At 43.9% G+C, this 107,328-nt stretch overlaps 1 protein-coding gene across 4 annotated transcripts; it reads left to right on the top strand.

The window, feature by feature from the left end:
* Positions 1–17,346: 17,346 nt before the first annotated feature.
* LOC115475764 (zinc finger protein 569-like) lies at positions 17,347–45,175 on the top strand. Of its 4 annotated transcripts, none has more exons than XR_003943094.1 (5): positions 17,347–17,564; positions 34,415–34,541; positions 34,997–35,095; positions 35,751–40,057; positions 44,299–45,175. XR_003943094.1 is itself a non-coding variant. In XM_030211740.1 (5 exons), exons 1-5 carry the CDS (start codon positions 17,556–17,558, stop codon positions 44,346–44,348), a joined length of 3,831 nt encoding a protein of 1,276 aa, XP_030067600.1. In that variant the 5' UTR covers positions 17,347–17,555; the 3' UTR covers positions 44,349–45,175. The 4 variants fall into 4 exon arrangements, 2 of the variants coding, with proteins under 2 accessions (XP_030067600.1, XP_030067598.1); XR_003943095.1 differs by having other exon boundaries at positions 35,751–40,396; positions 44,299–44,318; XM_030211740.1 differs by having other exon boundaries at positions 35,751–39,296.
* Positions 45,176–107,328: the final 62,153 nt, after the last annotated feature.

The raw sequence follows: 107,328 nt of genomic DNA, 5'->3' as shown, positions 1-107,328 counted from the left end.
TCAGGGACCTGGTGGAGGTGTCTGGAAAGGGGCCTTTTTTTGGTTAGGGAGGGGACCAGGACTAGGGCCAGGCCATATTTGGATTTGGCCGAAACTGAACGGCCAATTTCGGCTTCACATTTAGTTTCAGCTGAAACCGAAGATATTGGTTTCAGTCGGGCTCTGCTGACAAGACCTGCCTCTAGTAGTAAAACCATACTGCATCAAGTCCTGCAATCCATTGGATTACAGAAACCTCACTATTCTCTGATTTAAAAGCGTTTCCATTAATTTACTGATTGAGCAGCCTGGAGTTTCCAACTTCTTCCTTACTTCAGCTTTTGTGGAGAAGGACCACAGTCTCCCTTCTCAGGACCACTCCCAACTCTAGAGAAGCACTGAAAAGTTCAGCCAGCAGAGCTGTCTGAACTTCCCTTGCATGTATGCCATCCAGCCCCCGTCACTTTATCCACCTTTAGCTAGCTTCTCATGAACATCATTCAGGGTCTACCACACTTCCATTCCTATTTGTGTTTGTCTTCTGCTGATACCCATCTTGAGGAACAGAGGGAGCAATAGTGGTGGTGTCTGAATCTGTGTGTGTTCAGGAGTCTAGGAAAATTTTGGGGCCCAAATGAGCAGGAAGTGACCTTGTGGTTAGAACAACAGGCTGAGAGCGAGGGATGCGAGGGTTCAGCTTCTGCCACTAATATGCTGTGTGACACTGTATGCTTCAGGTACCCACTTACAATTGGAAGCTCGTGGGGGGGGGGGGGGGGCACAGCATTACCACTGTATAGCTGCATACCTCCAGAAGAGTTATCAAAATAAGCAGGAGAATGTTGAGCCGGTGATAATGAGCAATTTTTTAAATGCTGACCACCATCGAGTGGATGACTAGGTTGATAGATACCCTTGGGCTGGCCCTGCCCTATGTCCACCTAGGACAGGATTGTCAAATTGCCATCCTGGAGGGTTACAAACCAATCTGCTTTTCAGGATACCCCTAATGAATATGTTTGAAGTATTTAAATGCACTGCCTTCATTTTATGTCAAAACATCTTATCCCTGATATTCAAAGCTATTTAACCAGCCAGACATGTCTGCTGACCAGTTAAATATCATATTGATGCCTAACTGCTAATCTTCAAAGGGAGATAACCAGTTCTCTGTGCTGAATATTGTCAGTCAGCACCTAGGGCAATATGGTTACTATCAGCAGAATACAAATGATACCATAATAGACAGCATGGAAGAACATTCTTGTAATCAATATGATACTCATGATGTCCGCACAATGCAAATGAACCACCTGCATAGGCACGTATCAGAAAATTCAAATATCATAAACATAATGCTAACACTGTTTGTACGATACAAGGAAACATCTTAATGGGCAGGTGCAGTCAAGAGATACTGACAGGATAAGATGGGTGGTCTCTAGGGGCCTTGTTTATGAAGCTTTTATCCTCATAGACAAGCGAGAGGATAGTTTTATGAGATCATCTATGTTGGGACTATTTTAGAAAGCCAACATGGCTACCTGTGTGTTTTTATTAAATAACCTCACAAATGCAGCAGGATCATGGGTAAATGTGCCTGCGTACATTTAACCTGCTGAAGAGCTGGGGTAAATTTATGTGCACAGACCTGGTACTGGAGGCACCGCAGCCAGTCAGGTTTTCAGGATATTCATTAGAGAGATCTGCATGCACTGCCTCCACTGCATACAAACATCTCTCATGAATATTCATTGCGGATATCCTGAAAACCTGGCTGGGGTGCTTCCAGGACCAAGTTTTGGAACCACTGACATTTGGTATAAAATATGTTCATATGTTGCAGCTCCATCCAACTTCTACCCCCAGACACTCCTACACTCGGGTCATGTAAGAATAGGTGTGATAATCTCTGAGTCTATGTTTTATAAATGTAAAGCAGGGGCTATGTGAGAAAAATCATTTAGAAATTGTATAAAATGGAAGAAAAAGTAAGACACGGCCTATGATGTTGTTAGCTTACCAGGATGGCCACAAACATTGTGCCTGAATAATAATGGTTGTTCAACAGCTGCTTGGACTGAGGAGGCTTGGATTTTCAACGCTAGATAAAAGGATTTCAGCAGACATCAAGGCCTGCAGGATGTAATTGAGAACGGTGCACACATGACCAGGAAGTGTACTCGGCCAATCAGAAAACTACTATAGTCCTATCTCATTTTTTATAGTGTTGGGGCTGCATGTAGAGGTATGCTGGTAAATTTTTAATAATGGTCTCTCTCTCCAGATGTAGCCAGCCCTGCTATTTGGGGGGAGGGGCAGTAGTAGACTGGGGGGAGGCAACACTTTTCTCTCTCTCCCCTTCCACCCCCCTCCCCCCCTCGTTTAGGTGTGCTAGGCATACCTTTGCTGGCAGGGATACTGAGCCCCTTCCGCCAAATAAACTGCCACTGCTCCCCGCTGCTTGTTTCTGGGTCTGAGCAGCGTGCCAAGATTTCTCGTACAAGCTCAGTCTGTTTGGTGGGGCTCAGCATCCCTGCTAGCAAAATAAAAGGGAGTTGGAGGGGGCCCACACCCCAAATTTTGGGAACCAGTTAAAGTAGCCACAGAGGGCCTGCTTTAACAACCAACTCCCAAAATTCTTAAAAACTTAAGAGACGGCTCCAGCACACCACAGCCTGCATGACTAGCTATTTGGATAGCAGGGGTATGCAGTCTATCTGTATAGCCAGAGACGCTGAATGTCACCCCTGCTATTCAAATAGCTAATCATGCAGTCCTAACTCTGTCTCAGTGATATGGGTCTGATATTCAGACTGTGGGTGGGAGGCAGCCTGCATAAGTGCTGTGATCAGTGCTGACCCCAGATATTCAGTGCCAGGCCATTTGCAGTGACTGGCATTGAATATCCTTTTTTTGGCTGGCTCAAAATTAATCGGCTAAGTGAAGATTTAGAACTGGCCAGTTAAGTTTCTAGCAGCCAAAGATAGAACTGCTATTTAGGCAATCCAATTTGGATGCTAAATTTTGCTGACCAGTGCTTGAATATTCGTGGATAGCCGGCTATATTGTGCTCTACAGCCAGTTAGCCACTATGGGCTAGATTCTATATATGGCACCTGAAAAATCCACACAGAAAAAATACACCTAGGCATACTGTCTAAAGTACACCTAAATTTTATACAATAGGCTTAAATTTCTAAACGGTATATAGAATACACCGAGCACCTCTCCACGCGACCAACTTTAGTCACCATTTATGCCATGTTTTACTTGTCATAAATCACAATGCCTAAATTAGGTGCAGAGCAGGTGAATCTATAATAATGTGCATAGATTTTAGAAACACCCATGCCTCACCCATGGCCACACCCCCTTTTCAACTATGCAACTTAGAAGTTATGTGCACCATGTTACAGAATACGCTTAGCGAGCTCTGCGCGTAAATCTTAATGCCAATTAGTGCAAATAATTGCTTGTTAACATCAAATTGACAGTGCTGATTAGCTAGTTAACCAGTTAGGTTACGCACATTGTTATAGAATACACTTTGATTTCCGTGCAGAAATTAAGGTGTCATATATAGAATCCAGCAGTATGCGCTAACCATGAATATTCAGTGGAGATAACCGGCTATGTCCCGCTGAATATTTGTGGTTAGCCAGCTAAATGCTATTTAATCAGCCAGGAGCCGTTGTAGTGCTGAATATCAGCCGGTATATGGCAAAACAGCTGACCTAAAGTAAACCACCTAGCTACTACATGTATATATTGGTCAATTCAGTATAGGGCATCATAAGCTAGGTGCCAAAATGCTGTTTAATCCCAGATTTTATAAATTTTTCTCAAATTTGCATGTGCAAAATTACATACTGTGCTAAGATGTGCATGCAACTAAATTGAATAATGTGCCAATTAGCGCCAATAATTGGGAGTAACAATGGGTGAAAACAACTCACGATCACCTAAAATTCAGAAAATTATTAAAGACTCACCTATTCGGAAAGGCATATCCGAATGACCCAACTTAAATGCCTCAACCCTGCAGCACTTCACTATCAAAGATCGTATTGGACATTATCAAACCCTTCTACCCTAACCCAATTTGACTGTATTTTATCTTCTCTATCCCATTTTAACATCTTTTGTACTTGTCCCCTACCGGACTTGGCGAATGCCTTTACGGTATTAAGTAAGCCACATTGAGCCTGCAAATATGTGGGGAAAATGTGGGATACAAATGTAACAAATACATTATTGGTGTTAATTGGCAACAATTTGGATTAGTTCACACATGGAGAAGTGGCCTAATGGTTAGTGCAGCAGGTTGCAGACCTGGAGAACCGGGTTTGAGTCCCTCTGCAGCTGTGTGTGACCCTTAGCAAGCCACTTCCACAATTGTCCCAGGTACAATATATAACAGAGATTGTGAGCCCATTAGTCGCCTCAGGGATATCTTGTGGTATATCAAATAAATAAAATCTTGCTATACGCTAATCTATAAAGATCCATGTGCAAATTTTGTAGCACACAACTCAAAAGGGGGCATGGTCAGGGGTGTTCACTACAGATGCACACAATATTACTGAATTTCGGGGATCTGCACCTAACTTACGTACCAGGATTTACATCAGGTTTTAGTTGGTGTAAATCCTCACGCCCAAAGTTTGGTACGGAAATTGGCTCTAAGGGCTATTCTATAAATGACACACAACTCAGAGCACCCATTATAGAATAGCACTCCGCACTGATTTTTTTCGACACCATTTTTGAGCACCAATTACTGAATCTAGTCCTAAATGTGAATTCTATGATGGTATCTGCCACATACAACTTACAGAATGCAGTAAGTTACACGTGTGTTTACCGCATTTAAGTGTCCACAGTTCCAGTGTAAGTGTGGGTGTGTAAGCGTAAGGTGTACTGATGCAAGGTTAAGCTAGTATTCCATCAAGAGTCTGGGTGCCTAGATGTCATGCTAGAAAAGGCTCTCATTATTCAGCAGCAGGGTGACCACTTACAGAATTACCCCCCATAGGACTAAGTCTAAATATCACGCATAAAAAACCAGCGCAAAAGTTAAATATGGATAGGTGTATTCTATAAAGTACGCCTAAATGTAGGTGTACTTTATAGAATAAGCCCAAATTTCCACGTGGTTTATAGAATATGCCAAGTGCATTCCATATAACTAAATTTAGTCGTGGGCAGTTACGTCAAGTAAAACTTGGTATAAATGCCAGTGCCTAAATTAAGCATGGACCGGGTGTATTCTACAACCACGCGCATAGATTTTAGAAACACCCATGGCCACGCCCCTTTTTCAACTATGCGACTTAGAATTTACACGCATCATGTTTTAGAACATGCTTAGTTCTGCATGTAAATTCTAATTAATGCTAATTAGTGTCAATAATTGCTTGTTAAGTGGCAATTATCAGCCCTGATTGGCTTGTTAAGTAATTGAGTTGCATGTGCAAATCCAGAATACAGCTGGATTTGTGCGCGCAACTGAAGTTGTGCAATATAGAATCCGGGGGATAATGGCTGGCGGCAGTGACCACTATTAATGTATATTCAGTGCAGCCAATGTATACCAGTGCTAACTATACATATATATTTTTAACACTGCAGGCAGCATTTAGAAAAATATGACTACCATTACCTCTAAAAAATAAACCTACATGATTTTAAGAAAGATCATTAAAGAACGTCTAAGGTTTGTGCTATGATATTAGAGATGGCCACAGGAGAGTGGAGATGCACAAGCTTCTCCTATGAACTTTATGAAATCCCCAGCTTCTGTCATATCTATTTCAGTTTAAACTAGTTTTACCTCGCCTATCTAGCAGGCTCAGGGGATTACAAATTCAACATTAAAACAGATTCAGGTTTCTTTGTTTGTTGCTGAAATAAAGCAGTGATTTTAAAAGCTTATAAGTGCTAATAACTGGAAAATTCTAATTTTCCTTTATTCCTCAATCAGCACTGCTTTTTCACACCTGCACACTAAGGACAAAGGACATACTGCCTGGCTTTCTATAAGATATAAGCTGGTTCCCTTTACTATCCATGAAAAAGAAGCTACACTATATATCTCCACTTAAATATCCTCTCCCCTTACTGCCCCCAGTACACGAGTTCTGTATAAACTGTCTTTAATTTATTATAATATGTACAATCCAAAAGCATTTGGCAAACAAATCAACATACATAATGAAATCACAAAAACAAAAATACATCTTATCACTACATCTTAAGAACTTGAATACATAAATATATTCATCAAACCATACATATATAATACTTCCATCTCAAAAAGATTACTGCTCAAAATCATATAATGTTCAATTATCTTACCCATTCCATTTACTTCTCAAACTAATCTCCAAAGGCCTGTTGAAATAAGTTTTAAAATTTAATGTAAACCGTGCACAATTTTGTAATGCTCTTAATGCAGATGCATGGTTTTGGTCCCTTGGCTTTGAACATTGAGGATCAATATTCTTCAAGTTTAATCATTTTGAAAGATGGAATTTCTGACCTAAGAGTCCTATGAGCTGATATATCTGCAATAATGTAGCAATGATGGGGGAAAACAAATTATTTAGCACCTTAAACACTAAATAAAATTTTAACCCCCTGTTTACAAAGCCATGCTAGCAGCTGCTGCATGGCATTGCCAACAGCCCATTCAAAGTACATAAGCATCGCCATGCTGGGACAGACCAAGGGTCCATTGAGCCCAGCACCCTGTCATCGACAGCGGCCAAAAGAACAAGCAATTTGTCCCGCCCATCCTAGAAATACTGTGTTCCCTCGTCCATTCAATAACATTCTATGGCTTTTTCCTCCAGGAAGCCGTCCAACCCTTTTTTGAAGTTAACCGCCTTAACCACCTTTTCCAGTAGCGAATTCCAGAGTTTAACTACACGTTGAGTGAAGAAAGATTTCCTCCGATCAGGGGCGTAGCTACGGGTGGGCCTGGCTGGGCCCAGGCCCACCCAATTTCGGCCCAGGCCCGCCCAGCGCCCGCCCCAGCACCCATTGCCGGCCACTGCTGCTTTTCCTGTTGAGCAGCAGGGCCGGCGCTACAAAAAGAAGAAGCGCTAACGGCGCTAAGGAAGACGAAAAATGTTTAAAAAAAAAAAAAAGCACGGCACCGGCAGGCACTGTCTAGGCAGCCTTGAGGCATTGGCTGCTGGCTCGCAGGCTCCTCCCGTCTCCTACGTGGGGGAGAGAAAGGAGAGAGACTGGAAGGATGCAGAGAGAAAGGGGCGAGACTGGAAGGATGTGGAGAGAGAAGGGACACTGAACAGAAAAGGGTAGAGTGATACAGAGACACTGGTTAGAAAGAGGGAGAGAGAGACATTAGATGGAAGGATCAGGAGAGAAGGTAGATGGATGGAAGGATGGGGAGAGAAAGAGGGAAGACGCTGGATGGAAGGGTAGGGAGAAAGAGGTGACACTGGACGGAAGGATGCAGAAAGAAAGAGGGGAGACTACTGGAAGGATGGGGCGAGAGAGGGGAGACTGGAAGGATGGGGAGAGAAAGAAGAGAGCTGCTGGATGGAAAAGGAGAGTAGTGAAAGACTGGAGAATAAGAGGAAGGGGCATGGGGAGAACAAGGGTGAGAAAAAGATGAAAAGCCATAAGTAGATGAAGGAAATTAAAGAATGGATAGTAAGAATGAATTAAATCAGGACAGAGAGAGAGAGAGGCAGAAAAATATTGAAGAAAGCAAAGAAAAAGGAGAGAAAAATGAGAAATGGCCAGGAAACCGTGTCAGAAGAGTTAAGTGAAAACGAAGGAAAGCAGAATCTAGAGACTGGGAGCGACACAATGAGAAAAAGTAAATGGCCATACAAGAAAGGTAAAGAAAATAATTTTATTTTTAATTTAGGATAAAGTAATATGGTACCTGTGTTAATGAAGTTTCAGAGACCAATACTTCCTTCCTTAGGTCAGGCGAGGATACCGTAACAGCATTATACTGACCCGAGGCAGGAGGTTTTGGCCTCTGAAAGCTCACTGAAAAGGGTGTTAGGCTATTAAATACATTTTCTGAAATCTGATGCACTGAAAAGCAGCACTTTACCCTGTGTGACAAATGCATCTGATTAGCGTGACTAAATTTTGCTGGGGGAGGGGGGTAGAGAGAAAATTTTGTGCCCACCCACTTTGGGTTCAGGCCCATCCAAAATTGGCAGTCTGGCTACGCCACTGCCTCCGATTCGTTAAATTTACCACACTGCAGCTTCATCGCATGCCCCCTTGTCCTAGTATTTTTGGAAAGCGTAAACAGACGCTCCACATCGACCCATTCCATTCCACTCATTATCTTATAGACCTCTATCATATCTCCCCTCAGCTGCCTTTTCTCCAAGCTGAAGAGCCCCAGCCTCTTCAACCTATCCTGATAGGGAAGTCGTCCCATCCCCTGTATCATCTTTGTCGCCCTTCTCTGCACCTTTTCCAATTCCACTATGTCTTTTTTGAGGTGCGGCGACCAGAATTGAACACAATACTCGAGGTGCGGTCGCACCATGGAGCGATACAACGGCAGAATAATATCCTTATTTTTGTTTTCAATCCTTTTCCTAATGATACCCAACATTCTATTTGCTTTCCTAGCCGCAGTGAATGGGCAGTGTCGGCAGTACCGCACCGCCAGCTGCTAGCGCGGCTTTGTAAACAGGAGCCTAAATCTAATTCTTTGTTCTATTGGGAGCCAGTGCAGTTCTTTAACACAGGTGTAATATGACAAAACCATGAAAAGCCTAGGACAATTCTTGCAGATGCGTTTTGAGCTATTTGTAGAGCTTTCAATAGCTTCTTATTCAGTCCTACCAATAAGTCATTACAGTAATCAAAGCATGGCATCACCACACTTTGAACAATCAATCTGAAATCTTCTCACCATTTTCATTTTAAGTTTTAAAAATACTTGCCTAATCAATTTAGTAACTTGTGGCTTCATAGATAAAGAAGAATCAAAAAGCACCCCTAGATTCTGATTTACATTAATGATAGGGACTGTTAAATCTGCAATCATAAAATCTCTAGGTACATCCTCACATAAGTCAATAAAAGTATTTGTGTGGTTTTTTTTCCGTTTTGAGTTTTAAATGATTACCATGTAACCATTGATTCACTGCATTTAAACAAAGCCTTAGCATTAAAAATGCATCCTCCATGGATTTATCAATTTTAACCAGAAACTGAATATCATCAGCATACAATCTAAATTTCAAGCCTAAATAGTTCAACAATCTGCAGGGAGGTATTCTAAATATATTGAACAGCATTGCTATGAGGAGGACACTTACTACTACTACTATTCAGCATTTCTATAGCGCTACAAGGCGTACGCAGCGCTGCACAAACATAGAAGAAAGACAGTCCCTGCTCAAAGAGCTTACAATCTAATAGACAAAAAATAAAGTAAGCAAATTAAATCAATTAATGTGTACAGGAAGGAGGAGAGGAGGGTAGGTGGAGGCGAGTGGTTACGAGTCAAAAGCAATGTTAAAGAGGTGGGCTTTCAGTCTAGATTTAAAGGTGGCCAAGGATGGGGCAAGACGTAGGGGCTCAGGAAGTTTATTCCAGGCGTAGGGTGCAGCGAGACAGAAGGCGCGAAGTCTGGAGTTGGCAGTAGTGGAGAAGGGAACAGATAAGAAGGATTTATCCATGGAGCAGAGTGCACGGGAAGGGGTGTAGGGAAGGACGAGTGTGGAGAGATACTGGGGAGCAGCAGAGTGAGTACATTTATAGGTTAGTAGAAGAAGTTTGAACAGGATGCGAAAACGGATAGGGAGCCAGTGAAGGGACTTGAGGAGAGGGGTAGTATGAGTAAAGCGACCCTGGCGGAAGACGAGACGGGCAGCAGAGTTTTGAACCGACTGGAGAGGGGAGAGGTGACTAAGAGGCATATTTTCAAAGCACTTTGGGAGGCTAAGTTCCATATGTTTCTATGGAACTTTGGGAGGCTAAGTGCTTTGAAAATAAGCCTCATTGTGGGAGGCCAGCAAGAAGCAGATTGCAGTAGTCTAAGCGAGAGGTGACAAGGGTTTTGGTAGAGTGCTCGGAAAGAAAGGGGCGGATTTTACGGATGTTGTAAAGAAAGAAACGACAGGTCTTGGCGATCTGCTGGATATGAGCAGAGAAGGAGAGAGAAGAGTCAAAGATGACCCCAAGGTTTCGAGCTGAGGAGACAGGGAGAATGAGAGAGTCCTCAACAGAAATAGAAAACTGGGGGAGTGGGGAGGTGGGTTTGGGGGGGGGGGGAAAAATGAGAAGCTCGGTTTTGGTTTTGGTCATGTTTAATATCAAGTGGTGTTGAGACATCCAGACAGCAATGTCAGACAAGCACGCTGAAACTTTGGTTGGGATGCAAGGTGAGATATCAGGGGTAGAAAGATAGATTTGGGAGTCATCAGCATAGAGATGGTAGGAAAAGCCATGGGATGAGATTAATGAACCAAGGGAAGAAGTGTAGATAGAAAAGAGGAGGGGACCAAGAACAGAACCATGAGGTACACCGACAGGCAGAGGGATAGAAGTAGAAGAGGATCCACCAGAGTGAACACTGATGGTGCGGAGGGAGAGGTAGGAAGAGAACCAGGAAAGGACAGAGCCCTGGAATCCAAGTGAGGACAGGGTATCGAGGAGTATGCTGTGATCAACAGTGTCAAAAGCAACAGAAAGATCAAGAAGAATGAGGATGGAATAGAGACCTCTGGATTTAGCCAGTAATAGGTCATTGGAGACTTTAGTAAGCGCAGTTTCGGTTGAATGGAGAGGGCGAAAACCAGATTGTAGTGGGTCAAGAATAGCATGTGAGGAGAGAAAATCAAGGCAGCGGTGGTGAACAGCACGCTCAAGTAATTTGGAGAGAAAATGGAGGAGGGAGATGGGTCGGTAATTAGGAACAAGTAGGGTCGAGTGAAGGCTTCTTAAGGAGAGGTGTGACCACAGCATGTTTAAAGGCAGTAGGGACAGTTGCAGTGGAAAGCGAGAGGTTGAGAATGTGACAGATAAAAGGAATAAGAGCAGGTGAGATGGCATTAAGATGGTGGGTGGGAATGGGATCAGAGGAACAGGTGGTACATTTTGAGGAAGAAAGGAGAAGTGTAGTTTCCTCTATAGTAACTTCAGGAAAGGAGGAAAAGGAATGAGGGGAAGGAGAGAGAGGGGAATGGACTAGTGGAGGGAGAGGTGATGAGGTAGAGAATTCAAGGTTTATCTTTTGAACCTTGTTGTGAAAGAATTCAGCAAGGGTCTGAGGAGATAATGAAGGTGGAGTTGGGGGAGGGGGCACTTTGAGGAGAGAGTTCAATGTGGTGAAGAGAAGTCGAAGGTTAGAGCCAAGAGAGTTGGTCAGTTGGATATAATAATCCTGTTTGGCACGTAAAAGAGCAGATTGGAAGGAGGTCAGCATGAACTTAAAGTGTAAGAAATCAGCAAGCGCCCGAAATTTCCGCCAGAGGCATTCGGCGGAGTAGGTACAGGAACGTAGGTAGCAGATATTAGAAGTCAGCCAAGGTTGGGGTTTTGTACGCCTTATAGGGCGGGTCATCAAAGGTGCAAGAATGTCTAAGGCAGAGGATAGAGTATTGTTGTAAGAAGAAACAGCCTCGTTGACAGACGTGGACGGTGCCACAGTAGAGAGGAGGTTTGAAACATGGGAGGATAGAGATGAAGGGTCAATATAGTGAAGATTCCTAGATAAATTAGATAAGATAGGACGGGACTGGGAGGGAGGAGATTTAAGTGTGAAAGTTATAAGATGGTGATCAGAGAGGGGAAGACCAGAGGCAAGGAAACTAGAGGGTGAACAGTTGGAGGAGAAGATGAGATCAAGACAGTGACCATTTTGATGAGTGGGGGAGGTGGAGCATAGTTGGAGATTAAAGGAGGATGTTAAAGCGAGTAACTTGGAAATATAAGAGTTGGAAGGATCATTAGCAGGAATATTAAAGTCACCAAGGATGAGAGAGGGGGAGGAAGGATCATGGAAGAAGGCAAGCCAGGCATCAAAGTCACTGAGAAAGGATGAAAGGGACTTATCAGGGGGACGATAAATGACAGCTATTCGAAGAGGCAGAGGAGAGAAAAGGCGGATAGAGTGGACTTCAAAGGAGGAAAAACAGTGAGACTGAGGTGGAAGAAGGGGTTGAAATCTGGAGGAAGGAGAGAGAAGTAGTCCAACACCACCCCCGCGACCAGCAGGGCGAGGAGTATGTGAAAAAAGATAACCGCCATGGCAGAGGGCTGCGACTGAAGCAGAGTCATCAGGGCAGAGCCAGGTTTCTGTTATGGCGAGCAGATGGAGGTGATGCGAGATAAAGAGGTCCTGGATATAGGGGAGTTTGTTACAGATAGAGCGGGCATTCCATAGGGCGCAAGAGAAGGGCAGAGAAAAGGAGGGGAGTAGAGGAATAGAGATGAGGTTAGAGAGGTCACGGTGAGATCTGTAGAGTTGGGATAATAGTTGGTGAGGAGGGCCAGGATTGGGATTGATGTCACCAGCTGAGAGTAAGAGAAGAAGTAAAAGAGAGCAGAGGAGAGTAGGAGAGGTGTGGCCACGAAGGCGTCGAAGGCGAGAGGTATTTAGGTGGAATGGGGAAGGCAAAATGGAAGGAAGAAAGAGACGGAGATTAGAAGCCAAGAGGGAGGAAGAGGGTAGGAGAGAAGGTGAGGTGATGAAGTCGATGGATGGGCAGTGAGTTCCTGTAGCGGAGAGAGGTAGGGGATGAGGGAAAAGATTAGGAAGGGACAGGGCTAGGAAGAGAATGTGAATAGGGGCCGTGAACGACTGAGGTACTTTAGCAACTGGGAAGATTAGCTGTAAAGAAAAAAATGCCGCGAGCAGCACCTAGAGCGGAGGCCCTGAGTGGATTGGAGTGGACCTGGGTGTCACCCCAGAGAAGGCTGTAAGGATATGCAGATGAGCTGCAAGTCCTCCACAGCACCTGAAAGGCAGCCGGTGGTAGAGCTGGGCACCCCTCAGCTGAGGAAAGGTTTACCAGGGGTTAGGCCGAAGCCAGCATTCCTCCCCCTGAGGGTCGCCTGGGGAACTTCTGATGTACATTAAATTCTCCGAGGACAAGCAGGGCAAACATTCTCACATGTGGGTGAATTGTCCCGCATCGCTCCGTTCGGAGGTTGGAAAAGCTTTGTACAACTTTAGGAGCTCTTTTTCATATATGGTGAGGTAAGATGCAGTTTTTGTGATTCCTCACAGTTCAGTTGAGAGTTTTTTTCTAAGCAAATTTTTTTGCCTTCTCCTTGTTTTTTCTTTTTGTTTTCTTCATTATTTTTCCTTCGGGACTCCTTTTAAAAACCTTTCCCTTACAGTATGTCCCTTTTTAAGTTTTAATTCTTTTTTACCACGTTCGGTAGGCCACATTTAGGCCTGAGAGGTCGGGATTTTCCCTAAATTTTTCTGGTGCTTTGCCCCTTTTTTTTGGCACCATCAAGACTTTTGATTTAGCCACGGCGGTCTTTCCTTTCATGTCATTGAAGGTTCCTAGTGACTTCAAGGGCTGCAGCCGGTGCAATAGGACCATCTCTGGCAAAGACACCCATTCTTGGTGTCTTCAGTGTTTAGAGCCTGAACATACCCCTTCTAACTGTGTTGTCTTCATATGAAGAAAAGAACCCAGATAGCCAGGGAGACTCAATGAGAAAATTTTTTAGAAGCCAGGTCCGTGGCTTTGACATCAGTATCTTTAGTATTGGCATCGGCTTTGAGTTGCATCGGATGCATCAGTCCACATGGTTGCTAGGCCCACAGACACTGGGAGTGGCTGTGCATTGAGTGTCTCGACGCCGGTTGCTGTGCAGGCCCCCCAGGACCAGTCAGAATCGGACCTGACCCCGAGGTGACGTGAGGATTCAAAGTTGTCCTCGCTGGAACCGAGGAGTGTTGATGACTGGCATTGGGAGAAGCCCAAGAAGCATCAATCGCCCTCGACACACAGTGCTGAGAGCTCTGGGACACCGAGGGAACACCCAGTACCCAAGAAGCATCGGTGCCGGGAGGACTGCTCCCCCTCTATACAGGAGGTGCCTATGCCTGGGTCTCCATGCAGCCAGGACCAGGTACCCGTTTCCACCCCAACAGTTCAGCAGCCTGTCTCTGAACTGACACCCCAGCCTTTCCCGATGACAGCCCTTGATGACGGCCTCCAGGCCTTGCTTCCTGAGCTTTTGGTGGGGTAATACAACAGAGCGCATCGACATCTGGGGTGCTTGCGCCTGCCATGCCTCTTGCTGCTGCCCCATATGGTCATCACCCTGTGGGAGGTCTCCGCTGGTGCCGCTTGTGGCATCAGTGTTGGCACCCCCTCAAAAACAGTGGAGGAAGCTTCACTAGAGTTGAGGCTGGAGCTGACACTTTGACACCCCTCGCTGGAACAATAGTTCCTCTTTGTCGAGGCGGGCTCAGTCTCAGCCCTCCCATGAGGAGTTTCTCACTGACAACGATGAGCTCATGGGAGTCTGATGAGAATCTATGGTACTTCTCGGAGGAGTCCTATAGTATCCCATATGACCCCTCCCGTCCACAGGAAAGAAGAAAATCTCCACCGGAGAGACTCTCTTTCCCATCTTTTGTTAAGAAAATGGCAGCTGCTATTCCCATTCCTTTGGAAGTGGAGGATGAGTCAAGGGCTAAGATGTTCGAGGTCCTGGACTACTACTCTCCTCCTACTGAGGCTGTGATGGTCCCGTCACATGAGATCCTACGGGACATTCAATTGAAGAACTGGGAGTCCCCTCTGTCGATTCATGTCCTCCCCAAGAAGATTGACACCATGTTCCGTATTCAGTCTTCCCTGAGATTTGATAGGCTCCAGTTGCCTCATCATTCCCTGGTGGTAGAATCCACGCTCAAAAAAGCCAGGAGTTCTAGGGACTATAATTCGGTGCCCCCTGGTAGAGAAGCTAGAACCCTGGATTCTTCTGGGCAGAAGATGTATCAAGCCTCTATGCTCATCTCCCATATCCAATCATACTAGCTCTACACAAGCCTGTACTTGCGGTCCTTGGTGTGCAGTATGTCTGATTTGGCAGACTCTCTCCCACCAGAGCAGGCCAAGTTGCTTCATCAGTTGGTCAAGCAGCAGAAGGCGTGTTGTAAGTTCTTGGCCAGGGGTGTCTATGATACTTTTGATGTAGCATCCAGGATCTCTGCTCAAAGTATAGCGATGCACAGACTCTCGTGGCTGCATGTCTCTGAATTAGACCTGGCAGTCCAGCAGAGGTTGCCGGATGCCACTTGCCGGGGGGATAACCTTTTTGGACAGAAGGTGGAAGAGGTTGCTGCCATCATCAGAAAACATACTGATACCATTGATACTCTCTCCTGCTGGACACCTCCTATAACTACCTCCTCATCCAGGTTTTTGTGCACGTTGAAAAGGGGTCCCTACTACTCACAGAGGCATAGGTACACTCCTTCTTCTTGCCAGCCTTTGGGCACGTTGAAAAGGGGTCCATACTACTCACAGAGGCATAGGTACACTCCTTCTTCTTGACAGCCTCAGCAGGCTCAGCCCCAGCTTGTTCGTTCCCATCAACAGCATGCACCTAAGACCCAGACAGCTCCCCAGTCAAAGCCAGAGGCTGACTTTTGATTAGCTCCAACAGAACATAGACACAGTAAAAATAACTGTCCTGGATGACCTGATGGTCAGGGGAGACTGAATTTTTTTCAGGAAAGGTGGCCCCTTATAACATCCGATCGGTGGGTTCTTCAAATAGTCCATCTCAGTTATGCCCTTCATTGGCCCCAGAGACCACCAAATTGCTCACCGAGATCAAGTGACTACAGCTCTCAGCACAAGCAGGTACTTGCAGAGGAACTCTTCGCCTTTCTAATAGCCTATGCGGTTGAACCAGTTCCACCAGGGGAAGAAGGGAGGTGATTCTATTCCAAATACTCCCTTGTGCAAAAGAAGACAGGGGAGATGCGTCAAGTCCCATCCAAATCCTAAGGGCACTGAATAAACTCCTGGTCAAAGAAAAAGTGTAGGATGGTTTCTCTGAGCACCCTTCTCCCCATAATTCAGGCATATAATTGGCTATGCTCTCTGGACTTGAAGGATGCTTACACTTGTATCCTGCGCTCACCATATTTATTTATTTGTTACATTTGTATCCAGTGGTGTTCCTAGGGGGGGGGGGCTGACACCCGGGGCGGATCGCCGATGCGCACCGCCCCCCCGGGTGCAGCGTGACACCCCCCGGCGAAAGACCCCCCCCCCCCCGGGGTGCATGCCGCTGGGGGGGGGGGGGTGTCGCGCGCCTGTCCACTACATTCGTTCTGTGCTCCCTCTGCCCCGGCACAGGTTACTTCCTGTTCCGGGGCAGAGGGAGCATGGAACTGAACGAAGCGGACAGGCGCGCGGCACTCCCCCCCCCCCCCCAGCGGCATGCACCCGGGGGGGGTCTTTCGCCGGGGGGGTGTCCTCTCGCCGGGGGGGGGGGGTCACGCTGCACCCGGGGGGGCGGGGCGCATCGGCGATCCGCCCCGGGTGTCAGTCCCCCCCCTAGGAACGCCACTGGATACAAATGTAACAAATAAATAAATTTGGTGAGCGCAGCAGGACTATCTGATGATCCCCGAAAAGGAAAAAAAAACTGTAAAGTGGTTGTTACATTGACTGAGAATTGTTCACTACAGAGAGTTATGCTATTGAAGTGAATTAACAGAAATAAGGAACAACATACCTATGAGATAATTGGATGTTTGGGCCAAGGTATAGATGATTATGTTAGAGAAGTCCCCACACATAAAATAGTGGTCTGCTAAATTGAATATTTCTAGGCTAGGCAGCAAAATATGTTTTACAGTTTTGGGATCTTGCCCAGGTACTTGACCTGGCTTCGTTATTGCTGGAGAAAGGATACTGGGTTCACGAATACTGACAAAGTTTGTTATGGGGAAACCCAGTGAGGGGAGCTCTGTGCCTTCAGCTAACGCCCCGCACTGGCACCCTCTCTTCCTGGAGGGTTCCTTCATAGGAGTCAGCTCTGTGGATGCTGAGCACCCTCAATATTAAGACAACTCCATTGTATCAGGGAGGCGTAATTTGCATTGTGCTTGGCACGGCACCCCAAGTCATTTCGAAATGCTGTCACTTTGGGTCGAATAAAAGATGGCAGCCTACCCTGAACCCTGCAGAGAAAACAAAAGGCAGCAGCCCTGCGGCCCCCTCAGCTCTTTGCTGACCACGTCCGCACAAGGCCTGGTGCTTCGCTTTTTATCGGACGTAGGAAGCATGAGCCACCGAGGCCGCCGTACAGAGCAGCTCCCACTCCCCTCCTTTCTGAGCCCCTTTTCTTCCCCGGAGCCGGAGCTGAGCATCCCGGGCTTTGCACTGCAGACTTCGCGCACACTTTGCATGTTCTCTTCTTTACCTGCCCCCTCACGCAAGAACGTGGGCATAGGTAGGGCTGGAAGGCCCCTTGTCTGGACTCCCCCTTTGATGATCCCCCACCCTTGAGGCAGGGCGCTATTCAAGGGGGGAGGGGAGGTGGGGGGGTTTCCGCTGCCTGCAAAAACAGCCATGAGTGAGGTGAGCCGGGAGCACGAGCAAAATCCAGTTTTTCCCTCCCCCACCCCAGAAAAGAAATGCATGCGGTTTCCGCTGTCTTTCCTAGCTGTTGTTTTAGATCTGTTTGATGGGATTCTCTGGATTCAGTTGGGTGAGGTTCCATCTAAAATCTAGATTTACACATTTCAGATTCAAATCGAGATTGCTTGGGTTGCGATCTATGTTAGCTAAGCTTCCATCATTTATTTTTTTTTTCTGTTTTCTGATTTCCAGGTAGAAACAAACTTAAAATGATGTTTTTCTTTTTATTTGACTGAAATATGAACCTGAGTAGTTCTCATGCTTATTTTAGATATTATTGTTTTTGTTTTGAAAAGACCAGTGTACGTTAGTTTTGCGAATGTGTATATGTGACGTGTGGGAAGGAGCAATACGTCTTTGAAAACTATGTATTGTTTTTTTCCTACTGGGAAATTAAAGTATTATAATTTACTTCTATAATCTCCATGAATATTGTATTTAAATTGCATGTTTTTTGCCAATGTGGAATTTTTTGAACTTTAGGCATTTTATTTTAACAAATTTTCTTATACGATCCATTTTGGGTTTTCTAAGCTGTTCTCCAGTTTCTTTCCCTGTACATTTAATTTAAAGAAGCTTCCCCACTTTGGTGACAGTTGTGATATTACTTATGGGGTTTCCAGATATAGAAATAATCTTCATCTGGCATGAAATGACAGCCCTATATATTGCTCTTGCTGTGACTGAACCATCCACCCACCACAACCTTATGAATTATAACCCAGAGAGCGCAAATAATAGCTCTCAGTCCCTAGCCCCAGTACTAAAACTGTAGAAAACACGTTCTTAAGATGGAATTCCCAAAATAGCTGACTAGCTGTTGCTGCATTTAACTTGGTGACTGCTTTTATCTCAGATGAGCAGTCAGAACCAGGGATTTTTTTTGTTTCTTATGTATGGAAACATTTGACTCTGAACCATGGAAAGTTTCTCCTGGCCATAATTTCTTAGGCACCTTTCTAAATGGATGTCCCTGGTTTTATGTATTAATATTTTAAAACAATACTGGGGACCGACTGCAAGAAAAAACTAGTTAGAACTGTTAAGTAATTCAACTTTTAAGGTATTTTTAAAAAGTTGTCATCAAAAATGGGATGCAGTCGGGCCTATTTATTACTCTCTTTCTTTATCTATATACAGTATATTAATTTTAGCAGAAAATCAGTTCACAACTTTTTATTCTTGTCAGTATTGCAGTATATATTATTAGATAATATAAAAACATCTGTCCAGCAGTTCATCTGGAGTATATGTAAACATCTCCAGCACTTCAGCCATGTATAATATTGAGATATTTAATCCCACCCCAACACACAATACATAGACTAATTTTGTGAAAACAAGCAGTGGTTGCGCCTATCTCTACCATCTTGCTGAGAAAAATAAGAATATAATCTTTGTGATATTTAATATTAGATTTCTTTCTCTTTAATATTAGACTTCTTTCTCTTACAGGTATTGTTATTGTTGTTAAGTGTCGTTGAATTAGTGTCCACTCATGGTGACTGTCTAGATAGTTGCCCTCAACTGGGTTTGGTCTTCAGTCAGGTGACTAATTGTTGATAGAATGGTCTCTATCTGCAGTTATTTTATTCATCCATTGATTTCATGTTTTCCTATTTTATCCTGATCGTCAATGTTATCAAGCATGATGTCATTTTCTAATGATCTTTCACCTCTCATGATGTGTCTGAATTATGAAAGTTGGTCTTGTCATTTGAGCTTCCAAGGAAAGCTTAGGTTTTATCTCCTCAAGTACTGATTGATTTGTTCTTTGGATATTCCATGGTACATGCAGTGTGCTTCTCCATCACCATATTTCAAAGGCATCAATTTTCTTCCTGTCTTGCTTCTTCACTGTCCAACCTTCACATCCATATGATGTTATTGAAAATACCGTAACTTGGACAAGTTGAATCTTTGTATCCAGCAATACATCCCTGTACTTGTAGATCTTGTCTAGGTCCTTCATAGCAATTCTGAAAGAGTGATATATTATTGGATTTCTTAACTGCCAGGGCTTTGGTTCAAAAGCATAAAACATCAAATTAAAAGATTTTGTCTGGGTATTCGTAATATTTCCCTGAATGATTTAGGTATATGTCCTACATTGGAACAGAGATTGGATTGGCAGCAGTTTGGGTGTTACATTGGGATCAGATGGGGTTGGGAAAGATCAGATAGCTGCGGTTTTGCAAAAGGCATTTGTTAGATTAAGGATAATTGAACAATTGAAGCCTTTTCTGAATAGGAAGGTATTGATAACAATCACATACGGTTTTTTGTTAAGTCGTCTGAATTATTGCAATATGTAGGTTCAATAAACTTCAAATTATCCAGAATGCAGCAGCTAGATTGTTGCTAGGGGGACTTTATTGGGAAAGTGCTAGACCTCTTCTTTACAAATTACTTTGACTTCCTGTGAAGGAAAGGATACAGTTTAAATTGTTAACTTTGAAAATCAAAGTTTTATATTTTCAGAAATCGGATTATTTGAAGGAGAAATTGATTTCTTATATACCCACTAGATGGTTACGATCTAGTCAAGGAAATTAGCGTTCTATTCCTGGTATAGAGGTCATGAGAAGAGTAGGATGGCGTTCAAAAACTTTCTGGGTTTTGGGCCGGAGTTGTGGAACATTCATTAATTTATTTGTTTGTTTGTTTGGATTTTGCTCATACCTTTTTCAGTAGTAGCTCAAAGTGAGTTACATTCAGGTACACTGGGCATTTCTCTGTCCCTGGAGGGCTCACAATCTAATTTTGTACCCGAGACAATGGAGGGTTAAATGACTTGGAGCAGCAGTGAGATTTGAACTGGGCACCTCTTCTCTTAGATTTGCAATTAGAGAGGAATCTTATTTAGAAGGAAGCTGAAAACATGTTTGTTCCCCGTTGATTTGACTTTTAGATTATTAGATTGAAGTGAGTAGAGTATGGCTGGTTATTTTATTTTTATTATTTCTTGTATCTCTTTGTTCTGGACTGTTATTGTTTTATATGCCTGTGAACCATTTTGAATGATCTAGTTTGATCAGGAAAATGGTATATAAGTGCATTTAAGTAAATTAAAATGCCGAGCGTCGTTGGCTGAATATCAGGCCCTAATTGTTTTTTTCTGGATCTAAAGTACAGGTAAATATAACATATATTTACCAGTACTTCAGATCCAGGACAACTATATACATAAAATGATAAATTTACCATATACAGTGGGGGAAATAAGTATTTGATCCCTTGCTGATTTTGTAAGTTTGCCCACTGACAAAGACATGAGCAGCCCATAATTGAAGGGTAGGTTATTGGTAACAGTGAGAGATAGCACATCACAAATTAAATCCGGAAAATCACATTGTGGAAAGTATATGAATTTATTTGCATTCTGCAGAGGGAAATAAGTATTTAATCCCTCTGGCAAACAAGACCTAATACTTGGTGGCAAAACCCTTGTTGGCAAGCACAGCGGTCAGACGTCTTCTGTAGTTGATGATGAGGTTTGCACACATGTCAGGAGGAATTTTGGTCCACTCCTCTTTGCAGATCATCTCTAAATCATTAAGAGTTCTGGGCTGTCGCTTGGCAACTCGCAGCTTCAGCTCCCTCCATAAGTTTTCAATGGGATTAAGGTCTGGTGACTGGCTAGGCCACTCCATGACCCTAATGTGCTTCTTCCTGAGCCACTCCTTTGTTGCCTTGGCTGTATGTTTTGGGTCATTGTCGTGCTGGAAGACCCAGCCACGACCCATTTTTAAGGCCCTGGCGGAGGGAAGGAGGTTGTCACTCAGAATTGTACGGTACATGGCCCCATCCATTCTCCCATTGATGCGGTGAAGTAGTCCTGTGCCCTTAGCAGAGAAACACCCCCAAAACATAACATTTCCACCTCCATGCTTGACAGTGGGGACGGTGTTCTTTGGGTCATAGGCAGCATTTCTCTTCCTCCAAACACGGCGAGTTGAGTTCATGCCAAAGAGCTCAATTTTTGTCTCATCTGACCACAGCACCTTCTCCCAATCACTCTCGGCATCATCCAGGTGTTCACTGGCAAACTTCAGACGGGCCGTCACATGTGCCTTCCGGAGCAGGGGGACCTTGCGGGCACTGCAGGATTGCAATCCGTTATGTCGTAATGTGTTACCAATGGTTTTCGTGGTGACAGTGGTCCCAGCTGCCTTGAGATCATTGACAAGTTCCCCCCTTGTAGTTGTAGGCTGATTTCTAACCTTCCTCATGATCAAGGATACCCCACGAGGTGAGATTTTGCGTGGAGCCCCAGATCTTTGTCGATTGACAGTCATTTTGTACTTCTTCCATTTTCTTACTATGGCACCAACAGTTGTCTCCTTCTCGCCCAGCGTCTTACTGATGGTTTTGTAGCCCATTCCAGCCTTGTGCAGGTGTATGATCTTGTCCCTGACATCCTTAGACAGCTCCTTGCTCTTGGCCATTTTGTAGAGGTTAGAGTCTGACTGATTCACTGAGTCTGTGGACAGGTGTCTTTCATACAGGTGACCATTGCCGACAGCTGTCTGTCATGCAGGTAACGAGTTGATTTGGAGCATCTACCTGGTCTGTAGGGGCCAGATCTCTTACTGGTTGGTGGGGGATCAAATACTTATTTCCCTCTGCAGAATGCAAATAAATTCATATACTTTCCACAATGTGATTTTCCGGATTTAATTTGTGATGTGCTATCTCTCACTGTTACCAATAACCTACCCTTCAATTATGGGCTGCTCATGTCTTTGTCAGTGGGCAAACTTACAAAATCAGCAAGGGATCAAATACTTATTTCCCCCACTGTATTATAATGTAAGTTTTTATTTTGAAGCTTGGAGTCGAGTCGACACATTTTTAACGACTATGATTCCACTCAAAATTGCTTACGACTCCATGTACTCATCGATGTTGTGAAATTGCTAGCTATGCATGGAAGCTGCCAAGTTCATGCCACTCATCCATGTACATATTTGTAAAATGGCTGCTGTTCCCGCTGAGTGTGCAGACAAATAACGTGTGCACTCCACATTTTTACACATTTCTTACAAAAGGCTCCATGTTCAGCAGAGCCTTTTGTAAAAAACAAAAAACTACTGGAATTGAGCATGTCCCAACCTGGATGTCTCAGTTCTAATCTCAATGTTCTGTGTAAAATGGCCTTTTTAATTACAGGCCAACTGCATTTTGGTTTTGATTTTAGTGCTTAAAAGTAGCCCAAAATCGGTATTCGGCAATGTTTTGGTTTTGGCCAAAAGTGCCGATATATTTTTTATCTGAAATTGAAACTTAGCATTGTGTCCCCATAGCACTCCGCTGTGCCTTCCCCCCCCCCCCCCCCCCAAATCAGGAACAGGCTCCACTCCCTTCTACCCACCAAACAGAGAGCAGTCTCTAGTCGCTTCTACCCGTTTCGGTTCTAATCTCAAAATGATTGCCGCAACTTCTAGTGGTAGTCTTGCGAGACAGCTGCTGAATGTCATGGCAGAGGCAGCAGGCACAGGAGCTTCCTACCATGCTGCCCTGACTACGCCACTAGCCCACCATTCCATGATTTGCGCCCACTTTAAGTTTTTGCTGAAAACAAGTGGTGAATTTTAGCTGCAGAAACCATTTTTGGTTGGTCTCTACTTTTATTATTTATTTATTTATTTATTTATTTTAATCTTATTTATTATAAAATCTCCATTTCCCTTTCCCATAAACCTATGTGACAGAAAACCTTTTTTTGACTTATGGATTTCTGCATGTGGAGTTTGCATCCTCACCCTCAGTAATGTCAGAATCTGAGCACGTTCAGTGTGACTCCCGCCAATCCTGAAATATCCACCTCCATAATTTGGATCTGCCTGATGTTATCCAGAAGGGAGGCACATGTCTGAAAGGGACCAACAATAAATTTTAATTTTATTTACTAGTTTTCACTAAGAGCTCAAATTTTAACTGCAAAGGAAGGCCTCCATTTGCCATCTCCCTGAATTGGAAGTGTCGTTTATAGCACCGATTACACAGATGAACACAGCTGTTAATAAAATACACTAAGATTTCCATTAAGAATATTTTCACAGAATTTTAAATTGTGTAGAAAATTTGCTAAATATGGTAAGTTTTGGATCCTGACAACATCTGTAAAGTTGAGTGAGTTTTAGAGGGGGTTGCAGCAAGCTTGAGTGGTTTTGAAACTGGAAGGGTCTCACTTTCTGCTCATGGCCTTCTAAAGAGAGAATTTCCTATCTGCTTATTTATAACTGCTTGGACAGGCTTTTGCTGTTTAAAGGAGTTTGTGTGTACATTTCTTTGCCAGACAGTGTTTGACATGAAAAGAATTATTTGGCTTTTAGGACTTGGTTATTTTGTGTATTATATTAATACTGAGTGAATTTTAACATTACCTGTATTGTGTTCAGAGGGTGTGTGTATTGTAGTCCACTTTGAACTGTTGGAACAGATGTTCAAGAACTGTTAATTTACATCAAATTAAAAAAAAATTTCTCTCCTGGAGTCTCTGGTATTCCATGAGGAAATCTTGAAGCTTGAATTATTAAAAGTTTTTGTTTGCTTCCCCTCTACGGTGCTCTACGTTTCTTATAAACACTCTGTGGCACATTTAAAATATACATTTGTAATCAGGAGGTCACGTGATGCGTTGATGGAGTAAGACGTGTGCTGGCTCTGCTCCAGGGCCCCACATCTCCTTCCCCACGTTCTCACACTATAAAGAAAATCTGAACTCACGGATTAACTTCTCATTAGTACATTGAATGTATGGACAAACATCTAATCTCTCACTCTCAAACTATGCCCGCGAAAGCTGTTAAAAAAGACTCAGACAAGCTGCGGGGGAACGACGAAGAGATGTCGAAGGCCATGAAGCATGCAGAAATGGCCTTCACCGAACAACAACTTTCGCAGTTGACCACAGTGGTAGACAAAGCTTTACAATTTTGTTTGGCGTCAGTAATAATGTAGATCGCGAAGATGGAGTTTCTGCTTACCGATCTATCAAGCCATACAAACAACTTGGAACAGCGGATTTAAAATCTGGAGGATTTGACTTCACAACATGCTCCTTCACTCGAGGCCATGCAGTGTCAACTGCATCAGCAGGAGGAAATATTTGAAGATCTTGAAAATAGATAGCATAGAGCTAATCTCCGTATCATTGGCCTTCCTGAATGATTGCCTGAACACAGTTTGATACCTTTGTTGGAGACATGTCTGAAAATAGAATTTGCTTTATTCGACAGTGTTGGGCCATTCTGTATCGAGCAGGCCCATCGAGTGGGGCGAGTTCAAGATGTGAATTCCCGCCCAAGAGTAGTTCTTATAAAACTGTACAATTATGTGCAGAAAATTGAAATATTGAGAGGATTCAGGCAAAAAAGAGATACTTTGCAATATGATTCCATTCCTATTAAAATATTCCAAGACTAGTAAAAAAAGGCCCGTTTCTGACACAAATGAAACGGGCGCTAGCAAGGTTTTCCTTGGAGTGTGTATGTTTGAGAGAGTGTATGTGAGAGTGACTGTGTGTGAGAGAGAGAGAGTGAATGTGTGTGTGTGTGAGAGAGGGTGTGAGTGTGTCTGAGAATGAGAGTGTGTGCAAGTGTGTATGTGAGACAGTGTGAGAGAGAGTGTGTTTCACACAGATACAGTGTGTGCGAGAGAGAGAGTGTGTGTGAGACACAGACTCTCTGTGAGACTGAGTGTATGAGACCAAGAGAGTGTGTGAGTGACTGTGTGACACATAGAGAGTGAATGTGACACAGTGTGAGACATAGAGTGTGTGAGAGACAGTGAGTGAGAAAGAAAGACATTGACTGTGAGAGAGAGTGTGTGTGTGTGTGTGACAGAGATACCTCCCCCCCTCTGTGGTGTCAGCCCCCCCTCCCTCACTCCGTCTCTCTGGTGTCAGGCCCCCCCTCTCTCTCTGGTGTCTGAGCGTTACTGTGCAGGACGCTGAGCTGTGGCTGTGCTTCAAGAAACTGACCAATCCTATTTAAGCTGAGAAACCTCGTGTGGTTGGTCACTTCTGCTTGTGAGGAACCCGGAAGTACGTGATGTCAATTCAGGAGATAGATACAGAGAGCAGGAATGCCTCAGCCATGCAGTCAGCTTCAGAATGTTGGAGTTGCGTTTTATTATATAGGAGGATGATCTGAAAATACAGAGTTTAAAATTGCTGTTTCTACCAGGTAGAATAATTTTTAAAGCTGTTTTAGTGATATTTAATGTAGATTTCATGATATTCATATGTACAGATGGGAAGGTTTCAAATAAATTAAAATGGTGTGCATTAAGAAACCAAACACAAAAACCTTTTGTCCTTTAAAGGCCATTTTCTGACACAAATGAAACGGGCGCTAGCAAGGTTTTCCTTGGAGTGTGTATGTTTGGGTGAGTATGTGTGAGATTGACTGTGTGTGAGAGAGAGAGTGTGTGTGTGTGTGTGTTTTTCTTTTTTTTGTGTGTTTGTTGCATGTGTGGAAGGTTGGTTTTTCTTTTGTGTGTGTGTGTGTTTGGGGGGGGGGGGGGGGGGTGTAGCTCCTGTAAGCACTTGGGAACCTGCCTGCCAAGTCGTTAATATGCCTGTGTTCTGGTGAGCTGTGTTTGCAAATTTGAACTGCATGTGTATTTGTCAGCATTCCTTGTTCTGTGGAAGGCTGCGTTTTGATATGTTTTTTTTGGGGGGGGGAGTGGGGGGGGGGAGGAAGTCCCTTTAAGCATTTGGGTACTTGCCTGTGAAGTTGTTAATGTGTGTTGTGGATAGCTGTGTTTGCTTGTGGTTGGGGGGAGTGTGTCTTGACGCTCCTGTAAGCACTTGGGAACCTGCCTGCTTGCTGTTTTTATCTCCATTTGTATTTGTCTGGTTTTCTGGTTGTGTGGAAGTGTGCGTTTAGATTTTGGGTGGGTTGGGGGGGCGAGGGGGTGCAGACGTTGAGTCGGTGGTTAGTTTTGTGTGGGTGGTCCTTTCTTAGGGTGGCTGCACATACCGGGAGCAGGAGCATGGGCATCCAAATAATTTTGTCCTTCCAGCGACGTTCCTCGTTTCTCTGTGCTGCACAGAAAGTGACTCGTTGTGCTGCTTAGTCTCCTCGGAAGAAAAAAAAACGTGTGTGTGCTTGGTTTTGAGTGTATGGGAATGACGGCTGTGTTGGAGAGTGGAAACAGAGATTAACCAATGGGCTTCCTTGCTCGTGTGTAGTAATCATCGTGCACCATGGCCGGATCGGAGAGGAGAGGGAGGGCGGTGGAACAGTGAGCGAGCGGCTGCGGGAGGGTGGGTGAGGGGGACTGTGGGCGGGGAGACGGGGTCCAGCGCCGATTTTGGTTGGTTTTGAGTGTATGGGAATGACGGCTGCATTGGGGAGTGGAAACCGAGATTACCCAATGACAATCCGATTTGTTGTGTCATTGCTCCGCCCTCAATGTCATCACGTGATACGGGGGCGGGGCAGACACTCATGCGATCTTGCAACTACAAATTTAGAATGTTGGAGGTGCCTTTTATATATAGAGATTACTCATATGCATTACAGGAAAAAAGAAAGTGCTTTGGTCCCATATGTGCAGCCTTGCATTGAGAGACATATTCGGATTTATGTTTTTGTATCCTGCTCTTTTGAAAGTTCAAGTGCAAGGAAAATGGATAATGTATGACTCAGAGCCCTCAGCACAAGATTATTTAAATACTTTGTCTACTTGAGTATTGCAAATGTTTGCACAGCAAAATCGGGTTTTGGAGGGCACAGAATGTTTAATGTGTTGTGAGAATTGATATGAAGTTATGCTGTATTGTACATTCTTCATGGGAACACTGCTATAGTACTATGTGCTAGAATATAGTATGACTGGAAATTAATGGTAATATTTTGGTGTGGTGTATGGGGGGGGAGGGGGTGGTAGGGATCCCTAGCATTTCAGTTACTTCCTGCAATTGTTAGGCATTCTGTGTGTTGCAATGCGGAGGGATTTGTTTGGGGTTCTAAAGCTGGGGAAGGGGGGTTTTGGACAAGGGGAGGGGATTCAGACTTTGATAGTATATTGGTATCTTCTCTGGGAATTTATGCAGATGCCTTGTGATTCTTTATGTGTGCATGCAAGCATGAATACTAATGCAGTGAACTTTATTGTGGGCACTGATATATGGCTTCAGAACAATCTGTTTTTTAAATCTGGGGTGAGGCTGGGCACCCTAGATTATCACAGCTTTAAAGTTTGATATGCTTTAATTGGAATTGAGTGGCTCTAAAACAGGTGATTGCTGAATAGTGAGTTGGAATGTGGGGGATAACTTCTTCCATTAAAAGGGCAAAAATATTAACAGCCTTACAACTTCAGCATGTTGACATCATTTGTCTGCAAGAAACCAGACTCACCCGATTATAGAGCATATGAAACTCCGGAGACAGTGGGTGGGTGAGACATTTTATTCCTCCTCTGGGGGCATGCATGGGGGAGTAACTATTTTATTTAGAAAATCTTTAAATTACAAAGCTTCTTTGGTTTGTAAAGATTCCTCAGGTAGGTTCCTCCTGCTCAGGGTGTGGATACTTGGGAAGGTCTTTTATGTTCTTTCTATATATGCCCCCCATACCATTTGAGTCAAACTTCTATCCCTCTTTGATTGCCAAACTTCTCCCTTACAGAGATACAGGACTGGTAGTGGCTGGAGACATGAATTTGGTGTTTAATCCAACATTAGATCGTATTGAAGAACCCAAAGGAGCCTATAAAGGGGTAGTAGGCCACAAAACATTACAGAATTTTATGTTGGCACTTAATTTAGTAGACCTATGGCACCTGTTTCACCCAAAAGATAAAGATTATACCAGTTTGTTGAGAGCACATAATACTGCTGCTAGATTGGACTATAAATTTGTCTCTACATTATTCTTCTCTGTTCATTCAGCAGAAATTTATTTATTTATTACATTTGTACCCCGCGCTTTCCCACTCAAAGCAGGTTCAATGCGGCTTACATAGTAATTGGGATTACAAAGTATTGGTGGAGAGAAATAAGTTGAGTATTATCGGAGTAATAAAAGAAATAAGAATGTAGAAATGCAGGGATGAGGGGAGTAGGAGACGTAAGGGTAAGTGAGCAATTGGAGGGTGGATGAGGCGAAGGGGAATGGGCAAGAGTGAAGGGAGTAGGAGAGGTGTGAGTAAGGGTAGGTGAGCATTGGGGAAGGGGTCGATGATGCGAAAGGGGATAGAACGGGATACGCAGGGGAAAATGAGGCGGGAGATGTAGTCTAGGTTGTTGTCATTGTCTCCTGGATATGTGATGAATAGATGGGTTTGTGGGAATTAATCTGGATTGTTTGGGTAGGCTTGCCTGAACAGATGGGTTTTTAGTGATTTCCGAAAGGACAGATGGTCACTGAGTGATCGGATTGGTCTGGGGAGGGCATTCCAGAGTTGGCTGCCTAAGAAGGAGAAGTTGGATCTATAATAGGTTTTGTACTTGAGTCCTTTGCCTAGAAAGATGCCAGATCTGGGGGTGCTCTGGGAAATTGAAGATGCTTGGAATGACATCATCTCGTAACCTTTTGGTTTGTCCTGTGGTGTCAAAGCACTTCTCTTCGAAATGCAGACTACAAAGCCGCTGGTACCATGAGGGCATCCATAGCTCACCAGTGCTGGTTGCTCTTTCTACAGCAAATAGGGTCAGGAACCATATCTGACCACTATCTGGTATGGATAGACTTAAGAATCTCGACACAAAGGGGATTGGGTAGAGGATGGAGGTTTCCCGCTTATTTGGTTCATAATTTAGATTTTCTTAAGTATTTAAATACTAAAAGGCAAGATTACACCACATATAAAGTGCAATATGAAGATTAACCTGAGATATATTGGCCAGCGGCCAAAGCAGTACTTACAGGGGATAGGGGCTTGCTCTAATAGAAGATTTGGTAACAAAACAGGGAAGCTGCTGGCACAGGTGGTCAAGGCATGGAGGGGCTCGAGGGCGGTCCATTTATTAAAAGACTCGCAAGGCGTGTCAACGCAGGGGATCACATTGCACAGATATTTGTAAAGCATTTTCAAATGTATGCAGCGACCTCACCCTCTTTAGAAGATATCATTAAATCCTTTTTGGATAAGGCCTGTCTCCTGTCTTTGACCTCAGAAATATTGCAGGGTCTTAATGCATCTATCCAAGGAAAATAGCTGCAACAGGTTATAAAATCTCTCAAGGCCCATACAGCACCTGGAGATGACGGCTACTGGAGAATTTTATAAAATGTTACAACTGTCAGTAAAGCCGTTATTGAACTATTATAATGAGGTGGTGGCAGTGGGAGCATTCCCTTCCCATGAAAACACTGCATTAATTACCTTAATTCACAAGCCGGGTAAGCCAGTTGATTCAGCAGACTCATATCGCCCCATATCTTTAATCAACGTAGATATTAAAATATTGTCTAAGATTTTAGCAGGTCGCCTGGTGGATGCTTTACCATATTTAATTAGTGACGCACAGACAGGGTTTGTAAAAAACTGTCAGTCAGTAATCAATGTGCGGAAAATTATTTTAGTTATGGGATATACTCAGAAACAGGAGATTCGAACACTGGCCCTCAGCGTAGATGCTGAGAAGGCCTTTGATAAAGTTCATTGGAGCTACCTATTTTGGGTCCTAGAGATGATAGGGTTGCAGGGGTGGTTTTTGCAGGCCATCCATTCTTTATATTGTAACCCAACAGCTAGGCTATTAGTAAATGGGGAAAGAACTTCCTCATTTGCACCAGGCAGGGATGTACATTATCACCACTTCTTTTAGTTTTATTGCTTGAGCCTTTGATACATCTTATAGAAGGGGATGATGTTTTAATGGGCACACTATTAAAACACTTACTTTTGCAGATGATCAATGTTCCTATTAACCAAACCTGAAGAGTCAGTATTGAGATTTCTAGAACTTAGCACTAAATTTGAGTATCTCAGGTTTCATTTTGAAATATCATAAATCTATAGCTCTGCCTTTTCAGCAGTCAGTACAAACCACCTGGTGGGGTCCTTTTCCTTTTTAGTAGGCGACTGGCAGTATTAAGTATTTAGGGGTCTACCTTTCTAATAATTTAACACAATTATATGTGAATAATATCCAAGTTCTGTTGGAGGATTCATTGGGACGCTTGCAGACATGGGGGGCGCTTCCACTGTCCTTGTGGGGATGGATTCATTTAGTGAATATGTTACTGGCACCTAAGTGGTTGTACAGATTTCAAATGTTGCCTGTGTTTCTCTCCAGAAGAGATGAGGTAAAGTTAAATAGAACTTTGCAATCTTATCTATGGAAGGGAGGTAGATCTAGGTTACCATTGAAAGTGCTGCAGATCCCAAGGTGGTATGGGTTTATTGAATTTTCGATACCTTAATGTGGCCAGTGGCATGGGACACCTCAATGACTGGTATTGAAATACAACAACCTTCTCGGTCACAGAGTTGGAGACTCAGCTGGTACCACGATACTATTTTAGCTTATTGGCACATTCTTGTGGGCTGACACCTCCTGGAACTCTTCAGTATTATCCACATCTGAGAACGGGTCGCCAAGTCTGGCAATGTCTGTGTAGGCATCATCAGTTCTCGGTATCAGTGACCCCATATATCTCTTTTTTGTGACAATCCAGCCTTTCCGCCTGGAGTGGGACACAGTGTGTTTCATACTTGGAAGCAAAAGGGCATTGTTTACTTATTGCACATTCTTACCGAAGAGGGAGCAATGAAATCATTTACAGATCTGCAGAGGAGTTTGGTCTCACTGCATGTGATGTATATTTCTACATGCAGCTTAAACATTGGTACTCTCTTATGGACAGACCTGACTGAAGATGTTAAGGATATTATACGAGAAGCCATATCCTTTGGGGTACTTTCGAAGGTCCCATTGACATTTCTTCATAAATATTTACAAGAATCAGCTCAATGGGCAACAGAATTGGGTGTAGAACTTATAGGACAACAGCTGAAGACTTTTCTTAAGAGTTTACATACCTACTTGACTAATGTTGGTCAACAGGAAGCTTTCTACAGATTTGCGCTTCGCATATATATCCCACCTCATAGAGCTTGGAGATCGGGCATTACAGTACACGGACAGTGCCCTAAATGTCATGCTTGTGCCCCAATTTGTAGCATATGTTTTGGCCCTGCCCGCGGGTGTTTGTTTTTGGACTCGAATCTTACAGTTTGTGAGTTCTGTTTGGCAGCATCCAGCTTTTCGAGACCCCTTATTGCTTTTTGGAGAGTATCTCAGGATGCCGTCTGGGCCACGCAGCTTCCGACCATTTTTGCGAAGGTCGATGCTATTGGCTATAAAAACTATTGCTTATTTTTTGGTTGGATGGGGCAGGCCCTCATTATTATCATTGGAGATCTTTGATGCTTGTCCAGTTAAAGGTGGATCATCTGGAAGTGAAGGCCCTAGAACATGTCACTGGCAGAAAGTTCCAAGCCATATGGGAACCCTTTTGGGGGACATTGACACCAAGAGCCCGCAGCGCTATATTAAATTTTTAGAAGCTTGCATGATATTAGTTGACCTTTTGGAGAGATACAGATAGAGGTCATAGGGTAATAATACTATTCTTTAGTCAACTGTGAGTTTAATGGTTGTTTGATTATTTTAAATGCATACTGCTTATCATTTCACTGCTTCTCATTTCTACTGATGTTCATAATTGTACCTAATGCATGCTGATTGTACATGGGATGGAAGGATTGGGGGGAGGGGGATTGATATGTCTTGTGATTGTTGATGGCTTGATCTTGCTGTTTTGAAAATGACCTGCCAATAAATATGATTTAAACATAAATTTGTAATCAAGCTGTTGTCCTTGGACTCTCTGGTGATGCCACAATCCAGTGGTCATAACATCACAGTGCACCACCAACACTAGATATTAGTGGTTCTCAGACAGTGCATCAGGACCCTAAATGAGGTCACATCAGTGGATGGGGGTCACAGAATCTGGACCTCCACTGTGACCTATACCCAACAGTAGCCTAGGAGTCAATAAATGTTCACAGACCCTACCCCCTCTTCTGTGGACTTACTACTACTACTACTATTTAGCATTTCTATAGCGCTACAAGGCGTACGCAGCGCTGCACAAACATAGAAGAAAGACAGTCTCTGCTCAAAGAGCTTACAATCTAATAGACAAAAAATAAATAAAGTAAGCAAATCAAATCAATTAATGTGAACGGGAAGGAAGAGAGGAGGGTAGGTGGAGGCGAGTGGTTACAAGTGGTTACGAGTCAAAAGCAATGTTAAAGAGGTGGGCTTTCAGTCTAGATTTAAAGGTGGCCAAGGATGGGGCAGGACGTAGGGGCTCAGGAAGTTTATTCCAGGCGTAGGGTGCAGCGAGACAGAAGGCGCGAAGTCTGGAGTTGGCAGTAGTGGAGAAGGGAACAGATAAGAAGGATTTATCCATGGAGCGGAGTGCACGGGAAGGGACTTCCTGTTAGACTGGAAACCTATGCGAAGTACTGGGGTCTTTGAGCGCTCATTGACTCAAAGGGCTCTGCCCCCTTCTTCTGTGTAACCCTCCTGTTAGACTGAAAACCCATGCAGAGTACTGGGGTCTGTGAGTACTCATGGACACACAGAGCCATACCTCCTCCTCCTCTGTGACTGTCCTGTTAGACTGAAAACACATGCAGAGTACTGAGGTCTGTGCTGAATGCTTCTACTATTGCCACCATTACTACTGCTGCCTTTGTGCTTTGGATGAGTGGGGAGAGGAGGAAAGGGAAGGGAGGGTGAGTGTTGTAGATCACTTTGTCACATACTGCAAGTGAGGGTGCTGTGCAGCTCAGGGCGGAGGAGAAGACATCTTGACTGGTAAGTTGAATACTGTCAGCAATACTTGGAGTCTTGGTTATAACCACATATCATCCCCATCATGTTTGGCTGCCTATATGGTTGGTATGGTCATAGCCGCCGAGAGAGGGGAGGGCAGGGGGGACAAAATTCCCCGGGCCCGGGCCTCCAAGGGGGGCTCGGCACCGCAGTTCCACCTGCCCTCTGTCGTCGACTGTCTGCCACCGGGCCGGGCCCCCTGCATTGAAATCGCAGCGCCTCTCACCTCCGTGTGAAAGCGCTGCAGGCAGCAGAGCAGCAGATCACCTCCCTTCGGGCCTCCTTCCCTCCCTATGTCCCACCCTCGTCTGACGTAACTCCGCGAGGGCGGGACACAAGGAGGGAAGGAGGGCCAAAGGGAGGCGATCTGCTGCCTGCAGCGCTTTCACACGGAGGTGAGAGGCGCTGTGATTTCAATGCAGGGGGCCCCGCCCGGTGGCGGATGGTGGGGGTGGGTGGTGGGGGGAGCGGCGGCGACCTCGGGAGGGCGATGGGGCGGGGCCTCGGGGGCGGCCTTGCCATGGGCCCGGCCCTGTCTCTTGGTGGCCCTGGGCATGATGGATACTTGACAGCCAGCATTTAAGCATGGGTGACTGGAGCCCGCACAGAGTGGCAAGCGCAGCTCTGGCCACCTTGTTGCTTGAACTGAATGGACCATGCAGGTCTTTGCTGTCATTTACTTTGTTACTGGAAGTCTGCTGTTGTCGTCGTCGTCATCTGTAACTCAAGAGATGCAGTGTGTTACAAATTTATGTTATTAATTTCTCACTGGTAAACCAATAGAGCTGGTCCAGACTAGTTCTGTTTCCAGGTGAGGTATTGATCATCAGCATGCAGTGCTCTGCCTATAAGCTTATGCTGCTGTCTCACCTGATCCATTTTGTTCTGTGCTAACCATCCCGTTCTGTTGTAGGCCCCGGTGTCTTTCGAGGAAGTGGCAGTGTATTTCTCACAGGAAGAATGGCAAACTCTGCAGGGATGGCAGAAGGAGCTGTACAGGGGCGTGATGAGAGAGAATTATGAGATTATGCTCTCGCTTGGTGAGTCCTCTCAGTTTCTAGGTCTTCTCTATTATATATACCAGTTCAGCCATGGTGGTCAGCGTTTTGGTTTAAAAGCCAGCCACAGTGGTTAAGTAATACCCAGATTCAATGCTAGTGTCCATGTGTAATGGGCAGAGCCAGGAGTTACCTAGAGGCTGGTGATATTCCTGAGTTATCCCTAATAGTTATCCAGACACCAGCACTGAATGTTGTCAGCTTCTGGGGTATCTCCTGGGCTGGTGCAGTGGGATTATTTATATTATAAATGCTGCTAAATATCATCGTGTATATCTTTTTATTTATTTATCTTTAGATATATAATTATCAGCAGGATTGAGGTGCATTGGCAGAACTGTGGTACATAGGTGGGGGGGGGGGGGGGGGGGGGGGGAGAATCTTGCTTCAGTGTTACAAGAAATGATAATAGCAAAGTGCATGCTTCCTTCTTGCAGGGTACCAGTTCTCTAAACCTGAAATTCTTTTGATGATGGAACGAGGAGAGGAACCATTTGTTGAGGACTCTCAGAGACGTGTCCCAGAGCCCTTCAGAGGTAAATGAAGATACAGAGAGAGAGGTTTGCCCCTTCCATTCTCATGTAGGAGGTAATGAGCATGACACAGTGAAAACGCTGCAAAGCGTTGCATAAAAAAATAAAATAAAATTGGAGTGCTATTACGAGTGGCTACTACTACCACTACTAATCATTTCTGTAGCGCTACTAGATGTACGCAGCGCTGTACACATTATATGCAGGTACTTTCGCTGTCCCTAGAGGGCTCACAATCAAATTTTTTTTTGTACCTGGGGCAATGACTTGCCCAAGGTCATAAGGAGCTGCAGTGGGAATCGAACCCAGGTTGCCTAGATCAAAGCCTTCTGGAGGAGTGGCCTAATGGTTAGTGCAGAACTGACCAAGATACCCAACCTGTGTTACAATTACCACTGTGACATCACAGTTCTATTAATAAAAGCGGGGTTGCTGTGAAAGTGCCATTCGTAGCCCAAGAGGGGTGGGGGGGGAAGAGTCATGAATATTGTTTAATACCTGTTGATCAGTTCAGAACTCTTGATTGCAATGGCCAGATTAGATGTGTTGTGGGGAGGGGGAAGGGATACAACAGAGCAATTCTTAGCAACAGAGCTGCTTTTCTACTTCTGCATTTGAGAGAGGTTTTTAAGAACCTGATTTTGTTTTTCCATTTTAGAAAAGCATCTGGGACAAATGCCAGAAGATGTGATAGTCCTAGACAGCTCTGATGAAGAAGAGCCCACAAAGAACACAAAAACTTCTCCAACAGCTCGGCATATCAAGAACTCCTCCAGTATCATGAGGCGCCTTGGAGAGCAGTGGGAAGGGGTTGTGGATGACGATGAACAGAGAAGTTGGAGGCAGCAAGAGATGGAACAATCCGAGAAACAAACTTTTGGCAAATTGAGAAACCCTTTGTCAGTTCTGCGGCAAAGCACCCAAGTCTTCCGTGCTGCAGCACTGAACACGTCAGGTCAGGGGACAGCACAGCAGCTGCCAGGGGGAATTGGAGGGGAAATCAGCAAAGTTGGAATCACTACAAGATCAGCCTGGAAGGTGCAAAGCCAAAATAGGATGGACTTGAATAGTAGGAAAGACAAGATGCTGGACAGCAGGGACAGAAGAGATGCTGTTCATTCTGCATCTTATTGTAGTTCTTGGCCTAACTTGTCTGTCCATGGATCCTCTACCCCTGTGGTTCAGGTGAAAGCTGGCGGTTCACAGAATGGGCAAGGAATGAAGAATATGGCTGAGACTCGGTGCAAATCCATGCAAGGGACTTGGGGCGTTCTACAGTGCCCATTCTGCACCAACGTCTACCATAATTTAGATGAACTTTTGCACCACCAAAAGTCCCATGCCCAGGAAGAGTCCTTTGAATGCATTGACCATGAGGTGACTTTGGCTGAGTGCCAAGAAGAGGCAGAAGGGGAGAGGCTGTACCATTGCATTGTATGTGAGAAAAACTTTGGCAGTCAGTCCTCTCTTGTGGCCCATCTGCGGATCCACACTGGGGAGAAGCCTTTCTCTTGCCATGTGTGTGGGAAGATGTTTAATCAGCGTGCCAGCCTCACAATGCATGCAAGAACCCACACAGGAGAGATGCCCTACAAGTGCACAAAGTGTGATAAAAGCTTCCGTCAGAAATCCAACCTCACCCATCACTGGAAAAGCCACATTGAGCAGGACATCATGAGTTATATTGAATGGATAGAAGGATATGCAGTAGACTCAGCCCAGCAGAATTGTGAGACAACCAAAGCCACAATATTACCTCAAGACCATGTAAATGGACCTTCAGAACTGAATTTGGGAGTTGAGGTTCTTTCTATGGAGAATAGTATATGTAGGACTAGCTCCAGTCAGAAGTTTGATCACATACTACTTGACAAATTGAGAGACCAGTCACTACCAGTGAAATTGGAATCCATGTCAGAGAACCCTCCAGATATTGCTGGGTCCCAGCACCAGGAAGCACTTGCAACTAAAAGGCCGTACAAGTGCAATGAATGTTTTAAGAGGTTCACACATGAATCCAACCTCATTGTGCACCAGCGTATTCATAGAGGGGATAAGGCCTATCGGTGCCATGATTGTGGAAAGGAGTTCAGTCGGCGCACCAGCCTCATGGTGCACATCCGCACTCACACAGGTGAGATGCCCTACCAATGTACCAAATGTGGGAAACGTTTCCGGCAGCAATCCAATCTTATCTATCACATGAAAAGTCATTCATCACAAGCTGTGTTGAGTCCCAAGGATCGAATTAAAATCTCAAGCCAGCACATGAACGTTAAGGTTCCTCAGTCATCTTCTAGGGGTCATGTGAACTTCAGACCATATGAGAAGCAAGCCCGTGTTCCTACCAATTTACCTTTGGCAATAAAGAGCGAATTACACAATGAGTACGGAAGGAGCCCTGGACAGTCAACGGACCAGATGGAGCATCAACAGTCTTGCGCAAGAGGCAACAACATAAATGCCACTTTGCATCAGGAAACTACTCCCATGGGTAGGAGCTTATTTAAGTGCAATGTATGCTATAGAAGTTTCCCTTATGAGTCCAGCTTGATTGTGCACCAGCAGACACATATTAATGAGAACAAATACCAGTGTTATGAGAATGGGAAGCAGTTTAGCCAGCGCACCAGCCTGATGGGGCACATTCGGATGCACACAGGTGAGATGCCCTACCAATATGGCCGCTGTGGAAGGTACTTCCAGCAGCAGTCCAACCTTATTTATCACATGAGAAGCTACATGGAGCAGTACCCACCAGACTACAAAAGACACAGGGAAGGTAATGGTCATCATGGAACTCTGAGGAATGATCAGCGAAGTGTCAAAGTGGAGCCACTTGATGGCTCCTTAGGTGTAGGTCCCAAAATGACTTACTTGGCAGGGAGACCCCACAGGGGTGGCAAATATGACAGCATCTGCCAACAACTGGATTGGGTGGTGCCCCAATGGTCATGCAAGAGGAGCAGGCCCCAAAGAAGTACAAGGTCAAAAGTTACTGCACCATCTGACATCCTGATGCTTCACAGGTCTTTAACAGTGAAAAAGCCCTTCCGCTGCAGAAAGTGCCCCAAAAAGTTCAACCACAAGTCAAACCTGGTTGTGCACCAGCGCATTCATAGTGGGGAGATGCCCTACCAGTGCTTTCATTGCGACCAAAACTTCCGGCAGCAGTCCAGTCTCATCCACCACCTGAAGAGTCACAGGCCTCCGGGCACAGCAAGCAGCAAAAAGGACACCAAAGTCCTCGACCAGCCATTAAGCAATTATGTTTCTGAACAATTGTCTGGTAGCCTCCTAAGTGTAAGTAACCCTGAAGTCAAACCTCAGAACCCTGTGGACTTGAATGAGAAAATAAAGTTCCATGGAGAGAACAGCAAGCAAGAGAAGAAACTTGGCCCACAGTTGCACTTGATGGTGTATCAGAAAAACCATGCAAGAGGCAGACCCAGGAAGGACATCAAGTCTGAAGAGGACCTCAGCTTTAATTCACCATTGGCAGCACCAGGGACGAGATTGTTCAAATGCAACCAGTGCTTCAAGAGGTTCAGCCATGAGTCCAATCTACTGGTTCACCAGCGAGTCCACACTGGAGAGAAGACATACAGATGCCATGAGTGTGAAAAGCAGTTCAGCCAGCGCACTAGCTTAATGGTGCACCTGAGGACCCATACAGGAGAGATGCCCTACGTGTGTAGCCAATGTGGGCGGAGCTTCAGACAGCAGTCCAACCTCATCTACCACATGAAGAGCCATGCAACCCAGGGTGTGTGGAACTACATAGTGAACACAGAAAATGCCAGTCTTAAGACAGAGTCTGAAGATGTCACAAGTCTGGCAGATACAGAGACATCCAAAACAAAGCTTGAGAGATCTTCAGCTCAAAGGTGCAAGATAAAGAGGGAACCAAAGGAGAAGGAAGATTGTGATTCTGGTCAACAGCCTAAATCTAAACGCCACAAACGAGCAGACACAGGAGGTATACCCGCATTCAAACATGGAAGTGTAAAGGAGAACACAAAGTTGATTCCTTCAAGGAAGATGCCTTTCAAGTGTGATCAGTGCTTCAAGAGGTTCAGCCACCAGTCTAACCTACTGGTCCACCAGCGGGTCCACACTGGTGACCAAGCCTATGAGTGCCAACAGTGTGACAAACAGTTCAGCCAGCGTACCAGCCTAATGGTGCATCTGAGGACCCACACAGGTGAGATGCCCTACGAGTGCAGCCAGTGCTTGAAGACCTTTAGGCAGCAATCGAATCTTATTTACCACATGAAGAGCCACTCCACTCAAGGCAACACAAGCCGCATGAAAGCTGTCAAGGGCACTCGTCAGTATACAAATAAACGAAAAACCAGTATGGGGTTGCCTGATAAGAATCTTGATAGAAAGATTTCCAGTGGGGAAAATAGCAGGTGTGATAAGGGTTACAACCAGCTACAGCACTCTCAAGAAAGCAAATGGCCTTGGAAATATATGAAGGTAAAGACCAACCTTTCCAGGCATCCAGACCACCGGTCTCACCAGAGGTCTTCTCTTGGCAAAAGGACCTATGGATGCAGTGAGTGCTCAAAGAGGTTCATGCACAAGTCTCACCTCATTGTACATCAGAGAGTCCACTCAAAGGAGAGGCCCTATGAATGTCTAAATTGTGGGAAGGGTTACCCCCAACAAACCCTGCTAGATACTCATGTGCGAACTCAGCATAAAGAGGCAGGTCCTTACTTGTGCCATGAGTGTGGGGAAGTCTTTGAGCAGCTCCCTCAACTGCAGGAACATCAGAAGGGTCATTCCTCCAGTGGGACATTCCCAAATTCTGAGGAGGCTTCACAGCTATCATCCACGGGCATCAGTGCAGATACTGGTCTGCTTACAGGACACCAGAGTAATCAGTATCTGCAGCATGAGAAGTAGACTAGTTTGTTAACCCTTCCACCATCACAAGACACAGCGCTGAAATCTATGGTAAATACGCTGGCCAAGCACATATTTCATGTTGAGCCAAAGGGGTATTCACAATTAACACCTACACTCCAAATATCTCAAGCTGGTCATTTACACTGAAGTGGTAGCCCAGATCTTCGAAGCCTTGTGGGCAGGTAGAAGGGATAGGGCAAGAAGCCCCATAGATAGGGATGAATTTTCTGGCAAGATGTAGCAGAACAGTGTTTTTTTTATTAACAAAAAGCATGGGACTGGCCCTCAACGAAGGATGGTTGCAGAGTAGTGAAATACTACAATTCTTCCAGTCTCATTGGTGCAGTGCTGTTCGCGGAATGCTTTCTAAGACTGTTTAAAGCAGAGGTGTGTCTATGAACTAGTTTGATGCCACAAAAGTACTATGTAGTGCTCTTGAAGTGAAAAGATTCAGTGGCACAATACATGGGGGGAGGGGGGAGTGTGGGAAGGGAAGGTACAATGACTACAGAATAAGAGAGAGATCTGTGGGTTATCTGATAATCTTAAAAGTAACCTGTGTAGTAAGACAGTGTGGAGAAAACCCAAAAGAATGTTAGGATGTGCATAGGAAGAGGTTTAACAAAATTTAAAAAGGTAGATAATGCTTTATCAGGAGTGTAGCTTTCAGTTGTGGAGGCTACATTCAAAGGGGTTTGTATACAGAGCACAAGAAATCCAGAGGTTGGCAGAGTGTAAAAATATTCAAATGCTTCTAGAGTAAAATGAATGCAGAAGATGCAAGCATCTTTCAAAGGCAAGAAAAGTTCCAAATCAAGGAGTCATGAAATGAGGCTAGAGGGGGCTAACTCAAGAAAAATATAAGGAAATCCATGCATTCATCTCCATTTCTGTGAAGAAATGGAACAGCCTCTCACAGAGGTGATGAAGGCTAAAACAATATTGAAGAAAGCACAGGACAGGCATAGAGGACCTTCAGCGGTGGGAGATTGCAGATAAGCACCTCCTGGCCCATCCAGAGTCTGTGTTTCTGTGATCATACTAGTAGCTATGCCAGAGTAACAGACCAGGGAAGTTATGTATATATCTCAGTTTGTGCCTAATGAGAGTCTTTATTGATCAAGACAAATGAGATTAGATGCTTTGTGTTCTGTTTCTTTATGGGTAGAAAGCCCATGAAAAACTCCTTTTAAATGAGAGATCTATATGTTCTGCTATGAACATGTCTTAAACTTATTCAACACAACAGCCATTTATACAAGAGCTAAAGACAGCAGAGTTACTTTTTTTTCTTATTAACTGTAGCCTTGTCCTTATCATGAAGCATTCAACGGCCATGTTTGATTTGGGTGGCAGACAGCCTTAGTACAAGTACTGTGTGAAGCTGTGACTTAGGAATTTTAATTTTTTATTATGTATTTCTTATTTTTTACTAGAATAACTGAAGTGTAAGTAGAAAAACTGTATTTATTTTATATAGATTATTGAGAGATATTTTTAGGGTCTGAAATGTGTTACTAGGGTATAAGTCTTTTTAAAATTTCAAATTTGCGTATAATTCTTCAGTTTTTCTATTTTTATTTTTAAATGTTCTTGTAGGTGGGAATGTTTCAGCCCAAATCAGAGATGGCCACAAAACATGTCCTGTTCCAGTTATTGACTTGTTGACACCTGTTTTTCCTCTTTTGAAACTAGAAAATAACAAAGACCCCCCTGTGACCAAATACTAAACATGTCAAACAACTGTGACCCCCTCACACTATGCAATCAAAAGTGGATAACAAGAAAAAAAATGAAAATGCAAGGTTATACAATATTCTTAATAACTGGGAGATCTTGCAAAACAGTTACTGTTGAGCAATGGCCAAGCTTACCTCCCCCCTCAGAAGATTGCATTTTCTGTACAGCTAGCTTTGGAGAGCAGTGAATTGAACTGTACCCGCTGAGCATCTGAGCTGGTCAGAAACAAGCTGTTTTTAGTATTTTGTCACTGGGGAGCTCTCTTGCTCTTTTTAAAAACTTTTTATTGGAAAACAATCAGAACTTGTGCCCTTTTATTTATTTTTATTCTTTTAAACATGTTACTGCTCAGTAATTACCCTGCAGCCAATTTTATTGTCCCCTCTTTTTTTTTTTTCCAGGACTAATCTAGATCCTGGTCCCACCCCCCCACCCCAACTACGTTCATGGATTTGTAGTTTTGGATTTGAGAAAAGAAAACATCAAGTATCTGCAGGCAGTGGGTGTAAAAGCAGGTCTATACAGAAAACCTGGAGTTAGACATTAGCCATACTGTCTCTCTGCCTCGTAATCCAGTCCTGGATTTCTCACTATCATCTACTAGTTAATAGTTTCTTATTTTTCTCTGAGACGTTGGAATCACAAGTCCATAGATGCCCTGGAGATAAAAGCAGGACTGGTCAAGCCTGTTCCCGATGTTCTGGATCATGTGCTAACCTCTTACTAATCTGAGGGCGCATGGCGTCCGTGATGATTTTGCTTCTCCCATAGATGCCCTGGAGATAAAATCTGGACTGGTCAAGCCTGTTCCCGATGATCTGGATCATGGGCTAACCTCTTACTAATCTGAGGGTGCATGGCGTCCGTGATGATTTTGCTTCTCGTTTCCGACCTTTGAACATTTCTCACAATCCATACAAGAACAGAAATAAGCATACAAGATAATAAAAATGCTTACTGATGTGGGGGTGACCAATACCCCAGGACAGATATACCACTTAATCCAACAAATGATATGGCTAGAAATATGTAGAACTGATGTAATATTAAAGTACCAAAGGCATGTGTATTTATATGAACAAGATTATCACTATCCCTTGAGTTTTTAGCATTGTTTAAAGGGTAACCATAACCTAGGATTCAAGTGAGAATATCCACTGTAATGCGGATCTGTTTGTTTTAACTTTTTTTTTTTTTAATTATAAATTCTGGATAGCATTGGATACCTTAGAGCTTCTGTTCCTGGCCTTCCCTTCTCGTCTTCCTGTCTTGTTTTGACTCCTGAAGCATGCTTTCTGATGCTTCTGGCAGAGCTCCTCCAGTCCCTTAGTGCATTATTAGTAATTGGCTGTATTTGATGAGGATATTTGTTTTGGGTAGAGAGAAACAGGCATTGCTAACCAGAGGAATGCTTTATGGCATCGCATTATTTTTGAGCTCCATGGGCCTTTTTCCTTTTATCACAGGCAGCTACAGTCATCCCCTTCCAAGATTTCAACCTTTTCTCTGTCCAGTTACTGTACCAGAATAATTATTGTCCACAGCATGTTCTCCTGATCCATGTGTTGGGCATTTTTATATAGCTCTACACCAGTTGTTTGTAGGTTGCTGTGATCACATACAGTACATAATGGGAAGCTAGCTCTTGGAGACTAAAATGGCTGCCCTTCTATTACCATTTCACTGTGGTTATTTATTTTTTTTAATAATTCAGTAAAATGTTAGAAAATTAGCAAAAATCCATCAAACAAGGTTAGGAATTTTTTTTGTGGGGGAGAGGGAAGAGGTTGGAGGCCATTTATGCTCTGTGGTGAGATCTTAATAGGGAATTTCTGTCTGCATGATAGGTTAAGCAGGAAGTTTAAGGCCTAACTGCTTGAACCAGTGATGACATCACAATTCCCTCCTCCTGTTCCCTGCTTTTTTTCACATAGAGTTGTAGTCACAATGATTGTAGATATGTTGATGGAATTAAAAAACAAACAAACAAAAAGCACTTGGGATAATTTTGTAAAATCATTTTTATGCATAAATGGCCTGTTGTCAAATTCTGGCCATTGTAAAAGTACACGTGTTGACATGAGGTGCATACTTTGCCAGTAGACGTGTCGAGGGGTTGGAGTTTGGGCAGAGCATGGGTGAAATTTACCAGTGCGTGCATTGATGGTAAAATATGCTAATTACACACATATTGAAATGCTGCTTGCAGTGTAGGTACAATTTCTGCCACTTGCACTAGCATTTTATGAATACATATAGGTGCCTATGAGGCATATTTTCAAAGCACTTAGCCTTCCAAAGTTCCATAGAAACCTATGGCACTTAGGAAGGCTAAGTGCTTTGAAAATATGCCTCTATGTGTCTTTATAAAATAGTGGTTAACTAAATGCCTATTTGCCCTCTTACAAAAATTACCATTAGTGCTTAGGCTGGCCAACTGTCAAATGATGCTGGAAGCCATAGTGTAGGGGACAGGTGTAGTTAGGAAGGATGGCATATTCAGTTGTGCTACACGTCTCCACTAAAACTGTGTTTTATCTACCTTTAAGGAAAGTGCACAGAACCTAGTCTGGCCTGGTATGGCTTCTCGAATTGGTAACTGTGATGTCTTCATGGAAAGAGTGTACGGTTGAGGCTTTGGAGACAGGAGACTCCGTGCACTGCAGAGATCAGATGAATCCCTTTTATATCCTGAACCTACCAGGAGCTAAAGCTAACAAGAAAGCATTTCAAAAGATAAAAAGGGAAGAAGATAGCATATGAAACCTTTATCCCTGGCAGAAGATGAACTCCATATTTCCGTCAGAATCTTACGGTATGCCACACAGTAGACAATGGAATTTGAGGGCAGTTTTATTTAAACTCGATGTGGCCATGTTGTGCCCTCAGGCTGCATTAGGAATAAAACACAGACATTCAGGTACAATTCTCCTCCAAAACTCTCTTGGCAGTTGTGATAAATCCAGTCAAGGTTTTCACTAAGGACTTAATGAACTTCACAAAACTACAGAGTGTTGGATTCAAATTCCATCATCTCCTGTGTGCCAGACTGTCTTGATAGTCCTTGGACTGTTTGTAATGTCCAACCTCTGTGTTTTGTTGTTCATCTAAATCTTACTCCATAGCAGTATGTGGATTTTCTTTTTCTTTTCTAAAGATATTTATATTTTATTTCCCACTTACTCTGAACATTGCTAAGGAAAGAAACTAGATACCCCCACTGAGTTTTGCAATAATATGTCTTCCCCACTTCTACCTTCTCTTTCCTCCTTGCAGTGCCACCCATCCCCTTGCCAAGGATGATGTAGAAGAACTGTGTTATGTGTTCATATTTTTTCTATTCTTGGTGTTGCTGTTCTTTGTAAGTAACATTAATTAATGAGCATTTACTCTTATAGTGTTACCAAAAATGTATTAAAGACCTTTATCCACCTGATATGTGTGTAATGAAAATTGAATGTATCAGAGTTGTGGTGAGGGGGTCTTGGTCAAGAGAGAGAGAGAGTGTGTGTGTGTGTGTATGTGTATGTGATTTAGACAAGCTTTGCAGAAATCCCAACACTTGAAATGGGGGTTGCAGGAATCTCAAAAGATAATAGGGCTAATATTCAGCCAGTGAGAGGCAACCCACTTAAATGCGGTCGGCTCTCACCCTGGATATTCAATGCTGAGCTGTTTCTGGTGACTGGCATTCAATATCCATTTTTTAAATTTTTGGCTGGCCCTAACTTAACCAACTAAGTGAATATTCAGCACTGGCTGGTTAAGTTAATCGTGGGCAAAGATAGGACTGCTATTTATGAGGTCCAATTTGCCTATTGAACTTAGCCAGCCAGCGCTGAATATTACCGGTTATTGCATGATGTGGAGGCATATTTTCAAAACACTTAGACTTACATAGTTGCATAGTAATCTATGGAACTTTGTAAGTCTAAATACTTTGAAAATGAGCTCCATAGCCGGTTAATATTTTGGCGCTGACCGCAGATATTCAGCAAAGATAACCTGTTACTTCCTACTGAATATTTGAGGTTAGGCGCCGAAATGCTATTTAACCGTTCAGAATAGCTTTGAATATTGGGGGGGGGGGGGGATGTTATTGGGGGGGAAAGGGTAAAAAAAAAAAAAGAGGCTATGAAGGAAAGGAGAATTTATTTTATGATTCAACAGTTTTTTATTGATGACAAAGTCAATTAAGCAGCCAACAGACACATGCTCAAATCGGATAGCATACCCTTTAAGCAAACTAAACATAGATAAGCTAATAAAGTAGTCATCAAATTTCTCTTCCCCCCCCCCCCCCCCCCCCCCCCCCACCCATCCATTCCTGAACCTTTCCCCTCTTCTTGAAGCTACTCCCTCCCTCCCTCACTTGTGGATCAGCATTCTCTTAGTTACATAACATAAAGCTGCTTAACAATTGTAACATGCGTTCATGTCGCCCCCAACAAACTGCATATCAACTTGTTAGTGATCCCACTATTTGTATTTGACCATTATTTCCTTTGCCCCTTCCCACCCCTCCCCCCCTCACTTTCCAAATTTAATTTATTAGTTGGTTCCAATTAAATTAAACGGGTAGACTCACCCTGTCCTACATTCCTGCTGAAATCAGCTTTCCGGTACAGATAGAGAGCCTGGTCCCTTATAGCCCTCCTCCGTTCCGTAATGAACTCAATCTTGTAAAACCTACATAATATATAGGCCAAGTACGACAATGCCTTATATTCCTCCTACCCTAACCAGTAAGTTCGTTTTCTAGTCCCCACCCCCCTCCCCTTTTCTTTACCCAGAGCTTGACACCTTTCCAAATCCATCCATCTTAGATTCAATAGAAACCAAGTTTAATTTGTAGAGCCAGAATGCTTCATGCTCCACTAATTCGGCTTAAGTGTACCCAGGAGAACCTGCTTGACATTTCATGTTATGGATAGGCCCTCTTGGTATACATGTCTTCTCCTACCCCTTCTTGGTAACCTTGTTAATCCGCCTTGGGGAGCCAAGCAACCATCATTCCCCCAGAACCATGAAATTTTTATTTTTTTGCAGCCTTAAAAATTTAGCAAATAACTCCTCCCTCTAGGAGGTAGAGTCTCCCACAGCGGCTCCCACTGCGCCCTGAATCATTGGCCCGGTATGCTATCCATCTCTCTGACTCCACACCGGTCGACTCGCATTTGCTTAAGCATTTGAGCCCGCCACACCTGCAAAGGGGGCTCTTCCTTAGATCTCCAAAACTGCAAGATTGAGTTAATGCTATAGTACACCCCCATGCGAAAAAACGCCTTAAATCCCTCTGGAGGTTCTGCCGTATATTGAAAAATATTAAATAGTATTGGGTTTCCTGACGAAAGTACATTGCCAAATCCGATCTACCTCACGCCCCACCTTTTGCCAAAACCGTTCTATGTGCTTACAGCTCCAAAACATATGTCCCAGAGAGGCCATTCCATGCTTACATTTCGGGCAGTTCCCATTTTCAGCAAACCCAGCTTTGAATGCTGTACTCGGGGATATGTGGGTTCTTAGTAACCACTTATATAACCTCTCTCTCTGTGGTACCAAGAGCCTTTGTCTATATAAGGATTGCAAGTACGTTTTACAGACCTCAGGAGAAATCCCACAGTCCAAATCCTGTGACCACTTCTGGGCCAACCCTATATAATCTAGCTCTGCCGTTGAGTCTTTAAGCTGTTGATGATGAAACTTCAGGGGGACAGAAAGTTGGGCTCCCAGGGTGAAATCCTCTGAAAGGACCTCCACCACATCCTCTGTAAGGTCTGTCCACTCTAAAGAAGCCACATAATGTTTTAATTGGTGATAAGCAAAGTGATTACCCCCCGAAATCTGGTATTTTTGTTGAAGCTCTGGATAGGAGTTCATTTTCCCTTCTTCTGTCACAATGTGCGCTAAATACACCATCCCCTGTTTTTTCCATTTGCAAAAGGTTCCTCCCCCTTGTCCTGGTGGGAAAGCCGGGTTGTTATGGATCGACAACCAGGGAGACACCCGTGCTGAGAAGTGGTGTCTCCTACAGATCCATCTCCAAGTCTCCCTGAGAGCTCGCAACAATGGGTGTATTTTAAAAACGTCCGCAGGCAGGGTAGCCCCAGTATGTACCAAAGAACTAAAGTGTATCCCAGGGATCCTGGAAATCTCCACAGACGTCTCGGAGAAATCCGAGGTCCCCCGGTACCAGTCATTGATGTGTCTCATGGCGCAGGCGATTGTCAGGAACTTAATATTCAAAAGACCCATTCCTCCCGCATCCCGGGGTGTTGTAAGCTGCTCGTAAGTTAATCTAGGTTTTTTCCCCTGCCACAGATAACCCTGTATCATTTTTATGAGTTTTTTGTCATCCTTGGACTTCAAAAAGAGGGGTAATTGCTGAAATATATATAGCCACTTGGGGGCAATCATCATATTGAAAAGTGCAATTCGGCCCCATATTGTAAGTGGTAATTCCTGCCACATACTGTAGACAGTTTACACTTAGTCATGTCCATGAGTGGGTCAACATTGTCTCTATACAGTGAAGCGTAACTATTGGGAATAATTACCCCCAAATATTTCAATTTAGAGTCTACCCATGCGATGGGGAACCTCCCCTGCCATTTTGCTTTAACAGTTTCGTCGAGAGGCATTGCACCCAACTTGTCGTAGTTCAGGGTGAACCCCGACAAGTTGCCATATTCCCGAATCACTGTTAACGCTGTTTCTAGTGATCGCCGAGGGTCAGTAAGCAACATAAGGATATCATCCGCGTATGCTAGGACTTTCACCTCTTGATTGCCCAAGTGCACCCCGCTAATCCCGGGGTCCAAGTCTAAGAGCCTAAGCAGCGTTTCCAGCGTCAGATCAAACAACAATGGTGAAAGAGGGCATCCCTGTCGTGTCCCTCTTCCTATTGAGAAACCTGGTGATGTGCCACCGTTGACCGCTACCTGTGCGTTCATATCGGTATATAAGGCTCGGATTGTTTGCATAATCCCTTCGGGCAATCTCATCCACTTCAGCAATTCAAACAGGAAGTCCCAACTGACCCTATCGAATGCTTTGGTAGCGTCTAAGCTAACTACTATCCCAGGGATTTTCTGATATCTACAGTGTGCCATAGCCAATAAAGTTCTCCTTACATGTAGTACTGACTGCCTCCCCGTGACAAACCCCACCTGCGTTGGTCTAATAACATTGGGAAGATGCTTTTTTAAACGTTCGGCCAGAATCTTTGCCAATAATTTAATGTCCACATTAATTAATGAGATAGGTCTGTAAGACTCTGGCTCTTCCGCTGCCTTCCCAGGTTTTAATAGCAAGGATATACACGCGGTATTCTCATAGGGTGGGAACTTCCCATCTCCGATAACCGCCTGATGGTAAGCAAACAATGGGCCTATCAGGGATTGTTGCATAATTTTATAAAACTCTCCTGAGTATCCGTCTATCCCGGGTGCTGAAAAGGACTTTAGCCCCTTAATCGCGGTTTGCAACTCCTTCGATTTAAGCGGGGAATCCAGCAAAGCTATCTCTTCCTCTCCAAATTGCGGCATTCGTGCCTTCCGCAACAACCCTTTTATCTCCTGTCCCCCCCGAGTGGTCCTTCCTATATAGTAATGTAAAATGCTCCTGTAGGGTTCTAAGTATCTCATCTGACTTATTAGTTATATTCCCCTTACTGTCCTGAATTGCTGGAATCGTCCGATTACCACCCCTCTTCTTAACCATCCGGGCTAACAGACCCCCCCCCCCCCGCCCTGTTACCAAATCTGTTAAACTTGTACTTTTGGAAGGTCTGATTTCTGAGTAAGTTCTCATGTAGCAATGAGTTAATGGAAGCCTGTATAGCTAAGTAACTATCTTTATTTGCCACTGTTGGTTGCGCCAAATGTCGGTGCCTTGCCTTCGTCAATTGTTTGTTTAAACTGACAAGGCTGCGAGCAGATTTCTTTCTTCTGGCAGCTACATATGCGATCAAATCTCCCCGCAAAACGGCCTTTCCTGTACACCAAAATAGCTGGGGGTTGGATTGGTGGGCTTTGTTAAAATGTGTGTACTCCTCCCACAGCGACATCAAGAATTTCTGAAATGATTTTTCTTTAGCTAAGTAGCTCGGGAATCTCCAGCGTTTGGTCGTCATGAAACTACAAGGGGTATCCAGTTCGAACCAGACAGGACTATGGTCAGAAATCAATATCTCTTCTATTTTGGAATTTTTAACATACTAGAACAGAGCCTCTGATATAAATATATAATCTAACCTTCCCCATGTTCCATGGGCTCTCGATCTGTGCGAGTACTCCCTGGTCTCCGGGTGCAAATTCCTCCAGACATCTACCACAGAGAGAGAGAGTTCCCAAATTCCTTCAACATTTTCCCTGCCTTTTGGCCCACGTGGGCGTGACCCCCGGTCCCTGTGCAGTCAAGCCCGGGGTCCATCAGACAGTTCATGTCTCCCACTATAATCAGATCCTTTCCCTGATATGGCATCATTTGTCTCAACAATTTGGGAAAGAATGACCTCTCCGGTGGTGTAGGGCATATATATTTAATATATATAATTCCCTCCCTTGTAACCATATTTTGACCAAAAGGTATCGCCCTGCGGGGTCTTATAGTTCCTTTTTTACTGAATAGGCTAAACATTTGTGAAAACATATCGCTACCCCACCCTTCCGTCTATCTGCTGAGGCATATAGCACCTGCCCGCCCCAGTCTTGTCGGAGTTTGTCATGTTCCACATCTAACAATTTTGTTTCCTGCATACACACAATATCAGCATTTAAATGTTTTAAAATCTTTTTTCTCTTACTCGGGGATGTAATACCTCCCACATTCCAGGTTATTAATTTACAGTGTGTTACAGACAGCATTAGTGTACCAACTCAAAGTTATTTCAAATCGTTTGGCTGCTGGGTCCCAGCCCTTCCCCAGCCGCCACATTAGGTATATAATCATTCCGCTCTGTTTTTAAACCTCTCTAAGTGTGGATTATATAACTTTTTACTTGTGTCTCTCCTGTATAATGTGTCTCTTAATTGCATAAATCCCTCCCTCTGTACTTGCTGCCCACTGGGGCATCTCTGTGCTCTTTCTTTTCCCCGCTGTCTCGCCACCCCTCCCTTCCCTCCTCCCCCCACCCCTTCCCACAGTAACCCTCACACTTACGGACTTCTAGCACCCATTTGAAGCCCATGACGTGACCATTCCCAACATTTTCTATTCTTGCTCCCATCCCCCTTGTGTTCACAATTCGTGCAGGCTGGAATCTGATTCTTAATTCTTAGATCACAGTCACATCCCTGGGATCAGTGAGACAGCCTAATATTTTAACCCAAAATGTTAAACAGTGCAACTTTAAACCTGAACTTTAGCATTGAACCTTATACATTACAACAACACTCTTTACGGTTACCAGTCCCTTGACCTCCTCTCAAGGAGGTTCACTGCTTTTGCACCTGTTCCTCTGGGCCATAACCAATCTCACAGGTCTGGCTCTTTCAATTCTGTGTCCATAAACTGCTGGGCATCTTGGACCTTCTGGAAGGAGTGCCATTGGTTCCCGTGCTGAATCTTCAAAGTGGCCGGGTATATTAACATGAATCTCATGTTTTTAGTGGCCAACGCTGAGCATATTGGGTGGAATCGCCGCCTTTGCTCTTGGACTCCTGCCGAATAGTCTTGAAAGATTTTTATCGGCGACCCCTCATATGTAAGAGAATCTCGCTTTATCCTGAAACCTCGAATGATCTCTTCCTTATGTAAATAGTTGTGCACTTTAATAATGACAATCCTGGGGCGTTGCATACCCTGTTGCCAACGTCCAAGCCTGTGGGCTCGTTCTATGCACAACTCTCCATAACTGTCAGATAAAGCCAGTTCTTTTTTCAGCCACTTTTCTAGAAGAGGGCCCAGCGTCTTCTCCGGTATTTTCTCTGGAAGGCCAACAAGTCTCAGGTTGCACCTACGTGCCCTGTTTTCCATATCTTCCATTTTGTCCTGCTGCAACTTGAGCTGCTCCTTTAAACGCGAAATCTCCTGTAAGTGATGTGATCCAGAATCCTCCACAGCTGTGATCCGATTTTCGGCTTCGCCCAGTCTCTTCTCTGTATCTGCCATTGAAGACTCCATGTTTTTCATCTGCCCCACCAGTAAATCAAATCTTGGGCTGAGAGCTGCGCTCACTGCCGCTGTAATCTGGGCCAGCTGTTTTTCTGTAAATTCTCCTACACCTACTTGTTTCAGGTCCGCCATTTTGTGACTGGATTTAGGCGATGATATTTTCTCTTTGTCGAATTTCGTTCCCCTGCGTGTGGTTCCAGAGGGCATATGCTTCAAGAATTGCTCCATGCACAAACTAGTGTCGTCCACAGCCTCTTTTACCCCAGCTGATTTGAGTTGCTTACTTTATTATTATTTTTTTTTTGTCTATTAGATTGTAAGCTGTTTGAGCAGGGACTTTCTTCTATGTTTGTGCAGCGCTGTGTACGCCCTGTAGCGCTATAGAAATGCTAAACAGCAATAGCAGTAGTAGCTGCAGGTCAGCAGTGATTATTGATCAGAGGTTCTGTAAAGCCACAAACAATATAAATGTCTCAGTGTAGTTTGTAGTTGTGCTAAGCTCTTCTAAAATGTGCCCTCTGATTGATGGGCTAGAGCCTACAGATTGATGTAAACGTTCCCCCTGTATACTCGGGGCAATAGAAAGAGGCTTCTGCTGCCCCCTGGGCGTCTTGTACCTGCACTTCGGAGACACTTGAGAGAATTACCCTCCTCGGGTCACCATCTGTGATAGCAGCGTTCTAGCCAGGGGAGTCGTGGCTTCTTCTCGCCTCAGAGCCGCATTCTTGCCCGGTATCTGATTTTTGCTACTCCTGGAGCTTTCACTGTGTCGGCCCTGGATGTTTTGCGGCGCTATTGTTTAAGCAATCCAGCGTGCTGCTCTCGTTCCCCAAAGCTCAATTCCTTCGCGGTCCAGCTATAGCACTCACCCGTCCTCCCGGTGCCGACTCCGGTTCTGTTTCCCGCTTTAGGCCGCCATCTTGTGCCGGAAACCACGGGGGTATTCGCGGAGATCGCGCCGCTGTTATCGACCTCGGAGCTCGTCCAGGCTTGCTCTTTGCAGTGCTATTTCTTCCCGCCTGTCGATGGAAGTTTGTTGGAGTGGGTTTGGTCCGTCAAAGTCGGGGCTTCATTTGTGGTGCGACGGAGCTCACGGCAGCGTCGCCATCTTGCCACCCGGCTCCACCGGAAGTCGAGAATTTATTTTATAGAATCAGGAATTTGTGAGCACAAAGAGCCTATGGGACAAATAGAAAGTATGCATAAAAAGGGAATAAATGATGAAAAGGTGAACAAAGAAAAAAAAAAAAAAGCAGAAATAGTTTTAGACTCTTAATTTAATAAAGAGAAAAATGTGTTTCAAGAAACAAAGCATTGAAATTATAGAGACAATCAAATACTTCCCAAATGAATGAGCAGGAAAACTGCGGTATCAGGGGGTGGGGATTGGGGGGGGGGGGCCAACATAGGCATACAAAACAGTAGCTATAGCAGCAAAATGTCGTCTTTGCCACCAGTCAGAAACATACAGGCAGTTCTTTAAGTGCCGAGATAATTGCTATTTATGCATGTATGAGCACTTCATGCTATTCTATAAAATAGTATTTAGTGCATAGCTGCAAGGGGGCAGAGCATGGGAAGGGCATGGGCTATCTCCAAGTTATATGTATAACTTATAGAATACTGTAAGTTATGTGTAGATCATGGAGCACTTAGTTGCAAAACTTTACGCCTGCCATTGACCTGGTGTAACTGCACCTAATTTTAGGTGCATCAGTGCCGACTTTTGCTATATTCTATAATGGCATCTTGGTGCAGAGATGCAGTTATAGTTAGTGTGCCTACTTTGAAGCATTCAGTTATGGAATTGCCACCAGAGACAATATGGAATGTTGTCCATGGTGTTTCTTTTTGAATTTATTATTTTATTTTAATAATGTTAGTATTATATATAGTTTTCTTTTTTTTTCTCCACTGACATTTTTTTACTTTTAACCTCTTTGAGGACATTTTCATAATCTCTTGTGCTGTTTGCAGGCAAAGGTATGTGGGCTGAAATGCAAGAATTTCAAACTGTTTATCTCCAATTCAGATCCTTTTTGGTATGAGTAAAAGTATGTGTAATGTCTTCCTTATTGTCTACTCCAGACCATTCCCGACGAGTTGGTAATATGCACTCCTACCAGCAGAGGGAGACAGAACTACTGATCAGTGATCTTGCAAAGGGGCTGTGCAACCCCCCACCTCAGTATTTCTCAGTCTTTCTGCAGAGTTAGGTGCAACCCTCTTCAGTGGTCTGGTATTTGAGAGCACCTTTTTTGGCCCCATTAAAAAAAAAAAAAAAAAAACCCAGGAATTTTACTCCTAGAAAGAGACAGGCTGTTCTAAAAGAATATTTTTCTTAAAATTTTGTAGAGGAGGAGCACAGGGTCTCAGACCTTGTCCCTGCACCCTAGGGAGTGCATACTCCAGAGGCCGGTTCCCCCCCCCCCCCCTTGGGTGCTTTTGCCTTGGCCTCATCCCCTGCATCGCGTGGGAGGAGTCTCTTTAGGCAGCCGACAGGTGTAAGAGTGCACTGGCTGTTCTTTGCTCTTTAAAAGAAAAGAAAACTAAGGCAGTTCCTTTTCAGGTGAACAGCAGAGCCCGACAGCAGTGAGTCCCAGTGATGACCGCAGACCCAGGAGAGGCAGGTTCAGGGAGGTCTGGCTGGGAGTAGGGAGCATGGCAGCACCTTCAGAAAAGGCACGCCGGGGCATGGCTAGCCGCGTAGTTTCAGCAGCCTTTGGTATGAGTAAAACTGTGTAATGTCATATTGTGTGCATGAGTTTATCCACATTTGCAGAAGCCAGTTTTCAAAGGCATTTTTATGTGAATAAATTTGTTTCTCTACTGACATGCAGGAGAGATGCAGGCATGCCGGATGGTGACGTCTTTCAGATGGATTCAGTTTATAGTGCCCTCTAACTGATGAAACCATTTTCTAGAGTCTCTCTGGACATAAGCAGATATTCCTAAGCTGCCAGTAGCCCCTCCTTCTCCGTCTCAGCCTAAAGTTTGCCACTGAACAAACCAGACATCTAGCTCTCCTGCTCCACAAGCCAAAAAAAGCTACCATAGCCCATCCTATGGTACCCTGAAGGATCTGTAGAAACATGGAAGTAAAGGGTACAGTCATCCATCTGGGACCATCTCAGGTAGCTGCAGGTACAGATCCATTTAAGGTGTCGATCTCCCTCCCCTTAGGCCCTGAGCAGGTAATTGTGTGAGAGACCACTCCGTGGAAGACAGAGAAACCTTCCTGTCGGGATGCACCAACAAATGGAGAATGTGGCATGACAAGCAGGGACTATTTTTTCACCCCCATCCCCCTCATTACTCCAGGCCCTCTTCTGATGTGTTATATATATATTTTTAAATGGCATGCCACTTCACACTGGAGCAGGACCAACCTGCTGATATAAAATTGTCCATCAAAGTCATAGGATTTCTCGGGGAAAAATCTACCGTGAGTCACACCATAGTACATAAGTAATGCCACACTGGGAAAAGACCAAGGGTCCATCGAGCCCAGCATCCTGTCCACAACAGCAGCCAATCCAGGCCAAGGGCACCTGGCGAGCTTCCCAAACGTACAAACATTCTATATATGTTATTCCTGGAATTGTGGATTTTTCCCAAGTCCATTTAGTAGTGGTTTATGGACTTGTTCTTTAGGAAACCGTCTAACCCCCTTTTAAACTCTGCTAAGCTAACCGCCTTCACCACGTTCTCCGGCAACGAATTTCAGAGTTTAATTATGCGTTGGGTGAAGAAAAAGTTTCTCCGATTTGTTTTAAATTTACTACACTGTAGTTTCATCGCATGCCCCCTAGTCCTAGTATTTTTGGAAAGCGTGAACAGATGCTTCACATCCACCTGTTCCACTCCACTCATTATTTTATATACCTCTATCATGTCTCCCCTCAGCCGTCTCTTCTCCAAGCTGAAAAGCCCTAGCCTCCTTAATCTTTCTTCATAGGGAAGTTGTCCCATCCCCGCTATCATTTTAGTCGCCCTTCGCTGCACCTTTTCCAATTCTATATCTTTCTTGAGATGTGGCGACCAGAATTGAACACAATTCTCAAGGTGCAGTTGCACCATGGAGCGATACAACGGCATTATAACATCCTCACACCTGTCAGCGGGAGAGGCAGGTAACTGAGGTAGCAGAAAGATGGAGTGCGGAAGCACGGCACCAGATCTCCAAGCGTCACATACACCAATCAATGGCAGGAACACCGAGAATAGTTCACAATGCGGAGTTACAGGAGTGTCATTATAGAATATTACATAGAGCCTATTTTTCTCCGGGAAGGGCGTTCCATGCAAAAGTCACACAATCTGATAACTGTCTAAAATGTAAGCAGGGAAAGGCAACTATAGCACACTGCATTTGGCAATGCAGATTCATCAAAACCTTTTGGAGGAGTCTAGGCAAATTTATGGGAGAAGCGCTGGGATCTCGGGTTGTCCTAACTTTTGGGAGAATGTTGTTGGGTATACCTGGGCATTGGGGTACAGGGAGAAAGAATATTCTTGAGTAAGGCATGCATAGTGGGGGAAAAAGTGCGTTCTTCAGGAGCTTAGTCAAGATCGGGAGACGGGGCTGGTGGTTGGGAGGCGGGGATAGTGCTGGGCAGACTTGTATGGTCTGTGCCAGAGCCAGTGGTTGGGAGGAGGGGCTGGTGGTTGGGAGGCGGGGATAGTGCTGGGCAGACTAATACGGTCTGTGCCCTGAAGAGCACAGGTACAAATCAAAGTAGGGTATACACAAAAAGCAGCAAATATGAGTTATCTTGTTGGGCAGACTGGATGAACCATGCAGGTCTTTTTCTGCCGTCATCTACTATGTTCCTATGTAATCACTGGATAATGGACATACCTCCCTCTTACTGGTATTGGAGGAATAAGCTCCATCAGTTGATGTTATGGGAAGTGAGAGGAGCGAGGCTAACCCCTAAAAGACAAATGCGTTTCTTGAGTATCTGGGGGAAATATCTAAATATGATATCACCCCGAGCGCGCAGTCATGTGCTTAATAGACTACCCTGGGAGATTGGAAGAGATCGAACAAACTAAAGTATGAAACATGCAATAAGTAGGAGGGGGGAAGGGCTTAGGAAGGTAGATAGAATTGGTATCTTTTAAAAAATAAACAAGAATTTTAATAGATTATTTTCACACTAGTAGGGAGAGGAGGGAAGGGTAAGGGGAGGGAGGGGGAAAGTGATTTATATATAAAAATTGATGACAGGTTGAAAATGTACCCACAGAGAAGACAAGGTTATAGACAACTTATGTGACTCTAAGTGGGATAGCTCGTTGTTGCAATGTTATTGTATGCAGCCTACTGTTTTGATTGGTCACCTACACATGTTTGTGTTATCGTACATTCAAAATGTGGATGAGAATTTTTGTTTAGGAATGTCATCAATAAAAATCGTTGAAACATAACATCCTCACACCTGTTTTCCATACCTTTCCTAATAATACCCAACATTCTATTCGCTTTCCTAGCCGCAGCAGCACACTGAGCAGAAGGTTTCAGTGTATTATCGACGACGACACCCAGATCCCTTTCTTGGTCCGTAACTCCTAACGTGGAACCTTGCATGACATAGCTATAATTCGGGTTCTTTTTTCCCACATGCATCACCTTGCACTTGCTCACATTAAACGTCATCTGCCATTTAGCCGCCCAGTCTTCCAGTCTCATAAGGCCTTCTGTAATTTTTTACAATCCTGTCGTGGGTTAACGACTTTGAATAACTTTGTATCATCAGCAAATTTAATTACCTTGCTAGTTACGCCCATCTCTAAATCATTTATAAATATATTAAAAAGCAGCGGTCCTAGCACAGACCCCTGAGGAACCCCACTAACTACCCTTCTCCATTGTGAATACTACCCATTTAACCCCACTCTCTGTTTCCTATCCTTCAACCAGGATTCTCATTGGTAAAAGAAATGACTGAGATCATACTCCATATACCTGGGCATAGGAGTGTGGTTCATTTATGTCATAGTATGCACAAAACTAACCCATTTGGAGACGTGCCCAAAAGAGTAATCTCAGTATTGCATGGATAGACTAAAAGGAAGCCTTTGATAGCATACCACGTTCCTGCATAATAAAGTGTCTTGAAATGTTATAAAATAGCCCAGGATTGAACAAGTTGACCATGAAAATATGGCAAACCACACTCCATCTGAAGTATGAAAAAGGATAGTTTGCAATTCCTAACTTCAGAATCCAGCAAGGAATATTTCACAGAGATTCCCTGTCACCACTCTTGTTTTGTATGATACTTAATCCATTGAGCTTCGGTTACAGATTTTGTTTGAATCCTAAAAATAGTAATCCAGAAGTGACATCACACTTACTGTTGTTTGTAGATGACTTGAAACTCTAGTGCTCCAGTGACCACCAATTAGCAGAACTCCATGTAGTGAAAAACCTCTCAGATGACATTAGAAGACTTTTGGGCTTGGATAAATGTTCTAAAGCAACCAAGATTAAAATCAATTTTAAAATGCATTAAAATCATGGAATAAGGTACAAGCCATTAATCAGCTGGCAATTCCCATACTCCCACACAGCTTTGGAACTGCAGACTGGCTGCTTAAAAACCTTGAAAAACTGGCTGTGCAAACAGGAACACTCCATGTCCATGAGGTCATTTATGAAAATCAGTTTATGCCAAGACTATACATTCCTCAAGACAGAGGAATGGGCCTGAGAGATAGATTATACATTCAGATCTACTTCATTGTCCTCCAGGCTTACTTAATAGCTTAAACTGATTAAAGTATGAAAGTAAATGTCCAGAATCTGTCTCCATCATTAAACTTGTACAAGCATTCTGACAAGTAGAAGGAATGAGAGAAAATCCAACAGTATGCACAAGGAAGGAAACAGCAGGATTTGTAAAACGGGACAAAACTTTAATGAATTAGATCAGCACACAAGGAAAAACAAGTGGCAAATGCAAAAATACAGCGAGAAATACAAAATGCTACACCAAGTATCGTATGTTGATGAAACCTCACTATGAATGGTTATAGAAAGGTGAGAGATTGATAGTTGCAACCCAGAACAATGGATTATGGAGGAGATAGTTCTCAGTGTTCATAGAAAAACTGGGAAAACAGAGATCTTGAAAGAAGGAGCTGAAACAGTTACTCATCTTGTAGCTGGCTGTGAAATTCTGATGACAGAAATCTAAACAGAAAATCAAGGTAACATGTCTCAGTTCAAAACTTTGTAAACGTTACAACATTGCTGTACCAGAAAAGCATTAGGATCATGACCTTAAAAGAACTGTAGAAAATAAAGAGGCTATATTCATCTGGGATATTCCAATTTCAACCAATAAAGAGCTTGATGCAAGTAAATCAAACATTTTAGTAAAGGAGAAAAGCCCCGGAACAGCATTATTATAGAGGTACTAGTTCCAAGTGATCATTCCATAAAATTGAGTGGAGAGGGATACAGTCCTTAAATACCAAGTCAGAGACCAAGAAAATGTGACAGAAAGATACAGAACATAAGAATAGCCATACTGGGTCAGACCAATGGTCCATCTAGCCTAGTATCTTGCTTCCAACAATAGCCAATTCAACTCACAGGTACCTGACAAAATCCCAAATATTAGCAAGATTCACACTACTGATCCCAGGGATAAGCAGCGGCGTTCCCCATGTCTGTCTCAATAGCAGACTAGGGTCTTTTCCTCCGGGAACTTGTCCAAACCTTTTTTAATCCCAGATATACCAACCGCTGATACTACATCCTCTGGCAAAGAGTTCCAGAGCTTAACTATTTCTGGAGTGAAAAAAATAAGTAGTACCATGCAATTTCCTTGAGTGTCTTCTAATCTTTGTACTTTTTGAAAGAGTAAAAACTAATTTATGTTCATCTATTCTACACCACTCAGTATTTTTTAGACATCTACCATATCCCCCCTTAGCCGTCTCTTTTCCAAGCTGAAGAGGCCTAACCTCTTAAGCCTTTCCTCATGCTCTCTTTTGAACCTTTTCTAATTCTTCTATATCTTTTTTGAGATACAGCAAACAGAATTGAATGCAGTACTCAAGGTGTAGTCGCATCATGGAGTGATACAGAGGCATTATAGTAATCCTATTTTTACTTTCTATCCCTTTCCTAATAATTCCTAGCACTCTGTTTGCTTTTTTGGCAGCCGCCACCACACACTAAGCAGATTTCAGCATATTAGTCACAGTGACACCTAGATCTTTTTCTTGGGTGCTGACTTCTAGGGTGGAACCTAACATCAAATATTTCCTATTGAGAGTAACAGGCTTGATTTTTAAAACTTTTCAGACACATCTGGATACATTTCCTATGCACGTTACATCTTATGAGCTCTAGAAGGAAGCTCTCTTTGGCACTATGCAAGTACTATGGCTTAGAAGTGAGGTTCATTACTGTCATGGTATTTGCAAAATGAACCCGTGTGGAGATACTGTCCTCATAAGAGACACTATGGGACTCAGGGAGGTCAGCATCCTAAAAAGGGCAATGCCTATCCTGTGCCCCAACTCCACCTCTGTCACCCCAGCATTGGGAGCATGGAGTCAGCATACTATGGTGCTAAACTTCCTACAGAGGTTTCTAAAATAAATCCGTCCTCCTACACCGAAGCCCACCCCATGCGTTTTCATGTAACCAAATACCAGCTGGGTTTTCCAGAACACCACATTGAGTACGCTTATTAGACAGTTTCTCCCCCACATGCAAAGAGCGAATGGCTATCTACAGATCTCACTGTTCCATTACAAGACCCAGATGACATTAGTTCTGTCATCAGCCTGCCATTCTCTTACAAACTGGAAGACAAATCCAGAACTATACATCCCAAATTCATTCACATGCCACACTGCTGGAGGAATCGGCACAGGAAGGACAGCCGGAAGACAACTCATTCCCTAGGTTCTTACAAAGGATGTCCAAAGCTCTTAGGAACCACGAAGACTCCAATAGCCATCGAGACTTCCAATCCATCCTAAAGCCATGAGCACACCAAGAAAAGTCTTGGCATTTCTGGAACACCAAATCTGGCAGGATCTGCAGCTTAACATTTGGAGAATGCCCCTCTTCCTTCATTTGGAGAATGCCCCTGTTCCTTCAAGTGACATCCAGGTATCTTGATACCAAGTACAAAGTGCAAAGTGTATGTATCTTCACTAAGCATTATTGCATGGACTCATCATCTGGAACAGTGTTTTCAGAGAGTCAGTTTTTGTAGCATATTTGCATTGTAGATGAGTATTCCCACCACACATTCTATTCTTGAGTCACAGAAACTATATACATCAGTAGAATGACTGGCTTTGGATTCACTGTCAAGTGCACCTGCATCTGACCTGATTGTTGACGGAGAAAGCAAAGTTGCGTACCTGTAACGAACATTCTACGTAGACAATAGGGGAATGTAGCCACACTTTTCCCTCCTTCCTCCCCTCCCCATAAATGAATCAGCAGGTCAGTCAAAAAAAAAGAAGAAAGGTAATGATATTGAGAGACTTCATTGGATATGGATTGGAGTATTCCATCTACAAATCTGGAAAGAAGTAGAATGATTATGGATCCTTTACAAGGGGCTTTGCCCAGACAAATGATAACAACAGAACCCATGAGGGAAAAGTTAACACAATCTAGTACTCACAAATGAAGGAAGTATGTCTAATGTCTGGTTGGGTGGCGCTTGGGCAGCAGTGATCATCACATGATGATGTTTGATATAAAAGCTAAGGCAGAATCCTGACACACAAAAGCTCAAAGTCTTGGATTTCAAACACACTGACCTCAATAAAATGGGAAAGTACCAGAAGAAAATGTCGGCAGGGTGGGAGGAGATAAGCAAACTGGAAAACAGTGAGCTAAATAGAAAGGAACAATAAAAAAGAAATCTTTATATAAGAAAAATAAAAGCAATAGGAAAAGAAAACTGATATGGTTCTCTAAAGAAGTGACTGGAAGAAAAAAAAAAGAACAAAGTTTACATTCACAAAATATAGAAGATCACACAAAAACAGGAACACAGACATGATAGTAAAAAAGAGATGACAACACATTGTTCAGGTTCAGTTCTATTTGATATACTGCCTATATTGCAAGAGAAGCTAAGCAGTTTATAAATGTTAAAATGGGATGGGGAGGAGACACACAGAAACAATCACAAAATAACTTCATGCATGAGGAAAGCAGGGATAGGCAAGGATACAACCTATACAGGAGAGAAGTAATGGGGGAAAAACACAGTAATGATTTCTCTTATTTTATTCAAATGTAGATTCAGCTTGAGTAACAAGGATGTGGGGTTGTGGAAATCTCTAAAGCATTCGGAAAGGCTGTGGAAGAAAAGCTTTGAGCAGTGATTTAAATTTACTAAGAGAGGTTTCTGATCTAAGATAGCAGGAAATGCTGTTCCATAGGGTTGAAGCTGAAAAACTAAAATGGGAGTTTTGAGTAGTATCCAAGTTAGCCTGGCAGAATGCAGGTATAACGAGCAGGTGTTGTGAAGAACGGAGTGTTCTCTGAGGAGAATAAAGTATAAGGAGACTAGATGAGAAGAGGAAGATAAGACTTTGTTCCTCTTCATCTCTCGCACAGCCCTCTCAGAAAGATATAACAGTTAACTTTTGAAGTCCCTTTTCTGCACTTCCATGGCTCCTACACCAGCCTGTATCTGCTGGTATCTGCTGACTTTTAACTTTGAACCTCCTCTGTAATTCTGCTGCAGCCATGAGTAGAGGCTCATTCCCCAGTAGCTTTACAAACCCTACTGGTCATGGTGTCGCCAAGCTTTGATAGTCTCTCTGTATATGAGCCACAATTTTGGAGACTCGTTTGGTACCACAGTTCCTCTCACGAAATGGAAGGACTTGAAAGAGCCCATTTATTTCCTTTAACATATTGGTCCCAATCAGACCAGGTACCTCACCGCCATTCACTGGGTCATCCATGGTTACGAAAACACACCTTTGGGATGACAGCCAAAGCAAGAGATGTCCACCTCTAGGCAGCCAATTACAGGGATTTCTAATCAATTTACCACTGTCAGCTTGATCCATGTAGTATCTATATTTTCTGGCCTGACTTCATCTTCTTGTAGAAATAACTGGCGGTAATGGTTGAAACCTGAGCCAGTGTCTATCAGGCAGTTTACTGGGACTCCTCCAATAAGTACCTCCACAACTGACCTTGGCCCAATAACCTTATCCTTGCTGCTGTCAAAAAAGCAGATCTGAGTATCTGTATTTATTTCTCCGCCCTCACCACGTGGTAGATGCTGAAATGTTTCTGTCTGGTTCTTCCTCCTCTTCCTCACTCTCTACTGAATATTCTCGTCTCCTTCTCTCCTTTTTCTTGGGCTCTTCTGTTTGTGGTCTCCCTTTAATATTCTCTGGCACCCTTTCACTTCTGCATTATTTGCTAATGTAGCCTGGTTCCTGACATCTGTAGCGAATAAGTTTGCCACTCTCATTCTACCAGGGTGGGTCTCTCCGGGAAGTAGTTTTTCTATCCAAATAGGGCTGGTTTCTTTCTTCTACTTTCTGGTTCGTGACTACTACTTAACATTTCTGAGCGCCACTAGGGTTACGCAGCGCTGTACAGTTTAACAAAGAAGGACAGTCCCTGCTCGAAGGAGCTTACAATCTAAAGGACGAAATGTCAAGTTGGGGCAGTCAAGACTTCCTGAATAGAGGTGTAGTGGTTAGATGCCGAAGGCTACATTGAAGAGGTGGGCTTTGAGCAAGGATTTGAAGATGGGCAGGGAGGGGGCCTGGCGTATGGGCTCAGGGAGTTTATTCCAAGCATGGGGTGAGGCGAGGCAGAAAGGGCGGAGCCTGGAGTTGGCGATGGTGGAGAAGGGTACTGAGAGGAGGGATTTGTCTTGAGAGCGGAGGTTACGGGTAGGAACGTAAGGGGAGATGAGGGTAGAGAGGTAGTGAGGGGCCGCAGATCGAGTGCATTTGTAGGTTAGTAGGAGAAGCTTGAACTGTATGCGGTACCTGATCGGAAGCCAGTGAAGTGACTTGAGGAGAGGGTGATATGAGTATATCGGTCCAGGCGGAAGATAAGACTTGCAGCCGAGTTCTGAACGGACTGAAAGGGGGATAGATGGCTAAGTGGGAGGCCAGTGAGGAGTAGGTTGCAGTGGTCAAGGCGAGAGGTAATGAGAGAGTGGATGAGAGTTCGGGTGGTGTGCTCAGAGAGGACACCTTTGCTCCAAGTCTCTTCCTAGGCACTCGACTACTGCACTTAGCCTGGGCCATTGGGTCAGGATCTTCGATGGATGCTTTCACACCCACTTCACTTTTTCTTTAGAGAATCTTTACATTTGCCTCCATCCACGGGTAGGTTTTCTTCTTCAGACCATTTTATTAACAGGACAGTAGATCTTGGTAAGACAGTTTTTCCAACTCTTTGGCCCACCTCCTCACTACCCTCCTCAAGGAGTCATTGTTTAACCCAACTTGCCCTCGCAGAAGTTACGTCAGATGAGGGCGGGATGCGGGGAGGGAGGGGGGGGTCGGGGGGAGGCGTTCTGCTGCCTGCAGCGCTGCTTTCGCGGAGGTGAGACTGCAATTTCAATGCAGGGGGCAGACGGTCGACGTCGGAGGGCGGGTGGGACTGCGGAGGGGGCCCGGGCCCGGGGAATATTTTCTCCCTGCCCCCCCCCTCTCGGCGGCTATGCTCCAGACCAGCATACCCTCCTGGTGGTAAATTCAGATTTGCCGTGCATCCATAACACCTAGATGAATTATTTATTTATTTCTTGGTAATCATCACTTGGCACATGCAAACCAGTCACCGTGTGTGTAGCGTGTGAGCCTTTACCGCTAGATCAATGAGTGGCGTTGAGGGCTCAGGCCAGTTTTGGGCATGCACTGGTTTCATTTTTACCGCAGGACCTTTTCCCGTCCCATTAAAAAAAAAAAAAACAACAATTTTTCTAAATGCAGTAAAAATTTGACCTGGCACGCACCCTATACATGTGCCTATACTACCGCAGGCTACTTTTTACCGTGGCTTAGTAAAATGACCCCTCGGAATGTGAGCCTGACAGGGAAATACCCAGTGTACCTGAATCCAAATAAATACAAAAGCTTAGCAGATAGAATAATTAAAAACAAACAAACCCCCAATATTTAGGAGTCTTTTTATGAAGGTGCTTTAACAGATTTGGCACATGATAAGATGCCCTTTAGAATATAATGGGCATCTTATCATTTAGCCCACCCTAATCATTAGGGTGTGCTAAATCCATTAGCGCACCTTATAAAAGGACCCCTTCGACTCCACAGTCAGTATCGCTTTAAAATGCCAGGAGTGGCCTTTAAATTCATACCAGGAACTTCAGCACTGTACCCAGTTAGCAGTAACCATACTCATTTTAGTATTTTATTATAAGTTATTTTCATTTTTTTTAAATACTTTTTTTGAATATTTTTATGTTAAAACATCTGCCTTAATTAGAATTTTGGATTTGAAAGCATTAGACGCTGGGTTCTACATTCTGCCCCCATCTGCTTTAAGTGAGATTTCTATGTGGGCCCTTTGAAGTTGATTTAACAGTAATTTGGCCACATATCCTCAGAAACTTAGCTGAGATTGGGAGGCGGGGCTGGTGTTTGGGAGGTGGGGCTAGTGCTGGGCAAGACTTCTACGGTCTGTGCCCTGAAAATGGCAGATACAAATAAAGGAAAGGTATACACAAAAAGTAGCACTTATGAGTTTATCTTGTTGGGCAGACTGGATGGACTGTGCAGGTCTTTTTCTGCCGTCATCTACTATGTTACTAAATGTTTGAACAGTGTTTGCCCTATTTATGCAAATTTTTATGCCAATAAAGTTTTTTTTCAACCTGAACCAATGCACAGTGAAGCTCATGTAGAAGGATATGCTACTACAAAAATAGGCAGACTTAATCTTCATCAGAAATGAGGGGCAGGTTGTTCTTCGGGGGCCAACTCACTGCTGTTGATCACTCAATCACTACAGTGTATGTGTGGGCAGATAGCATCAACTGTACATGCTACTTTGCGTCATTACAGAGCCTAGGCCACTAAAGATCTTTACTGTTCAGACACTGGGATGCTTTCAAGAGGTGGTCCGTAGGCAACACACAGCCAGCAGGAGATCTAGAAAAAAAGGAACACCTTGGGAGCGCGATGGACCAGAGAAGTCATTGTGGGTCACTTTTTTTTCAGCATGCGTTGGAAAAGACTCCCTGCATGGGAATGCAGCAGGAGTACTTAAGAATTAGGAGGTGCCAGTCTTTATCCTTCATTTAAGAAGCAGTAAAGGGTGGTCTGTGGAGAGTACTCTCTGCTAGCTGAGGCAAGGACATTCAGAAGAGATGCCCTTATACCACAGCAGTACTGCTTTTCATAAGTACATTATGATTGCTATAGCACATACAGAGAGTAAATTTATAAGAGGACACCTACCTTCTGCTTCAGGTACACACATAAGTTACATTACAAACGTGAAAAGGCAGACTTCTGCAAACAAATCAAATTGAAAAGCACAGGATGTACAAATGGTGAATTCCGCTGGCAAGATGCACTGAATTGGAACAAACAGGTAATCCTATATAATAAAAAGCACCTCCAACATTCTGAAGCTGACTCCGTGGCACTGTGGCAGTGTAGGGTTCGTAAGTCTGTAGTTCAGCATTTCATTGGCTCTCACTGTCCCCGCCCTCACGTCGAGGAAACGGAAAGCTGCATAGTTGCCAAGCAAACAAACGCGATGTCACAGGAACGAAGAACCAATCAGAACGGAACTTGGAGGAGGGAAGTGGAGTGGATTGAATCTCTAACAATCATATACAGGGTGGTACGAGCATCAGTGGAGGCAAGTGCACAGAACGGAAGGGAAGACAAACATTTAATCACTTTGCCACTCGCACACATAACACACAGACGTCACACACACACACTCAATCACTCTGTGTATCTCTCTCTTACACTGTCTGTAAAACACACTGTCACTCTCATCTCTCACATGGGCAACTGTATGTTGCATTCTCACGAATAAGGAGCTCTTCTGATGTGATTGTTAAACTGATTGAAGGGCCTGAACAAGGAAAACTTTTACCACATTGTAACACAGTTTACACAAAAAATATTGTATATAAAGAAATCTTACACATGTAAACAACAATTATATTCAGAATACAACTGTGGAAACAATGGCAGGGACTCATTACACTGCTAGTGCCCGTTTCATTGCGTTAAGAAATGGGCCTTTTTTTTTACCAGTATATAAATAAATGAGGCTGAAACATGGCCATATTGGGTTTCTAAGGGTATGGACACTGTTTATGTTTATTAGAGGATAAAAACAAGGCAATTTACAAATGGAACTCCATACATTGATAGGAAAGAGGAATAGTAAAACAGCAGCTTACAGTCTAGTAAGAGAAGAATAGGCTACTGAGCCAGTAGGGAGCTGAGATTTGCCAAATGCGCACTGAAAGGGAGGGAGGATAACCCACACGGAGTCACAGGTGCAACGCTGACCACCTTTCTGACCACCTTTCTGAGCCATGCTGGTCTTTATCCCCTGGATTCTATAAAGGATGACTAAATTTACATGCCCAAACTAATTGATCAATGAGCCATTTTTAATTATTTATTTATCTGTGGTTTTCATGTTAAACCAATTTTCTACATATGAAAAAAAGGATACAGTCCTCACGGTGATAACAGGAAAGTGAAAAAGTGAGGAATATAACCAATCAAATGAAGTCCAATCTGGGTTTTTTTTAAGAGTCATTAATAAATACTTGGTCCATCTACAATAGTGTGTGGCACAAAACAAAAGAACTCGACACGACTGTGTTTCCGCAATAATACCAGCGTCAGGAGTCAAAATCTAAGCATGTGTGTCAAATAATGTGAAGAATGGAAGGAATGGAAAACAAAAATGAAGATGTTATAATGCCTTTGTATCGCTCCATGGTTCGACCACACCTCGAATATTGTGTTCAATTCTAGTTGCCGCATCTCAAAAAAGATATAGTGGAATTAGAGAAGGGCGATGAAAATGATAAAAGGGATGGGACGAGGAAAGGCTAAAGCAGCTAGGGCTCCAGCTTGGAGAAAAGGCGGCTGAGGGGGGAGATATGATAGATGTCTATAAAATAATGAGTGCAGTTGAACAGGTAGATGTGAAGCGTCGGTTTACACTTTCCAAAAATACTAGGACTAGGGGGCATGCGATGAAGCTACAATGTAGTAAATTTAAAACGAGTCGGAGAAAATTTTTCATCACTCAGCGTGTAATTAAACTCTGGAACTCATTGCCAGAGAATGTGGTAAAGGCGGTTAGCTTAGTGGAGTTTTAAAAAGGTTTGGACGGCTTCCTAAAGGAAAAGTCCATAGACCATTATTAAATGGACTGGGGGAAAATCCACTATTTCTGGGATAAGGAGTATAAAATGTTTTGTACTTTATTGGGATCTTGCCAGGTATTTGTGACCTGGATTGGCCACTGTTGGAAACAGGATGCTGGGCTTGATGGACCTTTGGTCTTTCCCAGTATGGTAGTACTTATGAACTGTTATAGGCAGTCAAACCAGACAGCTACATGCGATACAAAGAACAACAATGCACTGTGCTGTCAATGAGCTCTCTCTTTTTTTTTTTTAACCAGATTGGACTTCCACTTTTTCACCTTCCTCACACCAGTTTTCTAACAGAAAATAATATGCACATACTTGCCCTTTGAAAAGTTCCTCACAGAAAGTACCTGAACATATAATAACCTTGCTATTTATTATGCACAAGTGCTCTGGCTTATTTTACACACATCTGTTCATATTTTTTAAGGTATACATTTATTTATTTATTTATTTATTTTATTTGTTACATTTATATCCCACATTTTCCCACCTGTTTGTAGGCTCAATGTGGCTTACATAGTACCGGAGAGGCGTTACAGATTCCAGTGTAAACAAATACAAAGTGATGTGGTAAGATAAAGTTCATGTGGCACAGCCACACTAGGGAATCGTACAACGGAAGAGTTGTGTTATGTCCATTACGTTCTTTAGTTTTGTTGTGTTGCAGAGATCAGGCATTTATGTTGGATTGGTAGGGTATGCCTTTTTAAACAGGTTAGTTTTTAGTGTTTTCCGGAAGTTTAGTTGGTCGTTCGTAGTTTTCAGGGCTTTTGGTAATGTGTTCCACAGTTGGGTGCTTATGTAGGAAAAACTGGACGCGTAAGTTGATTTGTATTTGAGTCCTTTGCAGCTTGGGTAGTGCAGATTTAGGTATGTTCGTGTTGATTCTGATGTGTTTCTAGTTGGTAGGTCGATCAAGTCTGTCATGTATCCCAGTGCTTCACAGTAGATAATTTTGTGAACCAGAGTGCAGATTTTGAAAGGGAGGCAGTGTAGTTTTTTGCGAAGGGGTTTTGCACTTTCAAATCGCGTTTTTCTGAAGATAAGCCTAGCTGCCGTGTTTTGAGCGGTCTGAAGTTTCTTTAAGGTTTATTCTTTGCATCCCGCATAAATTCCATTGTAGTAGTCTACATGGCTTAGTACCATTGATTGTATCAAGTTGCGAAATGTTCCCCTCGGGAAGAATTGTTTCACGCGTTTGAGTTTCCACATTGAGTGGAACATTTTCTTTGTTGTGGATGTCACTTGGCTGTCTAGTGTTAAGTTGCGGTCCATTGTAACGCCGAGGATTTTCAGGCTGTCTGAGATAGGGAGGGTGTAATCTGGAGTGTTGATAATTGTGGGGTTATCCGCGTTGTGTAGGGATGAGAGGATGAGACAGTGTGTTTTTTCTTTGTTTAGTTTTAGTTGAAATGCATTTGCCCAAGAGTCCATGATGTTCAAGCTGATCTTGATTTCGTTGGTGATTTCTGTCAGTTTAGATTTGTAAGGAATGAATATTGTGACATCGTCTGCATAGATGAAAGGGTTAAGGCCTTGGTTGGATAAGGACTTGACTAGTGGGGTCATCATTAGGTTGAAGAGGATTGGTGATAGCGGTGATCCTTGTGGTGCTCTGCAGTCTGCTTTCCACAGTGATGATATGTTTGAGTTTGATTTTACTTGATATGTTCTTGTGGTTAGGAATCCCTTGATCCAGCTAAGTATGTTTCCACCAATCCCAAACTTATCTAGTAATCTTATTAATATATTATGGTTTACCATGTCGAATGTACTAGACATATCGAATTGGAGGAGGAGGAGGATGTTTTTGCCTATTGCTATTTCCTGCTTGAATTTGGCTAGGAGAGTGAATAGTACTGTTTCTGTGCTGTGGAGGGGGCGAAAACCTGACTGACTCGTGTAATATTGAGAATTTGTTTATATAATCTGTAAGTTGTTTGGCTACCATGCTTTCCATCAGTTTGACTGACAACGGAATGGATGTTACTGGACGGTAGTTAGTGATTTCATTTGGTTTTTTCTTGGTGTCTTTTGGTATCGGAGTGAGTAGGATATTGTCATTTTCCTTAGGGCAGAGATCTTGCTGAAGCATGTAGTTTAGGTGGGATGTGAGGTCTGCTATGAAGCGGTCAGGGGCGGATTTCATTAGGTAGTTGGGACAGGTATCTAGTTTACAGTGAGTGTTGGAGAACCTGCTGATCGCCTGTGCAACTGCATTGACGGTAAGGAGGGTGAATTTTAACCAGGTTCAGTCAGCTGGGTATTCTCCAATGGTTGGGTCCAACTCATTAAGGAAGATTTCGATGTCAGTGTTGTCCTGAGGTAGCGTGTTGTGTAGGTTTGCAATTCTTTCATTGAAATACTTAGCAAGTTTGTCTGCAGATGGGATGTCTGTATTCAATGTAGTGACCAACATATGGGTCCCCTACATATGGGTCCAGATTCAATATAAGATGCTTAAAGTATTGGCACCGAAAAAAAAGCACTTAGCACTATTCTATAAACCTTGCCTAAAGTTCAGCACAGTTATAGAGTACGTGCAGCGCCCATCCCGACTAAAATTTAGGCGCGACCATTTATGCCAATTATAACGGGTAAACGCTCGTGCCTGACTTAGGCACGGATCGGGCCTATTCTATAACAATGCGCATTGCCCATGACCCACTCGTGCCCCTCCCATGGCCATGCCTCCTATTGAGATCTGCATATTAGAATTTACACAAACCACTTTACAGAATATGCTTAGAAAGTTGCATGCGTATATTCTAATTAGTGCCAATTAGGGCAGAAATTGATTGTTAGTGGCCAATTATTGGTGCTGATTGGCTTGTATGTATTTTAGTCACCATATATAGAATCCAGGGGATAAAGGCTACTCCCTACCCTACCCCACTCTAGGGAAGCCTCCAGTTGAGTAAACGTGCATTCCTGCTATAAACACATACGTTTAAGGGGTAGATAATCAGCTGGTGGTGGTCAGTGGGGGGGGGGGGGGGGGGGGGGGGTTGCTGCCCACTATATCCCCAGATATTCAGTGCTGGGTCTGCCTAAGGCACAGGAAGGCTAATACACGGGTAGCGTGTGCCAAATTGGCACTACTGGCTGGCAGTAATTCTGAGTTTGGTGCGCGCTGAATCCCGCAGTAGAAAATAATTTTCTACCGCGGGGGCGCTCCCAGCAGTAATCAGCAGTTTGTGCACGCTGAATGGTTACCATACAGGTAACACATGAGCCCTTACACTTTTCTGAATCCAAGATGGCGACCGAGCAGGAAGCAGGAGTGGAACGCTCTGCTTAAAGTTTCCTATTTACCTTCTCCTGGACTAAACGAGCATGCCAAAGAGAAAGGGCAAGTCGAAGGGACCTCCCCTCCCCAGACTGGAAGCCCCTTCTCGGGGGCAAACTTCCATCTCCGCTTATTTGGTATCAACACTGTCGGGCGTATCTGCAACCGAGGCAGGGAAGAGCCCCGGTTTGGAGAGCGGAACTTCACTCAGCCCTATCGGACCAATAACTCCCCCACCGCCACAACCGGGTGAGGCCAGAGTACCGAGTGAAGATAAAAATTCGAAGGGGCGGCAGACCTCACCTGAGAAGATGGCAAAAGAACTTTTTTCTTTGGGGGATCTTCAGGCTTCATCGGAGACGGCGTTAGAGGAGGCGTCGACGGGGGTGACCCAGAATGTAATTCTTGGGGAGGAAGCCGCGTTGTGCGCTAATGTGATGCAGCCTCTGGTGAAGCCCCAGGAAATATCCCTGGAATCTATTTGGTTGGCGTTAGAAGCCCTTCACAAGGTTTGTACTTCGTTTATTACTGTGACTTTAAATAATTCTAGACAAGTACAAGATCTTAAAGTGAAAGTTGAAGCGATTTCAGTTAAACAAATTGCAATGGAATCGGATCTAGTGAAGATTCAAGAACAGCAATCTCAATTAGCAGGAGACCGTATGATTATTCATAGGAAACTTGAAAACTTGGAAAATTCTTCAAGAAACTTAAACTTACGCTTGTTAAATTTTCCTCAAACACAATTTATGACTGCTAGAGAACTGTTCAATAAATTTTTTAAGGAGATTTTCAAGTATCCAGATTATTCGCTTCCTCCTTTGCAGAATTTATATTACCTTAAATCTGGGAAAAGTTCTCAGTTGGATTCTACTCAGTTACAAGCACCTCCTGAATCATTGGATATATCTGAATTCTTGGAACGATCTCAAGAAGAAATCAAGACTCGTGCAACTTTGATAATTTCCTTTGTCTTTATCCAAGACAAAGAAGTATTACTGAGACAGTATTTCAAGAACTTACAAGCTCAGTTTATGGGAGATAAGATTTTGATCTTCCCAGATATTTCAAAATGGACTCAGCAAAGAAGAAAGAAATTTCTGGAACTGAGGCAAAAATTCTTGGAAATAGAAGCTACTTTTCAGTTGAGATTCCCTGCAAATGTTTAATAATGTTCAAGAATACTAAATATATATTTTATTAACCTGAACAATTGTCTAGATTTCTGGTTGCGCAAGGGGAAAAAACACCGGCCAAATAAATATTGGAATTACGGTTCAAATGTAAAATGATACCACCTGCTCTAAACTTAAATGGTTAATTATTTCCACTTAACCAACTTTCCTTGGTGAAAATTGGATTCTCCTCATTTTGTGGACTGTTGTAATCAAAGTTTGTTTATATTTTGGAATTAGAAATTTAGCATAATTTCCTTTAAAGATGTTACTTAAACATTGATGTATCCTTCAAAGAGTGTTATCTTTGATAAAATGTGAAATTAATAAAGAAAGTTAAATTTAAAAAAAAATTTAGGAAAACAGCCTGTCAGCTGGATGGAAGTTTGTTTTTAATATATTTGAAAGATCTGCAAGGGAAAAGCAGCTTCCAGTCTCCATGTGACTGTGCTTTCACAGCAGTTATCATTGGTATAGCAAGGTAGGTCAATACTGAGATCAGTAGAAGACAGGGACTACTTCAGTTTGGTGCATGGACAAAAAATAAATCTACAGTGCTGAGGAAAAATCTGAATTTTAAGTATAAGGATGAGAATTACAGTACTCTTGTTTAATTGAAACCAGTCTTATGCAAATAATAATATACAAAGTAAGAACAATAAGACAGATTTAGAATCAGTTTGTGAATTAGTGAGTGAACTCTGACTACTTGGAAGCTGGTGCTTAAATAATTGAGAGACAAGTAAACTACCCTACATAGAAAATCTGTACTACATAAAGGTCCAAAAGGTTCTGAACTTGGTCTGTACCATAAAAGTGGAAATTGATCAAGCCACAAGCAAAAGAAATTTCAGAAGACTGAAAAAGAGTAGTTGATGCTTATCTGTCTGGATATAAACTTTTAGGACTCCATCACTGAAGCCCCAAACATGTATACTGGAGGAGTAGCCTAATGGTTTGAGCAGTGGGCTGAGAACCTTGCTGCACCCACTAAAAACTGCTCCAGGGAGCTGGGTATGACATTTCAGGCTGGCAAAAAACTTTTTTTTTGGGTGGGAGGGGGTTGGTGACCACTGGGGGAGTAAGGGGAGGTCATCCCCGTTTCCCTCCAGTCATCTGGTCAGTTGGGGCATTTTTTTGTGACTTGGACCTAAAAATAAATGGACCAAGTGCAGCCGGCGAAATGCTCATCTGAGCCGGCCATCTTTTTTCCATTATGGGGTGAAGCCAGCTATCTCGTAACCACGCCCCCGTCTCGTCCCTGCCCCACCTTTTGTACCCTCTCTTGAAGGTTGGACAGCTCCGCGACGAAAAGCAGTTGGGGCCGGCTAAAATCGGCTTTTGATTATACCGATTTGGCCGGGATCAGGAGATCGCCGGCCATCTCCCAATTTGTGGCGGAAGATGGCCGGCGATCTCTTTCGAAAATAAGCTCAATTGTGTCAATAAGTGATTTGGATAGAAACCAATAGCCCAACCTTGAGTAAGATTTATGAGGAAAAACGTATAATCCAATGTGTCCGGATGAAGCAATCTCCAAGCGTCAATCAGGCCATATTGAGCTATTGGATCATGAAGAGCTTTGTAAGAATTGGTAACTTTATATTTAACTGTTGATTTTCTATCAAGAACATAGTCTATAGGAATATTCATATCTCCTTCTATAATGATGTGATCAACAGTAAGAAGTGAAATCTGGTGAGATAAGTCCCTGAAAAATTGTGGGCAATCAAGATTAGGACCATACACATTAATAAATGCATAAGTAACATTTTGAATATTCAACACCAAAATAACCCATCTGCCTTCTGAGTCTGTGTGATGGTTAGTAAGAGAAAATTGCAAGTCTCTAGCCAATAAAATAGCAACACCATTCTTCCTTTTAAGACTAGGAGAGAAAAAACAAGTAAACCATTTAGATTTCAATTTTACAGATAAATGTGTCTCTTGTAAAAAGGCAACTGATGCAGACAAAGATTGTAAATAGGACAAGATTTTTTTTCCTTTTTATGGGATTCAGTATACCTTTGACATTAAGAGAGACACACTTCATATGATTACTCATTATAGTAAGATAGAGGATATATGTTTGCACTAAGGCACCCAAATGACGTCAAACACTGTTGCATTGTATAGAATATTACATTAATGTTAACACAAAGAAAAATAAAAACAGAACAGTCATGGCATAAAAATGTAAAAATAACAATAAAAGAGTATACCATAACAGTCTGAATCTCCCTTAGGAGTCTCCCGGAGGTGAGAGTGTGAATGGAGATGAAAAAGAAAAACTCATCCCCCTCCCTAAACGAGAAATATTAGCTACCATTAACCTTCAAATATAAGTGCACGACTACTTACAGCTCATCTCTACTATAATAAAAGGCACCTTCAACGTTCTGAAGCTGACTCTGTGGCTTCACTGAAGTGAAGGGTTCATAAGGATCATTAGGTTTGTCGCTCTGTAACCATCTCTCTCTGCCCTGCCCTCGCGCATCTGATAGGTCCGCCGCCCTCGACGTCATCACGTTTCGACGTCATCATGTTTTGACGTCCTCGACATCATCAAGTTTTGACGTCGAGGGCGGCGGACCTATCAGAGGCGCGAGGGCGGGGCAGACAGAAATGGTTACAGAGTAGAGAGTTGCACGGGGACAGAAATCTTACCCATCCCCGCCCATCCCTGCTGGAATCTTACCCATCTCCACCCATCCCCGCAAAAGTTTAACCCATCCCAACCCGTCCCCGCCCATCCCCGTAAGAATTTAATGATACATAAAAGAAAATTCCAGTCAGCTCCCTCAGTCTCTCTCTGGATTTGAGCCACAGCACTGTAGGCAAGGAAGGAACGGAAGTTGGAACACTCTGGTGCGCACATGTAAGACTTGTCTCCGATTCACTTGCACTGTGTGCTGAGAGGTCACCACATGCACGTGCCAGTAGGTCAGGTGACATCTGATTCTTGTGCCTGTGTCAGAGCTGAGGTCTGTGCACCAGCCTGGTAGCAAAGAGGATTAATAGTAACATAGTAAGTGACAGCAAATAGACCTGAACGGTCCATCCACTCTGCCAATAGTCACACTCATGATCAAGATGGCTTTGTCCACCTTTAGTTTTTCTAGTTGTTGATACACACTCTCTTCCGTGAACGGTGCTATATCCACTCCATTCTCAAATGAACTTTTGCCAGTTCATCGTGGTCCTTCTCCCGGATTTTCTTCAGTAAAAACAGAACAAAAGTATCTATTTAGCAAATTTGCCTTTTCTTCATCATTATCTACATAGCGGTTTGCAGTATCTTTTAGTCTCACAATTCCCTTTTTAGTGAAAGGAGAATGACTAAAAAGGGAATTGTGAGACTAAAAGATACTGCAAACCGCTATGTAGATAATGATGAAGAAAAGGCAAATTTGCTAAATAGATACTTTTGTTCTGTTTTTACTGAAGAAAATCCGGGAGAAGGACCACGATGGACTGGCAAAAGTTCATTTGAGAATGGAGTGGATATAGCACCGTTCACGGAAGAGAGTGTGTATCAACAACTAGAAAAACTAAAGGTGGACAAAGCCATGGAACCGGATGGGATCCACCCCAGGATATTGAGGGAGCTCAGAGAGGTTCTGGCGGGTCCTCTTAAAGATTTGTTTAATAAATCCTTAGAAATGGGAGAGGTTCCAAGGGATTGGAGAACGGCGGAGGAGGTCCCTCTTCACAAAAGTGGTGATAGGGAAGAAGCTGGAAACTACAGGCCGGTAAGCCTCACTTCGATTATTGGAAAAGTAATGGAAGCGATGCTGAAGGAAAGGATAGTGAATTTCCTGGAAGAAAATGAGTTGCAAGATCCGAGACAACATGGTTTTACCAAAGGGAAATCGTGCCAAACAAATCTCATTGAATTCTTTGATTGGGTGACCAGAGAATTGAACCGTGGACGTGCTATAGACGTAATCTACTTAGATTTCAGCAAGGCTTTTGACACGGTTCTCCACAGGAGGCTCTTAAATAAACTGGATGGGCTGAAGATAGGACCCAAAGTGGTGAACTGGATTAGGAACTGGTTGACGGACAGGCGCCAGAGGGTGGTGGTGAATGGAGTTCGCTCGGAGGAGGGAAAGGTGAGTAGTGGAGTGCCTCAGGGATCGGTGCTGGGGCCGATTCTGTTCAATATATTTGTGAGTGACATTGCCGAAGGGTTAGAAGGTAAAGTTTGCCTATTTGCGGATGATACTAAGATTTGTAACACAGTGGACACCCCGGAGGGAGTGGAAAACATGAAAAAGGATCTGAAAAAGCTAGAAGAATGGTCTAAGGTTTGGCAATTAAAATTCAATGCGAAGAAATGCAAAGTGATGCACTTAGGGAGTAGAAATCCAAGAGAGGCGTATGTGTTAGGCGGTGAGAGTCTGCTAGGTACGGATGGGGAGAGGGATCTTGGGGTGATAGTATCTGAGGATCTGAAGGCGATGAAACAGTGTGACAAGGCGGTGGCCATAGCTAGAAGGTTACTAGGCTGTATAGAGAGAGGTGTGACCAGCAGAAGAAAAGAGGTGTTGATGCCCCTGTACAAGTCGTTGGTGAGGCCCCACCTGGAGTATTGTGTTCAGTTTTGGAGGCCGTATCTTGCTAAGGATGTAAAAAGAATTGAAGCGGTGCAAAGAAAAGCTACGAGGATGGTATGGGATTTGGGTTACAAGACGTATGAGGAGAGACTTGCGGACCTGAACATGTATACCCTGGAGGAAAGGAGGAAGAGGGGTGATATGATACAGACGTTCAAATATTTGAAAGGTATTAATCCGCAAACGAACCTTTTCCGGAGATGGGAAGGCGGTAGAACGAGAGGGCATGAAATGAGATTGAAGGGGGGCAGACTCAAGAAGAATGTCAGGAAGTATTTTTTCACGGAGAGGGTGGTGGATGCTTGGAATGCCTTCCCGCGGGAGGTGGTGGAGATGAAAACGGTAACGGAATTCAAACATGCGTGGGATAAACATAAAGGAATCCTGTGCAGAAGAAAGAGATCCTCAGGAGCTTAGCCTAGAATGGGTGGCAGAGCTGGTGGTTGGGAGGCGGGGCTAGTGTGGGCAGACATATACGGTCTGTGCTGGGGCTGGTGGTTGGGAGGCGGGACTAGTGCTGGGCAGACTTATACAGTCTGTGCCGGGGCTGGTGGTTGGGCGGCGGGGATAGTGCTGGGCAGACTTATACAGTCTGTGCCAGAGCCGGTGGTGGGTGGCAGGGATAGTGCTGGGCAGACATACGGTCTGTGCCAGAGCTGGTGGTTGGGAGGCAGGGTTGGTGGTTGTGAGGCGGGGATAGGGCTGGCCAGACTTATACGGTCTGTTCACTGAAGAGGACAGTACAAATAAAAAAAGTAGCACAAATGAATTTATTTTCTTGGGCAGACTGGATGGACCGTGCAGGTCTTTTTCTGCCATCATCTACTATGTTACTATGTTAAGTCATCATTAAATGTGATATTATATACTTGATTATGGTCTTTCGTGTTTCTGGAACAAAGACCACAGAAGTCTATCTGGCCCTATCCTTATGTTCCAACTACTGGAGTTGCCGTTGAAGCCCACTCCAGTCTATTCGTCTTCTCATTTGTGGGACACAAACCGTAAAAGTCTGTCCAGCACTGTCCTCATGTTCCAGCCATTGAAGTTGCTGTCTAAGCCCTTTCCAGCCCAACCTAAACCAGATTGCCATGTATGAGACACAGACCATACAAGTCTGCCAGGTATCAGCCCTAGTTCATCACAGCCAGAGTCGCCATCTAAGCGTCACTTGACACATCCACACACATGCAGCCATTTAAGGTTAGGTTTTATATAACTTCCACTTTCTAATTAGAGATCCTCTGTGTTCATCCCACACCTTTTTGAATTCCGTCATCATTTGTGACTCTACCACCTCCTTAATGGAAGACTTTCCACATTTGTGCTGTTAAAGCAAGGAAGAAGAGGAGGAGAAGACAGCACTCAAAGAAATTGGTATTCGGTAGATGAGAGGCTGGTGCAGGTGCAGCTTACACTTCTACGAGAAGACCGCAGAACTGCTTCCATCCCCGCGGGAACCCTGCAGGAACTGCCTCCATCCCCGCGGGAACCCCACAGAGCTGCTTCCATCCCCGTGGGAAACCCGTAAGAACTGCCCCCGTCCCTGCGGGAATCCCGTGGGATTCCCGTGAACCCCGTTCCCGTGCATCTCTCTATTACAGAGCGACAAACCTGACGAACCTTACGAACCCTTCACTTCAATGAAGCCACGGAGTCAGCTTCACAACGTTGCAGGTGGGTGGCTGGAGGGGAGGGGAGAGGGGGCAACTACCCTGGAACTGGAAGGGAGGGAGAGAAGGGGGGCAACGACCCTGGAACTTGGTGAGTGGGAGGGAGGGCGGACCCTGGAACTTGGAGGGGGGCCAGGCGGACCCAGAAACTGGGATAGAGGGAGGGGATAACCCTGAAACTGGGAGGGAGGGGGAGAGGGGGGGAAATGACCCTGGAACTGGGTGGGTGGGAGGGAGGGCGGACCCTGGAACTTGGAGGGGGGTGGGCGGACCCTAAAACTGGGAGGGAGGGAGGGGGCCCCTGGCACACACTCTCATTCTCACACACACACACACTCTCGCACACAGTCTCACTCTCTCTGTCACACACACACACATACACTCTCTGTCACACACATTCACTCTCTGTATCACACACTCTCACACACACTCTGTAAAACACACACTCCGAGGAAAACCTTGCTAGTGCCCGTTTTATTTGTGTCAGAAACGGGCCTTTTTTCCTAGTGGTATATATAATATACACGCATATACCATCTCATGAAAAAGATTACAAAACGTCTTTACATGAGTCACCAAGTTGTTTGCATATGGGCCCCTTCGTGTTCAATAATATATTTTTCCAAAATAACAGGATCAGTATAAATTTTTGTGATTTCAAGATGCGTCACCTTCATGCGAGCAGGGCTTCAAATGAGGACAAAGATTTAGAAATTTCCTTCGAAGATCCACTGTATTTTTGGTGAAGTCCGGTAAAAATTGAAGGTGATTACCATTCCACTTAATGATCTGTTGCCTCTTAGCAAGTTGCAGAATTTCAGAGACTTGAGGAAAACGAAGGATTTTCATTATAATAGGGTGTGGCATTTTCCCGCCAGAACAATTACCAGATGGAATTCTGTGTGCTCTTTTTATTTCAAAAGAATGCTGAAAAGAGATCTTCAGTAGCTTTGGGATTCCTCAAGAAATTGAATGGGATTTTCCCCCTCTGAATGCTCCACAAGACCTAGCAGACGGATATTGTTCTGACGCTGTCGATTCCCTGCGTCGTCCATGGCTAGTTGCATATCCTGCACCATTTTAGTAGCATGTTGAAATACTAGGGCCTGATCTTCCATGCAGCTAAGGCGTTGTTCTAATTGATCGATCCTTCAAACAAATCAAGACGTGCATTGATGCGAGCCACCTCTGCCTTGATAAATTTTACATCTGAAGAATTCTCAGAGAGCATTCCGGTTATCGAGGTAAGTTGTTCCGTTATTAAAGCAAAAGTAGCAACGAAGTCAGGCTTGTCTCTTTTAACTTTCTCCGGCGATGATAGATCCGGTTTTGATCGTTTAGAGCTGGAACCCATTGTAAGAGTCAACTAACTCTTCAATTGTTTGCTAGTAGCCATTAATGAAGTGTTATTAAACAAATATATACTTCTTACTTGTAGAAGGTTAAATCATGTTATTAAGCCAGGGAGGTGAGAAGCTCCTTAATCATGCTGCCATTCTTTAACTGCTCTCTAGCGCCCCCCCCCCCCCCCCCAAAATGTTGGACATTATTGAAAAAGGAATGGAGAGCAAAACTGAGAATAGCATTATGACTCTGCATAGGCGCAGCTCTGTGGGTGCCTGACCACCCCTAATATTTTCCCCTGTAAATCTATAGAACTGGGGCAGCAAGCTCAATACTGCAGAGCTACAGGAAAACACAGGAAGGAAGGAAGTGCCTCTGTCTGTATCCTAGCTACTGATGATGCCTAGGGTTACCATATAGCTCCAGAAAAAGGAGGACACATTGATCCAATCCGGGTTTTGCTTCCATTGAAAGCAATGGAAGTAAAACCCAGACTGGCTCAATGGAGCTTGCTGGCAGTATCTGGAGATTGCCACCATTTTTGCTCACCCAAAACAATAGCAAATTCTATTGAAAACAATAGCAAAATATTATTAGAAACTAGCTGTCCCTGCTGACGTTGCTCATCGATAGATTAGTACTTTGTAATTGAGAAAAGCAAGGTTTATTTGTGTGTAATAACACTATATAAGTATATATTTTTAACTCGTTTATGATGGCTGTTACAATTTGTTTGATGTCTTTAATACGAGAAATGAAACATAAAGAATAGGTATATATATACAGTGCACTCCATTTAAGTGCACGTCGGATAAGCGCATGCTCTGTTTAACTGCATACCGTACTTCGGTCCCATTTTTGGCACCATCAGTTTCTATGGGGACAAACTTTGGTTTAGCGCACCACTGATAAGTGCAAGATTCACTTATATGCATGGTTCAAGACCGCTTCTCTGCAGGAAAGACTCCGCATAAGCGCGTGCATGGAATATGGAAGCCGATTGGCACGTGACAACCAATGAGATTTCAAATTTACCACCCCTTTAACTGCCACAGGCAGAATAAGCGAAAGAATGTTGTTAGAGCGTACACTGGGGTCATCATCGTTGCGGCGGAACTGTAAGACTTTAACACTGGCTGAACGAATAGAAGAAAAAAGGCAGATCAAAAAAGACAAAAAAATAGAACAGGAGGGTAACAGAAGAAGTGGTTTATTACAAGTTACCCGACGTGGCCACGTTTCGCCCTCAGGCTGCGTCAGGGGTAAAAAAAACTACAAAATAAAAATACATAATGAGTAAAACATAAACTTCACCATTGTATATTTGATAATAAAACATATCTAAAAACACTATCACATCATATAAAATAAAAACAGATCAAATCTAAAAACATAATACAATAAAATATAATATCAAATCAATATCAGTTAAAAACATTCAGATTAAATATGCATGCAATAAAATAATAATTTTAATACAAGACATGATATCAACACAAAATATAATAATATCAACACTAAATGTATATCAATAGAACTGCATCGGACAGATAGGTGGAGATATACAACACTAAAATAACTAAATGACCATACATACTAAATATCACCTACCTAATAGGGGTAAAAAGCAAAGTGAACCCCTAAAAGTAGTCCTACAACCACCTAAAAAATAAAATAAATAAATAAAATCTCACAATGCTTGGCCTCAATTGCCATCTTTTATGCACATTCAATGATCTAAAAATATTGAAATTAATATTCACTTTGTTAAAAAGTGAGAATCAGTGGGTTTCCATGTTCTAATAGATAGCAACTCAAATCAATAGACATTGATACAAAGTACCTAAAAACATCATACTGTTCTATGACAATCACATGTATCCTGATGATGATATCATTCAAAAGAACTCCACAGTGGCCATGAAAAAAAAAAAAAAAAAAAAAAACTGATTACAACTCACAGGCAATCCAGCACTCATTGCTGTTGTTTGAATGTACAAACATCAATTGAAATTGTGCTGTTGCCATTAGAAAAAACTTTGTAATGAATGTAGCAATACTGATTCAGAGGCGCTCAGCCAAACTCACAGGCAATCCAGTGCTTTATGTTCCTATTTAAATGGGTGGATATCCATACATAAACCCTAATGATTTTATCATTAGAAAGAATTTAGCAATCCCACTCAGCACAACTGGCATGTAATGCAGTGCTCTTTACTGATACTTGAATAGGTAGATATACAATGTCCTAAACCTCCTCTAAGTATTGAAGCTAACAGCACTAAGCTGATCAGACAACACAAACTTCAATAAAACAGACATGGAGCAACAAGCAACTGGCTTAGAAAAAATAACTGACTTAGAATTTGCACTGACAAAACATATTTAAAGCAAGCCAAACTGTTTAAACAATACACACCACCATCTAAATTCCATATGGAGTATCTTATAGCTTACCTTACATAAGTGCTTCCCAAGCTTACTCAGCAAACTTCACAATGCTATGTTGACTGGCACTCTGATTAGTCCTTTAAATATCCCCTTTGAGAGTTCAAAGGTCAAAGAAAATACTAGAACAAGAACCCACTAATCCAAATAAAAGTGTATATAAAATACTATGGATATCTCAAAAACAGATAAGTGAAAGTAAAAATGGAAAAAAACAAAAAAACTTTAAGAAACAGAGATAATTATTTTTTAAAAATCTGTCATGTGACATTTCCAGGCAAAGGATATGGAACAAGCATTGGAGACATGTAGTAACATATACTGACCACCAGGTGGCTGATTTGGTCAAACATTGGATTGAGCAGTACATAATGGCAATCTGCTGGTAGTACTATAAAAACACTGAGAGATCAGTTTCTTGATTCAACCCAAAAGGTTTAACAGTCTTAAATCTATAAATCAAACGTTGTTCAGCTTGCAATAGCAATTTGTTCACATCTCCACCTCTCCAATTTGAATATATTCTTAAGAGAACTAAAAATCTTAAAATCCGGTAGATTTATTACCTCACTATATAGAAAACCTACTGATAAGAACAAATTCCTACATTTTGATAGCTGTCATAGTCATGCCTTAAAGTGCAATCTTCCTTACAGCCAATTTTTATGAGTAAAAAAATTATGTTAAGAGGATCGTGATTGTAAAGGGCAAATAGGAGAAATGGCTTATAGATTCACGCAAAGAGGCTATCCTGTAAAATATATTGAAAAGGGTATAGCAAGAGCAAAACAGGTCCATAGAAAAGACTTTTGCAGAATAAGGAAAAGAAACATAATGACCAAAAGGTTATTTGCACTTTATATTATGATTATCTATCCTCTGATATCATTAAAATATTAAGATCTCATTGGCCATTGATCCAGAACATTCCATCTTTTGCAAATAAAGAATTGATGATTGCATACAAAAGAAATAAGAATTTGAAGGATTTTTTGTCACCATCAGCATTACCAGTCCCACTTCATAAGGATAGAGTAAGGGGTCATTACCCATGCTTAAATTGTTCCGTTTGTCCAGTCAATTTGAAAACAAAATGTTTTGAACACCCTGTTACAGGAGAAATATATCAGTTAAAATATTACTCAAATTGTAAGACTTCACAAGTAATATATGCAGCAATTTGCCCATGCGGGCTTATTTACATTGGTAAAACTATAAGAGCATTTAATAAGCGCATCTTAGAACACAAAAGCGCAATAAAGAGAGAGGTATTAGATAAACCTTTAGTGGCACACATGTGTGAATTTAAACATGATTTTAACCAGTTAAGATTTTTAGTTCTCTTAAGAATATATTCAAATTGGAGAGGTGGAGATGTGAACAAATTGCTATTGCAAGCTGAACAACGTTTGATTTATAGATTTAAGACTGTTAAACCTTTTGGGTTGAATCAAGAAACTGATCTCTCAGTGTTTTTATAGTACTACCAGCAGATTGCCATTATGTACTGCTCAATCCAATGTTTGACCAAATCAGCCACCTGGTGGTCAGTATATGTTACTACATGTCTCCAATGCTTGTTCCATATCCTTTGCCTGGAAATGTCACATGACAGATTTTTAAAAAATAATTATCTCTGTTTCTTAAAGTTTTTTTGTTTTTTCCATTTTTACTTTCACTTATCTGTTTTTGAGATATCCATAGTATTTTATATACACTTTTATTTGGATTAGTGGGTTCTTGTTCTAGTATTTTCTTTGACCTTTGAACTCTCAAAGGGGATATTTAAAGGACTAATCAGAGTGCCAGTCAACATAGCATTGTGAAGTTTGCTGAGTAAGCTTGGGAAGCACTTATGTAAGGTAAGCTATAAGATACTCCATATGGAATTTAGATGGTGGTGTGTATTGTTTAAACAGTTTGGCTTGCTTTAAATATGTTTTGTCAGTGCAAATTCTAAGTCAGTTATTTTTTCTAAGCCAGTTGCTTGTTGCTCCATGTCTGTTTTATTGAAGTTTGTGTTGTCTGATCAGCTTAGTGCTGTTAGCTTCAATACTTAGAGGAGGTTTAGGACATTGTATATCTACCTATTCAAGTATCAGTAAAGAGCACTGCATTACATGCCAGTTGTGCTGAGTGGGATTGCTAAATTCTTTCTAATGATAAAATCATTAGGGTTTATGTATGGATATCCACACATTTAAATAGGAACATAAAGCACTGGATTGCCTGTGAGTTTGGCTGAGCGCCTCTGAATCAGTATTGCTACATTCATTACAAAGTTTTTTCTAATGGCAACAGCACAATTTCAATTGATGTTTGTACATTCAAACAACAGCAATGAGTGCTGGATTGCCTGTGAGTTGTAATCAGTTTTTTTTTTTTTTTTTTCATGGCCACTGTGGAGTTCTTTTGAATGATATCATCATCAGGATACATGTGATTGTCATAGAACAGTATGATGTTTTTAGGTACTTTGTATCAATTTCTATTGATTTGAGTTGCTATCTATTACAACATGGAAACCCACTGATTCTCACTTTTTAACAAAGTGAATATTAATTTCAATATTTTTAGATCATTGAATGTGCATAAAAGATGGCAATTGAGGCCAAGCATTGTGAGATTTTATTTATTTATTTTATTTTTTAGGTGGTTGTAGGACTACTTTTAGGGGTTCACTTTGCTTTTTACCCCTATTAGGTAGGTGATATTTAGTATGTATGGTCATTTAGTTATTTTAGTGTTGTATATCTCCACCTATCTGTCCGATGCAGTTCTATTGATATACATTTAGTGTTGATATTATTATATTTTGTGTTGATATCATGTCTTGTATTAAAATTATTATTTTATTGCATGCATATTTAATCTGAATGTTTTTAACTGATATTGATTTGATATTATATTTTATTGTATTATGTTTTTAGATTTGATCTGTTTTTATTTTATATGATGTGATAGTGTTTTTAGATATGTTTTATTATCAAATATACAATGGTGAAGTTTATGTTTTACTCATTATGTATTTTTATTTTGTAGTTTTTTTTTACCCCTGACGCAGCCTGAGGGCGAAACGTGGCCACGTCGGGTAACTTGTAATAAACCACTTCTTCTGTTACCCTCCTGTTCTATTTTTTTGTCTTTTTTGATCTGCTTTTTTTCTTTTGATTTGCCATTTCTGTGGCAGATCTTTGCCTTTTTTTTGTTTCTGTCTGAACGAATAGAAGTTCTTAAAAAATTAGAAAACAAAGTCAAGCATCTATTGCTGAAGAATATGGTGTCAATCCCAGTCAAATTTCACGTGTCTTGAAGCAGAAAGACCAGCTTCTGGAAGACAGGCAAAACAATACAAATCCACACAGAAATGAAAACAGACAGAAAAGGCTGAGGAGGTAGAAGATGCTCTTCGGTGGTTTTCTCGAGTCAGGAGCAGACATAAGTACATAAGTATTTTGGGAAAGACCAAAGGTCCATCAAGCCTAGCATCCTGTTTCCAACAGTGGCCAATCCAGGTCACAAATACCCGGCAAGATCCAAAAAATGTACAAAACATTTTATACTGCTTATCCCAGAAACAGTGGATTTTCCCCAAGTCCATTTAATAACAGTCTATGGACTTTTCCTTTAGGAAGCCATCCAAACCTTTTTTAAACTCTGCTAAGCTAACCGCCTTTACCACATTCTCTGGCAACGAATTCCAGAGTTTAATTACACATTGAGTGATTACACATTGAGTGAAGAAAAGGTTTCTCTGATTCGTTTTAAATTTACTACATTGTAGCTTCATCGCATGCCCCCTAGTCCTAGTATTTTTGGAAAACATGACTAGACGCTTCACATCTATCCGTTCAACTCCACTCATTATTTTATAGACCTCTATCATATCTCCCCTCAGCCGCCTTTTCTCTGTCAGTGGTCCACTGCTTATGGAGAAAGCTAACCAGCTAGCTGAAAGTCTTGGACTAACTGAATTCAAAGCCACTGTTGGATGGTTGGAAAGATGGAAGGAGAGGAACAGCATAAAATTCAAGAAAAAGCATGGTGAGAAACAAGACGCTGATGACTTTGGTGCTGAAAATTGGGTTGTTTCAGTTATTCCTACCATCATGAACGAGTTTGCACCTCGTGACATTTTCTATGCTGACAAAAACGGTCTCTACTGGCGAGCGATTCCTGATGGAACACTTGCATTCAAACATGCCGAAACTACTGGAGGTAAAACGTCGAAGGATCGACTGACGATCCTCCTTTGCTGCAATATGGATGGGAGTGAGAAGTTGGAACCCCTCGCCATTGGAAAGAGCAAACAGCCCCGTTGCTTCAAGAAAGTTAAGCGACTTCCTGTGTCATACGAGGCTAACACAAATTCATGGATGACTGGGGAAATTTGGAAGCAGTGGCTAAAGAAGTTAGACACTAGAATGCGGGCAAAAAAAGCGTCAGATTTTGTTGCTTTGTGATCATTGTGCTGCACAGGCTGTCTAACGTCAAGGTGGTCTTCCTGCCACCAAACACTACCTCTCTGATCCAACCTATGGATCAGGGCATAATAGCCAATTTCAAACAACATTATCGGGCTCTTGTGCTACGTCGTCTGATGAGCATTATGGATGACCAGACTGGCAAGAATAAACGTGCTGTTGAACTGGCTCGTAATCTATCACTGTTGGATTCCCTACATATGCAGAAAGAAGCCTAGAATCATGTTACACAGGCAACCATTGTGAACTGCTACAAGCAGGCAAGCTTTGTTAAGGATGTGGAGATGGATGAAACAGATGCAGCTGTTGCAAACGCGTCAGATGAACAGGCTATTGACTTCCCAGCCTGTGTTACTGAAGAGGAGTTTCATCACTACGTAGCTGTTGATTACGATCTACAAACAGCTGACGACATGCGCCTACATGCAGGCAACAATGGCTGATCATGAAACAGAGGATGAAATGAGCAGCGAGGCACATGCTGACGAAATTCAATAACCTCCTCCTGTCACTTTTTCAAGAGCACTGGAGAGTCTCAACACCATGTGGGCCTATCTGGAGGCCACTGGATGTCAGTGCTATGACAGTTTTTACCGTCTGGCAGACGTAATCTATGAATCTCACAAACCCAATAGTGTACAGAGGACTATAACTGATTACTTCAAGTAAGCCTAACGTCAGTTAACTACTACTACTACTTATCATTTCTATAGCGCTACAAGGCATATGCAGCGCTGTACACCATACACAAAAAAGACAGTCCCTGCTCAAAGAGCTTACAATCTAGATAAGACAGGCAGACAGAACAATTAAGGGTAAGGGAATAAAGAGGTGAGGATAAAAGGACAGGGCAAGTGAGCAGTGGTTGAATGAAGAGAGCGAAAGCCAGATTGGAGTGGGTCAAGAACAGCTTGAGATGAGAGAAAGTCAAGACAGCGGCGATGAACAGCGCGTTCAAGTAACTTGGAAAGGAAGGGGAGGAGGGAGATGGGCCGATAGTTGGAAGGACATGTAGGGTCAAGTGAAGGCTTATTCAGGAGCAGTGTGACCACAGCATGTTTAAAGGCATCAGGAACGGTCGCAGTGGAAAGAGAGAGATTGAGGATATGACAGATAAAAGGGGTGAGAGTAGGAGAGATGGTGTTAAGAAGGTGGGTAGGAATAGGATCAGAGGAACAGGTAGTTCGTTTTGAGGAGGAGAGAAGATGTGATGTTTCTTCATCAGTGACTTCAGGAAAGGAGAAAAAGGACATAAGGGTTAAGGAAATAGGGGAATGGACAAGGGGAGGGACAAGGGGAGGGAGAGGTAGGGGTGGTTTGGTAGAGAATTCGAGGTTTATCTTCTGAACCTTGTCGTGGAAGAACTCAGCTAGGGTCTGGGGAGATAGTGAGGGGGGAGTTGGGGGTGAAGGCACTTTGAGGAGAGAGTTTAGTGTGGCGAAGAGAAGTCGAGAGTTTGAGCCGAGAGAATTAGTCAGCTGGATGTATTAGTCCTGTTTGGCAAGCAAGAGAGCAGATTGGAAGGAGGTCAACATGAACTTGAAGTGTGTGAAGTCAGCAAGGGCACGAGATTTCAGCCAGAGGTGTTCGGCGGAATGGGTACAGGAACGTAGGTAATGGATTTTAGGAGTCAGCCAGGGCTGGGGTTTGGCACGTCTTATAGGATGGGGCATGAGAGGTGCAAGTGTCTAAGGCAGAGGATAGAATAGTATTGTAGGAAGAGATGGCATCATTGATAAATTTGGATGGTGCAGTGGTAGAGAAGAGGTTCGAGACATTGAAGGATAGGGTAGTAGAGTCAATGGCCTGGAGATTCCTAGATAAATTGGTTAAGATTGGGCGGGAGGAAGTTTAAGTGTGATGGGGAGATAGTGAGGGGGGAGTTGGGAGATGATGGTCAGAGAGGGGAAGATCTGAGATAAAGGAATTGGAGGGAGAGCAGTTATAGGAGAAGATAAGATCAAGACAGTGACCATTTTGGTGGGTAGGGGAAGTGGAGCATAGTTGAAGATTGAAGGAGGATGTTAAGGTGAGGAACTGGGAGACGTAAGAGTTGGAGGGATCATTAGCATGAATGTTAAAGTCGCTAAGGATGGGGGAGGGGGAGGAAGGATCATGAAAGAAGGAAAGCCAAGCGTCAAAGTCGCTGAGAAAGGATGAAAGAGATTTATCAGGGGGACATAGGCGTAGTTTGACTGTTTCATTTGGGGGGCAAAGAATGGGCGGAGCATATTAGCATATCATTTGCATATATACATATGCAAATGAATATGCTAATATGGAGGAAGGAAATGAAATTTACAGGCAAAATATCACAGATGCACATTTCAAAAAGCTGACACATTTCAATGAATAAATTATGAATAAAATACTTTTATTTACCTTTGTTGTCTGATCATTTAGTTTTTCTATTCGCTTTGATCCCAGTGTCTTCTGTTTTATGCAGTGTCTTCTTTCCAGTAGGCTTCCCTCTGCTCCCCACCCTCCCAGTCCCATCCATCTCTTGCTCCTTCCCTCTGCGCCCCACCCCTCCCAGTCCCATCCATCTTCTGTTCCTTCCCTCTGCTCACCATCCCTCCGCCCCATCCATCTTCTGCTCCTTCCCTCTGCTGTGCCTGACCTCTCCCAATCCCATCCATCTCCTGGTCCATCCCTCTGCTCCCCACCCCTCACAGTCCCAACCATCTCTTGCTCCTTCCCTCTGCTCCCCACCCCTCCCAGTCCCATCCATCTTCTGTTCCTTCCCTCTGCTCACCATCCCTCCGCCCCATCCATCTTCTGCTCCTTCCCTCTGCTGTGCCTGACCTCTCCCAATCCCATCCATCTCTTGCTCCTTCCCTCTGCTCCCCACCCCTCCCAGTCCCAACCATCTCTTGCTCCTTCCCTCTGCTCCCCACCCCTCCCAGTCCCATCCATCTTCTGTTCCTTCCCTCTGCTCCCCACCCCCCCCGCGAGGTCCAAGATGGTGACTCCGTTTACCCCCTCTCTTCCTCCCTCCCTCCGGCGCAGGCAGCAGTCTTTTCCAGCGTTCCTGGCAGCGGTAGCGATGTACACGCTGCCTTCGGTCTGCCCCGGAAGCCTTCTCTTCAAGTTCCTGTTCCCACCTATGCGGGAACAGGAACTTGAAGAGAAGGCTTCGGGGCAGAGCCAAAGGCAGCGTGTACAACGCTACCGCTGCCAGGAACGCTGGAAAAGACTGCTGCCTGCGCTGGAGGGAGGGAGGAAGAGAGAGGGGTAGACGGACACGCTCCTCTCCGTCCGCTTGGCTTCCCTGCCCTCTCTGTCTGCGTCCCGCCCGAAAGGAAATTACGTCAGAGGAAGGCGGGACGCAGATAGAGAGGGCAGGGAAGCCAAGCGGATGGAGAGGAGCGCGTGCCTGCATGTGTTTTTTTTTTTTTTAAACTAATGGCGCGGCGGTGCCTCGCGTCGTTTGGGGGGGGCATTGCCCCCCTCGCCCCCCCCCAGTCTACGCCTATGCAGGGGGACGATAAATAACTGCTATTCGAAGAGGCAAAGGAGTGAATAGGCAGACAGAGTGGACTTCAAAGGAAGAAAAACAGAGAGACTGAGGTGGCAGAAGAGATTGAAATTTGGAAGAGGGTGAGAGTAATAGACCAACACCTCCACCGCGGCCAATAGGGCGAGGAGTATGGGAGAAGAGATAACCACCAAGGTAGAGGGCTGCGACTGAAGCAGAGTCATAAAGGCAGAGCCAAGTTTCAGTTATTGCGAGCAGATGGAGGCTATGAGTAATAAAAAGGTCATGGATATAGGAAAGTTTGTTGCAGATGGAGCAGGCATTCCATAGGGCGCATGAGAAGGGCAGAGAAGAAGGGGGGGAGGAGAGGAATAGAGATGAGATTGGAGAGGTCACAGTGTGATCTACACAAATAGGATGAGGGTTAGTGGGGGGGGGACCAGGATTGGGATTGATGTCTAGGGTAGTTGACACCCGGGCCATTTTTTAACCCCCCCCCCCCCCCCCCAAATCCAGTACTAGGCATACCGAGAATACAAAACACTCAGGACCTATAGAGCAATTCTACCATACCATAAGCAGTAATTTCTACGAGTCACACAAGGAAAAGGAAAGCATCTTAAACACTACAGTGAGCACTAGAACATCAATTCACCTATTGTAAAACGAAAACAGACAGATTAGTACAGATCGTCGATCCTGCACAGTCAATGCCAACCGAAAGCCATGTCTTTTTTCACAAACACAGATACACCCTAATCCACTATAGAATAAGTAATCATAAACTTTCTATTTAGACAAAAATTAAACTGAACCCCCGATGCCAGACTCTGCATACAATGCAACACCACAGAAACAGAAAATGTCCCCTAATACTGTGCAAAATATAAAGACAGCAGATGTAAATTTGAAAAAACTAACAAATACCAATCACCACTTTACGAATTAACAAATAGAAATAAAACAAATACAGAAAATAAAATAATACCATTTTACTGGACTAATACATTTAGCTTCCTGAGGCCAAAATCTCCTTCCTCAGGTCAGTACAGTATAGTGCTGTTACAGTATCTTATCCTGACCTGAGGAAGGGGGTTTTGTTCTCGTCAAAATGTATTAAAATTAGTCCAATAAAAAGATTACCTTATTTACATGTTCTATTTATAAACAACACAGCTACAATATTATATCCTAAAGCAAAATAATAAAAATATATATTTACAGTTTGTTGTCTCTGGTTTCTGCTTTTCTCATCTTCTTTTCACTGTCTTCCTTCCATCCAGGATCTGTCTTTGCTCTCTCTCTGCCATCCAGTGTCTGCCCTCTCTAATGTCCCTTCCATCCACTGTCTGCCCTCTCTCTCTCTCTGCCCCTTCCATCCACTGTCTGCCCTCTCTCTCTCCTTTCCATCCACCATTTGCCCCAGTCTGCCCTCTTTCTCTCTCCCCCTTCCACCCACCATCTGCCCTTTCTCTCTGCCCCTTCAATCCGTCTGCCCTCCCTCTCCCATCCATCCAGGGTCTGCCCTCCCTCACGCTCCCCACTTCCATCCAGGGTCTGTTGTCCCCTCTCGCTGCCCCCCCTTTTCAGCCCCCAGTTCCACCTGCCCCTAGTTCCAGCCCCAGCCCACATCTCCCACCTGCCGCCCTTTTCTCCCATCAGTCCTGAGCTTCAGCCCCCAGCCACTTCTCCCTGTCCCCTTTTCAGCCCCTCGTTTCAACCCCAGCCCTTTTCTCTCACCAGTCCTGAGCTTCAGCCCCTGCCCCATTTCAGCCCACAGCTCCAGCACTAGCCCCCTTATCCCAAATACCCTCCTTTTCAGCCCCCAGTTCCAACCCCCTTCATCCACCACATGCTTTGCATCCCCCCTTTTCAGCCCCAGACCCATTCTCCCACCTGCCCCAGGCATGGACCCATTCTCCCTCCTGCCCCCTTGTCAGACCCTAGTTCCAGCTTCAGACCCCTTCTCCCCTCTGAGCACCCCTCTCAGCTCCCCCACCCCTCGCCAGTTCCCTTCTCCCTTCTGAGAACCCCTCTGAGCTCCCCCACCCCTCCCCAATTCCCTTCTCCCCTCTGCGAACCCCTCTGAGCTCCCCCACCCCTCCCCAGTTCCCTTTTCCCCTCTGAGCTCCCCCACCCCTCCCTAGTTCCCTTCTCCCCTCTGCAAACCCCTCTGAGCTCCCCCACCCCTCCCCAGTTCCCTTCTCCCCTCTGCGAACCCCTCTGAGCTCCCCCACCCCTCCCCAGTTCCCTTCTCCCTTCTGAGAACCCCTCTCAGCTCCCCAATTCCCCCCCCCCCCCGTGCAGAGCGACAGAGCCCTCTTCTCCTGCCACCACCCTGCGTTTTTTTAATCCATGCAGCGACGCAGGCAGCGCCTCGTGTCTGCCCTGCTGTGTGCTTTGAAAAAAGAAAATCGCTTCGCTGGCGTCGGGCCGGCCTTCTCTCGCTATCTATGTCCCGCCCTCGAGGAAATAGGAAGTTACCTCAAAAGTGGGCGGGACATAGCGAGAGAAGGCCGGCCTGACGCCAGCGAAGCGATTTTCTTTTTTCAAAGCACACAGCAGGGCAGACACGAGGCGCTGCCTGCGTCCCTCGCTGAATGGATTTTTTTAAAAAACGCAGGGTGGTGGCAGGAGACGGCGGAGCACCCCCCCCCCCCCACCCGCCAACACCCGGGGCGGACCGCCCCCACCGCCCCCCCCCCCCCTTGGTACGCCACTGGATGTCTCCAGCAAAGAGAAGAAGAAGGAGTAAGAGAATATGGAGGAGAGTAGGAGAAGAGTGGCGATGAAGGCAAGATGAGTTCAGATAGCATGGGGAAGGTAAGATGGAAGGGATGAAGTGTTGAAGGCAGAAAGCAAGGAGGGAGGAAGAGGACAAGAGAGATGGTGAGGTTACGGAGACTGTATACTGTATGTATAATAGTAAACAGTACTGTACATATGTTTATCAGATGTCAATCTTCTTTGGGTCACAACGGTTAAGTGCATGCTCCAGTTAACTGTATGCATTTCTTTGGTCCCAGACCCTTGCACTTAAGCGGATTGCATTGTATATATATACATATATTTTTATTTGTACAAACAGAAATTGAACACAAAGAAGTAGATAAATATTAAATATCTAATATAATAATTTGCTCCTCCAGCGTTCCAATGGGGCTTCCTGCGTTCGTAACCATCTCCTGATGTCACTCTCCCGCAGTAGAAGCCTGCTTGCCTGACGTCAGGAGATGGTCATGAACGCAGTGAGAGACATTGGAATGTTGCAGGAGCAGCTTCAGCCCTTCCTCCACACGCACCAACATCTCCACCCAGGGCCGCCGAGAGACTGGGCCGGGCCCGGGGCAAGGCTGCCCCTGGGGGCCGGGGCCCCGCCCTCGCCGTCACCCCCCCCCCCTGAGGTCACCGCCACTGCCGCTCACCCCTCCACCACCCCCAGGGTCGCCACCGCTCCCCCCTCCACCCCCCCGAGGTCGCCACAGCCACTGCTCTCCACCCCTCCCGAGGTTGCCGCCGCTCCCCCCTCTGTCCGCCACAGGGTCGGGCCCCCTCGCAGGGGCGTAGCCACGGGCGGGCCTGGAGAGGCCCAGGCCCAGCCACTTTTCCTCCAGGCCCGCCCACCCAACACAGACCTGCCAAGTCTCCCGTGAAACACGTGGCGCCAGCTCCCATTTCCGGCCACTGCTGCTTCTCCTGTTGAGCAGCAGCGGCCGCTACAAAAACAAAAAGAGCTCATTAAACCACCAGAAATGTTTTTAAAAAACAAGTGTGGCACCGCAGGCAGCCATCAGGCATTGGCTATCAGCTCTGCAGCCGCTCCTCTCGCCTCTCACGTCACTGCCCCTGGAGCAGAACCCCAGAGGAGCGCAGCGATGTGAGAGGCGAGATGAGCGGCTGCAGAGCCGACAGTCAATGCCTGATGGCTCCCTGCTTTTTAAAAACATTTCTGGTGGTTTAATGAGCTCTTTTTGTTTTTGTAGCGGCCGCTGCTGCTCAACAGGAGAAGCAGCAGTGGCCGGAAATGGGAGCTGGCGCCACGTGTTTCATTGGAGACTTGGCAGGTCTGTGTTGGGTGGGCGGGCCTGGATGGAAAGAAGGGAATAAAGAGAGAGAGACACTGGATGGAAGAATCAGGAGAGGGGGGTAGACGGATGGAAGGATGGGGAGAGAAAGAGGGAAAACAGATGGAAGGATGGGGAGAGAAAGGGGGAGATGGATGAATGGATGCAGAGAGAAAGGAGAGAGACTGGAAGGATGTGGAGAGAGAAGGGACACTGAACAGAAAAGGGTAGAGAGATAGAGAGACACTGGATAGAAGGAGGGGGAGAGAGACATTAGATGGAAGGATCAGGAGAGAGGGTAGATGGGTGGAAGGATGGGGAGAGAAAGAGGGAAGACGCTGGTTGGAAGGGTAGGGAGAAAGAGGAGACACTGGATGGAAGGATGCAGAAATAAAGAGGGGAGACATTGGAAGGATGGGGAGAGAAAGAGGGGAGACACTGGAAGGATGGGGAGAGGAAGCTGCTGGATGGAAAAGGGGAGTAGACAAAGACTGGAGAATAAGAGGAAGGGTCATGGGGAGAACAAGGGTGAGAAAAAGGTGAAAAGCCATAGGTAGATGAAGGAAATTAAATCCTGCCCCCCTCTCGCCAGCTCCACCCCCTCCCAGTTCAGCAGTACCCCCCAGGGGGGGAGGGGATCCTAAGACCAGAGGGGGTGAAGGGGTCCTGAGAGGGGGGCTGCAGGGGGTCCTGAGACCAGAGAGGGGGGAGGTATCTCTGTCACACACACTCTCTCTCTCTCACAGTCAGTATCTTTCTCTCACTCTCACACACTGTCTTTCACACACTCTATGTCTCACACTGTATCATATTCACTCTCTATGTGTCACACAGTCACTCTCAAACACTCTCTCAATCTCATACACTCTCGGTCTCACAGAGAGTCTGTGTATCGCACACATACTCTCATTCTTACCTACAAATGCACTCAGTCTGCCGCCCCTCACTACCTTTCTACCCTCATCTCCCCTTACGTTCCCACCCGAAACCTCCGTTCACAGGGACAAATCCCTCCTCTCAGTACCCTTCTCCACCACCGCCAACTCCAGGCTCCGCTCATTCTGCCTCGCCTCACCCTATGCTTGGAACAACCTTCCTGAGCCCTTACGCCAAGCCCCCTCCCTGCCCATCTTCAAGTCTTTGCTTAAGGCCCACCTCTTCAATGCTACGTTCGGCACCTAACTCTTACCGTTTAGTAAATCCAGACTGCCCCAATTTGACTGCCCCTTTCTGACTGACTGTTCACTTGTCTCTTAGATTGTAAGCTCCTTGAGCAGGGACTGTCCCTCTATGTCAAATTGTACAGCGCTGCGTAACCCTAGTAGCGCTTTAGAAATGTTAAGAAATGTTAAGTAGTATATCTGTCTCTCACACACTCTCTCACACACACTGTATCTGTGTGAAACACACTCTCACACTCACTGTGGCTCACATACGCACTCGCACACACTCTTTCTCACACACACACTCTCTCTCTCACAGACACACTCGCACCCACACTCACTATCTGTCACACACACACACTCGTACATTCACTCTCTCTCACAAGTCACTCTCACACACACTCCAAACATTCACACTCCGAGGAAAACCTTGCTAGCGCCCGTTTAATTTGTGTCAGAAACGGGCCTTTTTTACTAGAGTTTAATATAATTTGTAATAAGTTCTCATTTGAGCGCATTTTGATAAACATTATTTGTTTTTTGATTTGGAGCATATATTACTACTACTACTTAACATTTCTAAAGCGCTACTAGGGTTACGCAGCGCTGTATAATTTAACATAGAAGGACAGTCCCTGCTCAAAGAGCTTACAATCTAAAGGACAAGTGAACAGTCAGTCCGATAGGGGCAGTCAAATTGGGGCAGTCTAGATTACCTGAAAGGTAAGAGTTAGGTGCCGAAAGCAGCATTGAAGAGGTGGGCTTTAAGCAAAGACTTGAAGATGGGCAGGAAGGGGGCTTGGGGTAAGGGCTCAGGAAGTTTGTTCCAAGCATAGGGTGAGGCGAGGCAGAATGAGCGGAGCCTGGAGTTGGCGGTGGTGGAGAAGGGTACTGAGAGGAGGGATTTGTCCTGTGAACGGAGGTTTCGGGCGGGAACGTAAGGGGAGATGAGGGTAGAGAGGTAGTGAGGGGCAGCAGACTGAGTGCATTTGTAGGTAAGAAGGAGAAGCTTGAACTGAATGCGGTATCTGATCGGAAGCCAGTGAAGTGACCTGAGGAGAGGGTTGATATGAGTATATCGGTTCTGGCGGAATATAAGATGTGCAGCAGCGTTCTGAACGGATTGAAGGGGGGATAGATGGCTAAGTGGGAGGCCAGTGAGGAGTAAGTTGCAGTAGTCAAGGCGAGAGGTAATGAGAGCGTGGACGAGAGTTCGGGTGGTGTGCTCGGAGAGGAAAGGGTGAATTTTGCTGATATTAAAGAGGAAGAAGCGACAGGTCTTGGCTATCTGCTGGATATGCGCAGAGAAGGAGAGGAAGGAGTCGAAGATGACTCCGAGGTTGCGGGCAGATGAGACGGTGAGGATGAGGGTGTTATCAACTGAGATAGAAAGTGGAGGAAGAGGAGAAGTGGGTTTTGGTGGAAAGACGATGAGCTCGGTCTTGGACATGTTCAGTTTCAGGTGGCGGTTGGACATCCAGACAGCAATGTCGGATAAGCAGGCCGATACCTTTGCCTGGGTCTCCGCGGTGATGTCTGGTGTGGAGAGATACAGCTGGGTGTCATCAGCATAAAGATGATACTGGAAGCCATGAGATGAGATCAGGGAGCCCAGGGAAGAGGTGTAGATTGAGAAGAGAAGGGGTCCAAGGACAGATCCCTGGGGAACACCAACAGATAGCGGGATGGGGGTGGAGGAAGATCCATGAGAGTGAACTCTGAAGGTGCGGTGGGAGAGATAGGAGGAGAACCAGGAGAGGACAGAGCCCTGGAACCCAAATGAGGACAGTGTGGCAAGAAGTAAATCATGATTGACAGTGTCAAAAGCGGCGGATAGATCGAGGAGGATGAGGATGGAGTAGTGGCCTCTGGATTTGGCAAGGAACAGGTCATTACAGACTTTAGAGAGTGCTGTTTCTGTCGAGTGTAGAGGGCGAAAACCGGATTGAAGTGGATCGAGGATGGCATGAGAGGAGAGAAAATCAAGGCAGCGGCTGTGAACGGCACGCTCAAGTATTTTGGAGAGGAAGGGTAGGAGGGAGATGGGGTGGTAGTTGGAGGGACAGGTAGGGTCAAGTGATGGTTTTTTGAGGAGTGGTGTGACTACGGCGTGCTTGAAGGTGTCAGGGACAGTTGCAGTGGAGAGAGAGAGGTTGAGGATATGACAGATGGAGGGGGTGACAGTATGAGAGATGGTGTTAAGTAAGTTGGTGGGGATGGGATCAGAGGAACAGGTGGTGCATTTCGAGGAGGAAAGAAGGCGAGCGGTTTCCTCCTCGGTGATGTCAGGAAAGGAGGAGAAAGAGGCCCGGGTTGGTTGGTTGAGGGAGAGGGTTGAAGGGTGAAGAGGAGGAGATGGCTTGGTAGTGAACTCAAGGTTGATCTTTTGCACCTTGTCGCGGAAGTAATCAGCCAGTGATTGAGGAGAGAGCGAGGGGGGGGGGAGCGGAGGGCACTTTGAGGAGGGAGTTAAGGGTGGCGAATAGACGACGGGGGTTGGAGCTGAGAGAATTGGTCAAATGGGTGTAATAGTCCTGTTTGGCAAGGAATAGGGAGGAGTGGAAGGAGGATAGCATGAATTTGTAGTGAAGGAAATCTGAATGGGTGCGAGATTTCCTCCAGAGGCGTTCAGCAGATCGGGTGCAGGAGCGAAGGTAACGGATGCAAGGGGTCAGCCAAGGCTGGGATTAGTATGCTTTGTGGGACGGGAGGTGGGTGGTGCGAGGGTGTCCAGAGCAGAGGAGAGAGTGGCATTGTAAGCGGAGACAGCCTTGTCGACAGACTCGGAGGACATGATGGAAGGGAGGAGATTAGAAATACTAGAGGATAAGGTGGGAGGGTCAATAGCCTGGAGATTCCTGGAGGCGGGCTGGAGAAGCTGGATCAGGATATATGTATAAAGACTTATTTGAGCCAACTCGTGAACAGGCGACATATAATTGACCATGTGAAGCTTAGCGGAGATTGGGTGGCAGAGCCGGTGAGGGGAGGCGGGGCTGGTGGTTGGGAGGCAGGGCTAGTGCTGGGCAGACTTCTACAGTCTGCGCCCTGAAAATGGCAGATACAAATCAAGGTCAGGTAACACAAAAAAGTAACACATATGAGTTTATCTTGTTGGGCAGACTGGATGGACCGTGCAGGTCTTTCTCTGCCGTCTACTACTATGTTACTATGTGAAATACATGAGTTTTGTAAGTTGACACCTGTGACTTTGACCTTGAGCCTTATTTATCGATATTACAAAGGCTAGTTGAACTGGAAATTGCAGTCTTTTGAACTGTATCTAATAGTCAGATGGAATAAGAGGACTTTTAGGTATAAAAATGTGCTGTTATTTGGCACAACCTGTCAAGATTGTAGCTTCAATAATATGTAGCATTAGAGTTTTAAGAGCTAAACGTGTACCATTACATAATAGCAGTATGATTGGTGAACCAATTTGTTAAGTGGATTTGATGTGGTGACATTCCTGGTGGATGCAGTGAATTTAGAAATTCAATTGGATAATTTACAATTGGGCTCATTTTCAAAACAGAAGAACGTCTAAAAAGTGGAATAAAGCAGCATTTGGACGTTTTTCTCAGAAAAAGTTCAAATCAGTATTTTTGAAACCTCTTTTTAGACGTTTTTTTATGAAGTCCATCAGAAATATGTCCAAATCTCAAGGGGGCGTGTTCAGGGTGGGACTTGGGCGTGTCTTAGATGTTTTTCAGCCTTAATGGAACAAAACAAAAACGTCCAGGACTAAAACTGAGACATTTTGAGCTATACCTGTTTTTATAACGAATACGGCACAACCAGATGACCTCCCCTTATTCCCCCCCCAGTGGTCACTAACCCCCTCCCACCCCCCCAAAATGTGATGAAAAACATTACTTGCCAGCCTCTATGCCAACCTCAGATGTTATACTCAGGTCCATTAGAATAGCATGCAGGTCCCTGGAGTAGTTTAGTAGTGGTGCAGTGCACTGCAGACAGGTGAACCCAGGCTCCTACCTGTTACAATTGTGGAGGAAACTCCTACTGTACCCACATATAGGTGCCCCTTTCACCCGTAAGGGCTATGGTAGTGTTGTACAGTTGGGGGTAGTGGGGTTTGGGGGGGGGCTCAGCAGACAAGGTAAGGGAGCAATGGTGAGATGTGTACCTGGGAGCTTTTTATGAAGTCCACTGCAGCGCCCCCTAGGTCCACTATTGCTGTCCTGGGATGTCAGGGGGACCAGTCTACTAAAAATGCTGGCTCCTCCTACATCCCGATGGCTTGATTTTGTGTATTTTGCACTTGGAAGTTTCTTTTTTGAAAATGGACCAAAAAAACCAAAAGATACAAAAAATCAAGATGGCGCTGTGACCGGACGCACCTGAGTTTGCTGCCGAGGTGACTCCGGTGTTTTCTGTTGGTTTCGCTGCCTTTCTGGTCTCCCTGATGGGGAAACGAAGGGGGAAAGTCAAGGAGCATTCCTCGGCTCCTGGGGCGTCCTTGGCGTTGCGACAGACGACCCTGCAGTTCTCCAGACAGCAGCCGGGACCTCGGGGAACTTCGACCCCTTCTGCCGCTCTCGACGCGTCGGCGTCGATTGAGAGCGCTAACGGGGCTTCCCTGAGCCCCGTAGAGCGCATTGCTCCGCCTCAACCCGGAAGGGAATTACTGGCAGCCCAAGCAGGAACGGCGAACGGAGACGCTCAGCCCAACCTCCTCGAGGAAAGGTCTGCGGTGTTAGAACATGAACCCTAACCTAGCGAAGCACTTTTTCAATCAGCTATACAGGTACTTCCACTGGATATTGTTTCAAAACTATCTCAGGTTGGTGATCATGTTCAAGCCCTCCCTGGAATTTCTGGTGTGGTAAGACCTGCAATTGTGACTTTAGAGTCACTATGGGACATGGTACATAATATCCAAATCTCCATGCAACCTACTTTAAAAGAGAATACTGAAAATATAAGAACTCTTTCTGAAGCTGCGTTACTCCAAGCACAACAGGCCACTAAAATGGAAAATCTGAATATTAAATTGCAAGAGATGGGAACTTTAGAGAATGTTTTGGTTAAAGACAATATTTTTCTTCACAAACGGACGGAATACCTTGAGAACCAGATTCGTAGACTTAATCTTAGGTTCCTAAACTTCCCTAAGTCTCCTTTAATTTCACCTCTTGAAATGGTCAAGAAATATATGGTGGACATTCTTGGAATGGACAAGGATTCATTGCCCCCCATAACAAGGGCCTATTACATCTGTAACCCACAGGGAGACGATCGAAATCTCCCAAGGGTGGGGGATGGAATGAATTTAACCTCATTCCTTGAAAGCTCACTGGAGATAATTACACAGAGGTCTACTATGCTTGTTACCTTTGTATTGGAGCCTGATCGCAATGCAATACTGAGACTTTCTTTAAGACACTTAGAAAACTTGTTTATGGGTTCAAAGGTTCGTGTTTTTCCTGATCTCTCAAGGCCTACTCAAGCTAGACGCAGGGCCTTTTTAGATCTGCGTCCTAGAGCGTTGGCATTGGGGATTAACTTTTTATTACGTTTTCCTTGTATATGTAATTTGATGCTTGAGGGTAGTCAGTTCCAATTTGTAGACCCTAAACAGTTAAAGGAATTTCTTGATGCTAGAGTAGACACGAATGTTATGTGCCCTCCATAATAGCAGGCTGGGATCAGTAACCCCGAGGTATGCAAAGGGAGGTTTTTCTTTTTATTGCCTTTTGTAAATATAAATTTTTGATTCTTGGGATCAATTTCTTAAACTGTGGACGAACAGGCCTTAAATCTTATTCTTTGTTTTGTTATTTCCTTGTTAATGCCTATTGCATATTCATAATTTGTTGTGAAATAATGATTAACATTAATAAATAAAATAATTAAAAAAAAAAAAACAAAACCAAAAGATAGATGTTTTTCTTTTTTGAAAATGACCTTCTTTCCTATTCAGATTTTGTACGTGTTTTGCAAAACGTCCAAAGTCAGACGTCATATCGAAAAATGCCCCTCAATGTCATTAGTATCTTGCATTGTGTCAACGGACAAATACTCTTTAGTTTCACCTGGTAGCATTTCTTGGAATTTGTTGTTCATTTCATTGGCATTTAAGTTTTTGGAGCTAGAATTGCTTGTTCATATAACCATTTCTTCTACAATGTTGCATAAATCTGGAGTTCAAGTTATTTGTCTATCAGCATCACATTTTATTTTTCCTTCTCCTAACTCCAGAAGCTTAAGTGCTGCATAGAAGTCATAGAGTGGAGGACTTGAGGCAAGCTTTGAGTTCATCGTACCTTTTTGAATGACAGGCAATGTCTGTTGAAAGTCACCAGAAAGGACTGTAACAAGTCACCTTTGATTTTCAACTGGTGTTTCATCAACTCTTAGTTTAGCCTGCCTTTTTCACTGATCTGCAAGCCGTATTTCATTTTCCATTGTAGTTTCAAGCACCCTGGATAGAAAACAGGCTGTTTACTATCTGGATCCATGACTGGTCCAAGAACTATGGTCTGCTTTAAATATATTCTACTTTAAACAAGCCTTAAACGTTGACAGTGCTGAGGGGTGTGTGAAAATGGCTGCGTGGGGGTGTACTGCTGAGAGTGAGTTTGAATGGGTATGTTAGAATGGGTGAGTGAGGGTGAGGGTGTGCTGAGGAGTTGTACTACTGAGGGGGGATGAGAATGAGTGTGAATAGGGGTGTGCTATTAAGGGTATGTGAGAAGTGAGTGGGAATGGAGGTGTGCTATTCTGTGGTGTATGAGTGGGGGTGTACTGCTGAGGGGTGGGTGTGCATGGAGGTGTGCTACTCAGGTGTGTGAGAACGGGTGAGTGTGAGTGGGGTATGGTACTGAGGGTGAATGTGAGTGGGGGTGTGCTATTCTGGGGTGTTTGATTCTGGTTGTTTTGCTGACCCTCTCGCCCCCCCTCCCGCCGCCAACCCACCGTTGCCTACCTTTGCTGGCAGGGGACCCCAACCCCTGCCAGCTGAGGTCCTCTTCTTCTTGCAAAAGGCTTCCTTCTGTTTCTGACGTTATGCACGTGCAACGTGCAGGACGTCTGACTCACAGAACAAAGCCTTGCAGATCAGCTGATCTGCAAGGCTTCATTCTGTGAGTCTGACATCCTGCACACCCACCCCTCAGCAGTACACCCCTCAGAGAGGTGTGACCAGCAGAAGAAAGGAGGTTTTAATGGCCCTGTATAAGACGTTGGTGAGGCCCCACCTGGAGTATTGTGTTCAGTTTTGGAGGCCGTACCTTGTGAAGGATGTTAAAAAAATGGAAGCGGTGCAAAGAAAAGCTACGAGGATGGTATGGGAGTTGCGTTCCAAGACGTATGAAGAGAGACTTGCTGACCTGAACATGTATACTCTGTAGGAAAGGAGGAACAGGGATGATATGATACAGACGTTCAAATATTTGAAAGGTATTAATCCGCAAACTAATCTTTTCCAGAGATGGGAAGGCGGTAGAACGAGAGGACATGAAATGAGATTGAAGGGGGGCAGACTCAGGAAAGATGTCAGGAAGTATTTCTTCACGGAGAGGGTGGTGAACGCTTGGAATGCCCTCCCGCGGGAGGTGGTGGAGATGAAAACGGTAACGGAATTCAAACATGCGTGGGATAGGCATAAAGGAATCCTGTGCAGAAGGAATGGATCCACAGAAGCTTAGCTGAAATTGGGTGGTGGGGGGAAGAGGGGTTGGTGGTTGAGAGGCTAGGATAGGGGAGGGCAGACCTATACGGGGTCTGTGCCAGAGCCGGTGATGGGAGGCGGGACTGGTGGTTGGGAGGCGGGAAATACTGCTGGACAGACTTATACGATCTGTGCCCTGAAAAAGACAGGTACAAATCAAGGTAAGGTATACACATATGAGTTTATCGTGGGCAGACTAGATGGACCGTGCAGGTCTTTTTCTGCCGTCATCTACTATGTTACTATGTTACTATGATGGGGTCTGATGGGATACATACGAGGGTACTCCAGGAACTCAGAGAAGTTCTGGCACCTCTGTTGTCTGACCTTTTGAATGTTTCTTTAGAGTCTAGAGTGGTCCTGTGGGACTGGAGAAGAAAGGATGAAGTCCTTTGCACAAGAGTGGAAGTAAAGAGAAAATTGGGAATTACAGGCCTGTTAGTCTGACCTCAATGGTGAGTACACTCATTGAAACGCTTCTAAAGCAGAGGACTGTAAGGCTTCAAGAATCAAATGGACTGCAGGACCCAAAGCTTTATGGCAGTCTGGCTTTACTAGAGGCAGGTCTTGACTTCTGTCATGCCTCTGCAACAAAAGTAACCTTCTGAAAGAGTAAATCTTTACTCTCCAGGCAAGAAAAACTCTGGCTACTAAATAACAACTCCCAATACAGTATAATGTTTTGGTAATCCACTTGGATAGCATACATAAGGTTAAGTCCAATTCTGAATTCAAATAGACTGATCTGATCTACAGTATCTTAGGTCTTTGTCTTTTGTTTATTTGTGGGTGTTTGTGTTACCCCATATATACAATCATTATAGGTGACCATTTTATACAATCACCTATATTGATTGTATTTATTTATTTATTTATTGCATTTGTATCTCACATTTTCCCACCTATTTGCAGGCTCAATGTGGCTTACATAGTTTAGCAATGATATTGTCATTCCAGGATATCAGATACAATTAGTAATATGTAGAGATTAAGTAAGGGGAAGAAGAAGGAAGTGATTGGGCGGGTAAGTTTAGAAGGTAACACAAACACCCACAAATAAAAGACAAAGACCTAAGAGACTGTAGATCAGATCAGTCTGTTTGAATTCAGAACTGGACTTAACCTTATGTATGCTATCCAAGTGGTTACCAAAACAATGTCCTAGGGCAAGAAGTACTTCTTATGTGCAGAAATGCACAACATTGCATAGCCATTCAGGAGATAAAAAAAAAAAAGTCACAAACATTACTGTTTAAATGCTCCGTGAAGATTTTTTTATAGAAATGAACACTTGTCAGACAAATCTGATTTGTTTCTTTGACTGGATGACCGATTATACTACAAAACTGAAATTGGACCAAACTACAAGGACACACATAAACTATTTCAACTCGTGAACAAACTACTAGATATTACACCAGTCACAACCGACAGCAAAGATACACCAGGAGCAGACAATCTCACAAAATACTTCAAAGAGAAAATCAAACAATTGCAACTTAAAATACCTGTCAGTACCACTGACTATGATGAACAACTTGATTGTCTAGATCCAGACCCTGGTGTACACCCAGCAGACAGAACCTGAACCAACTTCGAGACATTATCGGAGGATATCATCTCCCAAACACTCAAAAGATTTGCCAAATCTCATTGCAAATTAGACACATGCCCAAACAGCCTTATGACATCTGCCCCTCAACAATTTATGACAGACCTAACGAATCACTTGAACTATATGTTACAAAATGGACTCTTCCCGAAGGAGAAAGGAAACATTCTACTCACACCCATACCCAAAGATGTAAAGAAAAGTGCTAGTGAACTAACCAACTACAGGCCAGTAGCATCCATTCCCTTAATAACCAAACTAACGGAAGGAATGGTGACCAAACAATTCACAAACTACTTAAACAAATTCTCAATATTACACGACTCCCAGTCAGGATTTCGATCTAACCACAGTACTGAAACAGTACTAGTTACTCTCATGACTAAATTCAAACAAATAATTGCAACTGGCAAAAACATACTACTTCTACAATTTGACATGTCTAGCGCCTTCGACATGGTTGATCATGGAATACTACTACATATCCTCGAGTACTTCGGAATTGGAGGCAGCGTTCTCAATTGGTTCAAGGGGTTCCTAACCACACGATCATACCAAGTGACATCTAATTCAACTACATCAGTCACATGGATACCTGAATGTGGAGTTCCACAGGGATCCCCCCTCTCACCGACTCTATTCAACTTAATGATGATACCCTTGGCCAAACTACTAGCAAACCAAAACCTCAACCCGTAAATATACGCAGACGACGTAACGATCTACAGCCCATTTAAACAAGATCTAACGGAAATTTCCAATGACATCAACCAAAGTCTACACATCATGCACACATGGGCGGATGCATTTCAGCTGAAACTCAATGCAGAAAAAACCCAATGCCTAGTACTCACCTCTCAACATAACATGAACAAATTCACCACCATTAACACACCAAAACTGACTCTCCCAATCTCGGACACCCTAAAAATTCTTGGAGTTACCATTGATCGACACCTAACACTTGAGAACCATGGAAAAAACACAACCAAGAAGATGTTCCACTCAATGTGGAAATTAAAAAGAGTAAGACCTTTCTTCCCAAGGACTGTCTTCCGTAACCTAGTACAATCAATGGTACTCAGTCATCTAGACTACTGCAACGCACTCTACACTGGCTGCAAAGAGCAAATAATCAAGAAACTTCAGACAGCCCAGAACACTGCAGCTAGACTCATATTCGGTAAATCAAAATACGAAAGTGCTAAGCCGTTACGAGAAAAGCTACACTGGCTCCCACTTAAAGAACGCAACACGTTCAATATATGTACCCTAGTTCACAAAATCATTCATGGAGATGCCCCAACCTACATGTCAGACCTGATAGACTTACCACCCAAGAATGCTAAAAAATCATCCCGCACATTCCTTAATCTTCACTTCTCCAACTGTAAAGGTTTAAAATACAAACTAACGCATGCGTCAACCTTTTCATACCTGAGTACACAATTCTGGAATGCGCTGTCGCGCAACTTAAAAACAATTTATGAACTAACTAACTTCCGCAAACTACTGAAGACTCATCTCTTTAACAAGGTATACCACAAAGATCAACAAATGTGAACTCCTCCACATACATCCAGAACTCTCTTATAATATCTGCTTGTTATACTACTATCATGTTTATCATTATTTATTAACCAAGATCCTTCTGTAATACTAAATGTCTATTTTCTCATATATTTCCACCATTCATGATGTATTGTAAGCCACATTGAGCCTTCAAAGAGGTGGGAAAATGTGGGATACAAATGCAATAAATAAAGAAAGAAAGAAAGAAAGAAAGAAAGAAAGAAAACAGTTGGATATGGGAGGGGCACTAGATGTTTTTTGCTTGAATTTTAGCAAAGCCTTTGACACGGTTCTGCACAGGCGACTGATAAATAAATTGAGTGTCTTGGTATGCGACCTAAAGTGACTGGGTTAAAAACTGGTTAAGTGGAAGGAGACAGAGAGAATTGGTAAATGGAGTTTGTGCCAATTAAAAGGGTCTTATC

Source organism: Microcaecilia unicolor, chromosome 8 (genome assembly GCF_901765095.1).
Source record: "Microcaecilia unicolor chromosome 8, aMicUni1.1, whole genome shotgun sequence".
Taxonomy (NCBI): domain Eukaryota; kingdom Metazoa; phylum Chordata; class Amphibia; order Gymnophiona; family Siphonopidae; genus Microcaecilia; species Microcaecilia unicolor.
The sequence above is the reverse complement of the archived record's forward strand: the minus strand, read 5'-3'. Positions and strand labels throughout refer to the sequence as shown.

What these genes read in the sequence shown, in the direction of transcription:
- LOC115475764 (XM_030211738.1), top strand. An exon ending in TGAGATTATGCTCTCGCTTG is followed by an intron (nt 34,542 to 34,996) that starts GTGAGTCCTCTC and finishes TCCTTCTTGCAG; the next exon opens with GGTACCAGTTCTCTAAACCT. An exon ending in TGTCCCAGAGCCCTTCAGAG is followed by an intron (nt 35,096 to 35,750) that starts GTAAATGAAGAT and finishes TTTCCATTTTAG; the next exon opens with AAAAGCATCTGGGACAAATG.